The sequence below is a fragment of the Pseudochaenichthys georgianus genome, chromosome 13 (genome assembly GCF_902827115.2).
Source record: "Pseudochaenichthys georgianus chromosome 13, fPseGeo1.2, whole genome shotgun sequence".
Taxonomy (NCBI): domain Eukaryota; kingdom Metazoa; phylum Chordata; class Actinopteri; order Perciformes; family Channichthyidae; genus Pseudochaenichthys; species Pseudochaenichthys georgianus.
Window position 1 is genome coordinate 15074744 of NC_047515.1, and position 143462 is coordinate 15218205.

General features: G+C 41.5%; 10 protein-coding genes across 13 annotated transcripts in view; 1 reads left to right on the top strand and 9 right to left on the bottom strand.

Moving 5' to 3' along the window:
- Window positions 1-14433: 14433 nt before the first annotated feature.
- LOC117457688 (protein FAM181B) lies at window positions 14434-16414 on the bottom strand. The gene has a single exon (XM_034097889.2). It carries the CDS (start codon window positions 16176-16178, stop codon window positions 15222-15224), a length of 957 nt encoding a protein of 318 aa, XP_033953780.1. The 5' UTR covers window positions 16179-16414; the 3' UTR covers window positions 14434-15221.
- Window positions 16415-19894: 3480 nt separating this feature from the next.
- Window positions 19895-34480, bottom strand: prcp (prolylcarboxypeptidase (angiotensinase C)). Its single transcript, XM_034097875.2, has 9 exons — window positions 33928-34480; window positions 30615-30755; window positions 30429-30530; window positions 29726-29907; window positions 29012-29169; window positions 25239-25411; window positions 22493-22660; window positions 22187-22374; window positions 19895-20986 (listed from the first exon to the last, which is right to left on the bottom strand). The coding sequence occupies exons 1-9, from the start codon at window positions 34099-34101 to the stop codon at window positions 20770-20772; spliced, it is 1503 nt and encodes a 500-aa protein (XP_033953766.1). The 5' UTR covers window positions 34102-34480; the 3' UTR covers window positions 19895-20769.
- A 4040-nt stretch (window positions 34481-38520) lies between these two features.
- Window positions 38521-43117, bottom strand: rab30 (RAB30, member RAS oncogene family). Its single transcript, XM_034097857.2, has 5 exons — window positions 42966-43117; window positions 41658-41757; window positions 41494-41577; window positions 41208-41391; window positions 38521-40232 (listed from the first exon to the last, which is right to left on the bottom strand). The coding sequence occupies exons 2-5, from the start codon at window positions 41748-41750 to the stop codon at window positions 39982-39984; spliced, it is 612 nt and encodes a 203-aa protein (XP_033953748.1). The 5' UTR covers window positions 41751-41757; window positions 42966-43117; the 3' UTR covers window positions 38521-39981.
- Window positions 43118-44290: 1173 nt separating this feature from the next.
- ndufc2 (NADH:ubiquinone oxidoreductase subunit C2) lies at window positions 44291-46064 on the top strand. Its single transcript, XM_034097402.2, has 3 exons — window positions 44291-44537; window positions 45313-45456; window positions 45862-46064. Exons 1-3 carry the CDS (start codon window positions 44399-44401, stop codon window positions 45909-45911), a joined length of 333 nt encoding a protein of 110 aa, XP_033953293.1. The 5' UTR covers window positions 44291-44398; the 3' UTR covers window positions 45912-46064.
- A 68-nt stretch (window positions 46065-46132) lies between these two features.
- thrsp (thyroid hormone responsive) lies at window positions 46133-46902 on the bottom strand. The gene has a single exon (XM_034097401.2). It carries the CDS (start codon window positions 46817-46819, stop codon window positions 46403-46405), a length of 417 nt encoding a protein of 138 aa, XP_033953292.1. The 5' UTR covers window positions 46820-46902; the 3' UTR covers window positions 46133-46402.
- Window positions 46903-48658: 1756 nt separating this feature from the next.
- On the bottom strand, window positions 48659-50079 carry guca1c (guanylate cyclase activator 1C). Its single transcript, XM_034098161.1, has 4 exons — window positions 49885-50079; window positions 49271-49420; window positions 48992-49079; window positions 48659-48795 (listed from the first exon to the last, which is right to left on the bottom strand). Exons 1-4 carry the CDS (start codon window positions 50077-50079, stop codon window positions 48659-48661), a joined length of 570 nt encoding a protein of 189 aa, XP_033954052.1.
- Window positions 50080-54215: 4136 nt separating this feature from the next.
- LOC117457698 (TPA-induced transmembrane protein homolog) lies at window positions 54216-58285 on the bottom strand. Its single transcript, XM_034097905.2, has 8 exons — window positions 58239-58285; window positions 57690-58006; window positions 57239-57316; window positions 56973-57059; window positions 56562-56694; window positions 56306-56466; window positions 55518-55588; window positions 54216-55387 (listed from the first exon to the last, which is right to left on the bottom strand). The coding sequence occupies exons 2-8, from the start codon at window positions 57753-57755 to the stop codon at window positions 55192-55194; spliced, it is 792 nt and encodes a 263-aa protein (XP_033953796.1). The 5' UTR covers window positions 57756-58006; window positions 58239-58285; the 3' UTR covers window positions 54216-55191.
- An 854-nt stretch (window positions 58286-59139) lies between these two features.
- On the bottom strand, window positions 59140-79217 carry LOC117456858 (capZ-interacting protein). The gene is made up of 6 exons (XM_034096698.1): window positions 79074-79217; window positions 62676-62759; window positions 62504-62575; window positions 61785-61853; window positions 60783-60971; window positions 59140-60199 (listed from the first exon to the last, which is right to left on the bottom strand). The coding sequence occupies exons 1-6, from the start codon at window positions 79077-79079 to the stop codon at window positions 59816-59818; spliced, it is 804 nt and encodes a 267-aa protein (XP_033952589.1). The 5' UTR covers window positions 79080-79217; the 3' UTR covers window positions 59140-59815.
- Window positions 79218-89865: 10648 nt separating this feature from the next.
- Window positions 89866-93636, bottom strand: mlnr (motilin receptor). Its single transcript, XM_034098027.2, has 3 exons — window positions 93591-93636; window positions 92023-92850; window positions 89866-90173 (listed from the first exon to the last, which is right to left on the bottom strand). Exons 2-3 carry the CDS (start codon window positions 92804-92806, stop codon window positions 89866-89868), a joined length of 1092 nt encoding a protein of 363 aa, XP_033953918.1. The 5' UTR covers window positions 92807-92850; window positions 93591-93636.
- Window positions 93637-96643: 3007 nt separating this feature from the next.
- fndc3a (fibronectin type III domain containing 3A) overlaps window positions 96644-143462 on the bottom strand; it is a 58486-nt gene continuing 11667 nt past the window's right edge. For 2 of the 4 annotated variants that reach the window (XM_034096716.2, XM_071205106.1), the window contains exons 3-26: window positions 139396-139471; window positions 128895-128971; window positions 128547-128793; window positions 127428-127721; window positions 125673-125731; window positions 124335-124501; window positions 124178-124237; window positions 123955-124093; window positions 114790-114843; window positions 114579-114703; window positions 114219-114393; window positions 113404-113490; window positions 111504-111642; window positions 110340-110408; window positions 110108-110226; window positions 108938-109043; window positions 108591-108766; window positions 108350-108463; window positions 107617-107766; window positions 105915-106294; window positions 104989-105201; window positions 104527-104693; window positions 103416-103540; window positions 96644-99143 (exon numbers count right to left, since the gene is read on the bottom strand). In XM_034096716.2, the coding sequence (XP_033952607.1) occupies window positions 98820-99143; window positions 103416-103540; window positions 104527-104693; window positions 104989-105201; window positions 105915-106294; window positions 107617-107766; window positions 108350-108463; window positions 108591-108766; window positions 108938-109043; window positions 110108-110226; window positions 110340-110408; window positions 111504-111642; window positions 113404-113490; window positions 114219-114393; window positions 114579-114703; window positions 114790-114843; window positions 123955-124093; window positions 124178-124237; window positions 124335-124501; window positions 125673-125731; window positions 127428-127721; window positions 128547-128793; window positions 128895-128971; window positions 139396-139471 (3642 nt within the window). In that variant the 3' untranslated portion in view covers window positions 96644-98819. Of the gene's footprint in view, window positions 99144-103415; window positions 103541-104526; window positions 104694-104988; window positions 105202-105914; window positions 106295-107616; window positions 107767-108349; window positions 108464-108590; window positions 108767-108937; window positions 109044-110107; window positions 110227-110339; window positions 110409-111503; window positions 111643-113403; window positions 113491-114218; window positions 114394-114578; window positions 114704-114789; window positions 114844-123954; window positions 124094-124177; window positions 124238-124334; window positions 124502-125672; window positions 125732-127427; window positions 127722-128546; window positions 128794-128894; window positions 128972-130554; window positions 130741-139395; window positions 139472-141897; window positions 142698-143462 lie in introns of those variants that run through there. The other 2 variants (XM_034096717.2, XM_034096720.2) reach the window with 2 other exon arrangements.

The following is a 143462-nucleotide window of genomic DNA, read 5'->3' on the forward strand; positions in this document are numbered from 1 at the left end:
TAGTAATTGCAGTGGAATCTGTCTCCCATGACACCGTTGACTGTGTCTGCCAGGAAGCAGTCATCACGGCAGAGTTAATCCTTTACTTCAGTGATGTCAGCTTCTTAGTGTTCTTTTTTTAAGTGCACTAATCACTGCATGAATGGAACATTTTGCATCTCAGAGTTATGTCTGAATATTCCCAAATGGCATGTTTTATACGCATACCCAGTGAATGGTGACAGAAAAAAGCTAAGCTGTTATGAAAGGCACGTGCAGGTGTTACACATGCAGTATGCCCCTAAAGTCCTGAAAAAGTGGCACAGGAAATGATAACGAACCATTGTCCAATATATGGTCTCCCACACTGCAGATATATATTAATGGAAGTGACGAATGGTTGCATTTGACGGTAATGTTTGCTCTGTTATTACTTTTCTTGGAGTAGGAAGGGCCATAGATGATTTAAGAAAGCAAGAGGTTGTTTTTCTACCACATACTGAGAAATGAAGCTTAGCGCAAGTTCAGACAGGAAGACCTAACACTCCGTATTGCTCGTCATGGCAATACTTGCTCCCTGCATCTAAATGACAGGGAGCGCCACTCCTCAGCTAACCTATCACGCCCCTCCATTTACAAGCCTAATTATCGCACCTGTTAATCCCTCTATGCTCTCCCCTTTCCTATCAGCTGTCTTCCAGGTGTCAACGCGCAACCCTCCTCCACCCCTTCGCCTCCTGCTTTCAACTCAGGGCCAAGCTTAACCTTCTCCCTTCCAACCGGACCTAACCACTTATCACCACCACCAGTGTCTAGACCCAGGGGGGTTCATCGGAAACGGTTCTTCCCTTCCCGATTGATATCCTACAAAAACCTGGGCCTAATCGCCAAAACACCATTTCATTCACTTGTTATAAACTGTCATCATTATGTTTCATTTATATAATGTGACCGATAATAAATATGTATTCCATACATCACGTCTCTCCTGATTGAAATATCAGAAACTCTCAGCAGTAGTTATGAACTCCACAAAATAAAGTGGATGCTGAAGAATAAAAAACTGTCTCTAAATATGCGCGAATGAGGCCTGCTTAGAATTTCACATGACTAATTGCAGCAAGTGTTGTCTGCTTTTTCAGAGCCTTGGTCAGAGCCATTGATTCTTACTTGCACAAACATCCCTGAGATAAAAGATCAATGAGTTGGGCTGACTAGACTAACATAATATGTCTAGCAGAAGGGCTGTTGAATATTATTCAACTATACAACCCTTCTGCCCCTCAGCACTCTCCCTGCTGCTACAGGATGGAGGGGGGGGGGTTAACAAGGACCATGTATTCTGGTCATTTTTCCAACAATAGAAAAGGCCGCAATCTCAAGTAACCTACTGAATCTAACCATAGTTTATGCCTTTCTGTCCATTATGGATGTTCCTCATGTGTCTAAATGGTTAGAATCTATGACTGCTGTTGAACTGTAAACTCAAAGATCTATTAGGTGAATGTCCTTATGTCATATCATCGAATCAGCCTTATGACCAAGTCTTCTTTTGTATCTTTGTGTCATTTTAAGATTGAACTCTACAGTATATAAAAAAGCTGTATGTTTTTTCTTGCAATTTGAAATCCATTTCACCAGCCCAAGGCTCTTCTTTCCATATTTGGATTATGATATACAAACATACAGCAGCAGCCTATTTTGCCACTGTTTTCCAATCAATAGAAAGTCCCAGAGAAATTAATTAATAATGTCAAAGCTGGGGTTGTTTCGAGTTCAGCCTTACCTGAGCAGAATTAAATAGCTAGTCAGAGTTCTCAGTTTGTCTATAGCTGGAGGTGCTGCGGGCAAACATAACGGTGTTTGTAGGGCAGAGGAGCTGAAAGTGTGTGTTTGTACGCTAGTTGGAATTTTACGAGTTGTAATATCTCCCCTTTTTTCACTAATGTAATCTTGAGAGCGATTTCTAGAAAAATCTTGATTCCTTAAAAAGGTAATATAATCCGTCTTTGACATCATTTATAAAGTCTACATGTACGAATTATGACTTATTGAGATGAGCACGTAATGCAGTCTGTCAGAAGATCAAACAAAAAAGTAGCCTACATGTAAAGTCTGCTTCAACATTAATAATTCATGGCCATTTGTAGCCGTATGATTTTAACTGGTATGTGATGGTTCAAAAGTGCAGTCATAGATAATGAACGTTCTGTCGTGTCAGCTGTATGTTCTTTGTTTATGGGCCTTTCCTAATCAGCATGTTCCGCGTTCCCTCCTGTAATATCGAGATTGAAGCAGCTTACATTGTGCCTTCCCCCCCCTTGGTAGAGAGAGGACGCTCGATGACCTTCTCACTGTGTTCACTATAATAATGTGATCTGAAAAGGTCACAGAGGACTACACTCATACTAATGATATGTGTCGTGATTGATAGCATTTGAGATGTAGTTACACACGAAGCAAGTGTGTTTTCAAGTAATATTCAACAAGGAAAGACAATCTTTTCCCCTAAAAAACGCTACTTGTATTTACATAAAATAATATAGACTGTCATTTCATTGATTAATAATGAGGTCCATTTTTATGTCAGAAATATGTTTTACATTTTTTTTGGGAGTGTATCACTTTGCCTAATGTCCCCTAAAACTTCCAACAGCCTAATGTGAACCAGCTAATTCAGCATAATGTGTATGCAGATTTGCATGTCTGTGTTAATGTCAATAGAACACATTAATGCGCCCTCACGTTGAGGATCAGACGCTGTTGGTTTGAGATTTTGTTTGATTAAGCATTTGACAGATTTACTGGTTAGAGGTGAAGGTTTATTGATGACTCAATAATGTTGTTGCTGTGCATGTAAATAAATCTCATTCCTCATAGTCTTCTCTCTTTAGTATTCATCACACCTTGAACCCCTCTGGCTGGGCTGGGCTGCAAAGCCGTCCATCTCTTTATGTGACTCGCCCTTCATCCACAGAGTTTTCTTGGATGTTTTAATAACAGTTTAGAAAGGTGAAAATGGTTTTCATTTTTTATTTAACTACTGAAGCATCTGTTCGATTTACAATATTACATAGAGCGTTAAAACATATCACAATAACCTGTGAGGATATCAGACGTTCTTTCCCCTATAAAGTGAGCATCTGCTGTCTTGTTACTATGCAAATAAGACACACTTCCAAACTGAGAGTGACTTTCTATAGCCGTGATAAAAAAGTTTTGTTCGGATATACATAGTATCCATGTGTATATTCGACACACAATTGACAACTTTAGTGTAGCTCTTGTAGACATAACTATAAGTGTTAAGTAAATAAGTACAATATTTCAATAAGTGCTCAACGGAAAACATTAAGTAAATGGTTCTATTATTTTAATGATATCATTTTATATTGTAAAACACTGACACCCCGGGCTTTTTTCCCAGTTGATTTCCCGCACTCATTCTGACTCAAAGCCTAAAGCTATGCTGAGTCAGCACAAAACACCCCTATCAATAACAGAGACAGAGGGGAACATAAAATGGTGTGCCCTACTGTCTTGATAGATAAATACAAATGTTATCTGCCATGTTAATCTCCAAGCCCCCGACAAATCCGGTAATGATTTTGGATATGGTTTTGAAAATATTAAATGATACACATTTTGGGAAGCTCAATATTCGGCGCACAATGCAAAGGAGGTGCTACATAAATATATCCCTGCTTTTGAGACGGTCCAGTCAGATCAGATTACAAGTATTTTAAAAAATAGTAGTAAATTAAGGAATTTTAAGTGTGGTCTAAGTTCCATGATAACTAGGTGCAATGCAATTTGTTGGTTTGTGTCGAGTGTGCTGGTTGTGTGAGTGTTAGATAGAAGAATGCCTAGAGGACGGGGACAGTAAGAAAAGGAAATGTACCTAGTGAAAATGTCACTGCTGCTAGTAACACAGCTGTTAGTCATTTATCTTTGTACAGTCAATAAATCAGTATTAAATTCAGCTGCTCCAGACAAGTTCACCTACACTCATGCTTTGTAGTTTATCTTGCACTTTGAAAGGTAGCACAGTTTCTGAGAAAGAGTTTGAGATGTTTGCCAACTTTTGAGAGGATGATATTTCTGCTTGAGGAAATTCTACTTGTAAAACGACTGCTGAAAAGAGGAATACAATAAATAAAGTTCCTTTTAATTACGCGCACCTCATAGAGGAAATGCATTCTCTTGCGAACTGTACTCAACGGCACTGCACACTTTTGAATCATATCTTTCCAACATGTAATTGTGTTGTCGGAAACTAGTAACAATTATTGATTTAGCTCGAGAATAAGCTGTCTGGTTATTTCAAAAGCCTGGAATAATTGTTTGGATGAAGGCTAACGGAACAATTAGCCAGAGGAGAGGGAAAAAACTTGGCCAGCCTATATCATTTTTTTGGCTCCAGAAATACAATCAGTACATGCAAGATATCTCCTGGGACTGAGATGCTAATGGCCGCTTAATCTGCATACATTAGCATATCACAAAAACGAACAAGGACATAGAGACATCGTGTCTTTATAACTTACTTTACTATGCATTGAGAAAGTCTTTGAGTAAATGTGACTGAAACAACATTAAGATGGTTTTTGGTGTAGAATTAATTAACTCAACAATCTTTTCTAATCAAGAAACCTGAAGTTAGAGCACACTATTTGCTCAAAAGGTCTTTCTGCAGGCTTTAGACAACGCATACTTGAGGGAGAAACATTCAAACTCATTATTCAAGGAATAGTAGGTAAAAAAGAACAAATCATATTCTTTATTCTTGGACTGTAAGTACGCCATGTTTTCCACAGTATGAGAAACCTATATTTTATCTTCCTCTAATCATGGAGGAACTGTACAGTTTAACATAACTAACAGGGGACATCACAAAAGGACCTTAATCAAAACTGAATACCCTCAGAGTTGATGTCTCTTCGTTGCTCTTTTAAACGTGTACCGAAATCTGTGCATATCAACAAAGACAAAACAAAATGTCACAAGCAGGTTTTCTATCCCCCGTCTCTCTCTGTTCTCGCTCTTTCTTTCCATGAGCAAACATCAAACGTTGCCAGAAACCAGACACAAGATAAACAGTTCATTAAAAATGGGGGCATGCCATCATTCAGAGAATCGCTCCACTCAACCTGCACCACAATATAGAAGAAATAACAAGGCAAACAAACAAAGCAGTCTCATCCAAGGCATTGTACCTGGACCAAATTATTTCTTGGACCAGACAAATCATAGACGAGAGGATTAAGTGATGAAATACAACAGAAATGTGCTCCATCAGAGGACAACAAAAAGAGCCTAAAAAAGAGATAGGGTTTTTGCATGGGAGACGCATAAGATACTCAAATGAGATTTATGCTAGAACCTTTTTCAGATATTTAGCAGCTACAGTGTAGATAGAGAGTATATTTAATCTTTTTCTATTCTTATGAAGAGACTGAGGCTTATATAATGTCTAGCATGTGCGGCTCAGGTTTCTTACGTAACTTGAAGATGACATTCCGTTTTCACAGGGGTACTATTTCTTCAAATTCTGTTGAATTACAACTATATCTTGTTTATTGTCTTGACAGGGTGGAACAGAAAAACTCAGAGCCATTTAGTGGACAAGAAGACCCCCCATGTGTTAAAATATGCTGTAATTGGGTTGACTGGTAGATGTAAATCTACAAATGGAGCTCTGGGAGAAGAGCAAACAACTGTATGGACCGAGTGATCTTGTATTTCCACCTTTGGCGGTTTTGTAGCTGTCGAAGGCGTCCCTGCATTAGAGGCAATACAAGGTGTTGTGTCTTACATTGCACTAAAAGAGTGAGATTGTAGATTCATATAGCCAACGTGCTTCATAGGATATATTGGCTTAGACAAAGGGTTAGGAGCGTGGGTATCATGATGATCTTACAATAGAATCCCTGCTCCGACACAATGAGCTAATTGGTGTGGTTGAGGTATTTTATAAAGGTGATTTCTTGAGGCCTTCCTGTGTAGGCAGCCCATTATCGTGGGTAATAACTAGAATGTTATGGATGATTACAATATAAGGAAAGGTTTCTAACCTTGGAATGCTCTGTTGAATCAAGTTTACTCTTCCATCATCTGGACCTAGAGGATGGGTACATGTGGATTGATAAGTAATGAATGCATACAGGGTCAATGCTAAATTCCCATACTAGATTCATAGTTGTACCTTTAACTAAAACATATTGATCTATTGACAATAGAGATTACATACCAAGAAATAGATCTTTCTTTTTTTTATCAAACAAAGCATTATAACGATCATAGGAAACAAAGAAAAACGAGATACTGGTCATATTATAATACAATTTGGCTTAAAGGCTATTTAAATCACCAGTTATTCACCACAACAAGTGATGTAGTTGTCAGCACACTAGGTCTTTAGCATCAAATGATGGTGGTGCAGTCGTGTTATTGCGGTAATGTTTTATTTGAAAACTCTATTTCAAGGGTTGAGAAAGGCCAAACCTCGCTACAGGAATGACAAGATGAAAATAGATGTCCCCTAGATTTCTCCTGAAGATGGTCTGATATCAGCGTGTCTGTCGTCCTTCACCCCCATCCCTCCCAAAGGGGAGGCTCCAGCAATTATGAGGGAAGAAATCTGTGACAGGTAATGGGATTTTCTCTGCCATTACAGATTATAATGCTTCTCAAGGGATGTGCAGGTGGTATAATACAACTGTCTCTCCTTCAGATGATAGGCACGTCATTTATATCTCTGGATCAGATCCTGCCCTCGATATGACACAAAGACAAAGACGCTTCACAACGCACTTCTATCCTAACATCCTTGAACATCTGACAGTAGCCAGGGAGCAAATGTATTTTACAGGATGTAATGAGTCATAATTCAAGACATTCAATAGAGAGATAATTACAACAAGTAATTGTTGAACAGCTCTGTGGGTCTTGTTGGCGCAGGATTTGGATGATTTTCACAGAGTAAGTTCTATTTTCAGGTGAGAATGTTTAATGCTCACGTTTCCACTTTGCACAAAGACAAGCAGAGTTCCCAAAAAGACGTGTTATCATGCCATGTGCAGTGGCAGACTTGGCTGCATTAAATTACCAAAGACAGGCTAGACACATCGAGCCCTCAGCAGAGGCATTCAACAATCTTGTTTTCTAAATTCTGTTTCTATCTAAAGCCAGAAAGCGATAATAATAGAAATGAAATGCCTTATTTTGTTGTTGTGCTGTCTAAGGTATTGGACACAACTGAAAAGCCTGCAAGGCAAGTGTCAGAGTAAATGCTTACGCTATTTTCTTTTTGGCAATGACAATTAAAATGAATGCAATTTTCATTGTTCAGTTGATTTATAAAAAGGGCAGTGAGGAAAAGTAGAATGGGTATTACTTACTATTCCTGAATAGTAGTTTGTAGTTGTAGTTTTAAGCATGATTCAGTCATCAGATAGCTGTGAGGTTGGTGAGAGGGAAAAAACCCAAATGCAGACAATTGTGCAAATGCAAGCAGGCAGGCCAGGTCAGATGACTGGAAACACATGGCAGAAGCTTACTTAACAAACTGGGGGAAATGGGCTGTGATGGGCTGATGAGGGGAAGTGGAAACAGGTGAGCAGGTGGAAGTCTGAGGGTTCCTTGTGGACAGGTATAGAAGGCCATGGAGGTTGTGTAATGAGATAAATAATGATGATACTGCCTGGTTTATACACATTGTTTTGTCAATATGTATAAAACTGTTCAGTTTTTCTTTGAAATTATTACTGTATATAATGTCATTATCTTTCTTCACAGCGGGCTGATTGTTGTGTAACATGACAGGCAGAAGATTTCAAATTAACAATGTTGGGATAGTTAATTCCCCTACTTACGTTGTTGTTTGGGCCATTTTCGTTCCTACCCTCACCTATGGTCATGAAGGATGGGTCATGACCGAAAGAACGAGATCGCGGATACAAGCGGCCGAGATGGGTTTCCTCCGCCGGGTGGCTGGTGTCTCCCTTAGAGATAAGGTGAGAAGTTCGGTCATCAGGGAGGGACTCGGAGTTGAGCCGCTCCTCCTTCGCGTCGAAAGGAGCCAGTTGAGGTGGTTCGGGCACCTAGTTAGGATGCCACCTGGGCGCCTCCCTAGGGAGGTGTTCCAGGCACGTCCAGCTGGGAAGAGACCAAGGGGTAGACCTAGAACCAGGTGGAGGGATTATATCTCTTCGCTGGCCTGGGAGCGCCTTGGGATCCCCCAGTCAGAGCTGGTTGATGTCGCCAGGGAAAAGAAAGTTTGGGGCTCTCTGCTGGAACTGCTACCCCCGCGACCCGACCACGGATAAGCGGGAGAAGATGGATGGATGGATGGACGTTGTTGTTTGGTGGTCATACCGCCAAAAGTATTTGTCATGCAGTTAACAGCACCCACTGCTATAGAGTACTGTAATACAGCAGAGAAACCAAACGAACAGACAAGTAAGTAAATAAGCAGTCCTGATTTGTTTTATCTTTCGGCATTTGGGCGAGGCATCAGGCAGTGCACGGCTGCTTGGACTGCCAAGCATTAAAAGAGACATTTCTAATTGTTAGTGTGTTTGAAGTTCTCTTTGTGCTAGCTGCTGTCACCTGCTTAGCTTAGAATTCTGCTCTGCTGGTTTATCCACTGAAGGAAAGCGTCAAAGTGTTGGGGAAAACAGACAAAACTTCATAAATCTGCCTTGCTGATGCAACATGGACACTCTTTTTAACTGCATGGAGATAATCAGGGTCTCATGTGAATATGCAAATCCTGTCTACATGTGTTGGATGGTGGATTTGGACAAGGCTAATGACCATGTTCCCTGAGGTGCTGCAGCAGTATGGCGGCATGAGATCACCAACAGTTATGCACTGTCCCCTCTACTGATTGTAATATTCAAAGACGGGAAGTCAATAAAGTGAACGCACAAAACTGCATGCGCTTGGTTTTTGAAAAAATGATCACGTGCTGTTATTTGACATGTCATACATCTAATTAGAAATCAACATTATCAAACGTTTTGTATCAGAAAGTTGAAATGCTGACAACTAACTCCAAATATTATGCTGTGCTTATATCCCAAACAAAGGCAACTCATCCAAGCCAGAGAACATGGGAATGATAAGGCTAAGATGAACATCAGCAATATGTGCACTGCAAACCTGTTGACTTACCAGTTGATCTTCTTTCTGACCTTCACCTCTGGTCCCATGCTTTCAATAGTGACCAAACGGCAGTGACAAATGGCAGAAATTGACAGCATCTATAAGAGTTGACTTTGGTTGGAAGCCAGATTCCTCTCTCCTTCTTGGTGACACTATTTGATGTGGCGAACCTTGAATAATTCAAGGGGCCCAGAGCTGGACAGGATGTGTTTAGGGACATTAGATATTCAGTGTGTTAAAGCTTCTGTTTAGCTGTTGTCAGGGAGCCCAATATTTCTAGCTGTGTTGCAGGTGGAGCATGACCAACTATGAGGAGAGGAACCTGAGGAGGGTGCTTGGGTAAACAGACTTTTGATACTCAGATCTGATCGGCATGACCCTGACTTCGATAAGCCGAATAAATATGGATGGCTGGCTTCCTAACAGCGAAAGAGACTTAACAGATAACACACAGATACAAAAATAATACATATTTTCCGATGTTCCCATGTTTTCCCTTTTAATGACCAATCCAACTTCAGTAAAGTGTTCAATTACATCCCTTAAACCTCAACTAATGGTTCTGTTTCATATGTATAGTATAAATCCATATAGATGACAATGTGTAGTCTATACTCATCCCTTCTCTACAATTTAACACATCAGATGACATTGACTATAGTGACATTTTGCTTTCTTAGACCCCTTTGATAGTCATAGTCATAACAGGAGCGATTCCACCTATTAAAGTATGTCATCCGAGAAGGGAATGGCTTTTAAATTGATATTTATTAATGTTATTTTCACGAGAGAGTTGTGTCTGTCAATACGGGTAGCATCTTCCGGAGATTAAAGATCTCCAGCAGTATTGCCTTTAATCTCGCCAAGACTTTTGTCATCTGCACAGCTTGCAACTGTTATCACACTGACAAAAACACACAGATGTAAGCCAGCATACTCACAACACCCTGAGGAGGCAAAACAGTGCACCATAGCTGCTGAAAATGAATGCAGACTTAAATGGAAAGCAGTGAGACATGAAATACATATGGAAAGAAATATACTGTGCTCTACGCAAATTGTATTTGTTGGGATAATCTTACTATCACAGACAAGAAAAAGGATCAGGCAAGGATACATTATTCATTTAAAATTAATGTTCACAGAAACGTACTGCTATCACTGGTTGAGGCAGTGCAATACAAGGTGTGAAAATGGCAATGTGAAGTCATATCTCTCTGCACTTTATGTACTGCCTTGAATGGCTTGCTGTGTAGTCCTTGAAAGGTGGAAGGCAGCATTATCTGTGGTGAAATGAAATGTCTAAAAGTCAAGGATTTAAAGTTTAATTTGGTGTTTACAAAGGACGTATCTGAAGACTTCGATTTGACATCTTTGGAAGGATATAAGAAGCACCCAAGGAATACGTAAATGGCCGTGGGGACTGATAACAGAAAAGCACTTTTCAGACACAAAGGTGCAATTATAAGGTAATATTAAGTTATGAAATATTGTTTTATAATGAATATGTAAGCTGGAGAATATGACAAATGAAACGTCAAGTTACGAATAATAGAAATGTGATCTTTACAAGCTGATAATCAGTGGATACAATGAGCCACTTGCAGCTTATTATAGCAAGCCAAGCATGAATCTGTTGTAATGTGTCCTTTTTCTGCAAAGCAGTTAATTAAAGATAGTGCTTCAAATCAAAAATATTTGTATTTAGTTTCGACAATCAATAAGCCGTGTGTGTCATATAGTAATGGTAAACATAATATATGCCAACGCAAATGAGCGATTGGTCTGTGCTGATTGTATGTACAAAAGGAAAAATTAAAAAAACAAAAAAAAACACAGACAAACAATAACAACGACTAAAGTAATCCCCTATCACTGCCAGTGATCCACGAATATATGCCAGACATATTGTTGGATTAGTATTATGCATGTAAAACAAATGCATATACACACACGCAACGTACACATACACATTTGCTGTATACATACACATGTATACATACATACATACATATGCTGCACTTAAGCTAAACCAATAACAGAATGATTTACAGAGTTTCGAATGCATTTATAAAAGGTCCCCAGGCTTCCTGAAATGTGCTGTTTGAGTATAGAAGCGAGTATCTGATCTTTTCAAGTTTCATACAGGACATAACATCTGTCAACCACTGTAGATGACTGGGCGGGAAGCTGTCTATCCATCTAAGCAGGATGGCTCGACGAGCTAAGAGGAGAGCAAAAGACAGAGATCGCCGCCGTTCTGCAGTTAAACGCATCTCCTTTCCTATTACGCCAAATAGGGCAGCCAGAGGATTTGGATCCAGTTCAATACTGAACACTTGGGATAGAGTTTGGAAAATCTCCGTCCAGTGCATGCTCAGGCGGGGACCAGTACGAATGAGAGAGGCTTCATTCATTTGGCATTTATCACAGTAGGGACAAACATCAGTGATGCTATGCTTCAATAGCATGCATGTGAATTATTTCTATAAATTGCTCTCTATAAAACAAACATGTGCAAAAGTAAGTTACATGTTACTGAGAGAGTATATACGAAAGGCTAACGTATATCATCTGGCAACTGTGCTTTCACCCCGGTGGCGCTAACAAGCCATGAGGACTGTCTGTGAAAGGTCAGAGAGAGAGGGCAGGCGACGTGGATACTCTAATTCCAATGTAACACCACGAAGCTAGCAACTCTGAAATGTATAACTTTTTCATTTGAGCACTGGTTTATTTTTCCATTCCGTATACATGTGCAAATGATATCATCTGTGTTTACACTACTTTTATTATAGGACATGATATACCATGCCAGAGAAAATCTTCTGTATATTATCTAGTTTATCTAGATATCAGGCTCTTGTTATTCAGCCCCGCGCCAACACAGTTCTTGTTAATCTCTTTGACAAACAGTGCATCGCCAGTGTGCCATAAATCAAAGCAGAATACAGTTGTGGCTCCATCAGTAGGGTTTAATCTGAATGTATCAGCCGGTGACAACTCAGGGACAGAAAATCCATATGCCTTCTGTGTGTGGAGCTTTCTATTGCAAATTGCCAGATATCTTTTTTGTCTTGAGAATGACATAGGGTGTTGTTGACCAATCTGCAACAAAGCCAGCTGGTCGGAGTGTAAAAAAAAGCCTGGCAGACTTGGCTTAAAAATAGAGCATTACAATGAACATGTACATCATGATACTCTTACAGCATCTTAACATTAGTGTGTGGAAATCCATTTAAACCAACTCTGAAAAAGACAGAAATGTAAACTACTCACAGTTTATATGCACCCATTCCCCTCCAACTAACTAAATCCAGGACTCATTTATGTCATGGAATTTGAAAGAGCACTACACAATACTGCAGTTTCACAAATCATCTCATACATCAGAGTGCATCTGTGTCTAAATGGGAGTGGTGGACATTTGAGTTTTCAGTGGAACATTACTGCCATCTAGTGTGTGCTATTAGTAGCTGCTGGGCCTGAAGACAACACTGACGGACATGTTTGTGGTGCTCTGCCATTTTATATTGTTTCTTGATTGAAAATTGAAAACGGGAGCTATGGGTCAATAAATCGTAGGAAAAACAACTGGAAATTGCTCCTGCCTTCTTCAACAACAAGCTGAAGCACTTAACTCCCCAGTGAACTCGTCGTAAACAACTGAAGACTGCCGGTCTTTGTGGATTTGTGTGCACTGTGTTATGAAGGAGTGTGGCGATTAGCCAGATCATGCATGTTTAGTCAACCAGAGAAAAAAAACATCCATGGTTGTGTGCGATTTCCTTTCCTTTTCTTCCTTTTTCTTATTTTTAGGGGAGGCGGGGTATTTTCACTTGGTAGGATATTGCTGTATTACTGTTTTTGGTCAAATACCATTGCTGTAAATAGGCTAATATCACAAGAAAAAAGTGTCTATTATCCCCACACACATAAGACTGCATGGAAGGAGAAAAAAAATTAGAATATATAATATATAATTGTTTTTATATTAAATTTGTTTTCAGTACAACAAGAAGCAGATACACATAATGTATGTATTTATATAAAAGTATACAAAAGCATTTAGACATTATATATGTGGCAATTCCCTTTTTCTGATAACTTTTACTTAAGCATTACATATCTGTACACCTTTATTTCTGAAGGGAGTACCCGCCATATTTTAGAACGTAAAAAAAGAAAGATAATCAACCTGTTTAATATTATATACAATGTTGAACAATGTGACTATCATTATTCTACAACAGTTCACCATGCAGACTTTACTGTGAGCCAGGATTTCTGCACTATGAATTGGACTTTCATCAGCCAGCAGAGGGTGGTACTAATGTATAGCCTACGGTTAGCGGGGTCATGGTACTCAAAAGATGGTCTGGAGGTTTCAACAGACAACTTGCAGGAAATGAATAACTGCCATGCCAGCAAATGGACTGATGGAGTGGTGCAGTAGTGAAAACTGGGAATTAAATATAAATGTTTGTCATACTTCCTCAATTTTTGCTTATTTTGAGAATGTTTGTGTGAGAAGGTAATTAAGGGGAATGATGTTGAGTTAGAAAATGTACATGAACTTACTTTTTCTAATCTCACACCACTTTGAGGCGTTTCTGTCCCACAGAGTGTTTACCAGCCGGCTCTCAGTCCCAGCAGAAATGTAAAATCAATCAAGCAGCACTGAATTATTTCTCCAGTGTGTACCAGTTGTTGTTTCTCCCTCAGAATTGTTATGTTGTTTTCCCCTTTTGTCTAACATCTCAACAAATGAGACCGGAATTCCAATGTATTGGACCAGAAAGAAACAATGCTGGTTAACACTGCAATCAGCAATGTATTTCTGTGTCTTTTCAAGCTATTTAAGCGAGTATAAATACTTGAGTAAATGTACATGTGTTATACTGTCTGTGCGTAGAACAATTACAAACACCTATATGATGCAATGTAATGAAATACTGAAGCAAATACTACCTGATAACCGTTTTGTACTGTTTGTGTAATGACTCAATAGTTTCAACTGATTGCATAAAGCACTTCAAACCCAGGGTTACAGAGTAGTTCACAATTGCAGATAGATGATAAAAGCATTTGAATAACAAGCAATACTATTTAACAAAACAGGAAAACTCAAGGTAGAGAAGCTTCAGGATGTTGAGATAAGAATGGAAACACTTTGCATTATATGCAGCCCTCAAAGGATATATAAGAGTGCAATGTGTATTGATTTATTTACTTGCGATTGATTGCAACAAACTCAACTCTCAACAAAACCATGATCAACAATTAACATAAAAACAGACACTGTTATACAATAATAAAGACCAGCTTTATTTTGTCCTCTTACAATAGCTAGATACATTTAAGGCTTTTCCAATACATTGGATACAAGTGGTAAATCTGTTGTAAAACAAACATTGCAAACACATTGTTCTAATAATCATTTCAGCAACAATGATTCCCCCTCTACACAGAACAGTTACTAAGGAGTGCCTGGCTGAGTGGCAGCATGTTTTGTCAAATGTGACGAACACTTCTATAATATCTAGCAATAAGTGAGGTTCAGCGGACTACGCCAACAACTATATCTTCAGCTTGTATGTTTTCTTTTTGTCCAACATGAAATTGCAAGAATGAAAAGTCTTCATATTAATGACCGGATTCACTCCACTGACAAAACTGAAACTCACCCAAAAGGAGATGAATTTTCATTCTGACTATCATTAGAAATTGCCTGAGATAAAGAAAATAATATCAACATGTGAAACATCTTAACATTAAACAGAATAGTTCATTAGACTGGGATGTCGAAAAAGGTAAATGGAATGCATTGACTTGACAAAGCTTTAGACAGTTTCTCATGAAATACTATATTTGAAGTTGCTTGTTTTTCCCCAGGAAAGTGACACATGACGCAATGAGGAGATTATGCAAAATGATTCAATCCAGTTGCAATATTGCTCCCACAACACATAAACAATATTGATAAAGTAATATCCAATTCTCTTAGCCTAGTGTTAAACTAATCAGAGCAATTGTATCTGCTTTTCACCAGCAGCACTTCTAAGAACAGTTTCTCATAGAGATGAATAGGTAGCTCTGTTATAACCACCACTTAAATCATAAGTGACCTGAGGTATGGAGCAGTCTGCGAAGAAGTTTGGGAAGGCCAAAGTGCACAGTGCGTTGTCCTCTATGGACCCAGTCTCAGAGGGACAGTAGAGAGGAGGCTGGGCTGGGCCCGTACGAAGGCTCTCCTCTAGTTTCTTAGAGGGTCCCGAGCAGCTAGTCCAGGGCTCGGAGTACAGCAGTCCACCAACTAAATGATGAGCATCGTATGAAGCAGGATCCAGGCCTCCCATCTCTGGCAGCACACGGACCGGCATACTTTGATAAAGGTCCTGGTCGCTCACCATGTTGCTATAATCAGGCCCCAAGAGCTCGAAGAACTCCGCAGCCTCAGGATTTCCTCGCTCCAAGTCCTTCAGCGTCATCCCAGATGTGGAGCTGACTTTTGAGTAGTTGGCAGGCTCGGTGAAGAAAGAGGGGGGCAGATTGCGATGCCTTAGGGGTGGTTTCTTGGCTTTTTCACCTCTTATATCCTTCACAGGGCTGAACAGGGCTGCCAGGCTCTTGCTCTGTAAGTTTGCCTGGACTCCATCGCGTTTAGGCAGAGTTTTGCTCTGCAAAGGGCTGGGTTGCGCCAGGGGGGAACCCTGTCTTTTCACAGCAGCATCTGCTACATTTCCTGGGGTTATAATGCCAGTGCACCTTTTGATCTGCTTCTGTAGATACTTCCGGTGGTTGACTTTCCTCTTGGATTTCACCGGCTTGTCCAGAGCCAGCTTGATATTGCTGGAGGCTGAGTCTATGAAGCTCAGCAGGTCCCTAGTGGTCTCCTTGTAGTCCTCGTCATTTTCTGCCTCACCGAGGAGACTCCCATCCAGGCCTTTCTCCACCTCGTACTCCATCACAGAACCAGGGAAGCAGAAACTCATGAACTGAGGGTTCATGATTGCAGTCTGAACAGCCATTACTCTGTTGAGCCCAGCGGCTAGACCTGTGGCATCCGCTGTGGTCCCTGAACTAAAAGTTTCTTCACAGCATGTCTCTCTCCAAACACCTGGGCCTAATGCAGCTCATGAAGTTGCTGCACACATTCCAGAGTAGAAGTGACGGGCTCTGAGAAAAGCAAGGAGATCTTTCGGGGGGCTGGACTAATGATGTCAGAACATCAAAGAGGAGGGGCAAAGAGAGCGCAGGACTTAACTCTTTGCTTGTGCCTGACCACCTGCATCTAAGAGGGATTTGTCTGAAATTCCCTGCTGTGTTGAAGACAATAAACTCTGTCAGAACTCTCCCCCTCTAGTTTAACTGTTTGTGTGTGCTCTGAACCAAAAGCGCTTTCATGAAACTGAAGGAAATTACTGTAACAGTGAGCAGAAAACCTTTGAAATACACATGAATAGTAGAGTATTTTTCTGGGTAGAATTACAAAACCAAAATCTGTCTTTTAAACTATTTGTTACATGATTATTAAACAAACAACAAAAAACTAAACCAATTTCTTCAGCTGTAACATTTACTCAACTGATATCATTATTCGTGTGTTTCCTGGTTGCTTTTCAAAACATTTTAACCACCATTCAAACACCATTATGTGTTTCCTTTCTGGATTGACAAATGGAAGTTAAGTTGTAATCTAATTACTGCTCATTTAGGCACTGGAACAAACCACAAACCAAGGCTCTACAGTAGTGAGAAAGGCTTCTATTCTGTGGGAAAATCTGTGTGCACAAACAGATGCCACTATTAGGGGGAATCTTCCCAACTGCTCGCTTGTGTCTTAATCTGCTCATGGCAAAAGTTGATTTCTTGTGCAATCCCAGGCCAGTGGGAATTTCTGCCCTGGCCTGACAACTATTATGGGCTGCCTTTGACATAAAGCCCTACAGGGTCTAAATAGCCTCTATTCTTCGCCCGGCAGTGAAAGGGAGCTTTGTGCCAGAGATTCATTAAATTGCACCTCACAGCCCCTTCGTAAAATGGGTCTCAATAATGAACAGTCGATTTAACTAGAAAAGCTGCCGGAGCTGTTAAATTAAAGGGGAATAAAGTGCAGTTCAGGCTCAGTGTGCCAGAAGAAATGTTGACCTTAAGAAATCCTGGGTATGAAACTTCTGTTGTAAACAATAACGTATTTACAGGAAGTTTGTTGGCCGGCAGTGAATACAACGAAGGATGTGTCCAAGAGCCAGATTGTTACGCTGCCAGCACTTATCCCAATTTAAGTGGATTTTTTTTGGAAGAGTTTCAAGTGTATAGAATTCTCACTACATAAGTGAGTACAACTTATTAAAAAGATCAGTGCAATGCAACTAATGTCGTCTTAGTGTTATTGCATGATGTTAAAATTGGTTTGCCATGAATTTAGTGATGGATTGTAAACATTTGAAATGTAGCATTTAAGTTTTTCTCAGTTACAATGTTGTTGTTTTAATAAATCAGAGGGTGCAGCGCTGTACTGTACCTCTTTAAATAGGCATGTTTTCCTTAACAAATTGTTTTTGCGCTGATCAGGGGGTACTTGGCTGCATTTTTTTTTTCATGATTGAAAAAAGTTTGAGAACCCCTGGTATAGACTATAGGACATAGTTTAACCACACACTCAAAATGTACAGCATTTACACATATTTGTATTTGTTAGGCAGAGAATGCAGAAAACTCATTTTATGATTATTGTTACAATACGTTATGCTGCAGCTGAATAAAAAGATCCCCCCTCTTACTGAAGTGCATGTTGAGGTGAGGCAGTGACTCATTTAAGAGTTGAAAAGAAAAGTCTGAAGCAGAAGGGGAGTGAGGCCGTAAACAAAATTCTTTCTTATGTTAATTCCTGGGGAGAAACAGCGAAAGTGATAGCACTGATCTCATTATCTGCGGCTTAACACAAGTCTGTGACTGAAAACACAGAAAAACTCAAATCTAAAAGCAACAACTTGCTGCAAAATAAAGAATATATTTTCCATTTATACAGAAGGCCTTTTGATTTGACTAGAAACACAAGAATGCATGTGTGGGAAGTGGGAACTGCAGAGACTTTGCATATTCAACTCTACTGGAGTAATTGCCAAAATAAATGTAGTTCTTCACTGAAAAGTGTCAGAGGAAAACGGAGCTGAGGCCTCATCACAACAACTCATGAATTCAGGAGTACGTTTTCAACGCCTGCTCAAAGTGATTCTGCCTCCCTCTCTTAGCTAGCAGCACCATTTTGGCAAAGTAACATCATCACAGGCAGCTATATCCCCCCCCCCCTTTTTTCCCAGTCAAGGGACTTTGCTTTTGTGCTGGTGGGTCATTCACATCAGCGAGCCTGACGCACAGACCCCGGAAACAAGTTTCTATTGTTGCTCAAAGGCTGAGAGGGAGGGAGGGAGGGAGGGAGGGGATGGGTGGGAGCAGAGCAGCTCGGAAACAACATATAAACTGAGAGCATTTGACTTGTTTCTACTCCTGAGACCCTTAGTATGAGGTCAATTGTTAATTTATTCCTTTAATATATTTTATTTGGCCAGAATCAATGAGGTCAAACGATTGCATTTTCTAAATTTGGTTTGGTGCTTTGGGGGAATTTTAATTTGGAGAAAAGCATTAGTAGTCTGCAGTGCCTTTTCCAATAATCAAATTGCTACACAAGACCCATATTTGTTTTGATAAAGTGAAACACTACAACCACACCCTCTGTCCCTGGGAATGTCCTTATTCCGCAGCACCCAACTTAGAGGGAGAAGGGTGCAACGTGATGTGACACACACAGGCTTAATCTCTTCCTACTACTGTGTGGTCCCTTGTCCGAGCAGGGACATACTCAGAGTTTGGGGTCGTAATAACACCTTTGATTGATGGCCAGTGTCAGAGACTAAGAAAAGGCTGGCAAAATTAATGACCTCTCAAAGTCCTGAGAAAAGTTTTAAGGATGGCATTTAGTCTGTCCTCCCCCATGTTTAGCTAGGTTTCTTTCTACTGGGATGTCTGAAATCCAGTCAAGCCTGTGACAAAATGCGGAGAAGTCAGGCTTTGTGCCTCCTGGTAGAAAATCATCCCACATACCAGTGCAGGACATGTTCCCCATCTGCTTCACAAAGTCATGTTATGTCAGAGCTTTAAAAGAAAGGGGGGGGGCAAGAATAGTTCAAAGGAAATAAAAAAAAAGCAAGAGTGTTCATCGTCCCGTCTTAGTCTTATCGTGACATTTGAATATTTTAGCTTGACATTTAAAAAAGAGGGAATAAAAAGGAGAACTACAAAAGGATTCTTGGTTTCTGCCTTCCCTCATCCACTCACCGCTTCACTCTTAACCTTCCATCCGCCCCTCTCCACCTCCCTGGCACCCCAGGAGTTGTATTAATAATATTACTAGCAGGGGGGAACAAACCAGGGTCTATGGGCTGCCTCTGTGCTGCAATTTAGGGCTTTAATGGCAGGCAGTGAATGAATGCGTGCCAGGGGGAATCCCACAGGTTGGTCGGCAGGGGTGAGGTCAGCAGGCGTTGCTGCAATAATCTCCCACCACTGACTTTATTGGCCTCCTCCGATTGGGCTTTTATTAAATCTCAGCCGCATGCAATTGTTCCTGCTAGGTGGAAGTAACTCTTAAGTCTCAGTGTCTCTAAAACAAGACAAAGAGTGGTCTCAACGTAGCAACAGTACATCTAAACATGATTAAAAGACACTAAGAAAGTCAATATGGCCGTATCATAAGCAGGTTTTTAATCGGTTAGTATGGAAGACTTCTTTGGAACGACAGCATTTTACATGAAGCTAGTATAAGACATAAATAGACATCTTAAAAAGGCCAGGAGGACACTCTTCTGTGAACAATAACATATCAAATTTAATAGCAGACTTTGTGCAGAGTATGTTTAAAAAAAACAGAATGATTTTCTTTCTATTTGGTGCCAAACTATTCTCCTGAGAAGTCTTAGAAATGTCAAGAACTGACTGTACATTCATTTGAAAGAACAAATAGATCCGAGTGTCAACAACAAGAACAACAAATCCCTTAGTTGCTGATAAAAATTGAATCAAATATTTGAATAACTGAGTGTATCTGTGATTATTACACTGACAACAGAACAACACTAGCTTGGAGGCAGAGAGGCCATAATGGGTTTTTGGCAAATTGTACAGGGTAGAAAACAAAACGAGGATGATCCAGTCTTTTCATGATAATGTGATTACATGATTTAACAAAGGAAGACATTTAGACAGCACTGTTATCACAAGCATATCTCGTTTATCTCTCATACCCCTGTCGCCCTTTGACATTTAAAAGTTTGGCATAAAGAAATGGAGTGTGCTTGTATCGGACAAAGAAAATGATTAAGATTCTAAAACACCACCATTTGATTAATGACATGGTTATTACAATTACAAGGGTTGTTGATTTTTTTTTTTTTATATATATATAAAAAAGTCATCTTTCAAAGTTAAAAAAATCTTCCCCCACATTAATTAAAAAAGGCACACACTTTGGCATAATGATGCAGAGGTCACCCTGTCGAATACCATGTCAGATCAATTAAAGCTAGGTAATCCTGGTAGGGGGACATTGTGCTGCTTTCAGGGTCTGGGGGGTGGACGCAGTTTGGCCTGGCTTATCCACTCTCGGAAATACTTCACCTCCAAAGCCCGGGCATGGCGGACTGGAGCTGTGTCCTGGGCGTTGCTGTAGCGGAGGTCCAAGTGATGGGCGCCGTCAGGAATCATTATGGACACCAGAGAATCTGTGATGTTGTGGGTCACTCCGCCAGAAGACCACGGGTCCAGTCCTCCGTTACTGAAATACAACAGCATAGGATCAGACAATGTTTACCACGAGGTCGATTCAGGGTATTTGGAGCTACACAATAATTGGGGACTTTTGGTAGAATTGTTTTGCAAAGTATACATTTTATGCACATAAAAGGTTTTTTTTTTCTTTATCTTCTAAGCTACACAAACTTAACTTAAGGTGGTTCATTTATGTAATTAAGTTAGTTTAGTTAAAGTGGCCAAAGACCACTTTTTAACTACTTTCAAGTCCAACTGGTATTTCCAAGTACGATTGTTGTTAAAAAAGTCAATCGGATCCCTTTCATTTTCCAAAAGAGCCTTATAACTTCCAAGAACACAGTGATGTGATAAAATTGCTTATTAAAATAGTAGAAGGAATGCCAACTTAAGGTTTCGAACACTCTTAAGTCCCATAACTCATTAACAAAATAGTTATTTCTCCAGTTGTTCTATTTCTGCTACCAGATAATACATACTGATAGCTAACAGGGAAAACATAAGCGCTCTCCTCTTCCTGTTTTGGTTGCAAAATGGTTGACGAGCCTTAGCATTCATTTTCCAGAAGATCATAAACCAGAGGCTGCCAGTTGTATAGTGTAAGATAGGCTAATAGAAACCCAATGAAATTGCAGATGGTGTTATTATTCCGTAGCCATTATATCAACATGTACCTAATAAGGACAAGCTAAAAGAAAAACATGTCACTTTAAACCACCAGAAATTCCCACCAAAAAAACATAAAATACAGAATTTGAAAAATACAAAATGTGCTACACAATATAATAAAACACTCAACTGTGTATGTCAGTATCTGTCAACCTCCCATGTGGGCGGTAAGATACTGCTGTTCCTATTTTTGAGCGCCTTTCTTTAATGACTGGCATTTGTTATGACATGTATTTCAGTTGCTTTGAAAGCTCACACATTACATTTCTGAGTGCCACCCTGTTTATTGCTTGACAAAAGCTGCTAATTGGTAGTTAACCTAAAGACCCACCTCAGTGTTTGTGATTGAGCCACATCAGAGTCAGTGCTTTTTCATTTAAGTTTTACATACTTCAGTCTACCTCCTGTGGCTACCCAGGTGGATACTTATTGTGAGTATGCAATAAAAGCCAATCAGAATCTGCAGTTGAAAGACTCTCACTGCACCTGCCAAATCCAGGAAACACAGGGAACCTTCCGTCTGCCATTTTATTTGTACCTGAAGATGATGTTGCTGTGGGAGGCGATGTCCTTCGCCCCATAGACTGTGCCTGCCCAGTCAGCTCGCGGCCTGACACCAAACATGGCGTAGCACTCATCAGAAAAGGCCTGGAAGTTCCACTCCTCGGGTTCAAACATATCCTGGACGCCATCTGTGCACATGGGCATCACCATCTCTGTGCAGGCCTGGGAGAGAAGGAGTGAACACATATTCATTGTGACAGGTAAAGCTGCCCTGTGCCACATCTGGGCTGTGATTTATTCAAAATGACACGCCTGATCCCTGCGCTGTGTGTCAGCTCACCTGGTAAAACCAGCCGAGGAGGCCCAGGCTGCCGGTCGCTGTCTGAGACGTGTTGAGACAGGAGGAGCTTCCGGTGTAGTTGTAGTAGACCTTTGCTGCCTCCGAGACACCGTGCAGCAGCTGGAAGGCGGACACAGAGGGATCCAAAGCAAGATGCTTGCAGACCACCTTGGAAATGATAACACAGGAACAAGAATTAACAAGACGTTTGTGATTGCGTTAGAGTTTAGACAAGCTGTATACCTTCCTGTGGTCCTCAGATCAAATTTGACCCTTTTCCAAATGTTTTTATGTTGGGATTTGATCGAACTGCAACAAAAACCTTACTTTTATTATAAATGTATAATATCCACGTCTTCCCGTGTCGAATTTGTAAATGTATAAAACGTTTTAGCTATTTATGATCTAAGAAATGAGGTTACATTTTGTTTAAAGGATTTCTATTGACCATACATTCCAAAAAGAAGACTCAAACTTGTGATAAAGAGAATAAAACCCAAGTGTAACACAAAGTTTATATTTAATTTGAATTTTGGAGGACAATAATTGTTGACCGGTTGACGGGAAAGCAACAAAAATGTACAGATAAATACAGCGGCATGCCTTTTTTTTTTAAACTTAGAAATATAAATATCTTGTTCCCGTATGGTTCTCCATATTGTTTACAAGACTGGATCTTGTTTTCTTGTGGCCCATAAAGTGTTTTCCACATAAAAGTGGTGGCGCCTGATTAGCATATGAAATTCCTTGGAATCAACTTGAATTTATGGCTCTAATCTTGGCACGGGAGGAAAAAAGCGTCCATTAACTTTAAGGCAATGATCTACATTTTGCTAAGTTTTGCTGTCCGTACGGCTATTTTGTTTAACCATGGTTGATCTCTCGGAATAAGTAGCATGGATGATAAATATTTGCGTTTCAGCTTTTGTTTAATTTCACTGCGAGTTGTTATGGTTGCAGCGGCAGAGTTGGCTGTTGTTCTGCACTCTTTGTGAGGCGGAGAAACTGGGCTTTCTTGTATGGAGGTTGGAGGGGAGCTGAGCTAGTGTGGAGTCTGTTACTAAGGCTTTTGTCTGAGGACTGGGGAGGAGTTGGTGGTCGATGGATGAGGAGGGCCACAGACATGTCCAACCAAAGATTTATACTGTGAAAAAAAAACCACTGCAATTGCTCCAAAGCATCTTCTCCCTACTTTTCAGATAGGATTAGGCTTATACATTCATCTCTGCCAACAGATTTCCCACCTCTAAGCCCTCAATACCCCGTTCTCACACTCACTCAGATAATCACATTAGCTTTGTCATTAAAAAAGCTCCTCTTTGCACCCACTGCCTAAACCGCTTAAACCACCCATAGGGGTCGCATACATTAAAGGCACGGAGCCAAACAACTCAAAATGACCATTTAGGGTTTATTTCGCCTGACATGGTTCTCCTGGGTCTATTCAGCGGCTCAACGATAACCAAATAAGCAGACAAAAAATGTATCACACGACTAAAAGTTTTAGAAAGTCTGCTGGAGGAGGGGTGTCGAAGCACCAAACAGAGTTGGGGGGTCAGCAGCAGAGCTTGGTTTATTCACGTGACATGCAAAGGTGACATCTAGAATACACTGAACTGAAGTCAATCAGCCTCCGCAAGACAACCGCTATACTGTCTCTTTTACATAAAAACTGTTGGAGCTATATATTGCTTTATATTATTTAATAGTTAAACATTCACTTTTCTTGCTGTTTGTGTTTATAGTAAATGTATTCTTGGTTAGTGTCGTTATTGAAGTGAGTTAAAGTAGTACCCGTACTGTAGTTCTCTTATTTTGAAGGCATGTTTGGGCACGGGGTGATTAGAGCATCTGGTGTAATGCTATATATTGGAGACAAGTGGCGGTGGGAGTAGAGCACTAAAAGGCAAACTGTTTTTTTACCAGTGTGATTCAAGCAGGATAAAGAAGAAAAGTCATAGGAAAGGCTTAAGGAAAGGAATATAGGAAACCTGTGCATTGTTCTTTTGTAAATGATATTGGATCATGGAATAAAATGCACAAATGGAGATTCTTGTCTGGACTTGGATCATTGCCCTGCGTAAGATTTGCTAACTAGTGCCTCAGCGGCAGTGATATTTTAAGTTTATGATCCGTTTTATTCCTATATGATTTTGGCCGCTACAAAAACAAATGACTTTTTGTAATGTTGTGAGTTAAAAAAAGTAATGAAAGTTGCTTTGTTTTTGCAATTTTGGCAAGTTATGTGATTATCTTTCCCCCAAAAAGTGTCCATTGAAGTATGTGTAACAGTCTCTTTTTAAATGAGAGCGGTGAGCCTTTTGTTTTGATGGCCTCATGAGCTGCTCTGGGCAAGTGTCTTCTTTCTGTGCCGCCATGTGAGCGTCCTCAGAGGAACACCTCAGAGATCTGAGGGAGTGTGCAGATGAAAGGGGCATTGGTATGACACACCAAAAGAATAGTGGCTTACTTGTAGCTGCTCATCTAAAGAATACTTCAAATCTAAAAAGGAAACCAGACCCCTTATGAATATTAATGAAGTTAATTGACAGCTTTTGTAAACAAAGGCTTCAACGACCACAACAAACACTTTGGCGTCTGAATCACACATTCACTGCAATGTAGGGCAGGCCAAGTCAGCCGCTTCACCAAGGACACACTTTATTTCAAAAGTAAACAGTGACAGTAAATGAATTTAAAGTTAAGCTGGAACTTTAAATTGTTTTACTAAAGTAGATGTTTGTACCTCGATCGGCCAGGGAGGAAGAGGCTGCAGAAAGTTTGCCTCGTAGGGATAGTCCACCATAGCCAGATTCACCCAGGTATCCTGAAGCCAGTTCTTGAAGCCCACCGCATCGTTCCTGTTCTTAAGAGGCGCGCATAAACTGAATTCCTCTGACAGCCACTGAAGACCAGATGCTTTTAAAAAGGAGCAAAAAAGGTTTAAATGTCATCACTTTAGCAAATCCATTTTCATGTAGTGCATTTATGTCTACTGCTGGGAACTACAATGTGACATTCTCGTTTTAATAAAGATAAACAAAGGTTATTTTGTTAGCACTTAAGGACTACAGCTCTCTTGTGTCGTTATAGGATATGATCAAATCCTCAGGATAGCTTTAACTGCAGCATGCTAATGAAATAACAATTATATCATAGTGGTTCGAGTGAGGGTGCTCAAATTTAAGGAGCAAATATCCAAATGAATTTGTGAGTAAGCACTTTATATTTTAACCATCAAAGTTAAATCAAGCAGCACATTTAAAAACATTTCTAAGCTAGGAATCTCAAGTCTTTAGGACAGATCAACCAAAATACAGCAACAAACAACAACATTCACACAAGGGGACAACTAGAAGCTTCTTTTTCACATTTTTTGGGCTAAAATCTTTGTGGGGGAAACTTCTGCAGCAATGGAGAGTCAGGACTCAGAGAGACACGAGGAGAGCTGGAGCTTTGATGGCAAACACTGGTGGTTTATTTGGAGTTACGGCCGGAGAACTGACAAACCAGGTGGTGTGTCACGAGTTGACACGGCAGCTGCCAAACTAATTCTGAAGAACTATTCTGCAGCTCGAGGTTTTAACTAGTTCGGAGTGTAGTAATCAACATTCTTCATCAGCGAGACTAAACAATGATGGACCCTGAATCTAACTAGAGCTCTCGTCCAGAGAAAAGAATGTGCGCCAGGGAACCTTCGTCCCTGAACAGTAAACCACCTCATGGCGGCTTGTGCTCTGTCATAGACTGGCAACAACAATGCGCCAGAGCTGCCCCTCCTTAAGAGAGATAGCAGCAATACCCAAGGCCGTAGACCTATGCCATGGGAAAGGAGACAGTGAGAGGAGAAAATGATGAACTGTGTCAAAGGTTGAATACTTAAGCAAATTATTCCCTAACAATCATCTTAATGTTTACCCTGTTTAATTGTATTTTGGCTGATAATGACAAACACCAGGGGCCTCATTTATAAAGCCGTGCGTAGGATTGCCGTGGGAAGGTTGCTTACGTAGGACAAAGCAAATAAATACGCACAGACATTTTCCGATTCATAAAAGACTGCGTACCGGCGTAGGACTTGCTTACGGCACGTCCTACGCCGGTTTCCCTTTATAAATCACAATCAACTCGAAATGCGGTGCAGCTTTTGCGGGCTTCACGTAATGCCCAGATTTGCCTATAAAAGAAACGCCCATTCATTCTGACTGACTGCATGAAGGAGATCGCAGGAAATGACGACAGAACAGCTAAAAAAGACATCTCACACCGTGTCAGATTTGGGTTATTTTGGGGAGGTGGAGATAAATCATATTGTTTGGTGGATGCAGTTTGAACCAGAGTAGCAGCATGGAGGCCGGATCGTCACCAAAGTAAATAAATAAGTGGTCCGAAAAAGGTTCATGACAAAAAAAATACACATAGCCTTCCTCAGGCAGTGTGTTTGTGCCGGGGACAGGAGACACCCCCTTGATGAGAAACTGTGTTTTACGAGCGACTTATCAAGTAGGCTATTGGCGAACGGCATAAAACATGATTAAACATGATAGTATATAAAACCATGCTCGTATCTACAACCTATAGAAATGCAAAACGGCGTCAGTTTAAAGTAATTCTGTCCTCCTGTTTACCGCATCATTTATGAGAATACATTTCTTAATAAGAGAACACCATCGAGGGGTGATCAATAACATTTCCGTATTTATTTATTTCTCCAAGTTATGTTTTTGTGTGCACTGAGGAGTCTCAAACAGGCGTTTTTTAAATCATTTTAAGATTGGCTTTAATCAATTTGTGAACATTAATTCTTCCTATATGATAAATGAGAGGTTATTATTTCCACATATTTCTCTCCATTCTTCCTTCTGCCAACGGTGTCGCAGTTTCGCGTCTCTCCCGTTTTTGTGCTTAGTGCGTACGCATGGGTCAGAGTTTGCGTGGAGGACCGCACGTTTTCCCGTCAAGTTTGTTTTTTATAAAAACGCAAACAGTGCGTAGAAACTGGCGTACGCCATCTTTTGAGCGTACGCACCGTTTATAAATAAGGCCCCTGGACATTACACAACCTCCTTATGTTTCATGAAATGTGATGCTATCTATCAAAATTGCTGTGCCATGGCTCAAATTAATTATTGATCTTGTATTGGTATGACATTTTCTCTACACAAATAATCAATATTTAAAGGAATTGAAAAACGATTATCTTCATCTAATTCTGTTAGAGATATTATCAAACTGCAATCGGAATTTATTTGATAAAGTTACGGCAATTCCGCCGGCAGGAACAGAGCCAATAGTGGGTTTTCCCTTCACTACAGGAAGCCAGAGTAAAACAGCTATTGTAATAAGAAATCCGTTACATAGTATCAGTAAGTAACTCATGACTTTACAATTTCTTTCTAAATTGCTAAAAAATAAAATAAAGTAACAGATAGAAGCAGATCCTTTGGGTTGCCAGGTTGTGGACCATTATCCTACAGCAGGACACTTCCTTCCACGTCTTTATAGTTAAATGTCAGATTTAACAGAAAGGAAATGGATTGATTGATATTGATTGATCAACGTATCACATTTTAATGAAGCTAAGAATTAATGAAGCTAAGAGCTAACTTATACAGAATAAAACTAAAATCAAGCCAGTCAATACAAATATCAAACCATTGCTAAAGTGCACCTTATTAGAAACTGTTTTCATTGCTGATAACAACTGATTACAGAGCACTTCTATACTAATAAAGGACTGGCTTATCTATAGCCAGTTGAGTAGCACTTGAAATGTTTGGCTCTATGAAACCTGATGTACTTATATGATTCTGTTTTCTTCAAGGTTGTGTCTTCCTGGTCGAATGTACTTATTGTAAGTCGCTTTGGATAAAAGCGTCAGCTAAATGCAATTTAATGTAATGTAATGTAATGATGGTGTGATGTAAAAAAGTAGCACTCAATTCAATAAAGCGTTTTCCTACAGTTTAGGGTTGTGAAAATGGAAAAGGTACAGGGAGCCTGAGGGGACACTTTCTTATTCAGATCTGAGCAGAATACTAAAGAGTCTAAATATTCTGAGTTATGCAGGTTGTACATTTTATGGATTCATACAATATAATCCGTCATCTGTGGAGAGACTCTAGACTTTATACCTAACAGATCGAGTTTGAGTAAACGCTGTCTGGTTTCAGGCATTAGCACACAGTCAATCAAAATCACAAATTTAGACCATCTGTGCAGACGTGTAGAAACTCTTAAAACCAGGATACCTTATATGAGAATTGTTTTTTCTTTTTTTGGTATGTTGTAATTATTCAAGTCATATTGTGCAGTCATATATTGTGTTGACAGATGTTATGATGCGTGGATCTTTTCTTTATCATGTCGTCTTTTTTCCTTCTCACCTTTTATTCTACTCATTTCATTTGTATGCTTTTGCACAGTTATTGCTACAGTTCATCCCTTCACATCCATAAACTGATAGTATTATTGTTATTTGCAAATGTTCTACAGATGCATTTTCACTGTATGACTTACCAGTGGAGGAGACATTGTTAATAGCCTCCCAGGACTTTCTGATGTTTGCATCACAGTTATACCCACTCCTGGCAAAGTCCTGTGTGACTACTTTGTAAAAGTCTCCACATGGCACCATACCAGGGAACTGCCATATTGGTGCGGAGGCTGCCAGAGCTCTGAAACAATAAGAAGCAAAAACGATTTACATTTGTATCTCAAAGTTACACAAGCTGCACATCCCTTATGCTGGTAGTGATAAGAGCATTTTTTTAAACATGTTTTCTGGGGCTGCATAGTGCTTTTAAAGTGAATAGATTCGTATACCTGATGTCACACACATGAAGTGCCTCTGTAGTGTCCATAGCTAGCCCGTTTGTTAAAAACCTTTTACTAACGTTTGGAGCTGCAAACATTCAACATTTCCTGCTACATTAAGGGTCCTTCCCCCTTGAAATCAGGACCGCTGACTCAAAAAAGCACTCAAAACACATCTGTTTGTCACAGCTTTCAGACTCAGTTCAATCTTTCTCCTCTACGTTTTTGTTTATTTTTGTTTATTTATCTTATTTTCTTATCCCTGCTGTGTGTTTTCCTTTTTGTCCCCCCCACGGCCCATTTTTATATTGTAAACCGTCCTTGGGTTTCTTTAAGAGGCGCTATATAATTCCAAGTTATTATTATTATCATTATAAATCAAACCTAAAGTCCCCAAGACTTGCTTTTATATCTTACCCAACCACAATATTGGGGTATTTCATCCTGAACCAGGCGGCGAGCATCCCTCCATAGGACCCTCCGACAGCGATGACGGGGCTGTGCTGCGCTGCAGGTAAACTTCCCTTCATGTTCTGAATCAGCACTGCGAAATCTGCCAGGGCCTGCTCTGAGGTCAGGTAGTTCAGGTGTTTGCTGTCCTGCAAGCAGATTCAAGATTCAAAGATTCAAAGGTTTTATTGTCATAAGCTACAGTGTAGATATAGCAATGATAATCTTACGACCCGAGCTCCTCCAACGATGCAAAATATATAATAACTATATGATAACTATTCAGATAAATAAGTAGATGACAAACAGATTAATGTTTATCGAGGCACTTAACAGAGCTCAGGTGCTTAGCAGTCTTATGGCCAATGGGATAAAACTGCCAAGTATATATATAATGATATATATAATGACAAGTATAACATTCGAAAAAACTGCCGAAAAAACTAAAATGACTGATAGTGAAATCAACATGTATCTTGTAAATACTAGGATTTAAGAAACACACACATGCTATTTGGGAATACATATCTTTAAATATATGCCTCAGTGTTGTTGCTTTTAATTTATTTATGATTGGGAGACCAAACATTTATATTAAAACATGTAAGCAAACCTATGTAATCAGATGTTATCATACAAAGATTCACTAATAGACTGCGTCTCCCCTTACACTGTAAGAGTCTTGTCCAAATGGCAGGGACTCTCCATAGTAACGATGTTCTGCAAAAACCAGCATGGCGCCCAACTCCTCCGCAATTTCCCACATGAATCCCTTCAGAGAAAAACAATGACAGGTGTTGAATTAGAGTGGTGATTACGTGCGGTGTAAATGCAAGCTAACAGATGGGGTATTTACAGTATTGTTGCAGAACCAGGTGATGTCTCCTTCATTGCCGGTGTAAAACAATATGGGTCCTCCAGGCTGCTGCCAGTGTTTGTCTGCCACAAGGTATCTCTGCTTAAAAGTGCCATCCTCTAGGAATCCTAAATGATCAATCTGGAAGAAATAAAAACATTAAATAAGTGCATAATCCTAAATTTAAATGAAGGCACAAACTCATCATAAATACTCTCAGTTGAGCAGAACTTACCAAAAGGTGCAATGGGTCAAATGTAAATGTGTCCATGAAATACAATGTTGCAAAAATATACTGATGTTAATCTACAGATAGCATTGTAGAGGAAACTGCTAAAAGCTAGATATGATCAGTGGACACCTGGACCCTTTCCAACTATGGTGTTTTGAAATAATAGTCCCTATGATTGGATTCTAGGGTAATTAGCCCCAATTTGTATGAAAATATGTTGGAGCCGGTTTAAAGGACGCTCGATTAGTTCCACTTTAGATGAGCTCCTTTCATCCAACCTCAGGGATTCTGGGATATTTCCTGTATTCTTTATTAAACAAAAGCAGAAAACACCAACCACCTCTCGGAGAAGACAGCCCCATGAGGCTGCGCAGAGTTGTCTGACCCTTGAAACCGCACCAACACTTCATACAAAATGTTTTTGTGTTGTTTTTTCACCCCCTCCTCACTCACGTCCCTCCTCAGTGGATACAAAGGACGCAGCAATTTTATGAGCCAGTGACACCAAAAAGATTCTGGGGCCTCAATGTGTCCATTCAAGCCTCGACTCCTCAGTGCTTGGCAATGCTATTAAGTGTGAGGGGACCATGGGACCGTTTAAAGGAACATTTCGGCAGTTTGGAAGCAAATTAGGTTTCAGCGGTACTGGTCATAAAAAAGTTTAAGTTAGAATTCTGCGCACAAAGCATTTAAAGTTGCTGTAAAAAGTTATAAGTAATGTATTTTGTGTGGTTAGTTACTTTTTATTCAAACCAGGTTTCTAAATTGTTAGAATTCACATTTTGGGAGCTAAACTCTTCAATTATTGAAGTTCAAACTCTCTTGAAATGCAAACAGATATAAAACCATGACCTAAATGCAAACTAAAGTGGTTGAATATCCAAACCAAAAAAGCGCCCCTGGTGATACTGTATCACTTGCACCCACTCAGTATGCATATCACAAAACCTTTTAAAGTGGTTTCATAACAAATCCACACCGTGATGAGTAGTGCCACCCTGTGGTTACTGCAGGCAGCACATGAAGAACAGTTTAATTCCAATTAACATTCAATTCACACACTTAGCATCTACTGGACCAGAACTTTAGCTATTGGACGGGAAAAGAGACGCATCTGTGGTGTTACAAACAAGCAATTGAAGGCAGGAGGGAAACCACCAAAGCATGTGCTCAAGTAAACTACAGCAGTTAAAGTGGAGGATGCTAAAGGGCACTTCCATTTATTGTCTGGGGGCAAGATGCAGTGAAGAGGATTTCCTCTCCTAGTCCACTTGGTGCCGTCCTCGCAGCAGCATGTCCCACAGAGAGTGCAGACTATGGCAGCATGATTGATGATTATGTTGCACAAATAGCTGCTTCTGATACTGGTGAGTGGATTGAAGGGATTTTATTTGTTCTTCTTGTCAAGAAGAAGCACACAATGTGTTTAGTGATTGGGTGAAGAAAGCACATCAGACAAGACAATGGGCGTCAGGGGGGAAGAAACGCTCTTTATCTTCTTGTCAGCGTGTCTGATTAGGCAGGATGTCGTGGGTTGGACCAGGTGTGGAGCATTGTCTCCTAATCCAAATAATGTTCCACACATACACACCATCAGCTGTTTGATCATATGATATTAGACTAGTGCAACTGTTGTTTTCATTGTCAATGTATAGTTGTCTTGATTAAACTTTGGGTCTGATAAAAACAGTCCAAAACACATTATTTGATCTAATATATTGCAATACAACCAAAGAAGGCAAATCCTTTAATTTTTCTGTGTGTCTAAAGAAACAAATATTGTGTGGTGATACACTATAAAAATATGTGTATTGTTCTGAAGGGTTCATTAACCCTCTCACTTTAACTCATGCAAACTTTGATGAATCAGCAATAGCAATAGCGATTTCCACTGTTTTTACTTTCTTATGAACTCGATTGTATTCTCCCAAAGTTTTTGCAAATCAGGGCTGCAACTAGAAATCACTTTCATTATAGATTAATCTGTTGAATATTTTCTTGATTAATCGTTTGATCTAGAAAAGGTCAAAAATCGTAATAAATGTCTATCGAAGTTTTATGTCTTTAAATGTCTGCTTTGTAAGTCAAAGGTCAAATGATATGTTCCTTCATTTGATAGAAAAGAATAGAAAAGCAGGAAATCTGCATATTTGAATATTACAATCACATAAATGATTACTCGATTACCAAACTAGTTGGGGATTATTTGTCTTTTGTTGAAGCTGTATCGCAAAGATGTCCAATGTCCAAGCTGTGAGACAGGCTTAAGCATGTGAATACGGCCTTTCGCAACATCCCTGTATGAGTCAGGTAAGCATGATTGCAGCATGAAGACACAAGCAGGCATGTCACTAAGAGTCAGACTGTATGAGTCAGGGTCGCATGTCACAAAACATGATGCTGCCCCCTCAGCGTGCCACCTGATTCTCCATGAAGTAACAGTAAATGTAAATGTAAAGGCTGAATGAAGATCTCTCAAAGCCCCCTCAGGTAAAGTGTTTCACATTCAGTGGGCCCCGGAGACCTTTTCAGGCAGGGAGCCAAGGGGGGGGGTGCAATTCCGCCGGCAGGAACAGAGCCAATATGGGCTTTCCCTTCACTACAGGAAGCCAGAGTAAAACAGCTATTGTCTACCGAAACAACACATGAACAACTTCTACTGGATTAAGATTTTAGAAAAAGAAAGTGTTACATAAAGGAGTAAACAGTAAACAATGAGCCCAAGTAGTGGTAAATAAAGTAGTAAGCAAACTTTAATAAACCAGTAATTATAAAATATTATTTTTTAAATTGTTTTGTTAAGATATTGACAATAAAACACTAGCATGATTACTATTTGTTTTTTCATTCAGACAAAATATAGGGATTATTTGTAATAATTATAATTGCACCTTATCTACACTACTAAATGCAACCTAGTTTATACTATAGAAAACACACCAAACCTTTAAAGATGAAGTAAAACAGAAACTAGTGAAAGAGGAAGAAACTGCTTTGTGTTTGCTTTGTGAAGCATACCTGCACATAGTTTTCAAAGAACAGATTGTGAGTTTAAAAAATATATATATAGTTTGAACTCACCTTTTGATCAAAGTAAAGTGTTTCATAGCTGATGGGGCTCTCAGTTGAGGGAGATGAGCCCCCACGCCTGGAGAAAAGTTGTTGTTTGAGGGCGATCACATGCAGACAGCCGAGACACAGCGTTAAGATGCAGGTAACTGCAGCTCTGTCCACAACCCTCTCTCCAGCCTTCATCTCTGCTTCTGTCACGCACAGCTCACAACACACTGATCTGACTTCAGCACATGATAGTCAAATCGCATGATCTCCCTTGCTGGCACTGTGAAGATGAGACCTGTCCCGTAAAAGAGAGGAAGTGAGATTCGCCTGTCAGCAAATCCAGAGAGGTGTAGTCAGACAGCATGTGACCTATATTTAGCAGCAGAGCAGAGACAGCCCGCTCGAGCACAGCAAGCATCAGGTTCAATGTCTGCTCAACACTTTAATAACTTTAATTTAACTGTAGCCGGCTAGCAGTCCGAAGAAAGCAGATGGTTACCAATGTAAATAATGCTCGCAGTGGTTGATGGGAGTCTGAGTTTAACGTGGGCATGTTGCTGCTACGCTGGAAACACACCCGGGCCCTTTCTCATTTCTCTAACTCCCCTCCTCGACTCCTATCCTCGAGACTTAGTCCCGCCCACAGGAGATGCGAGCCGAGGAGCCGAGGAGGGGAACCGAGGAGAGAGGAGAGGAAGCAGCAGGCGGTTAGAGAAATGAGAACTCCTCTCCTCTGAGTGGTCATTTTAAAGAGACGTCCATTAATGATGACAGGAGGCACAGCAGCCCTCTGTCTGATGGACAGATGTGTCCATGACCACTTATATATTTACTTTTAATTCATTCACAGTGTGGTATAATGAGACAATAACAGGCTCCAGATGCGGGGACACACACACATATGTATATATGTATATACATATACAATTTCAGAATCAAACAGAGCACTCTCATAATAACGTAACACTATCAGAGACTGGATATATCCCCCCCTCTCTGGTCGCTACAATGAGGAAAATAATTTACGGCCAAAAGTTTTATTTACAAGTATTAAAAGTAAGCAGAGGACACCAAACCAACTGAGACCTGTCTGTCCGCTGCATCTACACACTGTACCACACACACACGCACCTACAGCTAACAGCCTAACAGCCGTTGTGTATTTTATTATGTGAAGCACGAAATGGTTTTAGAAAAATATGGACTCTTTGTTTGTAGATATCTACTAAACTACAGCAAATAAAGAGATTAGGCCTGTTATACTGAGTGATATAATATGACACTGCTCTGCTTTCTGCACGGACCTCGGCCCCTACACACGGCGGCGTGCTTGGCGGTGGGCGTGTCTTGAGCTTGGGGAGTCAACGCGAGCAGCCCGACCAACAACCAACCACATGAATGTCCCGCCCCGGACATACAAAGCAAAGCATTCATGCTACATCCATACAAACAAGCGAAAACCTACCAGTTTCCCCCACTGTCTTTGCCACCTCCCCCCATGCCTGGCTCCTCCGGTTTGTATCCCTGTATGTTCCCTACCGCCACGATCATTTTCTCCTCCTTTTGTTGACATATGGGAAATAACTGCGGTCTGGCTCTCCCAACATACACCCGGTTTGATTGGCTACTGCTTGTACTGTCAGATTTACATACGAGGGATTTGATTGGCTGACGCCTCCGTCGAAGCGGCAAAAGTAGAACATTGCTCTACTTTTGCAGCGAGCACCTCGAGAGAAGCTACGCTTTGCTCCCACAATGCAGTTCGGCGAATCGTGACGTCACCCCATTCAAAGTGAATGGGCAGAAGCGTTGAAGCGGCAACGCACGCCGCCGTGTGTAGGGGCCGTCACTGTTCTCTCTGGAAACATCGCGTTGCGATGAAAGCAGTTAATAAAATAATATCCAGGGCTGTCATTGGCTGAGATAAGTCCGGCCGTGCGTCACGACTCTTTGAAACATCTCTGTTCCCGGAAATGCATCCACGAAGGAGCCGTGGAGGACCCATCAGTGTATCCTCCTCGGTTATAGCTCCTCCAGAGAGCCTCCTCGACGCTCGATCCTCAAAATGCTTTTAGAGACATGAGATCAAGCCCCCAGGAAGTGCGCCGGAGTCTGATGAGAATATTCGTTGTGGCCAAACGGTGGTACTACATTTCCTTTAGGTTGCTGGGCCCGGAAACACTTTTTCCCATTGACTTACATTGGGAAAGAGTGGTCTGTAACTCGTTGGATAATTTTTTTTAAACTAAATAAACAACCCAGTATGAACACTTGTATAGCCCTTATTAAAAACATTCGTTCCTCAAGTTGTAAAAATGTGCTAATAACGTTATTCTGAGAGTTATTTCCCTCGGCATTATGAACGCGCATCTAACCCACGGGACCGCGCCGCCCGGCACGTTCATGTTACGTGTTCAGCACTACATGTGTTTATCTTTACCTGATCTTCCCATGGATGCACAATAACAACGGACCCATATCGCCATCCCACGGAGCTGTAATAATGGATATATTGCACATGTTTGCTGTAATTCATCATTTGTAAAATATTATACTACATGGGCTGTATGATTAAATCTTGTACCGTAAATATTGTATTAAATAAAGTTAATATTGCCGACGTTAGATTAACGTCCCTGTAGCTTATTATTGCACTAAGAAGCTTATTATATATATATATATATATATACAGTGCAATAATTCTTTCATGCTAAAAGCTCTGTTGGATATCACGTAGATCCTGTTACAGCGTAATATAAGTACATAACGATTGATGTTACATTAGCATAATTACTAACTAGCCGCTAGCTGCTAACTGCTGCCTCGTTAATATCAAATCCATCATAATAACAACTATTACCATGCTGTCATGAACGCACGGTGCTGTTACGTGTACGCAAATTGACGTGCTTGATGTGAACGAGCATTTTGGATAAAGTTGCGCATGCGCTATGAGTGCACATACGGGTACTTCTCAGGCATGCCGGGTAATCTGTGACGTTTCGCTCTCTCAAAAGTTGGGCCATTTTGTCATCATGCGCCAATGAGCAACTCTCATAGGAATGAATGAGGCCCCGCCTCCCACGCTGTATCCAGTTCTTATTATACATCCATGCATGAGATGTCCTTCAACATGGCACGCTAAAATTCATTTCCGGGTCACTACCGGAGGACCGAGGAGTCGAGGAGTCGAGGAGGGGGATTTGATGAAATGAGAACGGGCCCCATTCAAAGTAATATACCAAACAAGTTCAAAGCACGCATCTATCACTAACGAGGCCATGTTACGTTTGTCACACGCATTAATCATACAGTCTATGATTAATCCCCGTTGTGTTGCCACGGTGTAGGCTATATTTATTAAACCTCTGATAATGTAAGACTTTTATAGTGAAAGTCTATGACGGAATGGAAAATCAAGTAGCCTATGCAACTATTCTGTTTCTTTACACATTTCTTTACCATAATAGTTTAAATCTTACACAATTGTTTTTAACAAATATGTGTTTCATTAACATTCAATAGTTTTGTGAATATGATAATGTGGAGATTACCTATATTTAAAATCACCAGTGCGCACTAGTGACAAGGGGAGCACGTCTGTAACCCGACACCGTTGCAATGAATCGACATCAGACCAATCATGGCTTTGACCAATCACGGCTTTGATACGGCCACTAGTGCAGGTCAGAGCCATAGAGGTCAGAGCCCTAGGGCTCTGGTGCAGGTGAAGAGAATGTTGCTCGCTTCAAAAGTTGAGCAATGTTCAACTTTTGAAGCTTCGGTGGAAGCGTTAGCCAATCAAATCATATGCCAGTACAAGCTCTAGCCAATCAAACCGCGTGCTTGTGTGTCTGGGGCGGGAGATTAATGTGATTGGTTGTTGGTCGAGTTTCAGACAAGCTCACCTGCAAGCTTCAACGCACACCGCAGTGTGGACGCTGCGTTATATTTCTAAATTGCATAGCCTGAATAAATTATCTACAGGCTTGGGGCCTAACAGGTTAAAAAAAGCATTAGCAGTTCCTCTGGAGTCATCTTTGATGCTAGAAAATGTTTATTCAATAGTAGGCTACATTAAAAAACGACGGTTTAAGCCCTCTAGTGGGCACAACAAGGAACTGCAATCAAGTCAAGTTAGCATAAATGCATCCATGATAACATACTTGAACATAAATTGATTATTGACTCCTCTAAAGAATATATATTCTGTGATGCTGTTTATACCTGTGACAACTGGGGAAAACCCTATAGGCTAAGTCTGTGTTGATTTTAATCACGATCTACTTAGATTTACTTTACTAAATCCACTGTTTTAATTGTTCCCTATATTGCCCCTATGCCCTGTAAGGTGTCCTTGGGTGTTATGAAAGGCGCCCCCCAAAATAAATGTATTATTATTATTACGATGGTTTGCTTACCCTCTAGTGGTCACTGCAAGGAACTGCAACATACAATTAGCCACACCTGCATCGACATTATGGCATACTACCACTTCCGGTAATGTCTTTCAAAATAAAACTTTCAATATAGGTGTAGTAACTCGTTGTCGCCGCACGAAGGCAGTACATGACAATGATTGGCCATAAGCAATAACATGACAAATACACACTATTTAGTGTAATTATTTAATGTTATACAGATTAATTTTTTTAGGAGTTATTTTGTACACATAAAGGAAAATAAGCACAACATCCCAATAGCGTTTTCCTCCAATTTCCCATATTGTGTTGACAAGGAGATGGGATTAACAATAAATCACTGCTGTTAAATCTAGGTAAAAAGGCAAAACAAAATGCTCGCCGGTTGTACGAAGGGATTACAGAAAATAATAAGTATAAAAGCAAAGTGCCAAGGTGTACAACAAGTCCGTACAACAAAAGACATAATGTTACAATAAAATAATAACTGTGCAGTATATGGCAGTGTGCAATACAGTACATTACAGTTATGGCAAATATATAAAAAGATAAAGTTAGACACTACAAATGATGGCAATACATGCTGGACAATCAAGAAATGTCACATTAAAAGAATATGAAGTACAACAATTTATACGAAACTACATGAACATATCCCTTCAAACAAATAAGAAGTGATACAATTGCATGGCTAGGCAGCAACCACAAAGGCAGAGAAATATTTACGTCTATGGGTAAAAGAAACAGCTGACAGACAAATAAAAAAGTCAATTAATTAAAATGTTTATATTTTCTACTGATGATTGCCAATATCTGAGGCCTTTCCAAATGCTTTATATCATATCAACAGACTAATCGAAGCAATGCATGTATGCTAAAAAAAAGAAAATGTCACATAATAATGTGTCAATGTAGCAATTATATGTGTTTCAATTAATGTTATCCGACACAAAAGAAATATTTTAGCAGCAAGTAGAAATCCTATATTGGAAACAAATATTTCAGTTTGTTATGACGGGTGCAAATAACTACACATAAATTAGATACAAATTGTATGCAGTTCTCAGAGCAGAAAAGAACCTAGCGGGGAATAAATGATTGTTCAGAAGATTTTAGGGCAAGTTTGAAAAACCTTTTTGCAACTTGATCAGACTTGGTCATCTGAAAAGCGTACTGTATGTAAACATATTGTTATCATTTACTGATAACCTCCAATGATCATGACACTTGTTGTCAGCTATTTGGAATCTGTAACAAAATACCTGGTATAACCTTTTAGTCACATAATACTGCTGGTGAAAATAAATGTTTATTGAAAATGGATACTAAAGCCCAAACAGCAAAAATAAATCTGCCATTTGACCATTAAGAAGGACAAATGGAGCCCTACTTATATTCCTGGATGCAACAGGCAGAAAACTATACATCCTGTTGCATGGCTGACAATATCTCCAGAACGACAGCATCTAAAATGCTGGTTCCTGCAAGGCCAAACTAAAGTTGACTTACTTCCGTGTAGAGCTTAAAAAAAGGCATGGGGCTAGAAATGACTAAGAAGTGGCTTTCTGCCATCTTAGAGGGACCTAGGCATTGGGGCTCTGCCATGTGTCCTCTACAGTCAATGACTACTAAGTTACCATGTGCTGAGCCCTCTCTAATTGATGTTGCAGCAGGTCAAGTAACTGATGGCTTTACCCTCGCCGGGCATTGGGGCATTGTCATTGTTATCCAACTTGTTCTGTTTGGCCTCTCGAATGAGTTCGCAGGCCAGGTCCAGGAAAAGTTTCTCAACATTGTCGGACTCTTTGGCTGAGGTCTCCAGATACAGCATGCTCTGAGACTCAGCGAAGTCTTCAGCCCTCTGTCTCAGGACCTCTCTCTTCTCTGACAGATCTATTTTGTTACCTGTAAGACATAGAGCATTTATCTGTCATCACATGTGACAAGTATCACAACACAGTTTGTGTGTTCATCAGGGGGTGGGGATGGAAGTATGGCAAATAGTTGAAGTGTTGATTTCATATTCTTGATAACAGCAGCAGTTATTTCACTAGATGTACTGGTGTGAGCCAAAATGCTCACTAGTCAACTAGAAGGCGTTTGTTTTGGCTTTACTAGTTGTACACACTTTTATCAACTGGTTACCTAGTTAAGGTAAAAGTGTTACTAGTTAACTGTTTGAAGCCCCGTTTTAGATTAATATTAAAGTGGTGAGGCTCACGGTTAGTTGGTTAGTTAGTTTAGTTACTAGTTGAACTAGTATAATTCAAAATCCTCAACAGTCACACTGTTTTGAGTGTCTTTTAACATTATTAGTTTACGAGTGAGGCTGAAGATGTTCACTTGTTTTCATGTCAGTAGTTAGAGTTAGAGTGGCACTAGTGCGGTGCCTTGCATCACTATTAGGGCTTATGTTGGAACTTGTTGGAGAAAAATGCCACTAGTTGCTGCAAAAGACTGACTAGCACGAGTTTTTGTTCAACTAGTAAGACAGAATGCCAATCTAGAGTGACCAAATGTCAGACTAGTGTTGACAAAGAGCCAACTAGTGGGCGAAACTGCCGTATAATATCAAGGATATTAAATTAAAACTAAAATGGCTTCCCATAATGAAAGTGGAGGTATTTGAATGCTTGTGTGTGATGATGCATTTAGGCAAAGACAGTGTCTAATATTTGTATTAAAATACAATTATTATGAAGTGAAAACCACACAACAAAATGTATGTTCAATTAAGTTTGAATGTAAGTGAAAATCAGTCAAATCAAGCACACACTATTTTGTACAGTGTTCTAATGAAAAACACTAAATAAATAAAGGACCCTTATTATGCAATGTAATGTAATGTAAATTATTCAAGTGAAAAGTAAAGCTTCTTACCGACTAATATAGTCACCACGGTGGTGTTGGCATACTGCTCGATCTCCCTCAACCACTCTGGAAGGCACCTGAAGGAGTCCTCACAGGTAATGTCGTACGTGAGAATGAGGGCGTTGGCACTACGGTAATAACTCTGAGTGATGGAGCGGAATCTCTCCTGCCCAGCTGTGTCCCATATCTGCAGCTGGAAAACAAAGTATAAGAAATCAGCAACTTTCCATCCAATTGTTTACAAAACACAAAGGAATCTGATTTTGTATAAAACAATGTTTCAAAGTCTGGGTACCTTGACCTTCTCCCCTTTGATTTCCACTGTTTTAATCATGAAATCCACTCCAATAGTAGCCCCTTGTCCAGGTGGGAAAAGGCCCTACAATGAAAACAGAAATAGAGAGTATGTTACTCTGTAAATGAATTACTTCAAACTCATAAACTCAGAATCATACAAACCTGAGTAAAGCGCCGGACAAGACATGTCTTCCCAACTCCAGCATTTCCAATCAGAACTATTTTGAACAGGTAGTCATAATCTTCCATGCTCATGATAAACCTTAAAAAAATAAAAGGAAACAATGGGGTATAAGTAACTTTGAACATGAAATCACTGCATTGCATGTGTCCAAGTGGATCCCCTTATAGTGGATGCTGATGCTACTGGCACAATTCTGAAAAGTCCTGAAGTTAGACAGTTAAAATGCTGAGGAAACAATTAACCATTGCATCCTCAGGAGGGCAACAGCTTACATTTGAGCTGAATAACCTTCACTTTTTAGTTAAATATGCCCTTGTTCAGAGTTTCAGAATGTACATTTTAATTCTGATCTAGCTCTGTAACATACGGTAATACACTAACAGCACTGGAAAATGGCTGATATATTTTTATTTTAAATACTCAAAACTACTGATTACGTTCAACAAGTATCAGTATTCTAATAAGGTAATTCATGTTCTAGTTGCCCCTCCTTGATTCTGGTTTCATATGTCATAAAATACACATTCTTAACTTGTTTTTTATAGTCTATCATTAAAGCCACTGACCACAAAGAGGACATTTTTGGTCCCCTCATTTCCTAATAGTTTTGCTTAGCAGTTGTCAGGGGGTAGTCGTGCACCCTTTTTGGGTTATAACGGAGCCACGGAGGCTGGAGACACTGTCGGAAAGATTAATCTGCAATATTAAACGCATATCGGTAGCTGACGGGTCTGTTGCTTCAGTCAGTGTCCACACATTACACAGTGAGATGCATGTAATGGATAGTAAAATACAACTTTAGTTTTCTCTGCAATAGATACCGTTACATTTGCTCCGACAGCAGCATTGAGAGGGGCCTATTCGTGCGTGAAAACGAAATACCTCATTGTAAAAGATAACAGAATAAATCAAACTGTTGCTTGCCAGACGATGCAAAACCCTGAATGGCACCCTGAATACAATGGTCCATATTCTATAGTTACAATTACTGAAATAATTTGCATACAATTTGTTGCCTGTGTCGCATTTCCTCTTCCGCCCTTTTTTTAAACTTGTTTTGTAATGCAAATCAACATTATTGCACATTTTGCACAGACAGAATCTGAGTTACCGTTACATTTCTTCCCCATAATGATTCGCTTTCAGCCTCAGTCGATGGCCATTAGGGCGAAGCTAGCGAAGGTAGCATCTAGCAGCTACCGTGCAACTAGCCATTTTGGCTAAAATCTGTAGATGCAGGAGAGATATAAATCAACTCTACGAATCGAGAAATAGCTTTTACTTACCAAAAACAAGGGGATAACCCGGATTTAAAAACACTTGGTATGCATAGGTCACCTCATCAAACAGGCAAAGCCACTGCTGGGCAGAGCATATTTCCTCTGGCTGTGTATCCTCAGCAGCTCAGCAGCATCAGCCTGTCTATGGAGGAGGAGGAGGAGGAGGAGGAGGACTGCACTCAGATGATGTCATCAGTTCACATGCAAAGATAACAACATCACTCAATGCATCTAGAGAATAAAATCACCCTAATGCAAATGTTCGGGCCTTCTCTTCACTATGTATCAAGATATCTTAATTAGAAATCTATTCACGGTGAAAAATAGAAAAAATAAATAAAAACAAAAACAATTGAAACGTATAACATGACAACTGTGATTCATTAATGAGCTCCTGCCATGTGTATAACCCAATTTGTATTGTGTTCTAATACTGCACTATTCCTTTACTTTATGTATTTGCTACATAGTCTAGGCCTACATTTGTTTAGTATTTCACTTTGGTGAATCAAAGAAGTTGAAAAATAGCCTACATATATGATCAATTTAAGTAGGGCTACTGCACCTCGGTGTTATTCTTATAAGTTTTAACTTACTAACTAACTAACTAATTAGAGAATTAACGAACTAACTAACGTTACAACTAGCCTACTTGCTTAGCTACTGAACATAGTAGTGTACTCGCAGTGGTACGACTACATTGTTAGCCTACCGTTGCTAATATGGCGATAAATGCTAACAAAGTTAGCATTTGCAAATTAAATGGAAACTGAACAATCTGGTGCCACTAAATGTTTTTAAAGCTCGGTTGGATGCTACTCAATCGGAAGCTATTGGTACCTGTTTATGTGGATAATTTTGTAAATGATGCTGTGTATGATGTCCTTTTGTTGTTCTATTTATGTTTTTATGTTTCATGTGGAACTACTTGAGCAGGTCTCCCTTGGAAAAGAGATCAATGATCTCAATGGGATTGTATCTGTATAAATAAAGGTTTGAAATGAAATGAAATGAAAGTTCAACTCGTATGGTCCTAATGTATTTATTTATATTTATTTTTCAAAAGCTATCTGTTTTATACAAGGCAACCAAGGACAGTAGTTTAAATAGAGTTGCTTACAGCGAGCCCACATACTGTAACGTTATAAGAGGTTTAATGTAAATAAACCCTTTATGTATGTATGTGAATATGTTATTTCATATAACATCTAATTAATGTAAAATCGTTGAAGTTAAATCACATTTATTGCTCAATGTAAAGTTGTACCTTCTGGCATTGGTTGCTAGGAAACAAGATATTCGGAACTGAAGCGGTTCTCATGTGTTGTACCCGGAGGTTTCATGCGGTTGCACAGCACGTCCTTGACTTCCTACGAGAGGTAAAGGAAGCTAGTCGGTAGGTCACTCATATTTCTGAGTAAAAGGGGAGAATTGTCATCATGTGGTTCTTACCGGAGGAGGCGAAGGATCTCCCTCCCCCGTCCCTCTTCAACATAAACTCGGCGTGGCTGGCGTTTTCAGCCGGACTTGCTTCGATGTTCCACAATGCCATCAACCACAAGCCACCTCTGAAATCAGGTTAGCATGTTTGTTAGCAGGCTTTCAGACTTTAGCTTCTCTACAGAGCTGCTCTTTCCTCTCAAGCATTATGCAACATTTAATCATCATTTATTTTGTATTAATTCTTATTCTATCTATGTTTTTAAATTATTATTTCCTATGTGTTTTACTATGTTTTCTTATGTTTAGATGTTGTTGTTTAATCCGCTTGCTCTCTGTGTATTTTTAAGTGAAAGCACTTTGTAACTATGTTTGGAAAGGTGCCATATAAATAAAGTTTATTATTATTATTATAATGTATAAAAAACCCTGCCCTGACATGGTGCACTTATGAGAGTCAACATTGTGTGTCATTGCAGAGCAGTCGCAGCCGAACGTTTTAAAAGGTTACACATCTCCTATGCTAGGCAGACATACTGTAAACATTCATCATATCAGCCTTACTTAAGTCAATATTAACAATAAACTCACTCAACAACATTTCCAGTGTCTGTTCTTTGGTGCTCTTTTTCTTTTAGATAATGATAATAATACATGGCATTTATATAGCACTTTTCCTGGTGCTCAAAGCGCTTAAGATCCAAACTATATACTCAATCTGGTGGGTTATCCTTATGCTTGATTTATTTCTTTATGTCTTTGAATTTGACTTAATTTAAGAACAAGGTAGCACTTCTTAATTTGAAAGGCACAATGAACGCTTGTATTTATTCTTTCAATGCTAACCTTTACATGTATGCATTGTGTTGTGTGCTTAAATGACACTCATCCATGTCCATTTTCTTGTTTTAAGGTGTTCACCGACTTGTCCTAATGACAACAATTGGTTGGTACGTCGGCTACCATGTGACAAAAAGAGAACATTACCATTATGCCAAAGTTGAACGAGATATGAAAGAGTATATCAAACTGCACCCAGATGATTTTGTTGCAAAGGGTAAGTGAAATATCAGTGTTTTTGCTCTTCCAAAAGACCCCCGACAGTGCTCCATGTTTTTTCTATGCATGTTCATTAATATTTAACAATTACACTGATTAGTCCCATTCTATCCACTGCAGTGCCCTTTTCTGAATATATTTTGGCATTCAAATGCATATTTTATTACTTCCTTTTATCATATATTTCATCATCACTTAGGACGATTATATGCTAGTTACAGACCACAATTATAAAACAGGATAATACGAGGATATGAAGCCCCATGCTGTGTATTTGTGCCGTTCTTTCTGTCGTGCTTGATGTTCACTTTGAGATTTTTAAGTCTTCACATTAAGTATAAACATTGTGACCCATGTTTATGTGGATTCAAATGTTTTCTTTCTGTTTTTGTCATCCCACCAGACAAAAGGACCTTTGCCGAGATTGTCGAGCCTTTCATTCCCATTCGCTAATTGGCGTCTGCCGTCTGATGAGATGGAAGAGGAAGGGAGGGAGAAAACACTTTTAGACTACCATCTGTCTTCAGTGGTCTTTTTGTGAAATCTTTCTGTCAACTATTGTACAAAAATATTGTTATGTAATAAAATAAATACCCAAGTTTAAAATGTTCTCATTATTCAGAAGCATAGACATAATGAGTGTTTGTACATAAATCAATCCTAGAACACAGCTCTGTTGTTTCATGTTCTTTTAATCAGTCAACCTTTTATATCTTCAACCATAATTTCCAATGGGCTATTACAGTTCGCAAATGAATAGATAGATGTGGTTAACATTGACAAAGCACAGTTGTTCCATATCATTTAGTTACAGGAATTGGGTCACTGAATGTAAACAGTTTGTGACAATCATGTGACTGTTACTTCTTGGCTGTTACATGTACAGCACATTTTAAAATCACCAGATATTTAGCTTAATGTCCAACTAAGTCTTACATGTTTTTCTAATTTGCCACTCCAATAATGTCCATATATTTGTCAGTGAGACTCTGAGTCTTCTTGGTGAGGTCACTCATCACAGAAAATAGTCCTCTGAGGTGGAAGCCAAAGAGAGCCTCTGGATCAGTGTCCAACAGAGTCTCCAGGGTCTTGTTGAGCGCTGTGTTCTTGGCCTTGTGGTCATCCAGGCGAACCAGGTTGCTCTCTGCGGTGTTTCTTATGGCCTTGAGCATCAGGTAGTTGCTATACAGGTCTGTGCAGGACTCCTCTGCTGCCTCACAGTCCCAGAGGTCATCGGAGGGGACGTCTCGCAGCAGGCTGGGCAGGAGAATGGTCTGCTCCATGTCACAGACGGCTGAGCTGTACCGTCTCAGAGCCAAGAGGAGGCTGTTTTTGTTGAATGTGGCTTCGGCAGACTGCATGGTTCCAGTTGGATGTGGTTGGCTGTTTCTGTGCTGTGGTGGTCGACAGTAGAACGCCGTGTGCAGTGCAAAGACATGAGAGCACAACTGGGGAATTTATACAAAGAGCACAGGTGGGTTGATCCATGCAGTTACATCATTGCATCAGCCGAGGCATTTCGGAGCGGGTCGGGTGCTATGTGGAGTCAAACTCTTATCTTTATTTGATTTACACAACCCAAAGTCATACTAATGTCTGACCACTATGTACCTAAATGAACCTCTCTCAACACTTTAACAATGTAGATCACTGTGTTTGCCTGACAACAACATTATTTTATTTTTGTATTCAATCATTTAAATTACATTTAGCTGAGGCATGTTGTTTTTTTGCCTCAGGTTAGTTCTGTTTCCATTTGCAGGTCATCTTCGAGAACTGCTGAACTTCTGCTGTTGTTTATCCATTTGAATAGGCAAAGAGAACTTGAATGATTATTCTTAAAAAATAAAATGTATCTTAAATATGATCCTACTAAACTAACAGCAATTGAGAAATGGTTGAGACAGTTTGTCCATTGGCAGGTAGTTCTGAAGAATAGCCAAGCACCACCAGAAACACAAAAGACCAATTATTGTCACATAAAAACACAGATTTATTGTTTAGAATGATAGCCGTTTCTGAGATATTACAATGTCAACCATCGAGTAAACATAGCAACATACAGTAGAAGACACCGATTATAAGACAGAATTATTACCTAATTTGAAAACACAATATTAATATCATATATATAATACACAATATATACATTATAATATGTAAACCAAGTGTAATCCAGTGCTTCTAGATCCTTTCTGTTTCTTTCTAACTTTAATTGTTCTCCCTTTCCCAAGTGCACACATTTAACCAAAGTTAAAGAGGAATTTGAAAGATATCATTATTCATTTTAATGATTTTATTTTTTCAAAATGTATCGTAACATGTAATATAAATCTGATATTGTGGCAGCCCTACATGTACATCTGTATCTTACTCTGTGAAAAAAGGAAGACTAATACAATATTAAAAAAACTGCTCTTTTTTAAGGGGGGAAAAAAAGAATTTCAACATTTTTTTGTAATTTTAAGGCAACATTGTAACCTAATTAATTGTCAAATATAATAAAGCAAAACATTTCATGTTAAATATTTGTACATGCAGTAACTACATGGATAGTCAGATACCATCCAATTTATATACAAGCAACAGTGTAGTTTTATGCACATTTCACATGAACAACAACACAAAATCAACTAGATTGAACAGTCTCGGGATAGTTTTGAATAGTGTTAACATGCTATTACCCAAATGCGTAATTATGTCTGACATAGGGAGTGTTTTCTCTAATGAAGTTTGTAACAAAATTAACAAAGATTTTGGCAGTTGTCTTCTTGTGCCGGACAGTTCTGTAAACCAAGAGTCAAAGGGATTCATTCATCACGTTTTGCATCATCTACTCAAGCCATACTGTAGGAACCTGAACGCAGATGTGTCCTCCTTCACTGAGAGACTCACGAAACACGCAGCTTGTTAAAATGTTGTAAAATGTAACAAAGCTGGAGGGCCACTGCTCAAGAAATGTGAGAGCACAAGCAGAGGGGACAGTTTCGCTGCTTCCCTCAAGCGACATACAGTGACATCATATTTGTGTGGGGCTGCTCACTCAGTTAATTCAGTTCAGTGCAGTTTGAGGTGGGACTTTGCTCTTTAACCATCAAGGACATACAGTACATTCTTTCCTAAACACGGCTGCATTCTGAAAATCCTTTCGAAAAGCGCAATCACAATTTTCCACACAATCCAGCTTGTTGATTTCACGTTCAGTTTATAGCTCTCTTCGTTTGACCGTTCAGGATAATTTCCAAGACGTTTGTAAGATCCATCATCTTGCCAAGCATGTCCATAATGTCGGGATGTTCGTGGGCTCCACTGATGAACTCCTCCAGGGTCAGCTCACCTGAGGAGACACGTAGATAAGATGGAAATGGCATGAACACATTGTAAACATGTGTGTACAAATGGGTATAAGAAATCATATATTAGGATATTTCACGACTACTAGAGTTATGGAGACATTATTTCTAAATAACACTATTGTCTTTTTCTTGGCTATGAAATCATTACATTAGTCATGGATTGACTATAGTTCTGACCTTCTCCGTTGACATCAATCTTCTCATATATAAGAGTTACAATTTCTTCTGGAGGGACGTCATAACTTCTGGTGATATCTTGAATAGCCTGTTGAAGGAGTTACAGTTAATGGTTAGTTAAATCGACACTGGCAAAGGTTAATCATTAATTTGATTAAACACTGCGCCTTTCCTCATTAAGCTCCTGAATGCTAACCCTAAATAGGAGTCTTTATATTGAGTGATATTTAAGAATACAGTCTCTAAAATGACTACTATGACTAAAGAAAGAAAACACACCTTGAATATGGTCTCTAATTCCTCCTTGTCAATTTTCCCATTTCCATCCTGATCAAAGAGTTTGAAGTACCACTTGAGTTTCTGGTTAATTTCTCCTTTCAGCAATAAACTAATTGCTGCGATGTATTCCACAAAGTCTATATAGCCATCCTGCAAAAGGACACATCAAAAGTACAATTATGAATAGGATTATGAATCAATTTGATTAATCAGCAACAACAAAAGGTATTTTTTCAATGAAGGTTTTCTAAATAAAACGGTTTAATCTATCAGTTTATCATTCTATGCATTCTTTGGTTTTAAGCTTTATGAAAGACGTCAGGAATCAAAGACTAGAGAGTTTAACCTCAATTGATCTAGAGACTTCAACTGGTAGCATTTATAACAATTCTACACTATTCACGTAAAATAATTTTAAATAATGCAGGAAAACTCTTGTTTTCCAACAGAACGTTTCGGGTCTACATTACCAAAGAACTGATTTGATTTATTCAACAAAGTACATGCATTAGGAATTCGCAAGCAACTGTCTTGTCAGTTGGAAAATTGTTAGCAGACAATCACAATATCCACTGTCACCTGGGCAGTGAATACAAACTCAGGTGATTTCTTACCCTATCCATGTCAAAGGTAAGGAAGACCTGTTCCACGTAGCTGCTGGCCTCCTCTGTCATTCCGTTCATGTCGAGCATAGTCCTGAGCTCAAAGAGCGTTATGAGTCCTGAAGGGGACTCCTTCATGAATTTGGTGTACCAATGATGCATGTCCTCCTCCAGGATATCATCCAAGGTGGGGTATGCGGCACCCATTATTCCCTTCAGAGATGTAATTTAGTCCAGAATCCAGCAAAGAGCCAGTGGTGAGGCTGAGACGAGAGAGAATAGACTTCCTACAGAGCTCTGCAGCACTGAGGTCCGGCTGAAATAGCATGCAACAAACACCGTAATCTGTAAATCCTGGCACAGCCAAAAGAGGACATAACTCCTTAATTGGATAACTACAGGAGTCTTCCAAGAAGTGCAAGACATTGCATGCTATATGACTGAAGTGGGCTTGGTTATTGTTTCCACGGATCGGTAACTCTTATGCGTGACAAAGGAAGCCCCTTTGATCTCTTGACTCTTAGAGTTTGCAGGTTTTAATAAAGAGTTCTGCCATGGAGCTGGAAGTCAAAGTGTATTCTTTTTTTTCCATACTAACTTTATTTTATCATATTTTTTTCTAGTTTGCTCTTTAGTCAGGTATTTACATAACTATTTATATATATATATACATTTTATATTTGCACCTGCATCGTCACATGTTTGATGCATACAAACAAATCTAAATGTGCACACATAAGCCATGCCATGCCACATATACTATGTGACATACAGTAGTATGCCAACTATTTAAGTTTATCACGTATTTCTTGGATTCCTCAGGGAATTAACAAAGGGAATTATTCTTGGAACCACCTAATCCTATTTAAAACACAGACATGCTAGGAAATATGTCTGAGCTACAAACACATACATTTCTTTTTTGGGGGGAGGTGGGGATTTTAAGTTGTATATCAACATTTAAAGGAGAACAATATTTTGAAAGTTCTAGATATTATTTCCTTCTGAAATTCTAATAATGATGTTGCTGAAGTAATGAATGGTGTTACTGTTGGGGTTGGTCAATAAGGGATGCTGAAGTCGATTTGAATAACAATCTATTCTATTAAACAGTTCACGTCTATGGCAAACATATGCTATGACACTTTGTTGAGTTACAAATACTGATGAAACTTGGGATGAATGACTTTACACTTCAGATAAAATATAATAAAATGAGAAATTATCATACTTAGTATTATTAATAAAAGACCTATATGCATTCTCAATATTCATTTATTTTTATTTTGTCCTCATGTTTATTATATCTCCTTTATGGGGTCTTTTGCTACCCTTTTTTGAAAAATCAACTTTGAAGCAAAAACCATGCAGTTTTGGCATGCAGTATAAATGTGTTATTGTTGCCTATAAAAAGTTGTGCATACTAAACGGCCATGGAAAGTCTCACTCTGATGGATTCAATGAGCCCAATTGTAATCATGTGTTATATTGATAGTCCCTAAAGTAGCCCTTTCATTTGATTGAGACCACTTGTTGAAACTTGATCTCACTGAGGTTTTTTTAGTTCCAAAATAATCATAACTTCATTAAAACTTGACAAGCACAAACTACACCCATGACATTCAGAGGATGTATGGCTTTACTAGTTATATTGACAGTAAACGGGATTACTGAGTGCTCGCATTATATTATGGCAAAAAGAAAACTACAATCTTTGCAGGGACGTTTTTGATACTTAATCAGTGCAGGATTTAATTTCTATGGTGTTCTTCAAGGTCTTGGCGTGTTAGTGTGGCATTTTGAAAGTACTTTTAAGTACTTTTATCAATTCTCAGGTATTCAAAAATGAAACAGTTTAGCAATTAATCCGGTTAAGGAACAAATTGCATCAACTCAACATTTGCTGAAAAGATTTAAGAGACTAAATGGATCATCCCCTACTCTGTATACAGTAGGCTACCTATACAAAAAGGGTTTGATTGGTAAGAGATTACAGTGGTTTTCCTGGTATATTAAGTAACAGGTATTAGCAAAAGCTAGTTCAGATGTAGCCTAAACTACCCTGAATATATTTTATTGCTCACAAAGAAATGTGGAGGACCGAAATATGATGTTGTCTGCAGAAGTACATTTCCTGCCAACTCATTGACCTCAGAATTAGGCAGACAGATCGTGTGTGTGTGTGTGTGTGTGTGTGTGTGTGTGTGTGTGTGTGTGTGTGTGTGTGTGTGTGTGTGTGTGTGTGTGTGTGTGTGTGTGTGTGTGTGTGTGTGTGTGTGTGTGTGTGTGTGTGCACGTGTGCGTGTGCATGTGTATGTGCGGGCATGTGTGTGTGTGTGTGTGTTTTTCAGCATTTTAGTTATTTTATCAAAATACTTAATATGCATTTGATAAAAATGACATGGAGTTTAGCTGTAAAGAGATGATCTGTTTAAATAAATTGACTTTCCTCGCCAAACATATCATAAGAATAAAACCATTTCCAACTCATTCCAGCCTGTGATCAAACGGCTTGGTTTAAAATAACTCAAATGTCTTCTGTGTGATCAACATGCAGTAAGGCGAGCAGGCAGACATGTTTGTTTTTACTTTCAATGCCAGAACAGGTGTTATGCTTTAAGAGGATTAAGGTTATAAAATAATTTCCTAGAACAGAACATAATCATCAATCTGATTACATAAACTCAAGCCGTAAGATAAAAAGAAGCAGTTATTTTACATCTCTGGCATCTAAGTGTGATTGGACTATATAAAAGTCCCGCCGATCCTTAATGGATAAATACACATTTAACCAGCCGTTGTGACCCCTGAACTGCCAATAGAGGATTTCGGGTACTATAAAGTAAAGACCGTAGTGGTTTTTAAACCAACCACGCTATCGAAGATCAGCAAGCTTATTATAGTAAATCTGGTTTTAGAGGATTACCAACGCTCAAAATAGGGTTGAGAAGATGTCTGTGCACAGTAAGCACAGACAGCACGGGCAGCTAGTATCTATTAAGTGAACTGAGACGACCAATATTAATGCTGATGCCATGTGCGATGGCACAGGGTCACTCACTGCTGGGGTCACTCACTGCTGCCAACAGATTAAGAACAGAGAACAGAGATAAACCTTCAGACACACTGCCAGCCCCTAAATACAGTAAAGAGAAGCTTACAGTTGTCAAGTCAAAATCAATAGAATCCCCAAATGTGAAGGTTTATTCGTGTTTGTTCAACATTTGCAATATTAGAGGGTTTCAAAGAGCAGGTGGAGTGATATGGTTGTATGCACAATAATGAACTGTTGAAACTCTTGGATCGCACTGATGATCTGCTGTATAAACTTGATCGTTTGACCAGCATGTGACTGTCATGCAGCAAGGATGTTTGAGGACTGCAGGTGCGTGTGTACACAGTGCATGTTCTGCTCTTCATGTTTAGTAGCCCACGTGCATAAAAGGCTCAGTATTTATGTCTGTTTTTAAAACAGTATTTACACAATGTGTTCACATGATTCTGTGTCTTTTCAGAATAGCCAATAATGGTACCTCAAAAATGTATTTGTGCAATCATTCAGAGACAATTTATTGCTATTTAACACGGCAAAACAAATTAAAAAAAATGACATGCCAACTTGCAGAGGTTGGTATATCTTGTACTTAAATAAAAGTAGACCACAGAGTAGGAATACTCTGTTACAAGTTAAAGTCCTGTATTCAAAATGTTACTGAAGTAAAAGTAAAAAGTATTAGCATAAAAATATACTTAAAGTTCCAAAAGTACTTATTATTGCAGATTGGTCCATTTCAGAATAATATAAATGTTACATGATATTATCAAACCCTTCCTGCAAAAGATAATCAAAGTTTTTATCACAAAAAGGCAAAGAGTGAAAATAGTGTATTAGGTTAAGCTTCAACTTCTTATAATACATCTTGTCCCGAGTGCTACCGGTTGAAGTGAGGTCTCATTAATAACCATCCGGTGGAAGTGGAGAATGGCATGTGTGTGACCGGATAACTTGACACAAACATTAATCACAGCTGTAATCTTATTAGAGGACAGACATGTTGACATGAACACTTCCAGGATATATATTTTTTTTCACACAGCTCCCTAGTTAATATATATGTGATATGTCACCAACGCTATTACATTTAAAAAACAGCTACCAATACAAATTAAATCCTGAATGTCCTTGAATGTCACTCCAAACGGAGACAGGCAAATCCAGGAAGACAAGATAAAAAAAGTAACCAGTAATAGCTCACCTGCATGTTTAACATGCACTCACTCTACTGTTGAACCATAAAGAACATAAAGAAATACAGCATGTCACTTCTTTGTGAATAGGCCATGAACAGCTTTATTTATACAATTACCACACAAGCAGCATAGTGTACCTGTACAGTTCTCTTAAGCTGATTTTCCTAAAAATATTTCACAGTTCTGATATGCAAATCATGTCATGAAAATAAAGCTATGCAAATATAAAAACTTGTATTTATATAAAAAAACATGTATACAACCACAGTTTTTGAAGAAACGGTTGTATGATTTCACAGGGAATGAACATCAATAATTACAGCACTGACATTTTTACCAATATTCTTTCAATTAAAGGTGGGGTAGGTACGTTTCAGAAACCGGCTCGAGATACACTTTTTGTTATATTCCATGGAATGCTCTTAACATCCCGATAGCAATGAATATCTTAAGTGCTTTGACAAAAAATCCATACAAAAATGTCATCTGTAGAAGCCGTTTAGCCGGCCCGACTAAACGGATTGGATGGCCTACCTGCCTGTCAGCATTCCATCGGGGCACAAATGTATCTCGTGCCTTCATTGGTCATGTGCGCGTCCGTGTGTGTTGGAGGAGGGGCTCTATAAGGAAGTGGCAGATTTTCTCCGGTTGTGTATTTTCAAATTCTAGCGATCTCGAGCCGGTTTCTGAAACGTACCTACCCCACCTTTAAACGTGCAGTTAAACAAGGCACAATATAAACATCAATATCAGAGTGACAGTAGATTTCCAGGCACTGTTGATTGATTTCGAAAAAAGGAACAGTCTCAAAGCACCGTAACACACCATGAGATCACACACACAGCATGACATACAGGGGATTGTGTGACTGTGGCCATGGACTGTAGGTTTATGTGGTCAAGCTGCTGCATTTGCAACATTTCTACAGACATGTGGGAAAATCACACGCACGTATGAGAATCAAATGCTACAAGCAACCATCTCCCTGTAGAGGGTTAAGTGTTTGCTCAGTGTTTCACTTAAGACAAAAAAGAACAGAATTCCCTGTACGGATTAAAACATGTGTTCCTAGTGTTTTAAAAACATATTTAGGGAAACTGGATCTATGTACATCTGCCCTGAGTTATCTGGCTCCTGGTCATATAGGAACTGTCTGAACACGTTGTACACCATCTCCCTGCTCAGAGTTATATTCCTCAGCTGATCCTGGTGTTCTGCAGGCATGAGAAATGTCAGCTGGTAGTCAGCCAGGAGCGACTGGTTCCTGTGAGCAGAGGAAAACAGAAGTTCACACCACTTTTCAGTCAAATGCACAATGACAAAAAGCCCACTCTATTTATGCAGCTGAAGTGTACATTTTAGTGCATAAGCATTCGAGTGTGATGTGTGTTTACCGGAAAGCATATATGTCTGCTTTCGAGAAGTATCGTCCGAGAGCAGGGGAGGATCTGTAGAGGTCAGCCAGCTGGGTGGGGCAGGTTGACACAAGCAGAAGCAAACAATGAAGTAAAAGGTTTTGGCAGATAAAGACCTACACTTTCAATAGACTGTGCGCTCTACTCTGCCACTTAGGGCTCTTATATTCGCTGTAAGAGAGCAACAGCAGCTATGAACAGGTTGTTGTCTTTCAGTTAAGAATGAACTCATCCAAATAATGATCAATTGTGAGTTCTGGATGAAGTTGGCTATGCAGCTCTCTCACTTAATACAACTAAATATAGAATATAAAGTGTGAACTGCAGTTTTAAAAACAGTTACAAATAAAATGAAGGTATCTGAGACTCTGTAAAAGTTTTCACATTGGAAGCAAATAAACCTAAATAGATCTGTACAACCTTTTAAAATATAGTTGTATTTAAACTCGTATTCATTCGTATTTTGTCCATAACTTGTTAATATATGTTTTTAAATGAAAAAAATGATGTTGCTTGTTATGAAATGTGCAAAACACTGTAAATAGTGCCTCTACAATATCATAACTATTCAGTTAGTTGTTACATGGTTATACATATTAAGCCATTATATGGGAGGCATCACATCAGTTCCCTATTTGTCATAAAGATAGATACTGATGCAATAGAATGTTTCTAGTCATATGTTATATTGTTTCTTACTTAATATACTGAATTATAACCACAAACTGATTTTATTAAGTACATCATTTGAAATAAATGGTAAAAACCTTTTCTCGAAGTTCACCGGCGAGTGTTTGGCTCTCGTTGGAGGACATGGTGAAAAGTTCCTCAGTAAAGACCAGATTGGGCAGCTGAAAGCTCCCATTGAAACACTGAGGAACTTGAAACGTCGAGGGATCAAAGATCTCATCCTTGTCCTCATGAATCACTGTTCAAAGAGAGAAAACGAGAATCTGTCAAAGCCTTGGCACAGATCAGATAATAATAAACACAATAAACAACACACCCATCATGCAACCTTACCTGAGCACAGAAGCATTGAAATGATAATCACAGCAAAGATGAAGAAAAATAAGATGATGATGGCCATCCACAGTTTGACTCTCCAGAAGATAAGCTCATTCAGCTCTCCCTTTATCCTGCACACGACACTTGTCTAAAAGCATAATGAAATTACTTTGTCACAATAGGGCTTCACTTTTTCACTTAGCATTTCATGTTGAACATGGTTTAAGTAAGAGATAACACTAAAAGCATAGACAAACTAGTTTATGTCGCTGAACCGTCCTCTTTTGTGTCCGGGGGATGCATGGGGAAATAATTTGTTATCACATTATAACAGAAACGTTACACTTCCTTTATTCCAAGTATAAGAAGAAATGCCCCAGAAACGACATGTTTACATTATAATTTCTTAACTAAGAGTCTCCATACCTCTTGAGGAGTGTGGATTTTTTCCAGATTAATTTGAGTTTCCACTGCATGGTCAGAGGCCACTGTCCCCCAATTACAACCAGAAGTCTGAGAAAAAGACACAGCATGCAACTGTCACTCTCATCTAAGGACAGTGTGATTTTTTTTCTCTGGCAGGAATGATGAAAATAAGTGAGTAAAACAAGTTGTTGCCACAGAACACACTACATATTTATTACATACATACACATACTGAAAACTTGAACACAACTTTGATTCAAGCTCACCTGTGCAGAAAGCAACCCGTCTTCCTCTCCTACATCAGTGATCCTGTAGGCCGCACCATCTCCGTTACCTGCTGTCACCTAGGAGCAGGCAAATATTGGGGAATAAATTAAATTCTTTATATATATAAATAATGATTATATTATCCCAATTTGGGATTAATAAAGTATATAACTATATCTCAATTGTACATAGATCAGCTATTAAATATAAGTTTCATTAGTTAGTTACCTTGAAAAAACAAAGAAAGATTAGTTATAATAGTTAATTATCTTGAAAAAATAAAAGTAAAATAAAAGTGCAGACACAGGGTAGCCTATAGATATAGTATAGTCTGCCTATAATTAACATCATAAACTTGCATTATATTGTAATTATTATTAGCCTAGTAAAATATTATTAGTCCTCTTCTGATTAGAATTGCCTCTACACTTTTAAACCCTTTGAACTTACCTGTTCTTTAGACAAATATGTTGCTCCATGGTTCCCATTAGTCTTGGTCTGCAGCTCGATGTCCATGCTTGCTTCTTACTGCCAGTTCCAAATGGAAGCAGTCCTAACCCGGAAGTGTCAATGAGCTACAACTTTTAATAATGAAACCGAACTGTCAGCATAAACGTCCCAGATGTGGTTCAAAAAGGCAACAATTCCTCTTAAACAAACAGGTCACGAGTTCACATTGTAAGGTGTGACAGCTCGTGGGAACGTTTTTGTTTGGTTTTGAGGCGAGGAAATGTGTTTCTTCTCTCGCGGCTCGTCCTCTTCCCAGCCTGTCAGGTGAGTGAAGGAAGGAAGGAAGGTGTTGTAGGCGTTGTCAAGAAACAGTGGAATGTTAACAAACATGACAACGTGACACAACCGACATTACATGGAACTACAGTGAGTGTACTGCGAGTCACAGCCAGCCTTACTGTAAATACAACTTGCGTTATGAAGTTAAATAAAATGGAATCTACCGAGCAAACACTTCTTACTGTTGCTTTGTATTTGAAGTGTGCATACCACGTGATCTATTTTCCCCAGGTGAAGGTGTCGAAGATTATACGATTTGAATATTTGCTTGAAAGTTTCCTAATTATTAGATTAGAAACGTGTACTTTTTACAGTGAATAATGTGTTATGGTGCGCGTATCACCTCTTGCTACGCTATACAAATGTTACAAAAATGTAGCCTACTTACAGAAACAATTTTTTTTTTAAAGAACAAGGGCTTCTGGATAAATGAACGATATTTTTTTTACATGAGATCTTGGCATTCAAGTTAAATGTCAAAAATACAATGCTGAGGTAAAACATTTGCTATGTTTGCAATTCTCAATGGTCACCAGTAGAGACAACGGTTAAAAAACTTATTTTGTCCATGTTTTTATAACGTACAAATAATGCCCTCAGAAAAAGGCATATATGATCATAATAAGATTAGCTAATATGTTGATTAAAGAAAATTCAATATATGATATAGGCCTACTGAGATTTCTTCAAAAATATGTCACATGAGTAATTGCCTATAGATTAGTCTAATCTTCTTATTAGACCTCGGCTCAGATTGAAAATGGTAGATAATGATGTGACTTCGATACAAATAAATATATCAGGGTGTTATATTTCCAACCATAACGGGTGCAATAAGGCTGTTAATCTAGAGCTGTGTAAAACTGCCAGTCCTAACACCCAGACACAGTCCTGCGATGTTCGCCCAGGGAAAGTGTTGATTCACATTTGGGTGTTCCATATAGGGGTGCAGCAGCTTAAACAATGCTATCCACTATCAGCATCAGCAACCTGTATTAACTATAAAATCTTAACTTTTTTAAATAATCATCTCACAGGAGATGAAAATGACAGATGTTCATTTCAATGAGAATTTGACTTATTTCAACCCCAATAATTCTCCAAACACATGCAATGTCATCCTTCCAGAGAAAGGAAGTTTTATTGTCTTAACATTGCTGCGCACAATTGCAGAGGACCCAAGCCTCTCCGCAGAAGCATTGTCATTTTTTGTAGAATACAAAATGAAAGACAAGCACATTACATCAAAGGAAAACTAGATTAGCATTTACATCATTTCAACCTTAAGTGATTTGGTATGAGAGAATATTTTATATATCTGCTAATATATATATATATATATATTTGTATGTAGTCTAATAATATTTAGCTTTTTGGGTATCAGCATTCCCAAAGTCCTTTGTACATGACAGATACTTCTGACATGTAAGTGTACTCTTAACAATGTCTTTGATTTGCAAAGAAGAAAAAGCAATTTCTCGAAAAAATAGGAATCTTCTCATGAAGACTTGATTCGATATGACAACATCCCTCTCGCGTGATAGTGGATGCTACATCAACCTTGATGCTGATTTCCAAATGCAGGGAATAGCTGCTTCTGATAACTCTCCAGTGTTTGTAGACCTGTTCTGAGAGACGGTCAGGAGAGGGCGACAGAGGGATTTATGAAGAGCATGTACCACGTCATTTAAACAAATGATCTTGGAGTATTTTAAGAGATTTCTTAATCAAAGCAAAACATAATTTCTTAATTTTCTTTTTCATAGTTGACACCAAGTGTTGCCTCCTTAGTGCTCTTCCTGAGGCATCTCCTCCATCTCAACCTCGCCCTCTATCTGCATGGAAGTGCTAGGCTCTGAAGGCTGCTCTTCCTCCTCCATGACCTCCACGTTCTGGGTTTGTTCTGCTTCCTGCTCTTCCTCTGGATGTCCCATGCAATCTGGGTCACTCTGTGCTACCTCATCCTCTGTTTGTTCACAGTCCTTGTCCTTCTCTTCAGCTTCATTCAGACTAGCTGGCTGTCCATGTTCAACAACGTGGTCCCCATTTACTTTTGGGCCATAGAGTTCACATGGGGACTGAGCACCCCCGATGACTCCTATTTCCTCTCCAGTTGACCTTCTGTGCCGTCTTGTGGGTGGGCGTCTTTTGAATGATAATCTTGCACGGGTCTGTGTGGAAACAACAGTTTAGCATAACAAAAACATTTGATAACTTTGACACAGCTAAGAATCCATATTCAACATCAATTTATTCATATCAAATTATTTCTGTCAGTGGCAGCATATGCGTGAGAGCGCCGCACAAAATGGTATCTAGGGACTCTAACTAGGCTAAGGGGATTACATCTTCAATCCCCCATCGCAGCAGCACTCATGCACTACAGGGGCATCTTGGTCCGGCTTATCCAAGGACTGCTTGAAGACAAGATGCAGAGCACACGCTGAGAAATACGTCAACGAGGAATGGGATCATGTGTCCGGTTGTGACGACACAACTCTGTCGGTGGATAGCGTGAGAAGCACATACAGGGCCTAAATATGGCAGCAGCTTGTGTTTTTCATTTAATGGCCCAGGAGTTTAAATTTGCACACACAAAAAAATGCAAATATGACATTAGACTACCAACAACGCAAAACAAAGCTTAGAAATTATGATATATGGTGCTCTTCAACATGACACATATCACAACAATTCAAGTGCATTATTAGGAAACGTTGTAACAGATAGCTCAGGTCTATTTATCCTGGTTACCTTGTTGAAGTTGGGCAGCGGGATGCCTTCAGGAGGGCTGTCAAAGCTGATGGGATCCTCCTCTTCACTGGACAGATGTGAGGTCAGCGGGCTGTAGGGGACAATGGGGGACAACGGGGTGGGCTGGAGCCTCACCTCAGGACTCTTGGGTGAAGGCAGCAGAGCAGTGGGCGACAGGGCAAGATTTGCCTACGAGAAAAAGAAGATCCTGAAGCATGGGCACTATACTCTCTTTAGAACATTGTTTTTAATAAGACTAAATTGCAAAACAGTGTAAAATGTATTTAAGCATCACTTTTCAAAGTCACATGTTTTTAGAGAACGAGCCATACATTCTACAATATAGTAATTCTATTTTGAAATATAACAAATAAGTAAAGGGAATATTAATCCATGCCATGTTAATTCAAACATGGATATATTAAAATAGAGATGAATTACACCTTAAAATATCTAGCTTTTGTTAAAAAAAACTAGTAAACGGATGTGCAAATAGGACTTTACTCAGCTTGCACCCGTCACCATCCTATTTTGTAAACTCACCTGCTCTACATACAGCTTGTAATTCTCTTTTAGGTGTTACAAACAACACCGGTCATATTCACACTAAGAACTAAAGTACATAAGAGCTCAAATTAGTCTCCAAAACATTGGTTACGGTTAGATTAGAGTATCCTACCTCCACTGGGGAGAAGAGGAAGAGGGAGAAGCGGCAGCCCTTTTGTCCCATGGCTGCCCACCGTGTGAATTGCTAACTAATGGAACGATGGTGGTGGAAAAGGAAAGAGAAGTTGGAGCCTCACTAGAGGCTAGGTGGCCTGTGATCCCATTAGCTCATTTATCTGAGCCGATTGTGGCATCCAGGACAAACCCTTCCCCTTTCTCTCAGCATGCGATGAGCTCAGGCACCAGTGGCAACTGAACAGTGGGGGGCAGTAATGCTTTACATGGTAAATGGTTCCTATTTCTCTCGCAAAATATTTAAATGTAAGATGCACCTACCTGAAGTTTCTCAATAATGGAGGAGTTCTTGGTCTTGACATTAAAGGGATTTGGTGAGATGACAGCTTTCTGCAAGAAACCAGTCAGACAAATAATGAAAAGACAAAAATCACAAAAACATCAGAACCCCCCTTTTAAGCACGGAAAGCTCATCCTGACTTGCAAGCGCATTTACCACATTACGTCTGAATATTAGAGATTAAATTGAATATTATAGATTTAATTAATTAATCAACTATTACAGTACATGCTTGTTATGTATATATTGTTGCACTACTACTGTGTCTTGAGCTCTGGTTTGTGTGAAAGAAAGATAGGTTGTTGTAGTTTGAACAAGAGCAGCACTAACCCACTGAGGCTCTGACTCAGATCAGGGGAGCACTGGTTCAATTCCACCTCGACAGCCACTGCATGTCACCGTGTCCTTGGGCAAGACACTTCAACCCAAATTGATCCAATGGGGATTGCCCACAGGATTGAGTGAATCGTTTTGGGTAAAAGCGTCTAACACAAGTAACAATGTAATGTGAACAAACACATTCCCAGTGAAGAACAAATGGATAAATTGTCCATTTGGCCACAATACACTGTCTACTGTTGAAATATAATCACAATGAAAAACAATAAGAAGATCCCAGCCTGTTTCCTGGACCCTGCCTTTGTGTATACAGAAGACCAATTTGTAGCTTATGTGTCAGAAAAGGAGGAAAATTACTTACATCTGATTCTTCATTGTCATCTTTTTGTTTTTGCAGCTTGAGCAAGCAAGGTGGCGTTCTTCGAAATCGCAACTGCAAACAGGAAGCAGAAGGGATGTAAATACAATATAATATCAATATCAGTCCATTATGTCTTCACTAATTAATCTATAAGTATGTATAGAAAAGTTACCTCGCCCTTTGAGCCGGGCATTGGTAAAATGTGACCTTTGAACCTTCCAGCCAGCTCAGCCACAGAGGGCTTGGATGGAGAATCCTTTTGGAAAATAAAATCATTTTTATCAAACATATGTTACTTTGCACATTTAAAACTGGAGAATCTTATTGGAAAAAAAACTGATTATGGTACTTAGGGCAAGTGCATTTTATGACAATACATTCACATTAATTAAAGGTGGGGTAGGTAAGTTTGAGAAACTGGCTCGAGATACACTTTTTGTTATATTCCATGGAATGCTCTTAACATCCCGATAGCAATGAATATCTTAAGTGCTTTGACAAAAAATCCATAAAAAATGTCATCTGTGGAAGCCATAGTACTGTAAAAAGCACGACCAATCATCTGAGCCGGCCCGGCTAAAGTAACTGGATGGCCTACCTGCCTGTCAGCCTTCCATCTGTGCACAAACTTATCTCGTGCCCTCATTGGTCATGTGCACGTTCGTGTGTATTGGAGGAGGGGCTCTGTAAGGAAGTGGCAGATTTCTTCCGGCTGTGTATTTTTAAATTCTAGCGCACTCGAGCTGGTTTCTCCAAAATGACCTACTACCCCACCTTTAAACGTGCAGATTTTGAAGCCATATAAGATGTTTTAAGATAAAGAACACGTTTTCACTTCCCTCTTTTTAAAAGGAAAAAGCAGACGGGTTGAGAAACATAGCAGAGAGGAAGGGGAAAATGGAACCAACAAAAAACAACTTCGGTTCAATACTGTCCTTGTAGGAACTCATGTCTTCTACTTAAGAGTGTTTGTTTTGGGTTTGGAAACAGGAAGTGAGCCCCTCTCTGCACAGCTGTTCAACATCACCCTGCAGCCTGTGACAGGAGGGTCCTGTACTCGAAGCCTCACACTGTTATCACTTCTTGGCCCCTTTACTTTGGTCTCTCCCACTATTCCCAAGCTGATTGCCAAACTCCCCCCCCCCCCCCCCTCCGTGCTGCCCTTTAATGACTATTCACCCACTTCACATATCTGTGGCCTTAGTGATAAGTAAGCTGAAGGCTGTAATACACACAGATGTGAGCTCTGAAAACAACACTCAGTTTTATTCTGTTTTTTCGCCACATGTTTGGACTGTGCAAATTCTCTTGCATCATGTCGCTGTTATTTAATGAGTAGTATAGTACAGTCACTGCGTATGGTGCTCCACCCTTTCCCTTTCTGGGTTCAATGCTGCATTTCATTTCCATTCTACTTTTATTGACCACTAAAAAGCTTGTGCGTCTCCTCACAGCTGGTAATTCTGTCACATTTCCTGGGTGTGCACTCCTCCCTCTCTGCACTCCATGGAATCATGAATCTCCCAAGATTCCCAGATACAGGCATTCCATATTTTAATCACAAGGCTTTATTTTCATTTTCTCCCCTTGTTCTCAACATGACCTCACCACCATGCTACCTCCACCCAAATGTATTACAGCATCAGCTAGCCCTGCAGTGCCTCTCAGTCCTAATCCACATCCCAACCGTTTTCCTGAGTTCTCCTTTCTCATCCGTGATTAATAGTAATCACCAGGGACCACCCACCCTCCACACCATTATGTTGTAACCTCTAATTGTTTAACTCTTTCCTGTCGTCTAAAAACAAATGCCTCCTAAAGTGCAAAATACCTACAGTAGTCACAACGGTGCAGGCAAATGAAGGTTTCACATTTTCTGAAACGTTATTGAAAAGACAGACAAGAGCAATCTCTAACACCTCCCTCATATATCATTGCTTTCTTTCTTCATAAGTTAACTTGTATATAGACTCGTATTGCACTATTCCATTTTTTCTCACTTTTTTAAAAACAATTTTTCTTTTTGTATTACTTTTAATATTGTCTGCTTACAGTATCTGTATTATTGTGTTGCATTGTTGGAGAAGCCTGTGCCCTAAGATTTTCAACTACATAATTACTCTGTAGCTATGTTAGTTTGACAATAAAGAACCTTGAACCTTGAACTTCTATTCCTGACATAGGTTAAACAGTATTTAGAAGTATGTTGAGTGACCTCTAGCTCTGACCTCTAGCCAAGATTAGGGCTGCTCGATTATGGCAAAAATCATAATCTCGATTATTTGGGTCAATAATTGATATCACGAATATTAAAAACGATTATCCATTTACTTTGAAAACATCAATTTATAATAAAAAAAAAAAATGTGAATAGCATGTTTTTAACAGTTGATTACCCTGAACTTTAAGTATAATACGATGTTGTATTTGAGTGTTGCCTCTGTGTTTAGTGTCCTGTCTGTAACTTTGTGTGGTAATAAAAAAAGTAAAATAATCGTTTTATTTTGATTATGTTGTTTTCATAATCGTTGCAAGCCAAAATCGTATTTGCGATTAATTGAGCAGCCCTAGCCAAGATGACATTTTAGATATTTTTATGATTTTAGAACTTATCATACTTAGCTATATGAAGATGTGAAAGTCTTTGTTAGCATTACAAATTCAACAACTTTGTAGTTTAAGAAGAAGTCCTTTCAGATCCATTAATATCCTTCCATGCGTCCGTTTCAAAGCCAGCTCTTATCTTTAATTAGCTTCTTCATAGAGAATTAAAATAACGTCAGACTCAATGCAAATACATCACTGCTTCTCAAATTCACTGACCATGCATACAGAATACAAGGTGAGAAATGCAAGTGTATTTAAATGGTGTAGGAATGTATAACATCAACACATCCACTGTTTCTTCAGAACTACATTCTAGCGTAGCATTTTTTTAGTTTGTTACTGCTTTATCTGCTATATTAAAAATATCAATGTCTTTGTTAAACCAAATTATTTCACTAAGATGTTAAAAGGGACATTACTTAGAGAAAACATAGGGCCCTAGAACTAAACATGGTAAAGCAGCGTTCAGTTATTATGCTCCAAATATCTGGAACAAACTCCCAGAAAACTGCAGGTCCGCTGCAACTCTTACTACCTTTAAATCCAGGCTGAAGACTTTTCTTTTTGTCGCTGCTTTTAATTGAACTATTCACATCTTAAACTGCACTGTAACTTTTATCCATGTATTTTTTCTTTTACTGATTTTAAATGCCATTTTCTTAATGTCTTTCATTTTTTGTAAAGCACTTTGAATTGCCTTGTGTTGAAAAGTGCTATATAAATAAACTTGCCTTGCCTCTGTTGGTTATCAGTGTTGTGCATGTTTAACTCAGCTGGGACCCTAGTGCTGTGGAAGAGTGGGAAACTTTGGTTCACTGCAGGAGAGCAGGGCAGACTATTTCTGGGGCTCGAGGCCTGGGAAAAAGCCCCAGAGCTGTGCAGGCAGCCTGGATCACATCTCTGTAACCCCTCAGCTCCTCAGAGAGGGTCCCTGGATATGCTACACCACATCTGAAACATGCTGTAATCTAGCATACAGAGCAGTTGAGCATGTCTAAACAAGGAACATTTTCTTTTTTTAAGTCTTCTTAGAGCAGTGCCTTTTCCATGTGTTTCAAGTAAAAAAAAAAAAGTCTCTGTCGACACTAAAAAAAAAGAAGCTATTTCTGAACTCTGACTTTCATGGAATTAAATTGTCAGATGTAGCAAGTTTTAAAGTAACACATACAGTAAAGAGTTAATTATTGAGAGAGCTGTTATTTAAGACAGTTTTACTTTATATAATGCATAAAGCATGACAGAAAAAGTGCATGCTTGTGGAAACACTGGTATTCAAATGAACAGTGAACAAGTGAACAAGTGAACTTGGTCGATAGTAAAGAACTAGTTTGAATCGCCAGGCCATTTTGGAAAAAAATAATGTGGTTCACTCACGGATGATACTTCATTTATAGTGCAGTACATTGGCCCCACTGTGAACACTAAAGTGTGCATTGATACTGTTGACTGGCTGTCTTTGATGTCCCTAAAGTGGTGGTATCAAAAAAGACATTGTGGCATACAGCAATGAATTATTCGCTCTTTAAATCACATGAGAAAGTCTATCCCCAAACGTGACAAATCAAGGTTGTTTGGCACTAGATGCTTTACTTTCGAAAACCAAAATACTACCATAAATAACTTAAAGCCAAGCCAAGTTGTAGCCAATTAAAATAGGCTACAACCTTATAGTGACACATGTTAAAGGATTAATTCACCCACAGAATGACCATTTATGCATCAATTACTCAACCCATGTTACATAGGTTTCTTGAAGGAAACATTGTTTTTCTTGCATACTTTCACAGTAAACCAAGATTTTAAAAACTTATAAAAGCATTTATGAATTCAAGTAAATTGGGGCAGCATTCAACAACACCAAAAATATAATTAAAATCCATTTAGCTCTCACACAATTCACGCAGTCCAATTTAAGTCAGATGTATTTGGTTTCATACTTTCAACAAATGCATTTACACTAAATGGGTAGATCAGGGTCTGGAAAGCACATGTCTATCATGTTATGGTATAAACAGAATGTCCATACCACCCACTCTTAATAAATGACAATGTTTTTATTATTAATAACCTGTTTTGTTGATTTAAAAAAAAAAAGTGACCTCCAATATGGCTCACACATGAGCCTTAAAGCCTCTAAAGAAGACGGTGGTAAAAGTTCAGCGTAAATGTGAAGCAGAGAGTTGCAGGGAAAAGTGTGTGCATCCTCAGTGAGCTGTGTTTGGATAAGTAAAGGTTAATCCCAATGTAACCAGCGTCTTCATTTCCAGGCTGTGGACGGAGACACGAGGTTTACTGTATGACCGGCAGATGTGGAAAGAGAACAGAGACTAACAGATCCCACAAAGCCTGCTATTGTCCATTCCTGTTTCCAGGGGCAAGGAGAAGAAGCACATGATGTTAGTCTCGGTAAGTCCTAACATATCTGCTTGATACAACAACGGCGATCAGAGAGCAAGAGACCATGTCATCTGCTATGGAATTGATAAAGATGAAGTCAGGATCTCTACCCCTTCACTAGGAAGTCTCAATCCCCATAAACTCTTGCTGTTGAGCCCCACACAGTAGGAATCTGTCAAAGTGCAGATAAATAAAGCACACCAAAGCACAGCTGTTGAGCCAGTGCTTGTTCAATAAGATAACCAAGCGTAATGGCTTCAGTTCGAGTCTGCAGACTTTGTTTTCACAAGTCGGCGTGTTCTGCCAGGGGGAAAACCATCGGAGAGCAGCTCCCTTCTGCCTACACTTGTTATGAGGTAAGAGAGCAGAGAGGCACCTTCTCGCTCGCTTCCTTTCCAGGAAAACATGATGTGTTTTTGGACTGGACCTCATCTGAATATCTCACTTTTCCACTGTATTTAAATATTTATATAAATGTGATGTGTGGAAGTAGAAAGACCTTCAATCAGAGGAATGAGGTAAATGTACTCTCTAATCTACGAGGCATTACAGCCCCTGCCTCAAGGTAAATGGGAGGTGCAGCAGACTATTAATGTAGGGTGAAATATGGTATAAAATAATAAGCATCTAGAGAGAAGAAACATAAATCCAGATGACCTGAGCATAGAAAGCTGCCTAATAACGCGATGAACAATGTGTCACAACAACACAAGAGGTGTTGTAGATATGCTTTTTGCAATTTGACTGGCAAATTATGAAGAGAAGAGAACAGATGAGGAGCCAGGCAGCCTGATATTTCAATGTGATGTATACCGTGGCTGAACTATTGTGCAATACAAAGGGTAATGGAGAATGAATGATGGGTGAGAAAAGATATCAGAAAATGTAAACAGCCCACAGCAGACACTACGTCCTCCAAATCTTCGAACGTAAGCAAGAAAACATTGATACAAGCATCTGTTGGGGATTCTACTCGGGTATTCTCATCCACTCTGATCCAGCAACCACAAAGACACAAACCATCTGGACAGTGGATCAGATTGTTGACGTAGAGGCAGAGTATCAAAGACATGGGATGACTTAATTCAGTAAAGCCTCGCACCTTCCCTACAAGATCCATCGCCACAGGCTTTGGCATCCATTCATTCATGGCAGGCTTCGGACATTGCATACTTTACAAATATAAAAACACTCTAAAAAGGGACCACACCATAATCATTTGTTTTATTTTTGATAAAAATGCATTTTGCTGATAACATTGATGATTTTGTCTGCACAAAAAGGGTTTGAAAGAATGTCACCTATAAAGTACAAGCAGCATGCATCACTTAATGTGTTTACTTTCTGCCAAAAAAGGAAATAAAGAGCATGGCTCAATGCCAAATTTAGAAGAGGGTGGTTTGAGGGGGGGTGCAGGCGGTAGTTGTGCAGTTCTGCAGGGACATTTGGAAGCGGGTTATAAAGATGATTATGTTTCTTCAGAGTTTCTACCTTGTCTGCACATATTGGCCCTCGGTAGACTTAAACTACAGAGACTAAATTCAACTTGTTTGACAATCTGCAGATGTCTGAGGCAGCTTAAAGTCTGACGCAGGCTGCTTCATTTTACATGAGTCCATCTATGACATAACTTCCTTGAAGCCAACAGCATGTGTGTTTTTCTCGCTATCTGTTCTCCCACCCAGGCTATCTCTTTGCCCCACACTGCTGCAGACTGAAGCTCAGAGGGGCCGGCCCCTTGTTCTTGATAGCAGGACTCAAGAGAAAAAACACACTTCACATATAGTGGGAATGCCTATAATGGCGACAAATCATAAAAAAAAAAATGTAAGAAAATAACATAAATGGCTTCGCAATAAAAGGCAAAACCGGAATTATGTATTAGGTTTTATGAACCATTTTATTCGTCGTACAGATGATGCACTAATCCTCCAACCAGCCAAGCTTCCACGCAGGGAGATAAATACAGGCAACATGCCAATGAGTAAAATAAATTCAAAAAACTACAACAAAGTTTGATATTTTAGAATAACCTCAGGGAATCACACATTTGCTATAAACTAGTTGAATGCTTCGTCTGCATCTGTGTACACTGCAATCTCCAAAAATACTGTGCTTTCGAAGTTTAAAAATGTATATATATATATTGTTTGTGAGAGTGTTGGAAAGTTCCAATGTCTCACATGTCATTCAGAGTACGCAGTAATACAGAGACAAATGTTTGTTACCAGTATGAATGTTAATTGTGAACTATAAGCAGTTTTGTTTTACTTAATTTAATTAGTATGTATCCCTGAGGCTCATTGAAATATGTTTAATTAATCTCCAAAATGATAAAACATTTGCAAAGCCGCGTTTTGAAATGTGCAGTGTTTACATTGAACGTAGGTTCTTTCTTTATCTTTTATTAATGCAATTCAACATATTACCATTGCTAACTGGAGATATATTTTAATGTCTAATGAGTTCCAAATAAATTAATATTCTTAAAGAAACTAAGTTGTGTTTTCCGATGAAAGCAACATTTGATAATTCCCCAAACTAGTTTTAGTTTTGAACCTGGTACCGTAACCTGGGAAACTAAATATCTTGTGAAACAGTGCAGACAAACAGAAGTAACTACGGGGGAAATATATTTTTTTGTTTGCCTTTCTTGTTCAATTGATTTAGAAATAACAAGCATTGTAAAGTGCTGATTTCAAAAGGGACATATTTTTTCAGCAGATATGTGAAAAGAAGACAGGAAACAAGATAAAAAGACAAATATCAGATAAGAGTGAAGTTGTTCACAGGATATTCTGATTAAACAAGCCACAACAGGAAGCATCAGGGGAATCTGAGTTTTCTAAGTCACATGAGATGCTGGTGGTTTGTTATCACATCACTATGTCTATCCAGCCGATCTTATCATGGCTCAGAACTGCATTATCTGTCAAATCAGATAACATTAAATACATTCTATGCAGCCTCTTCTGAGCACAGATCCAACCATAACTGTACCGTGACTTAGAGAACGGGCTTGAGTTTCGTGGGCTTTCCTTGATGCTGATGCTTTACATTCCACTGAGCTTCACGGTCACTTAGGTGTCTGTTTTATGTTAGGGACAGAGTGAACCATTCATACTGCCCTCAAACACATACAGCTTATTATAAAACAGACGAGTCAAATCAAGCAATCTGATTGGTTCTTAGCCGTGAGCGTATACCACGGGTAGAATTGTAAGTTACTTTTCACAACAAGTCAGTATCCCTCCGCGTCTGAGAAAAACAATAGGATACCGTTGGGTTTGCTTTTCATACTGGAACAAGAAAGCAGCGGAGAAATAACGTTGCAGAAACCCTCCTTTTTACACAGCGGTCCAGACATAGACATCAAACGGCAAAACATATTCTTTGTGCAGTTCCTTTGGCATTAGGGCAGGGATATCTAGATACTTTCCAAGGTTTGACATAATGAATTGTGCTACTTTTAAAGCAAGCAACGATGTTTTCAAATATGTAATCAAAGAGGTCCACAAAAACACTATCGGCCAATTAGATTGCTTGATTTGACTTGTCAGTTTTATAAATATATTTACATTTCTTCCGTTACGGAACAAACTTACAAAGCATAAAATGGAAACATTTAAGATTAACTTCGACCTCCGGGGAGGTCTTACTATGGAAGAGTGGATTGAGGAGTGCCTATCTCCAGAAAAAAAAGCTGTGATATAATGAGCATATACCACGGCCTGTCGTGAGCTATTGCTTAAATATAGAGCTTCAGCAGATACCTCAGACTGCATCCGTCCCTCACTGGTGATGTCTATAAGGATGGGAATACACAAACAAACACTAAATCTGCGACATGATTTGAATTAAATTCAGGAGACAACATTTAGTCCGTCTCACAAAAAGCAACTAAAATATGATTTTTCACTTTTATAACTTTGCTAAAAAAACAATCTATTTTTTTAATATTTAAAACTGACCTTTTCTTCACTTCAGAGTGCTAAATATCTCATGTTTAAGCATGGAATATTTAGGAAGAAGGTGCGACTGGTGACAGTGGTGCCATGGGAATTTCAAAATAAAGGCGCATCATCATGTTCTCTTGTTTTTGGATCGTAGACCATTGAATCGTCACATATCCATACCGTGTTTTGTTATAACCCTTATTTTAGCAACACAAAGCTTTAAAAGTAAACTTTTTATTTACTTTGACACTTTCCTACAAACTGATTTTAGTGGTATTGACTGTAACGCAAGTAAGAGATGTATTATAAGTAGAAGGGATAGAAGCATTAACAATAATATTAATAGTGGGACTCTAGGTAAATTACATATTTTAAAAGGAAATTTGGAAAAAACTGCCTCATTCGCAAACGTCTGGCTGGTAGAGACTGAGTCCCTCTGTTATTGGTCTCTTAACTTTACTATGGATTACATAATAAATGTGCACACCATATGGTTGGCAAGGAGATCCCAAATACTCACTCCTCTAGCTGCGGTGTTGTTTTTCCATCAAAGGAAAACCACACACACACACACACACACACACACACACACCACACACACACACACACACACACACACACACACACACACACACACACAACACACACACACACACACACACACACACACCACACACACACACACACACACACACACACACACACACACACACACCACACACACACACACACACACACACACACACACCACACACACACACACACACACACACACACACACACACACACACACACACACACACACACACACACACACACACACACACACACCACACACACACACACACACACACACACAACACACAACACACACACACACACACACACACACACACACACACACACACACACACACACACACACACACTACAGTATGTAAACTTTCCAGTTCGTCATCTAAATAGCTTTTTGTTGCAACACAGGAAACACAACATTTTAGAATTTCCATGCGTCAATCTGCTTTAAGGCACGCCTAAGGCAGCTGTAAATTCATTTGAACACGAACAGCTAATTTCAGAAATTAGAAACTCAGCAGAATTTAAACATTTAATATGTGATGTCACCAGAGGTCTAAGCTGAGGCAGTTTTGAAGACGGGGAATGTGAGACTGACTTTACAGACTAGTTTAGTGCTTGTTGGCATGTGCTTTAGGCAGAATGCAGCAGGCAAAAATACCTATCCATCTCAAACTGCAGTAGACAAAAGTGTCTCACTCCAAACAGCTTACATCTGCAGAGCTCATCCATTTTACATCCATTGCAGGTGTCAAGATTGTTACTGGTATGGACATTCTCAGACTGAAAGCAAAATATTAGCGCAAAACTCAACCAGGTGACAGATTTCACCTAACTTGTGAATGTGACAAGACTCAATAAGTATTGCTTGGGTGTCACCAATGAATGCAAGCTAACATTTATAAGAAAATAGTTCCTGTTCACAACAATGTCAGTGGACTATATTGAGTAACTGTTTTGTAATTTCTGAAAATAAATTTATGTTTTTCTGATATTGTTAAGACAACTTATCGTTTAGTTTAAATGTACATTGCAGCAGTGCTACCGACTGATATATCTTTTAGTAAAAACTGGTGAGATTTGGGCTGGGAAAGAAAAAGTTTGAGTCACCAATCATTGTTGACCCTGATGCCTCCCTCTCATTGTTACACTTAATGGAGCAAACAACTTGAACTCATACAGACTAACTATATCAGAAACAAAAGATTTTGTAGGAAATTCACCCCTCCTTCTTCTTATCATAGTTTTAATCTTTCCTGATTTGGGTGCAGTCCAAATTCTTTTATGGTTTTAAATTGAAGCTGAACAGACCAAAGCCACATCTGAGTCCTAAAGTTGAGTGGTGTAAGTATGCGAGTGTATTTCTGTGACAGATTACGAATCTGCTCCCTCACGTGCTGTGGGGAAAACATGGGTGTTTCTCTTCCTATTTGCCACATGACATTAAATAATGAAAGAACGATGGTAAAGTCAGAGGGAACAGTTTATTTTGCAAGGAGGAGAGGAGACCACAAACCTGAACCTAAACTCTGAAGATCAAACTTTGTTCAGCTTCAGGCCAAGTAAAGGACAGTTCAGCCTTTGAGAGGAGAAAGCATGGCTTGTCAGCTGAGGGTGGGAAATTGTTGTACAGAATAAACAAATTCCAGGTTTACAATAAAGACAAAATCAACTAATTGCCTTTACTTCACACATTCATCATGTAGCCCAGTTATTCCCAGTTTAATCAGGGAAGGGCCCTGAGTTTGTTAACTCAATAAATCTAATTTACAATGAAGAATACATAAGCCTAATGTTGTCTTATTTCTCTTAAGTTATCCTGTTTATATTTTAGCAATGTACCCTTTGTGTTATCTTGAGTCCATTTAAGCACCTTTAAATACTGTAACTTTACATTACATTGCATTTAGCTGACGCTTTTATCCAAAGCGACTTACAATAAGTGCGTTCGACCAACAAGATACAAACTTGAAGAAAACAGAATCATATAAGTACATCAGGTTTCATAGAGCTAACACATTTCAAGTGCTACTCAACTGGCTTTAGATAAGCCAGTCCTTTATTAGTTTAGTATTAGATTATGTCTACTCTACTAAAACATATACACACTGAACAATTTAGCTGAGTGACATATAATAGAAATGTATATTTAAATGTGTTGAGCACAATGTCACTTACCTTAAACACATTAGTTTAAATACTTCTATTAAAGGAAATCACCAAATATCACACTGGAATCAGTTAGAGTTAGGGAAATAGAGATCTCAATTATTTACTGTATACTTGTGAACAAACAAGATGAAATATACAGTCAGAATGTACCTTCAATAATGTCAGATTAATAATCCCTTTAACTGGAAATTATTATAATAACATATTTCAGGTCACCTTTGAATCAATTTCACACTTAACTCAGTGGGCCCACACTCACTGAGCACACACACAAGCCGGCAAATAAAATGAAATAAAACCCCTCACGTTGCAGGCCTGATGTGATGCTTGAGAGCGTTGAAAGTCAAAACTATTTGTCCTCTAGTCTTCACTCAAATGAGCAATAAAACCAGCGCGATACCTAAACATCTTCAACTCCAAACTGCAGCTGTAGTCTACCGATCCCTCAGTCTCAGATACCGGACCGCCACATGGTGAAGTTTATCATGGAGACACTTTCCAACCGTAGCTTCATCCTCCAGACCAGCAGTGGCCAGTGCAGTAGACTCAGAAGACTGAAGAACGGGGTACCGCAGGGGTCTGTTCTCTCGCCGACGCTGTTCAATGTTTACATCCACGACCTACCTGATACAGCATCCAGAAAGTATGGCTACGCAGACGATCTTGCCATCATGCTGAGCCGACCAACGTGGAAGGCGATGGAAGAGGGTCTTAACGAAGACATGGGCATTGGGCACACTAGTAGCATACCTCCGAAGGTGGCGTCTATAGCTCAGCGTCGTAAAAACAGTCGCAGCGGCATACCACCTTAGCACCAGAGAAGCCAGGAGAGAACTTGAGGTGCGCGTCGACAACAAATGTCTGGAGGTCCAGCAAGCCCCGAAGTATCTTGGAGTGCGTCTGGATTGGACATTATCCTTTAAAAAACACCTGGAAGAAGTCAAGGCCAAGGTGACATCCAGGGTCGCGCTGATCCGCCGCCTCGCTGGAACAACCTGGGGAGCCTCCGCTAAGACGCTGCGAATATCCACTCAAGCCCTGGTCTTCTCTGTAGCGGAATACTGCGCCCCAGTCTGGAGCAGAAGCCCTCATGCGAGAAAGGTCAACGTGGCTATCAATACCTCCCTCCGAATAATAACTGGATGCTTAAAGCCTACCCCTGTGTCCCTCTTGCCAGTCCTCGCGGGAATAGCACCGGCCGGCCTCCGACGGGAGGCTGCCACCCTCGCCCTGGCCAGGAAGGCACAAAAGTATGACTGGCACATCCTGCACAACACCACAATAACACCAGCAGACTCAAGTCCCGCCACCCCTACAACATAGCAGCTCAAGAGATGCTCAACTCCACCTCTGAGGACATCTCCAGAGATGCATGGTTGGCAGCAGCTTGGAAGCAGGAGTGGGAGTCAGCCGGGCCCTCCCGAATCCACTGTTACATCTGGGACCCAGGAGATGGCGCCATTGGAGGAGACGACCTACCGCGCCGGCAGTGGACCACTCTGAACCGTCTACGAACTGGGGTCGGTCGCTTTAAAACATCGATGAAGACGTGGGGCTTTGAGTAGAAATGTATTCAGTTCCTTGCAGACAGCGTGTAGAAAAATAATCCATACGAAGACTGTCGAGTTGATAATCTTGAGACACTAATACTTATTTGCTATAGAGAGGCGAAGTCCCTCCCTTTCCGGGAGAGCTCCATGGGACCTTATTTCGGAAAAATTATGTATTGAAGTCAATGGGAGAGAAAGATTATCTTTCGATTCCGTTTGAAGTGTGCCACCAATTTAAATCATCAATTTAAAAGATAATTTTGCATGTAAAAAATAAAAATGTGTCGTAAAACTGTGAAGTAACACTTTTTTTTGTGTGAAACCGCTCAATGGACTACATCTCTGGTCTCGCAAAACAACACACGTCACCAGAATGGCAGTCACTACTGTCTTGCCAAAAAAGGGATTGACTACCCTCACTATCACCACATGTCATGCAAAAGCTGCCTGCCTTCCTTTGATTCTCCCTGAACTGCCTGATATTTTTAATGTTCAATGTTAACCATTTGTGCAGATAACACAAAAGTAGAAAAGAGCGCCGATGCTAATGTAGCGTTAGCATTAGCATGTCTCCCCGTGGGCATCCGGGCTTAAACGGTGTATTATAGAATGATCACACCGGTGTGACAGTACTCTTCAAAGGGTTCACGAAATATGACTACTAATCTTACTGTTTAACATTTTGGGTTACTTAATGTTACTTCATGTTAAGGCTAATACAAATGACAAGGCTAAGGTTGTAATGCTAACTAACGTGCTTGCTACTAGCTAGTTAGCTAACTTGATCCAGCCACTCCTGGTCCTTTCATCAGACGGGAAGCGAAAGAACGAGCAAGACCCATTGCTGGTATGATAACAACCTGGTACTAAGCACACAGGCATCTTGTTAAAAAAATTATGACATCAGTTATGACATCACTTACGCGACTCTGGGATTTGTAGTCTTTCTTTGCGTATTTTTCATAGTCTTATATTTCAACAGTGTTATAACAAACTGTGACTTTTTTAACATGGAAATCATTTTTAAGATTGACAAACATCATATGTGTAATTCATGGCACAATTCAAACGAGATCGAAAGATAAGTTCTCTCGCCGACTTCAATACATAATTTTTCCGAAATAAGGTCCCATGAGGTCCACCGGAAAGGGAGGGACTTCGCCTCTCAATAGAGTGGCGAAGTCACGCCCATCTACTTCCGGTCCATGGGACCTTATTTCGGAAAAATAATGTATTGAAGTCAATGGAGAGAGAAAACGTATCTTTCTATCCCGTTTGAATTATAAGAATATGAAAAATACGCAACTAGAAAGACTACAAATCCCAGAGTCGCGTAAGTGATGTCACAATTGTTTTCCTCCGCTAAGAGATAGATTATATCTATATGGCGCTGATCTTAGCTATCTATATGGCGCTGGCTAAGATAAGATAACTTTAACAAGATGCCTGTGTGCTTAGTACCAGGTTGTTATCATACCAGCAATGGGTCTTGCTCGTTCTTTCGCTTCCCGTCTGATGAAAGGACCAGGAGTGGCTGGATCAAGTTAGCTACCTAGCTAGTAGCTAGCACGTTAGTTAGCATTACAGCCTTGTCATTTTTATTAGCCTTAATATGAAGTAACATTAAGTAACCCAAAATGTTAAACAGTAAGAGTAGTAGGAGAGTACTGTCACCGGTGTGATCATTCTATAATACACAATTTAAGCCTGGGGGAGAAATGCTAACGCTATCGGCGATCGCCGATCTTTTCTACTTCATGCTATCTGCACAAATGGTTGACATTAAACATTAAAAAGACCAGGCAGTTCAGAGAGAATCAAAGGAAGGCAGGCAGGCAGCTTTGCATGATATTCTTCTGGACGTGTTTCATTGTGGTGATAGTGAGCGTAGTCAATCGTTTTGTTGACAAGACAGTAGTGACAGCCATCTTGGTGACGTGTGTTGTTCTGCGAGACCAGAGATGTAGTTCATTGAGCGTTTCACACAAACAAATGTGTTACTTCACAGTTTTACGACACATTTTTTTTTTTTTACTTGCAGAATTATCTTTTAAATTCACAAACATCATATGTGTAATTCGTGGCACAATTCAAACGGGATCGAAAGATAATCTTTCTCTCTCCATTGACTTCAATACATACTTTTTTCGAAATAAGGTCCCATGGAGGTCCACTGGAAGGGGAGGGACTTCGCCACTCTATTCACTTCCTGCGAACCTCAACCCGCCCCCCTGAACCAATCAGTGACCAGCATTTTCCTTATTCATAAACACTACTTCCTTTTTCAACCATGAACTTTCAAAAATAAAACACAATATTTATAATTATACATTTTAGTCTTTTAAACATATGTATATTTTAACCACACTTATTATCTTGTTTTAAATTTCACTGTAAGGATTATTTTCAACCTGGTTACAATCACAACGCCCAAACACTGGCTCTTGACAGACGTTGCGTCAGCTCCATTTCCCTTCACTCACACTGTGGTGACTTGTTATGAAGAAGCTACCGCAGAACTGCTACTTTTAAGCCTAAAAACACAAACTGAGCCCAAGTGTGTGTTTGTTATTAACAGAACTACACCCTCAGGAAAAATAAGTACAGCCATCCTTTCATAGAGCTGAAAATGTATCATATCACATGCCGTTATCCATTAATTTAAATAATTTAATATAGCATATAATTATTGCTCGATGTCATAAGTTAAACTATTGTATCAAAAATCAAAGCTATGATGTAAACACTGTCAAGATAATTAAGAGTGTTTATAATAAACTAAACTAAACTAAACTACAGTTGCATTGTTATTCATAGATGCAATGACATATAGGTATGCAACTATTATAATTAATTATTATTTTGAATATGTATTCATGTTCAGATGATTTCCTAGATATTGACATATCGTTTGGTCCATTAAATGTCAGAAAAGAACAACAAGTTTCCATCCTAGGTTATTTTTGCCAACCCAAAGATATTCAGTTGAAACAGAGAAAGAGGGAGAAAAGCAGAACAAGTCCACGTTGGAAAGGTTGAAAAAGCACTTTGAAATGTTTGCATAACATATAACATATCTTTGCAGCTCTAAAAATTCTATAATATTATTTCCTAAAGGGTTGCACTTCAGAGATATTGCCGAAATAACACGCACCATAAAAAGCATTATGTTGTTACTGACTGAGCTGTTATGATGCAATGTTTAATTTCAAGTGCACATGGCTGCACACAACAACAGTTCATGTTAAATACATTTGCTCAAGTGGCCTTAAAGTACACGCTACAACTACGCCCAGTGTCATAGAGTAGTTACCTCCATCCTGGGGAATGTGCCAGAGATCGTCCTGCTTTTTTCCCTCTGTATTTCGGCCTCTTGGAGTAAACTGCCTGCTAGTTGAGAGGAGACTGAGGAGAGCAGCGGGGACAGAGAGCAGCTCTGTTTTTATATCAGGAGCCAAACGAGCCTCAAGCACGAGGAGGAGGAGGAGGAGTGGGCAACTTTTACGCGTATTTGGCCCCGTCAGCGCTGTCAAGTCACTCATTATAAAACATAACAGTACTTCTGCTAAAGACTTTCAAAATAAAAACGGAAATGAGTGCAGTATTTTACTTTTACGAAGTGACGTCAGCGGCTCATTTGCGTAATCTTCCCTCAGGGAAAAGTACTCTAATGCGATTGGTAGGCCCTGGGGTAATAAGTGCCGGGGCACTAAGTACTGCAAAGTACGCGGTGTGAACGCGGCTAATGGTGTTCTAAGGGGGGATTCAGTTGTTAAATTGGGCGGGTGTTACCTTGGTTGGTTATTGTCTAATGGTTGCACAAAGTGGCCAAAATCTGATCAGCTCATTTCCAAACAGGTTTTTATGTAAATGTCAGGAAAAAAAGAGAGAATATTTTTTCCTGAAACTTTCATAATCTCTTTACACAGAGGTGACACATATTTATGTATAAGGTCTTGAAAAAGTGGATGTTGCATAGGTCACCTTTAATTTTGAGTTTTCATGTAAGGATGAAAGATTGTAGAGTAACTCTGCCGTCCTACTCAAGGCCAGGAGGAAGTAGAGTCAGTCACTTCAGTGGTTCTTTGGGGGGAGTTGTAGAGAAGCCATCTAATGGATTGGTTTTTTTTTAACTTGCCAACAACACACCACACTACTGCCCATATACAGTATATACAGTACCACTCAATATTCTTTACATAGTGTCAGTCCATGGATAGCATCAACTACTAAATCTGTACACATACAAAAGGACTTCGATCCTCATCAAAGCATCAAATATTTATTTGACATCATGACTTTCATATTTTAGTTTATATCAAATAGCCGAAAGCAAGTTCTGACCTGGTTTCACAGGTGTTTAAATGGACAGACTAACAGGTTCTGATGTTTAGAGGGTTTCAATTCTTCCCTCAGGAGGCCAAATGTTCAACACTGTTTGAGAACAAACACTTCACACACACAAGTAAATATAAATAAGCCTCCGGAAGGCAGGGTACTCTGCCAGTAATTTGGAAACAGAAACAGGGCATTTGCTCTTCTTTGTGAAACATGGTTCATTAGACAATGGAAACGGTTTACTAAAAGCTTTAGAAGACAATGTGATTAGTGCCTTTATAAATCAAGCCTATAATCATTATTACTGCCATTATGGCGTTTGAAAGCACTGTGGGAGGGTCTGATGGTTTGTGAAAGCTAAAGACACCTTTGTGTTTGTTGTCTCACTGTCACCCAGCTGTGACAACAAGTGGGCAGAGTGACACGCCTGGCGCTTTGTGGCAGGGGGGACATGATTTATAATGGGTGAACTCGAATACATGGGTTTTCAAGCATTACTTCACACTAAATAGATGACCACCTAATTCCCCTGGCTCTTCAGTAAAGCAGCTTTCACAGAAAATGGTTGTTGCACAGTCAGCTCAAGGTGGGAAAAGCTTTGAGTGTGGGGAAAGAGGAGAGAGGAAGAGATGGCAGCAGAGGCCATGAGAAACTAGCAGGAAAGATATTGAAGTACAATTGACCATTCTCCAAAATAACCTCCATTTGAGTTCAGCTTCCTTTGGCCACATGCAGGCACAGGGAGCCAAACAGGAAGTGAATATGTGTTGCTGATGATTTTTGGAAATGTGCTGAAAGGGGAAACTATAGGTTACTTACGTAACCCCGGGTCTCAGAGTAACATGAAGTGAGATGTCTCACTATGGGATGCGCCTCATCGCGGAGCAAACAGAAGCATCAATCTCATTACGCCAATCCTGATTGGCTGGTGATCTTGACGTCAGCGTCAGGGAATTCACCCCCTATAAGTAGCTTGCGCCACGACGCATGCGTCATTCAAAATAAGCACCTCTTCTCGCTTCACCATAGCAAGGAGGGCCGTCTGGTGAGACATCTCACTTCATGTTACTCGGAGAACTGGGGTAAGTAAGTAACCTATAGTTCTCATTAATAACACTCCGTTCGATGTCTCACTATGGGAAATTGTAGCTCCCGTATTGCCAGACGAGCTTATCTCGAAAATCACCAAACCGACCAGAACTTCAACAGGTAGGGCTCCGACTCAACCAGGTGCCCAGCACTGCTTGAGTCAAAACTGGGAGTAGAACGTCCAGACTGTTAAAAGGCGGACAAAAGTGAGCGGCGAGGACCAGCTCGCCGCTTGCACCAATGTCTTGTATGGGAGACATCCTGGACAGAGCCCAGGATGCAGCCAAACCCTGAGTCAAGAGAGCTCGCGAACCCGAAGGTGCCTGCGAGCTCTGACTCGTACGGGCCCCACAGCAATTGCTTCCACAAATAGTGGGAGAGCCGTTGCTTAGTAACAGGCTTGCCCTTGTAAGGGATAGCCCAGGACACAGGGGGCTTGGTCATTATGACAAAGCACCCCCGATTATGGTACCACTCACGGGCCAGGCCCATAGAGCCAATCGCTCTGGGTGTGGGTGAAAGATCGCCCCCCCCGCTTGGGACAGTATGTCCCTGCGTAGTGTGAGCTGCCATGGCTGCCCGCACAGCAGCTGATATATCTCCGCGAGCCAGTACATAGCTGGCCAGTGTGGAGCTATCAGAATAAGTGTGTGGTGTTGCTCTCTCACTCTGGCCAGAGTTGGAGGTATCAGAGCCAGGGGTGGAAACGCGTACAGAAGGCCCGGGGGCCAATCGTGCACGAGTGCATCCACGCCTAACGGTGCATTCAGATCCCGCATCGAAAAGAACAGCTGACACTGAGCGTTGTCTTTCGAAGCGAACAGATCCACCGCGGCTCTGCCGTAACGCACCCACAGCTGGCTCACAATCCTTGGATGTAGAGTCCAGTCTGCATAAAGTGGTGTACCTCTGGACAGTAGATCTGCCCCGAGGTTCATCACTCCCGGTACGTGCGTCGCTCTCAGAGAGAGGAGACGCCTACCGCTCCATAGGATAAGTTTGCGCGCCAGTGTGTGTAACTGGAGAGAACGCAAACCCCCTTGGCGGTTAATATACGATATTGTGGTCGTATTGTCTGTCCTCACGAGGACGTGATGTCCCCTGAGGAAAGGCAGAAAGCGTCTTAGGGTGAGAAACACCGCTAAAAGCTCCAGGTAATTTATGTGTGCCCGCTGGAGGTCTCTGCTCCAGAGACCCCTCACCGGGCGACCTTCATAAATACCTCCCCAACCTGTCGGACATGCGTCCGTGGTGACCACTTTCCGTGAAAGGACAGCACCCATGGGCACGCCCCGTACTAGAAAAGTCGGGTGCAGCCAGTGGCGCAGTGCCATTACGCATTTACGGGTTTAGTTTTAGGGTGGCCACCCAGCGCTGAAACTCCCTCATGCGTCAGCGTCCCAGTCGTACGACCAGGATGGCTGACGCCATGAGCCCCAGCAATCGCAAGCATGATCTAAAAAGAACATGTTTGCGCAGCTGAAAAAGAGCAAGACAAGCTCTGAAAGCTTTCACTCTTTCCGCTGACAGGCGAGCTGAAAAGGGCGACGAGTTCAGGTGTAAACCCAGGAAGAGTATAGTCTGCGCGGGGCACAACATGCTCTTCTCTGTATTTATTATGAAACCCAGGTTGAGCAGGTGCTTTACGAGGACATTTGTCTGCGTAACAGCCTCCTGCTCCGACTGTGCGAGAAGCAGCCAGTCGTCCAGGTAGGTCGCCAGGCGAATGCCCTGTTGTCTCAACGGGGCTATCGCGGCTTCCGTACACTGTACAAACACCCTTGGACTGAGAGACAGACCAAAGGGAAGTACTCTGTATTCATAACAGATCCCCTGAAATGCGAATCTCAGATATTTCCTGTGTGGATAATATACTGGGATGTGGAAATACGCATCTTTCAGGTCGACTGATGTAAACCAGTCATCTTGTCGCACGATCCGCAGCAGAGATGTGTGAGTGAGCATTCTGAACTTATATCTTTTTAGATATCTGTTCAGAGCCCTTAAATCAAGTATTGGCCGAATTCCGTTCCCTCCCCGTTTGGGAACGAGGAAGTACTTGGAATAGAAGCCGCCCTGACTCTGCTCGGCGAGTATAGCCCTTTTTTCTAGGAGTGAGAGAATCTCTTTCTCCAGAATATGGGCTGACTCTCCTCGGGCCTGCGAGTGCAGAATGCCCGAGATGCGAGGAGGGGTGACAGTGAATTGGAGTCTGTAGCCCCGTGTTACTGTCTTGAAAACCCAAGCAGATGATGTGAGCATTTTCCACTGCATGCTCCTTAGAGCCAGTGAAGATATCACATCTCCTCCTCTCTGAGACTCTATTTGTTGTGTTATGGGGCCCTCTAGTGTCTGAACACAGTGGTGCCCCTTTTCGACAATATCCAGCCGGCACTGCGCATGCGCGTGACGGTGGAGCCCTTAAAGCCCCAGCCGGCACTGCGCATGCGCGTGGCGGTGGTGCCTTTACAGACCCCTCAGAAATCCGCCTTTTGAGAGATGCCGTAGCTGCTCTCAGAAGGGGAACAATTGACGGGCTGTTCATTGTCTTCATTGATTTTCTTTTCATTTTTTTGAGCTGCGCCCTCGGCCTGACGCCTGGATGCGTCAGCGGCAAATGTTTTATGACAGAAGAATCACTGCGGACTTGAGGATGGTGTTTAGGCATCTCTCGAGGCGGCGGGAACACATTCAGAGCTGGGGAATGAACTTCCAGCTCTGACACGGAGGGGAGAAGGAGAGGCTGTCATGCAGCTCGCTTCTTCTTCCTCGACTGCTGGCCGAAATTCTGGGTTGGCTGAGCCTGAGCTGCAGCCGGAACCGGAGAATTTCTAGGCCAGCTCGCCCTTGTCTCCAGCCTGGGCTGGGGACTCGGGGTGGGCTGCGACCTCTGCGTCTTCGGTGCTTTAAACCGAGCAGAGTTCGAGGCAGCTTGGGTAAAGGACTGCTGCTGTGAAAGCAGCGGCTGGACCCTTCGAGGGAGGCAGAGGTGGAGTGCCTCGTCCTCCCTCTTCTTCGTCTCACACCTCCTTTGCATGGAGGCGAGAGCGGAACCGAAAATCCAGCACATCCTCCTTTTCCCGGTCTGGGAGGGTGGTGAGGTTGAGCCATCTCGCTCTTTCCTGCACCACCATGATCCCCATTACCTTGCCCGTGGCCTGGACGGCGCAGCGTTGGACACGGAGACAAATGTCCGTGACCGCTGCCATCTCGTCCAGAGTGGCTGCCCCCGGGTTACCCGACAGGTCCTCGGTGAGCTCCGCTTGGTAGGCGGTTAGCAGCGAGGACACATTCAGGGCCCTGGCGGACAATGCTGCAGCTTTATAGGATTTTTCAGTCATTGCTGACTGAAAACGGTCCGACTTTGCTGGCAGCGTGGGGTTCCTGCTTGGTGATGGGCCCACCCGTGGTAGAAGGTGGGCCGCTACCAGCGGTTCCATGGGCGGCATGCGGAGCAGGCCAAGCTTCTCCATTCCGTCGCAGTCTAGGGAGGAGGCACCCTGGATTGGGACCTTGTTGCTGAAGGGCCGGTCTCTCCACGAGACCGACACTTCATCCAACATCTCCGGGAAGACCGGAAGGAGTTGCCTCTTTTTCCCCGCTGCTTGGGGAAGATGTTTTCCCTCGTAGTGGGACCCGGAGATCTCCTTGGCCATTTCGGGCCACGGGACGTTGAGTCTGGCCGCAGCGCGTTTACACACGGCCTGCAGGTCCATGCTCAGACCGGGCGAAGCTGGTGTGCTATCGCCCGGGAGAGCCGCTCTCGCCTCAGGCTTTGCAGCCTGAGCCGGTGACATGAAGGTGTCCTCTTCCTGTTCATCTGACTCGGACAGGAGGAACGCCAAGGCGTCCTCCTCTTCGTCCTCCTTGTAGTCCAGCTCGAGGGCATTCTCCGCGGGTGAGACCATGGTGAAGTCTAACCGGGAGCCCCCAGCTTGGTGGAGTCACCGGTTCTATAGTCATCGCAGATAATGAGCCCCAGACCGACACGGAGAGGGGTTCACTCTCTGTGGCGGACGCCCCCGTGTCTTGACTGCCGGCCGGCGGGTCCGTGGACATGGGGGGGTCCTGTTCCGACAGGCTAGCTTGTCATGCTAACCGCCGGCGGAGGCTCTTGACGGTGAAGCGGACACAATGTCCGCATGAGCCGGGGTTGTCGATAGCACCTCGGGCGTGTTCCAGCCCGAGGCAGGACGAACAGACCTGGTGTGTGTCTGTGCCCGAGATCTTCAACCCGCAGAGTCGAGCCACCGAGGACCTGATTCCTCTGGTGTGAGGGAGAGGGGCGTCCATCTTGTTCGCCTCGTGGCGTGGAGAGAGCCCGCTCTCGACAGGTGGGATGGGAGAAAAGATATTACCATCTTGTCCTTAATCCGGAGAAAAGGACGGTGTGGGTCTTTTATTCCCGGAGAATACTGACTGGTGTGGTAGTATGCTCCTCTTTTAATCCTTTCTTCCTCCGTGGAGAAGAGAAAAGAAAAAAACTTCCTCGCTACCGTAGAGAGGGAGCGAGCTAGCAACAGGTGTGCTGCTAGCTTAAAAAAATCGGACCTACCTTACTTTCTCGGGTAAGAGAAGGGCGAGGTCGATTTTAAATACTAACAGCGTTAGTACTACCGTCTTCCTGCGAAGCAGAAGGAGTAGCCGGCGAGGGCCCGTCGACCGAAATGGGTATTTGGGTTCAGTCTGTGGACAGTGAAGCTTGCCCGGCTACTGTAGAGATGTGCTCTGAAGCGAGAAGAGGTGTTTGAATGATGCATGCGTCGTGGCGCAAGCTACTTATAGGGGGTGATTTCCCTGACGCTGACGTCAAGATCACCAGCCAATCAGGATTGGCGTAATGAGATTGATGCTTCTGTTTGCTCCGCGATGAGGCGCATCCCATAGTGAGACATCGAACAGAGTGTTATGAATGAGAACTGATAAAGCTTTCTTACAGGGAGGACTGAAAACAAGAAGCTTTAAAGGTCCCATGTCACACTTTTCCGGTTATTACCTGTCCCCTTGTGTGTTATGTAGCCTTTTATGTAAACGGTCTGCAGAGTCAAAAACCTTCAAAGTACACCCTGTAGCGAGTAAAACTCTAACACAGAAAATACCTGTCTATGCTGCCCCTGAATGCCCCTTTTCTTTTTCCATTTGTTTCTTCAGGGAACCAAGTGACGTAACGACGACCCAATGGACCAATTGTGTGTGTGTGCGTGTGTGTGTGTGTGTGTGTGTGTGTGTGTGTGTGTGTGTGTGTGTGTGTGTGTGTGTGTGTGTGTGTGTGTGTGTGTGTGTGTGTGTGTGTGTGTGTGTGTGTGTGTGTGTGTGTGTGTGTGTGTGTGTGTGTGTGTGTGTGTGTGTGTGTGTGTGTGTGTGTGTGTGTGTGTGTGTGCGTGTGTGTGTGCGTGTGCTCGGGCTGGTTTCGGGCTGGGTTTCGCTGTGTCTCGATGTCTCGCCGACCCCACGCAGCAACCAGGAAACCACACCAGTAAGCCAGCTCACACTGTCCGCTCCTCGCAGCAGCGAGCCTCGCAACGTCGCGCCAACACGGCACCCAGACCCCACGCAGCATTCTCATCTGTTTGTCCTTACTGGTGTCATTTTCTGGTTGCTAACGCCATTGTAACACATAATCACTGATGTTCCGCTATAACGGTGGTGGACTCATCAGAACAGAGTGGGCGAGCTGACCAATCAGAGCACACTGGGCTCACAGGGAGGGGGGGGGGGGGGGGGGGCAGGAGCTCCAACAAGCCGTTTAGGACAGAGAGTGAATACACATACTATACAGAGATGCTGTTTGAGAAACCAATGTGAGTTTGGAAAATTACACAATATAAATCTATTTAGATCTCAACAATGGAATTATGATCAGTAGAAATGGCCATGACATGGGACCTTTAAACTAAAAGTACAGTGTTTATGTAGTTTAAAAGCTATGCTTGACCTATCTTAATTACATGAAATGTTTGATATTGCTGTAATTTATTTTTCTTTAAATTATGAATACATACAGTTTGTTTGTCAGACGGCAGTAATCTTTGGCTCCCTCCTCTGGTGGAAAGACACTGACTGAAATGACGTTGACCTGAGAAGCAGTATCAGAAAATACTCATAACAAAGGAAATGTATCTCAAATTGCTGCATGTTTCATATGGAGATGAATGCAAATGAAAAACAACATACTGCAAGGCAGCATGACAGTACAAGGGTACTGTACATCAATTCAGTCAATAACTAAACTATGCTAATGATAGTAACTGAGAAACAATCACAACAAAATTCTACACAAAACGTAAGTCTGGAACACTTACTCCGAAACACTACTTTGTTTGTAGCTTTTGTTAAATGTTTTCTAAATGTTAGACACTTATTCAAATGACACAGCCGAGAATTGTTTGATTATGGTCAGTTTTTGTCATTTCTTTTTCCAAGAATTTTGAAACCCAAGAACTTAACAATCATCTCTTAAGAAATCTGTATTCACATCTTATCGTCATTAAGAATTATTGCTATTATTCAAATAAATCACTGTCTAATATTGTATATGACAGATCGAAAAGACGAGAAGAAGGGGTGTGTGCACAGTGATGTCAGATGTCTGCTGATGGAAAAGAAGTCCTAACCTAGAACCTTGAGTCTAAACAAACTACATTTCTAAGACTGAATGATTTCAGGTGATGTGACGGAGGCCTGAGGGGAGTGTTTACAGCTACTCACACACACTCTCGTCATTATCTGTAAAGAAAATAACCGACAGAGGCTGCTCGCTGATCTCTCCCCAGGTGAAGGCAGGATGGTCTGTGGCATTATAAGCTTTTAACCGCTGCTTCAGCTCCTCTGGCAGAGATGAATGGCTCGGTGAAAAAAATGTGTCATGAGGATGAGTCAGCCCACAGCGACTGTCTCTTAGTATTTGTGCAAACCAAGGCCCTGATGATTCATGGGCAAAATCACGACAGTTCCATTTAAGAGACAGAACCTTGAAAACTCTGCGTTTATTTTGGGATTAGACAGTGTTCAGGTTAAAAATAGGCTAAATACTTTGACGTTACCCTTCTTGCCAGAGTGCATGAGGTACAAAAAGAGTACAATTTCTAATAAAAAATGCAACATCAATGAGGAAATGGACAACGTTGTCGAGATTATGCAGGCGGAAGCAATAAAAGAAATAACCTATGCCGCTGCTGACAGCCTAATATTTTGTTCCTCTTTGAAATGCACTTAGAGCAGCCATTACTTTGAATATGGTGATGCAGGGACACTAGCCGCCAGCTTAAATCAAACTCAGAGCCCAGGTAATATAATAGCTGTGTCAGATTACATGATGGCCGGCACGTACGCAGCCCCAAATCCTCAGGGCTCAGGTGGCCTCACACAGACATCAACTGTCCCATTTTCATATTAATCTGCTTTTATGAAGTTTATGTTGCATCTATTCACTGGAGAAATGGTACACAACAAACACAAACACTCAAACATCACACCGGAATATCCAATTTCAGATCTGCACAACTAATGGAGCACAACTAATAGGCTTACTTGTTTTCAGTTTTTCTTGATTTATGAGAACGACAAACGGACCGTATGATAACAATTGTTCACCATAAATTAAACAAATTCAATCTTACAACAGAATGCAGTTGAGACTACAATTAAACATAATAAATGAGGACTCATTTCAAATGTGGCACAAACATCATCTGTCATTAACAAAGAGGGAGCGCTTATTATTATCAGCTGATGTTCAATAAGCACACAATAGGCGACTGCATATATGAAAACAAAACATTAGCCCAAAATAATTGCAATAAAAGGTTTCTTAAACGTGGGGTAGGTAATTATGGAGAAACCAGCTCGAGTGCGCTAGAATTTGAAAATACACAACCGGAAAAAATCTGCCACTTCCTTACAGAGCCCCTCCTCCAACACACACGAACGCGCACATGACCAATGAGGGCAGGAGATAAGTTTGTGCACGAGATGGAAGGCTGACAGGCAGGTAGGCCATCCAGTTACTTTAGCCGGGCCAGCTAAAATAATTGGTCGTGCTTTTTACAGTACTACGGCTTCCACAGATGAACATTTTTTATGGATTTTTTGTCAAAGCACTTCAGATATTCATTGCTATCGGGATGTTAGGAGCATTCCATGGAATATAACAAAAAGTGTATCTCGAGGCGGTTTCTCAAACTTACCTACCCCACCTTTACCTGTTTTGTGTAGTATAAGATGTCCCTAATAAATTATGAAGGAGTCAGGGTATTTTAAGTAATTTTCGGCCATCTTGGCCATCTTGAAAATTACACATTAACTAGTCGTCAGATTTCTTTGGACTTTTAGTATGTTATTAAGTACATCTGATACTACAATAATCCATTGAAAACCTTTTGTTGCAATTTTGTTGGGGTCAAGCCATATTTGCAGCTGACTACAAAGCAAGATAAACATGTAGCAGCACACACTGTCGAGGTAAATACTTCTACATTAGGTGAAAACACTGTCTATATGTGATCAGAATGCCCCTGTGTGAAGCAGACTTTGCATTGAAGTGCAGTGGAGCTCTCAGCCCTGTTTTCCCGCTCAAAGATACAATGGAACGAACATCTCCAACAAGGTTTCGCTCAACTCCTGAAGCGTGCAATCTCTGAAGTCAATCAAACCTGTTAAAATCACTGCTCATGACCCCCTCAGACCCCAGTCAGGCTCTCATTCAGGGTGGAGATGTGGTCGATCACGCAAAGCTGCCTCTGGCCGTGGCGGGCTTGTATTTGCCGCTGGTGCAGCAGGAACAGGCGTTTGGCCGCGGCCCGGTATTTCCGGGACATGAGGTTGTAGAGGACGGGGTTGATGGAGGCGCTAAGGTAGCACAGCACCATGGAGGCCATGTTGAAGTTCTGGCTCAACATGGCCGTCTCGTAGTCGTCCACCTGGGCAAACAGGTTCCTGCCAATGTGATAGGGCAGCCAACAGATGATGAAGGCCAGCACCACCACTGCTGAGGGGGAATACAGTTAGGAGAGGGAAATTAGTTTAAAGGAATAGTTTGACTTTTTGTGAAAAACGCTAAGATGAACAGCTATTCTTGCTTTGTCAGAAGTTTAAATAAAAATAAGAAACGTTTGAATTGACAATACACAAATGAAATGCAAGCAAATACAATACCACATGTTTTCTTATTGCCCATAAAGCCAAATGTAGAGCTTTAAATGTGATAGGATCAATACACACTAATCTTACATGAGGAATAAACAATATTATAGCATCTCTCACAGATTATAATGTATTCTGGTTTTGTTAATAATAATACGTTAATAAAAAAACGTGTCTCGATCTTTGAGCACAGTATGATTTATGTTCTATGGTCACCCTTGACTTTCATTAATGACCAGCGGCAATAAACATCAAAGGAACCTATCTTTAAACCCACACACACACACACACACACACACACACACACACACACACACACACACACACACACACACACACACACACACACACACACACACACACACACACACACACACACACATCCTCCCTCGCTCCCTTAAGTGATGCTCTCCTGCAATTGGCCCTGGCAACAATGAAGTCATATCTTCACAACACAGGCAACTGACCAAGCTAATTAGATCATAAACGCAGCTGAAATCTTTTCCAAAAAATAACTTAAATGTATTTAGAATTTAAAAGATAGAAATGTCAGCACAGAGTGAGGTAATCCCTGACTCACTGCTATTGGTTTAGAAGTCCCTGCAAATAAAATGGCCATCAATTTGTCTAATGGAGCCAGTCATATCTGGAAAGATGATAAAAGTTCGTTAAATAATTAAAAGAGAGGTTTGTCTGGCCTAAACAAGACTAATTATTTGTGAATAAACTGATCCATTAGTCGAAGACCTACATAATGGACAGAGTGAACAGATGATCATTGAGTGACTCCTGGGATGTGTGACGCCAGCGTAATACAAAAGGAGCCCAGGAGTATGGGAGCATTTACATTTCCATTATGGTGATTGATGAAGACCTCTGATGACAATCCAATTTGGGATTCAACAAATGTGGATACAAATGGCAGCAAGTAGGACAACATGGGCTCTGTGCAGCGTGTGCTCAGCTAATGAACTGCCTTTATATCCTAATGGATACATCATGATTCAATATTTGGTTAATTCAGATTGGACTGGCCATGGCACTTTACTATCAAACAGGGTGCAATAAGCCAGAGCTGCGTATTACGCCAATCAGCATGTGCAGAGCATGTATAGCCTCAGACAAAACAGAATTATTATCAAGCTTGCAATTCTTAAACCTGCCGGATAAAAGCAACACAATTCCCTGTGAAAACAATTAAAAAAAAGCTGGAATTAGGTTTAATTTTGTACAAATCAATATATATTATAACTAGCTTAATTCGCTAAAGCAAACACAATAGAGGCGGTGCAGTAAACAAGATATTATTGATTCTCCGTCAGCTTATTATATTGCAACAGCAACAATGAAAGTTAGATTGATTGTATAAAAGAGATGGATTTATGCTTTAGGCTTTTGCTACAAATAACGTTCCTGGGAATGAAATTCAGAGAAAGGTTTTTGAAAGTATAGGAAATAAGTATAAACCCACTGCTCCTCCTACTAGGATGGGTTAAATGCAGAGGTAAAATGTCACTGTGTGTGCTGTGTGCATGTATGTGTGACCATTAAAGAGGATTTCATCCTCCAATTCTATCTATCTATATATCTATCTATCTATCTATCTATCTATCTATCTATCTATCTATCTATCTATCTATCTATCTATCTATCTATCTATCTGTCTGTCTGTCTATCTGTCTGTCTGCACTCACCCAGGATCTTGACTGTTTGCCTGTGAGACCGCTCTCGGGACAAAGCGCAGGGGCCTTGCAGGTCCATTTTGCTTTTCCACAACTTGCATCCAATGGAGCCATAGAGGAAGATGAGGCAGAGCATGGGGCAGAAAAAGTAGGTGGTGGACACCCAGAGCATGATGTGCAGCTTCCCGGAACTGATGGCGTAGTTGCTGTGCTTGCACTGCCCCGTGTTGTAGTCCGGGTGTGTATCGTTGTCATACTCCACCCCAACGAGGAAGAGCGTTGGAGCGGCGGACACCAGGGCAAAGACCCACAGGGCGAATATGATGTACTGGACCCTGCGTCGGGTCACCAACGCCTTGCTCCTGAGGGGGAAGCTGATGGCCAGGTAGCGCTCGATGCTCAGGGCCGTGATGTGCAGGATGGTGGCCGAGGTGCAGCCTTCGAAGATGTAGTGATAGAAGCGACACACCACCTCCCCGAAAAGCCAGGGCACGTACTTCCACAGGCGGTAAAGGTCAAAGGGCAGGCAGAGGAATATGATGAGGTCGGACACCGCCATGCTGGACAGGTAGAGGTTGGTGGTGGTCTTCATGTCCTTGAAGTGCTGGATGATGAGGATGGTCATGGTGTTGCCGGTCACCCCGATGATGAAGATGAGGATGCAGATGACAGTGACAGGGATGAGGGTGGAGGTGGGGAAGAGGGAGCCCTCGTAGTGATGGTCGTCTATGTTCAACTGGTCCATGGCCTCTGCTCCCCCCGCATTAAGGTCCACCTGGGGTCTGGTCCAGGGCATGCCCACTGTCACTGAGTGTTGGCACAGCAAAGGGGGAATCAAGACTTAAACAAGGAGAGAGAAATGAAACCATTAAAGGACTAAACTGGGGTTTCTTTTAAACTTCACTATATTTAGACATTTCTCCTGTCAGGGTTTATCATTTTTTGTAGTTTTGTATTAATTTCACCTGGATTCATCTTCTTATTTATAGAACATTTCAAGCAGTTGGACTACCTACGTTGTAAATGTATTATCTTTTCGATTTACACACTACATCTATTGCGTGTCTGGCCGTCCTGGGAGAGGGATCTGTTGCTCTCCCTGAGGTTTCTTAAATGTTTCCCCCATTAACTGTGGGGTTTCTTTGCAAGTGTTTCCTTGTCTGATGTTGGGGTCCAAGAACAGAAGGTGTTGTCTCCATATTCTGTACAAACTCTAAAGTCCACTGAGACACATGTAAAATGTGTGATTTTGGGCTATATAAATACACTTTGATTGATTGAGACCAATGATCATAAGGTATACCTTCTTTCATTTTGATCATTTAAACGTGAATTTAAATAATCGCACCCCATTTCATTCTAGCAAAAGTGTTGACTACAGAACTCAAATGCTAGAACTTTTGAATGGAAACTGGTAGATGGCTTTTTTCTTTAAAAGAATGTTAAATACAACAACAATATAAAGTAAAAGCAGGTTGTAGTAGAATGAATTAAACATGAATTTGATGCTCGTTTAACTTTTATACCTAAAAGTAGAAACAACATCCGTGTGTGGAATAAATAATGGCTGTTCACTTTACCTGTGAAACTCAGCTGGATCTCCTAAAAACGTTTTCTTGGTCTCTGTTGCGTTGCTGTGTGTCGATGGCGAGCGGCAGCAGGGTCTCATGAAGTGGCAGAGCCGGTTCCTGGTGCTCAGTGACCAGGAGAGCTCTGCTGAGAGATGAATAAGGGAGCACCTCCTCCACACCACCACCCTGAGGAGTGTGTGTGTGTGTGTGTGTGTGTGTGTGTGTGTGTGTGTGTGTGTGTGTGTGTGTGTGTGTGTGTGTGTGTGTGTGTGTGTGTGTGTGTGTGTGTGTGTGTGTGTGTGTGTGTGTGTGTGTGTGTGTGTGTGTGTGTGTGTGTCTAACTAATCAAATGATGATGAGACGGATGATGGTAAAAGGCATATGATGGAGGGAATCCATCACTGCTGCTCCTCTGGGAGAATACATATAGATTAAGTACCATACTCATTTGAATTGAGTGTAAATACATGAGAAAAACACATATGAGGGATGTAGGTTTATTAATTGATGCATCAATCACTGAAAGCCCAGCGTGTTTGCTGAGCTGTCTGGGAGAAGTCACTGAAAAATGAGCCCTGTGTTTGCCTAATTGTCCACTTGCCCCATCCGTCACTCTACTTAGCTTCATCACTCCACACTCCCAACGGCACTTCTCGTCTTCGTCACTCTCACCTTGGCTTGTTATAATAAACTCAGTTTCATCTATGCTGGTTTAACAGGAATGTCATCTTTAAAGAATGTCCATAAAGTTTAGTTGGCGGTGAGAGCGAGTCTGAAAAGGTCAAAAGTTGTGTGAGTTCTTCCACCTGGTTTTCTGTTAAAGAATAGAAGATTTAATTCAGTATGACCTGCGGTAACACTGTTCTTCACTTCATATCCAACTAATCCACAAATTCTGAGGTTTTCAGTCTGATTTGGATGGAGAGAAAGTGTCGCAAGCCCTGCAGATGAATATGAGAAGAATCATTTATGACTGTTTGTACATTTTCTTCAAATAATTGCATTCCCTAGTGCTCCAGGCTGTGAACATACCACTTTCAGACTTTCTCTCCCTGATTTACAGGTTTTCCGGCTGTGTCCAAAGAAGCATTAGTCACCAAACCCTGGAGGGCCGTGCTCTGTTGGTTCAGAGCCACCATATCCATTAGGTCTAAATGAACCTTTGTAAGCAGAGTCACACTGACACCGGCTGTATCTGTGTGTTTACACTGAGCTGATCCCCAGCCGGATGCACCGCTCGGACCTGAGGGGCAGCAGGAATGTCCCCCCGTCTTGTTTACTCCTGTCAAAGAAACACAACAGGGAAAGCTTGTTTGTCCCCTTTTTAAGAAATGGGTGACCAGTGTGTCTCTCAACAAGAACCAATGATGTAGACAGAAGAGTGAACGGAGTAAGCTTACTTAACATAAATCATGGCTCTCCTGCTCACAGTTAACAGGAACTCTTGCTTCTCCAAAGGCTTTCATTCAACAGTTTCTCAAATACTGTCAGTCCATTATGTGGTGCTCATCACCTCATCACCTGTTGCTAAAGGTTGATTTATTAAACTAAATCAAGGTCAATAGAGATAAACTTGTATTTCCCACAGCTCTATTTCTTGGTAGGAATTTAAGTTTTGAACTACTGGTCAAACGTGACCAGAAATGACAGATTAGGATTACTGGGAAGGTATAGTTTACTTGCATCATGGCCTATTGTTCTCTCAAGCATTTTCAGATGATTTGACCCATTTAAAAACACTTGAAAGAAAAGGAAATGATGAAGTACCATTTTTGCTGATGATCAGTCTTTCCAGGCTTTAGTAGGGTAATGCTCTCAGCCAGATGTAATTTGAACATACATGTATGATGATTTTAAACAACAAGGCTGAAACTCAGCATAAACCAGTGGTGCTCAAACTTTTTCTGTCAGGCCCCCCCTTTGGAGAAAAAAAAAAGTCGGGCCCCCCCAACACAAATAGTCAGGCTCAGTGGCGGCGCCAGAGATTTCTTTTGGGGGTGCTGTGGGGTAGCTTGAGGGTGCTCAAACATTTAGGGTTTCCCATTAATGTACCGGGCGCTACAGTTGAATTTTCTACTGCAACACTCCCCACACGCATACACAGTGTTCCCGCAACGGTTACAATGAAGGCTCGATAATCAGCTCACGGCATATAGGTGTAAGCAGGGGTCAAGTGCTATTTTTACAGGTGGTGTGTGGACCTCACATAGGGGGGTCCGGGGGCAAGCTCCCCCAGGAAGATTTATTTTTAAATATTGAAGTTAAAAGCATCAATCTGGTGCACTTTGAGAGCAAAATGAAGAGATCTATGGATACCTCTCTCAACACCCATTTGAAACAGAACAGTAAACAGATTTACTTTTTCTTTATGGATATTTTACAAATCACCCTTTTAAACTTTATTCTTGTTTTACTGTCATATAGTATTTCATAGCTGTTTTTCATTTATTCTCTTATTTTTTTATAACTATAATGATCATATAAATGTGTGCCTCAGAAATAATTGTTTACATTAATGGTGACCAAAATGTTTGACACCCACTGAGATAACACTGACAGAGTCTCAGTCTCCTCCACTTTGTTGTTGAAAAAACTCCTTATATCCGCTAGCGTAGCTCGCTAGCACCAGAAGCTAACAACAACAACGATCTCCAGTACCGGTTCTCGCACGCACGTACGCTCGCTCGCACGCACGCACACACACCCACACACACACGAGCTTTAATGAAACACAGAGACCCAGACGTAATAGTACTGTACTGTATCATATTATTTATTTTCGAATACATTTGTCAAATGTTATTTTTTTTTATAACCACTTTTCCTCCTGGTCTCTCGCAAAACCAAAGAAATATTCTACGGAAAAAAAGGAAATAATCCTCACGTTGGAACCAGTGAATGTGTAGGGTTCATTTCTTGATTTATCACAATATGTAATGAATGGATAACTAGCATAGCTGACTTTTTTTTCATATTCATATAGAAAGATTAGATTGTTGAACCTTGCAATATTTGATGAGTAATCCAAAGACAACAACAAAGGCCAAAAATCAAACACGATAAAGAATTATAAATCTTTTATTGTGCATGGATCCTTTGTAGATATCATGGCTATACAGATACACTTTAGATCTATGATTATACATTTTCCCATAACGAACATTTTAAAGTGATATGTCTGGTAGTATGTATAGTATAACAAATTTTCATTTTGGAATGTACGGTGTATGAGGTAACTGCAAACATTAAAATTACATAAAAATGGTCTCTATTTTTGTGCATATTTTATTCATTTTTGTAGCATTTTGTTAATCTCCCCAACCAAAGGTAGTAAGCCCAGGGTGAAGCGGTGTTAAAATGGCACACGTTGCAATCGCTATCAAAAATAGGATTTTGAATTCTTTAAATGACAGAGCAGACATTTGCAGAATGTCTGAAAGACCAAATCATGTAATTATCCAAGACGTTTCGCAAGGTACCTGCATTTCATTTTTACGGTTGCAACAGCAGTTATCTTCCCAAAACCAAACGACACTAGACCCTACAGCCAGATCACCACTGAAAACTCAGGGTTAGAAATCTGTTACAGATACTTAACACACAGAGAAAAGGCAAATTTAGATTCACAGGAAGTACATGATATAACACATTTTGTATCTGCCATTTGCGTTCCATGATTCATGAGTACTCAGGATGTATTATTTTCTCTGGAGAGTATTAACTTATATTACTTCAATATTATAAAAAAATATACTTCACACATGTATGACCTGACAAAATAAATCAAAATAAATCATAATACATATAACTACTTTCCATTTCTCTCCTGATTACATATGTTTACTATCATCAAATAAATGTTGCAAAATAAAAGTAAATAAAACCCATTTTAGAGTCGTTAAACACTAAAAAAAGAAATCAAAACTTAAGAGAAATTAAGAAAAATCTCCCGAGATTTTTTCCCTCTCCAATTAAGGCCTCTGAAACAACTGGTACATACTTTTTTTTCTCTCTTTTTTTTTTTTGCTGAGAAAGATCAGCTGTTTCAGCGACATATTATGTGGTACTACAACTTTTAAAACACCCAAAACACAAGTAGGGTTGCACAATCTCAAAGTGTGTTCTATAAAATTCATCACAAGACCAAGACAGTCAGTCGAGGTTTCTTCTTCCACTAAGGTGCAAAATCAATTACTGGGGAAAAACAAAAAACAGAAGAAAAGAAAACATACAGGTAAGCATACATTTTCTGTGCTGAACAACAATATTTCGGAGTAAAGCAGCAGTATAACTATATGATAGTAAAAATAATTATAATTCACTGTTAGTTTGGTTTTTGTTTGTTTTCTAACTTTATACTGAGCATTTTTTTTTCTCAAACGTACAGGTCCTCGTGTCTTCACTGTACAAAAATATACTAACATTTCTCCAGTCATTTTTGCATCCTTAAACATTCTGAACATCAAAAAGGTTGGAAAGTGCTAAATGAACGCTGTCTATCGCGTGAACAAGATTTTCATTTCCGTTCCTCCTCTCAATAAACCCACCTAAAACTCCAGCAGGGGGTTAAGTCCCCCTTCATCTGGCCCTGACGCCCCCCAGCAGTGTACCTCTGTGGCACTAAACTACATACAGTATACACATCTGGACACACCCCCCACAGTGCAAACACTGGCCCACCAGGTCCCAGGATCAAAAAGCACATAGGCTAAAGACACACCTACATACATTTTGAACACATCTATCAAAAAACAGGTGGATACTGGACACATTAATGGAAGTATAAATAATGACTATTTCTATACATATATATATTCTGTGTATCTATATATACTGTAATCAACAAGTACGTGAGTCGAAGCGGCCCTTCTCCCCTCTACCCATGACCCTCTTCCAAAATGAAACCCTGCTCTTTACTGACTTCTTTTTCACGCATGATCATGATGAAACAGAAATGTGAACTGAACAACAGATACCACAAAGTGGGGAGGGGGTGACGAAGGCAGGAGAGGCAGGGAGTTATCACAGGTGCCAAATAAGTTGTTACATCTTCAATTTTTAACTGCTATTCAGCTGTCACTCACCAGCCCACCTTCCCGCTGCACCCCAATGTGGAAAATACAATTATTCTGTTGACAGCAGGGCGAGAAAACAATAAGTACAAAACAACAGAGAGAGACAGAGGGGGGGCGGGGGAAGAATAAAGCTATAACCCTGCAGCTGGGCGGCGCAAACTGCTTATTTAATAACAAAGTACTGTATGACGAAAGCGATGAGGATGGCGATAACAGCGAACACCATGAGGAGGAGGAACGCGCACTGCTCGTCCGTCAGGCTCCGTCTGGCTCGGTTGGATTCCACGCCGGCCCGGGACCCCGAGCCGGCCGCCCCCCCGCTCACCGCCACGTCGCTCCGCTGGGGGGAGAGGGTCACTGTGGGGCTGTAGGGGCCACTCAGCTCAGGGGCCTCCTGGCACTGTCTGATCGCACACACCCGGAAACGGTAGTCGCTGTTGGGCTGCAGGCTCTGGACATGGAAGGATGTCGCAGAGCCTTTGTATGACTGTAAAGAAAGGAACAAAAGTGTGATGAAATACTGTAAATAGGACAACCAGATAGCTTAAAGCTCCCATTATACTATTTTCAGGCATATATTATAGGTCTCAGATATATAAAATACATTTCTATGAAGTGTTTTGCTCAAAATGCCAAACAGATCACCCATTGTAGCCTCATACCCCTCTATTTCAGCCCTGTTAGAGAAGTGCTGATTCTGGGTCCATAGCTTTATAAATAAAGAAAAAAAGAGAGGAGAGCTCATGCAGGAGAATTGTACCCAGTTAGTCAGCTAAATGCTGCCATGATTAAATGCCGTATCATGTTCCAAACCACATTAAGGATTATTTCTGAAACAGTATGGAGCTCAAATGCTTTTTCTCGGACAGGTTTACCACAAGGTGAGTTCCTTTTTATATCCTGCTTTTTTTTTTTTTTTTTACAACATGTTAGTTCTGATAGCGATGCTTGCTAATGTGAAACAGACCATATTATGTCCAAAACACGTAGCACATTGTTTCTGATCCAGCAACGTTTCTGATTAGGCCATGCGCGTAAAGCCAGCCCACATTTTACTAATGTTGCCATGACCGCAGCAAATCTGGATCAGCTCCGTTGTACCCCCGTTTTTAGAGCTTTAGGTACGGAGGAAAAGAGAGAGGGTTTTGTTTTCTGACACTTTGTGAGTTCCCCAACACCGGAGACACACAGGGCTAGGCATTATAAATGGCCCAATGGCCCGGAAAGCACTATTTAGACACCCCGGGCCAGCATAACGTACTTTCCACTTGCCCGCTCGGGCCATTAAAAAACAGTAAGATGTAAAATCACATTGTCCTGTGGTATTGGTATTTTGACAAGCAATTTTGTTAAATTGTTTTGTTTATTAACGCTACAACATAGCGTTTCGTGAGGCAGTTGTCGTTGTTGGACGAAAAGCAAACGGCTGTTTGCTGCGGTGCGCAGCGCAGCAGGCTCCCGTGTGCGAGAGCGCGCTCCTTTCAAATCAAATTAAGTTTTATTTATATAGCACATTTTTAAAACGATTTTTGGTCGAGCCAAAGTGCTGTACATGCAATAAAAACACTTTACTGCGATAGCAAAACAGAACACAATAAATTACAACAGCAAATATAAAAATCAAACAGTCGTGCTCCGCTCTCACTAGAAGGCCAGGGAGAAGAAGTGAGTCTTTAGTGTTGATTTAAAAACCCCTAGGGTCTGGGCCGACCTCACATGGAGGGGCAGAGTGTTCCAGAGCCTAGGGCCAGCTGCTGCGAAGGCTCGGTCCCCTCTGGTTTTGAGCCTGGTCTTGGGCACTATCAGCAGCAGCTGGTCGGCCGACATTAAAGCTCTGGCTGGGGTGTAGCGATGGAGGAGTTCTGCTATATAAGCCGGAGCCAGCCCATTTAGTGCTTTGAACACAAATAAAGAGTTTAAAATCAATGCTGAACCGAACTGGAAGCCAGTGTATTGAGGCCAGAATTGGGGTGATGTGGTGACGCTTTTTATGGCCAGTGAGAAGACGCCTTCAGCTGCGTTCTGGACTAGCGGCAGGCGTCTAATCTACGCCTGGTCCATACCCACGTATAGAGCTTGCAATAATCCAGCCTCGTAGTTACAAAGGCGTTAATAACCCTTTCTAGTAGGGCTGCACGATATTGCGATATATTTTTTCCCCCTGCGATATATATAGCGTTTTTTTTAACTATATTTAACCGGATGAAGGATTTTAGTCACGGACGTCTGGATCTCAACTGGTTGACTCATCGTACCTTAAATCATGATCTAACATGTCATGATAATGCATGTTGCTTACCCTCAAATAAGGGGGTTCATCTGTGAATGAAAAAGAGAAGAACCTTTTTGTATCCAAAATAGTTCCAGATGGCAGATGTTGCTTTCCTTTTTGGAAGTAAATCTTCATTCTCGCCGGTATTGTCCTCCTGTTCCTCACTAATTTTTTACCGGTGTTTTGATGGTCTGCAAACTGGCGGGGCGGGGCCTGCTGTGATCTGATCAAGAATGATTGTGATTGGTAGTTTGCTGTGCATGCAGCGCCGCGCAAGGTTTCCTTTTGTAGCAAGCAGCAAAATAATTGTAACATGACGTGTTTGAGTTAATGTACCTACTTAATATCGCACATCCTAAAAAAAAATGAAGAAAAAAAAATGAATTAATAAAATGTTTTTATAAAAACGCACGTCCCTGCGATGTGAATATCGCGGTTATCGCCATGACACGATATATCGTTCAGCCCTACTTTCATAAGCATTATTGAAGGTCACTCCAAGGTTCATGACAGAGGGGAGGATGTTTTTATTGAGGGAGCCCAGAATATTAACCGGCGAGGCTAGAGACTTAGGCTTTACAGCAGACTTTCACGCCACCTAATCATTCGCCAACATGTTTTTAAAAACACCGGTAACCTGCCAAGCACCTGGCAAAAAACAATCTTCAAATAAAAGAAAGTCACCGGAGGAGTTAAAGGAGAGTGAGAGGGAGTATGAGAAGAAGAGGGAGAGAAAGTTTCAGCCACACTGGCTTGATCGATGGTGTTGGCTTCAATATGATGCAAACATAAACAAGGTCTTTTGTCGGCTCTGTACATCAATGCCGACCTATGCTGACAAGTAAGTGAAGAGTAGAACATATATAAAGGTATATTCACTATAGGGAAATGTCCCAGCAGTTTAGGATAATGAAGGCTCTAATCTATTACATAGCCATTACATTTCTAACTCCTGATAATGACAGGAAGGCAGAAAGTGTATTATACACATAATAATACTCTTAGCAGAAATGTCAACCTCCTTTTTTTCTTTAACATTGACCACAATATAATTATTTTAACAAACCAAATATGATCAATTGAGGAAAGCGAGGAAAGCGAGGAAGAACTGATGATTCAAATGTTGTAGTACAACTAGTAATGTAGTTTGTGCATAAATTACTACTGCAACAAATGTGTTCATTTTCTTTATTATTGGACGAATGCTCCGGGTCAGTGGTTACAATCGTGGGGCCAGTGACAAATAACATCTACTGGCCCTACACATATTTATGTATAAAAGACATCAAAAAGTGCATATTGCATAATAGGGGACTTTTAAATGATTTGGTTTCTGTCTTTTTATTAAGAGACAAATGATGTGTCTTTTGCATCTTTCATCATGATGTTTCTGATATGTCACTGAGGGATTCTGTAATTCAGCTGCTTTAAGGATACTAGCCTGAACCTGGTGACCAATATTGACTTAAGTCAATATTGGTCACCAGGTTCAGGCTAGTATCCTTGGTTCAATTGGATTGAACTACTGGGAAATAAAAGCAGGCAAAATCATTGGAATCTAACTGCTCATTCCTGACGTTGCCTTTCTGTTCTTTCAATTGTCAGGTATAATGGGAAGATACAGTTATGCATCCTTTTTGAGCTTTGGCTATTTTTCAATTTACAGACTATTTCCTGATTTCTTTGTAGGAGTTATGTAATGTGTCACGTTGGATGAAGGGGGATGCCATCTGCCTTGGCTGTTTGCCCAGCCAACACACCCACATGTTTTTAGAGATGCTTGTAAACCTGCACTGTTTGTTTGTACACACACTGTTCTGATTCTATTTACTGAGTGACCTTTTGAAGGTAAGCCTGAAATTGTATTTATCAAATCCCCAGTTTTGATTGGTTATGAATTGGGTATGTAATAAAAAAATATAGGCGACTAGGCCTTTTCAAATTAAAACATTTCAAAGGGTCCTTTTTTACACACTACACTAGCCCTGCAGGTGCAAATAAATGAAACTAAACCACCTCAAATAAACTCCTTTCCGCAGATTCCCCTTTCTTCAACATGAGCTTTCGAGTTGAGGCCACTGAGACTGACAATAAGCGTGGAAACTAATTCATGCAGCATAGCAACCACATATTTCAACTCCCTCATTCAATAGCCATGTATGATGAGGTTGGATTAGCATAAGCCTGATGTGGCCATTACTCCCCGTTAACATGGCTGGAGGCCACTGAGAGGGATGGATGTGCTGGCAGCGACCAGACACCTGGGATACCTCATGGATCAATGACCTTTGCATAATGGGTCATTTAAAGCCAGCGGTGACTAATACAGACGTCTCTAACCCGCGGAGAAAATATTAAGGCCCCGGATCCATCTGTACCCTGATCTGCATAACATGGCCCCCGTGATGAATGGCAGGTCAGCTGTAGGTAAGGACAGGACATATAGGGAGAGGGGAGTACCAAGCCTTCACACAGCAACATTAGTACCTGTTTAAAATCAGAGTTTCCCATCATGCACTGCAAGGTGTAGATGATAGGGTCCCCCTTCATGGGCGGCAGGGATTCCCATGTGACTTCGCAGGAGTTGTCATCCAGACGCTCCACTTTAGGTACTAAGAGAGGGGAAGAGAGAGCAGATTTGATGAAAAGCACTTCAAAAATAAAAGATCAATCCATCTGAACAAGAAATGTTTTTAATGAGGAGGAAAAACAAATGTTTGCTGCAAGGGTCTAAGGACAGAGGGGGTTGAATGCTTTACAAACTGTAAAGTTCACAGAGACACATGTGTAATTTGTGATGGTATATAGATCACCACATGGTTTGAACTTCTTAGAATCAAGAAAAACACAGCTGATTGTATAATTGAATTATTTATTGCAAGACAAAAAAATTGAAGCCAAAATATTTTGATATGTTCTTTGAACTTTCTGATCGAATCAGAGCGTTGCAAAAATAATTGCTTTAACACAATACAACTTGCTTTGTTATGTGCAGTGGCTCATGATGTATTAAGGGTGATTTCTAGACAACTATATATAAATGTTCACGTTGCCATAACGATGACTCATGCTCTTTTTTAGGTAGGTGGCATTCTGAACAAAAACAACAAAAACAAGTGGTTGTTTTGAACTAGTGAAGTGCCGAAAACACAAGTGGCACAGAGGACTTGAATGACTTTTGGGATTATGATAATAGGCTTGGGTTCGGCTGGATTCACACCGTTGATGGCTAAGAGTCAACTTCACTGTGTGGGGATGAAAGCGTTAGTGGGCAACACTGACAAACTGCTTGAATCAAAAGAGGTGGCGCATTGAGAATATAAACCCACGTCACTTTAACTGACTTCAATGTGTAGGATCAAAAGAGTCTGTGCAGAGCGCCGAGCTGAACAACCAGGCTCACGATGACAGCCGACATGTGCTGTGTCTTCATCAAAAGCAAGACTAATATGGATGGACTGAGGAGAAAAGCTGAGCACACTCACTGTCTGTACGTCAGTGAGTGTTTGTAAAGATAATAAGAGCTGATCTACATTGGGTAGGGATAGGAATAGATAGTTAGAGAGAGAGATATGAAGAAAAAGAGCTGCCATTGTACCTTTCACTGGGACTGGAGGAGAGCGCGGGGTGGCGAATGTGTAAACATTGGAGAAGGGCCCTTCGCCCGCCTCATTAAAGGCCTGGATGCGGAACGTATAAGAGGTAGACTCATTAAGCCTCTGGACTTTGTGTGTGTGGCATGGTCCTTTATACAAGGATATAAATCTGCAATGACAGGAACATTGAGAAGTGTGGGAGAGAAAGAGAAAGGATTTAATAATGAGCAAAATATGACAAAAAGCAAACGATACGAGTGTCTTCTCTGTCTCTTCTCTCAGGGTATATACAGAGGCACATCATCAGCCGCTGTCTCCTAACACTGAACACACTATCTGCTGAATTACTTTCTATGAACCCCGCCCTCCTGGACGCAGTTATCTGAAGCCCTCGCTCCCCCCTTTTCTCTGTTTATCTGTCGTCAGGTCACTCCCCCCCCTCGGCTGACTAATGGGCCACTGACCTGCCGCTCTTGTCCCCCATCTGCAGCTGGAACTGGAGGGCGTCTGAGGTGGCGGCTTTGGCAGGGCCATCGCCCCACTTGAGCCTGAGGGTCTGGTGGCTGAAGGCAGTGCACTCCAGGCGGGGGGGCTGCGGGGGCAGGGGCTTGGTCTTAAGCTTAAAGGTGTGGCTAAAGGGGCCGGCTCCCAGGCTGTTCAGGGCTTGGATTCGGATCCTGAGGAAGAAGAAGAGACATGTCAACATTAGTAGGGAGCTTCAAGCACTGACCTGACCTGGAGTGGCTGTCAAATTGCATTAAAAGGTCCCTATTATTCTCTTTTTCATCAATATATTCAAAACATGTCTCTGAACCCAACAGATCATCCCATAATCCCCTCTGTTTCAGCCCTGTTTCAAAAGTGCTGATTCTGTGTCTGATACTTTAGATGAAAAGAAGGTGCCTCTCTCTTCTAAGAGATGATTGTTTATGTATAAAAGACACGACAAAGTGGATTTAGCATAATAGGTGACCTTTAAGAGTGTTTTATCTCACTGGCAGATGAGGACGTGCAGCCGTTGTTAGAAGTCAAACCTTTGATGTTGTTATACACCGGCTTTATCTTTAAGCAAACACGAATTGAGAAGAACAACCAGCCTGGTGCTGGAGGAACAATGGTAGATTGTGAAAAGACAAGTTTCCTGGACAACTGCCAGCGCTTGTAAGAATAACCTGGGTTTACTAATGTAACCAATTATATTTGGCGTCAGATTTACTCTTGGGTTTCCTTGAGTACAATAAATGAACAAACCAGTGTGGAGTGTAAATGAGTTGCATCACATTTCGGCACACAACGGCTTCCAACTGTTACTGCTCGTTTGCATCTCACAGTTGTGTAGTATAAGAAACACATAAGGGAAGGTTTCTTTGTGTTCTGTTGGAGCACCGACCTGAAGCTGGTGTCGGGCTGCAGATGCTGGATGACGTGTTTGGTGACGGGGTCGATAACAATGGGCTGGCGCTCTCCAAGGTCAATCAGGTAGGATGTGATCTCAGAGCCGTGATCACATGGGGGGTCCCACCTGATGCCCAGGCAGGTGGACGGAGAGTAGAGCGGTGGTGGCCGGGAAGCGCCGTCCTCCTCATCCTCCTCCTCCTCCTCCTCCTCCTCGTCGTCTTCTTCTTCTTCTTCTTCTTCCACTTGTGTCTCGTACCTTTGCAAATCGGACTCCTTCAGCGCGTAGATGTTGCTGACGGCTGCGGGAACAGAGCAGGGGGTATGGCACAACACCGCCTCGCTGAAGGGCCCCACGCCGGCCACATTCACTGCCTGCACAACAGCAGAACAAAGGAGTCAGCTGATTCAGTCAACGTTAACGTGAAAGGACACATGTAAGGTCCATGTGTCACCACAAGGGGGCATTCCAATGTAAACAAGACTCAAGATTCAAAGATAAGCTACAGTGTAGAAAAGGGAATACATTCTGATGACCAGAACTCCTCCAACAATGCAACATATATCATAAAATACAAAAATACAAATAAAAAATAGTGCAAGAACTCTACAGTATATACATGTAAATAGAATATGATATATACAAGAACAGAATGTGGAATTAAATATTGTACATTAAGACAACATTAAATACGGTTTATTGCGGTGATAGATAAATAAGTAGATTGCAAGATTACAAACGGATGAATGTTTATCGAGGCACTCGGGTGTTTAGCATGACTGCGGAGGGTTTTAAGTCCTGACAATTATGTTGTTTTAAATTTGAAAGTTTATGTGAAAAATATATATATATAATGACATCTTTGAAAAACTAGGACAATCATGTTTAGGTTTGTAAACAATTATATGATGAAGTCTGGTTTGAAAGCCTGACACAAGTGTAATATTTAGGGATGTCTGGGTACGAGTACTGCCTGTACTTTAGACAAATAGTGGGTAGTCGGGAAAATCATAATCACACAGCAAGTTATCTAGCACGAAATCAACCCGTGTCCCCACAGTAGAGGCAGCATGAGTACAGCACATCCTGAAATATCAGCCTGAACCAGATCTCTCAATTTGCAACGATCTCTCTTTTCTTTCAACAAAAAGAAATAGTTTTTTTTGTCACACATGCAATCAGTGAAACAACGCATTATACACATGGCCTCACTTTATTCATATCACTCGTTAATCATGATGAAGTAACTAGTGAACCAACCAACTGCAATTAAGATTAGAAACAGAGGTAATGCAGCTTTTACCAAGCAGGCACTCTATCAAACCTCTGCCCACCATTCCGGCAAATTCTCAAAAGTAATCATCTTCCGCTATGAAATTGCTGAATGGATTAAAATGAACCCATCACTTACACTGATAGCAGAAGAACATCATATCATGTTCTCTAAATAATCCCAGACCAAACTTATCTAGAGAATCTTTAATTTCCCCCATATTTCATCTAAAATATAGCTCTAACCTGCTGCTAGCGGACAAAGATAAGATTATAAGAAAAAGATCAGTGAATAAATATATCTCCATCTTGCATATTTTAATACTGACATAGCTATAAATAATAACCACAAACCTGTGACGCCAACAAACCCCCTAATTTCTTCAGATTGATATATTTGTCCTGCTGTTTATAAAGGGCTCACCTGTACCCGGCAGAAGTAATTGGTCGCAGGCAGCAGCCCCTTCATCTCATGGCTGAGCGCTGGTCCGCTGTAACACACCTGCATGCTGCCATCAGCTGCCCCCCACTCCAGACGACACTCGGTCACCGGAGCTCCGTTGCAGGGAGGGGCCTGTAATGCAAACACAGATCAAAATATGACCCGTCACTTAACCTGAAAAGAGTTTCAGATATCAGATATATCTTTCGAATGAATCATGGGATATTATTTTGTATGCGTCGATGAGAGGTTGTGCTTGACTTTTTCGCTGACGGACAGGATCGTAAAACTTCCGTCAAAATCCAGAATTACCCGTCGGCCTTTACACAACTCTGGCAAGGGGGGGGGGTGGAGAGCATGCCGTTCACGATGACAGTTCACATGCTCCGTGTTATGCGTGGCTGCTGCACCTCGCGGGAGCGTGCACAGCGTAAAGCCAAAACTCAGACATTTCAATGCTTTGTACGGCACAGTTAGGTTTGGAAATGGTATCATTTCCTTTTTGGAGGGCATGCATAACACGGCATAACACCGGAGCGGCGCCTCGCTGCGGGGAAACTTTGGCGCTGTTCCGAGTTTGTTCTAATCTGTCAAAATGACGGACTGCTTTCAGATTTGTCCGTCATTGTTAAAAAAAAAAACATCATAGACGGAAAATATTCGGTTAACGCGACCTCTGGCGTCAATAGGGAAATAGAAGTGGTACTAGTCTTACCTCCCAGCTCACAACAACACAGCTGGGGGATTTGCATGTGGTGGAAGGAGCCTTGCACTGCTCAGGGGCCCCGGGGCCGGTTGTGACCTCACAGCGCTCCGTAAGAGGTCCAAACTATCCGCAACAAAAAGAACATGTACTGTTTGAGATTCAGTGGGAGAGGCTTCAAAGCATGCAACAGATAACAAACACCAATCTCTAGTGTTGTTATTGATAGATCCGTTTGGGCAGTCTCTCTCACCCCGGCCTTGTTCGCTGCCTTGAGCCGGAAGCTGTAGGTTTTGCCAGGCATTAAGCCTCCCACAGAGCAGTCCAACTCTGGCCCCTGGTAGACCTCCCTGCTCTCCTCAGACTGCGGCCCACTCACTTCCACACTGTAGCAAGACACCAGGCTGCCTCCGTCTACCTGTGGAGGGCCTGGGAAACATGTGAGAAAACAATTTACCTTAGGAAGGAAGACAATACAAAGGAAACTGTTCAAATACAAACTGCATCATCACAACTCAGGTAGTTAGTTAGACAAATAAATGCATCAACTGAAGCTAGAATACATCCCACACAGATCTGACTTGCAGAAGAATGACTCACCCCAGCGCAGTTGCACCTCCCTGGCTTTGGGTTTGCCCACCAGCCGAGGGGGCTGGCAGGGCCCTGGGGGCACTGCGGGAGTCTGGACCTGCAGGGTCTCCGACAGCTTGCAAGGGAAGACACCACACCAATTAAGACACAGAGAAAATAACAAATTGACAATCCCCACCCCCCTCCTCTCTTACTCCCAAACACAACACAAACACAGTGGATACAGATTGTTATTTTCACTATCTTATCTGCTATAGCAGACCAAAACGGAGACAACTGTGAATGCATCATTCAAGGGAAAACAGCATTCAAAGAAATACAATGTATTATTTTCAAAGCCAGATTGTTTGGTAAGCGTAAACAAATAATAAGATAAGTCTTTTCAGACTTCAACTTGTGTGACAAAAGGCAAACATGTGAGTGTTATGTCACATTGTACTGCACCAAAAAGCAGGATCTCGCCCCCATGAGTCACGTTTCTTTACAAGGCCCATCGTGAATAAATGCATGCACTAATGGCTGATGAAGGAATTAATGAAGAGTGTCTGTGAACTGAACTAATTAGGAAAAACATCCTCTGACACATGTAGGGAGGGTTAATCGATTAGCGGGCTTTGTCTTGTTCTTACACACCAGAAAGCATAGTTTAATCTCCAAACACAGGACACTGGCTGAATGACAATTTCCTATTAAAAGTCACCATAAATAGAGTGCATTACCTAGAATTATTCATGTTAAATGTATCAGATCAACCATGGGATGGCTTCCTGCCCTGACAATTACAGTGTATGCAACAGCTGAGAAATGTATCAATAATTAAATAGCCAATACAAAAAAAAAACAGTGCACACACATCGGGTTTCAAACAATGCATAAATACATCGTCGTTAACAGCAGTAGCCATAACTCTTGTTTGTTTGTTTACATAATGTACATGGAGTGATCATGCTTTGTAATTTTAAATTAGAGGTAATTAAATCTGCATCACAGATTCTTGTTTTAATGAATTGTTGTCACTTGTATACGAGTATCGTTTGAAAAAAGCCAGAGCAACTTGTGACTCTTTTCTACCTGCGGTCAAAGAAAGTCGTAACTGACTCTGAGAATTCCTGTGGCAAAACACAAGGTCGCGACTGTGTGTGCACGTGTGTGCACGTGTGCTGATGCTGAATGACTCACCGGGCTCTGCCCCCCCTCGCTCATGCAGTAAACTCGGGTCTGGTAGGAGCAGCCCGGCTTCAAGCCTTCACACACATGCTCCACAGCTGGCCCCGAGTACATCAGCTCCCACGAAAGGCCTAAATATAAACACATTGCAAATACATTCAATTATTTAAATAAACTCGTGTTTTAAAAACATCATTTCAACTTAAATGCTTAAACACTTTTATTATCACCCTTTGCAACTTACCGCTTAAGCCCTCAGATAGCTCCACGACATACTTGGTGATTTCTGCTCCGCCGCTTTCTTTCGGGGGTTCTACATTGCAAAGACAGATTGTTATAGAGCTGCCGTGAACTAAGGACATAAAAGAGGAACTTGCTGCATCATATAAGAAAGAGACATAATTACATCGTCGCTTTTTCAAACCTTAATATTCTTTAAAACCACATTTTCTTGGAAACACAGAGAAATGGCTGCGAAATATCAACGCTAACATGCTATTTAGTATGCTAATATAGTAGGACATTTGTATTTGTTTAAACCTCTAGTAACCAATAGTACTCAAATTGCATACTATTCCCAGTGAAATATTACAGTATGCAAATACTGGACACTACACTGGCATTTATATCCCACAATGCAATAGTGACGAAAACGTTCATATCAGTCAATGGCAGACAGTGAACAAAGGCATCATGACTTTATTTTACATACGGTTTTTATTTTATTTGTTATTATGTACATTAAGAGTTTTGAAATAAAGATGAAGTATTTTTAAAAAAAGACAGCCACAGGGGAGCTCTTGTCGAGATACAAGTGTGCGTGTTTGCATATTCTAACAGATGATGTATTCCTATGGATGTGAAGAAAAACAAAAACTGAAGTGGTTTATTATGCCTGCTTTTGGCTACTGCAGGTAAAGGTATGGCTGAGATTAACTTGGGTTTCCATGGATACATATCTCCAACCCTATAAGGATGCTCTCAGGAAGTCACTTCATAATCACACTTCATTGTGTCCAAAATGATGAAAACCTCCGTTTATTTACACAGAAGTAGGCTAGACGATTGAGTATGTGGTGCCTGGTATGCTATTTCAGATGCAGCAAATCTTTTCAGAGCTGCAGACGGCGTGTTTTATTTATTTTTCATTCTAAAAACTGGAAGCAGTAGAGCAGTGAGTGATGCATTTGTCCAGTGAGGTGTACAGGAAGGATTCATGCTGATGTCTAAATGAAGGAGAGGACTGTCAGTCATGTACTGTACAGACTACTAGGAATGTCTTCCGTCTCTAGAAGATGCATATATTTGGAGGCAGAGCTGAATGAGAAAAATGAAATAGTAGACTGGCCTTGTCAGGCTGTTAAACACATGAAAGACTGAGGAGTAAGGCAAGGAGAAAAATAGTTACCCCAGGTCATCTTGAAGCTGTTGGGCATGACTCTGCCTCTGATGACAGGCCTGCAGGGGCTGCCAGGTCTGTCTGGGTTAGTGATGAACTCCACCACTGGGCTGGGGTTACTTTTCCCCTCCGAGTTGTATGCTGCCACCTAGAGAAAGTGCAAGAGACAGTGAAGAGTCATAACATTAAAGGGGCCCTATTATGCTCATTTTCAGGTTGCATAATTATATTTAATGCCGCTACTTTTACATGTTTACATGCTTTAATGTTCAAAAAGCTCTTTATTTTTCTCATACTGCCTGTACTGCAGCACCTCTTTTCACCCTCTGTCTGAAACCAGAGCCCAGTCTGCTCTGTTGTGATTGTTTAACTGCTAAGAGATGTCCCACCCCTTAGCCACAGCGCTAGCCAATAGAAGCGCAAATGTTACATAGTGATGTCACTATGTTGCTTAATTTAACCAAGGACAACAGAGGCATTTCAGACGGGGTGGGGGGTGGGGTGACTGTGTGTGGGAGGGAACATTTTTGGATTTAAGCCTTTGTAAAAAAAAAGCATAGTTAGTGGGAACTTAATTTGGTACATTTCCTGATATATACCAAGCGTCTCTACCTGCAACTAAAATGGACCTAGTGTCACGGCTGGAGGGCAAGGTACACAGGACCCAAATGCAGAATATTGTTTGAAATCCAAAATACTTTTATTGCGGAACTAGGCCAGGCAACAAAGTCAAATAAGGCAAGGCAAGGCAAAACGTAGAAATCCCTCAGAACAAAATCCTTCCATCAACATCAAGAAGCTCACAAAGACTAACCGAAAAAGCAGAACGTAAATGCACACGGGACTAACCAAACAAACAAAACACAGGTGAGGAGGGAGGAGAAAACACAGGGGCACCAGGTGAACTCAATCGGGTAATCAGGCAGGAGGGAACAGAGACAGGAAGCAACAGGCAAGACGGGGGGGGGGGGGTGAACACTTTTCAAACTAAAACAGGAAAACAAAGACAGATCTAGACAGGAGGACAACATAAAACAGACAGATCGTGACACCTAGACAAAAACCATCTCATTAAAAAGATGCACCTACTTAAATCAACTTATCAAGACTCCACAAGCTTTGCACTTAGAATAAAAAAACATGAGGCAAAAAGCTTTGTGCCATTTGCATTTCAGTGCCGCACATCTGCAATAATACAGAAATCTCTGAGAGCCTGCTGAGTACAGCTCATCCAAAAAGTGCACCAAGACAAACCTGCACAGCAGCAGCCCCCACTCACACTGCGCAGCTGGGTAATTGGAAATGAGGGAGGAAGAGGAGTCTTGAGAGTGACTAATGAACATTTCTATCACTTGGGCATATGGTGGTTGTGTTTGGGAACAACAACACCCTTCTGCCAATGTAATGATGAGGAATTCTGTGGGGCTGCTTTCTGCTTTTCCCCAACAAGGACATCTGTGGTGCCCAGACGCTGCACACAGCAACATATGACTTTTCCCTTTTGGGATCCCTCTTCTATCATTGAGTGAACTGAGGGACCCTGAGTAAGCGACTTATTTTATGGATATACTCAATAGAGAAATACAGTGACATGGAGAGAAAGTCACTTTAAGTCCATTGGTCACTTTACTGCCAGCCAAAAAGCCTTTTTCTGAAACACTTTGTTTGACCATTTTCTCACTGGGGTCCCGCATGTGATGAGCAGCAGATTCCTCCTGTTTATGCTGTCTGATGCCCACCGCCCTGCTGGCAGAATACTGCAAATTGATGAGTCATAGGGCCACTGTGGGCCTCAGCACCCCCCACTGCCTGAAGCCTGTCCCCTCCACAGTAACACACTCCACACGACAGCATACATTAAACCTGCAGATCACCAGCTTTGACTGAAAACATCACAGAACCCTCTTACCCTGAACTTGTACTTGGTACTTCTGTGGAGATTCTTGACGGTGCAGGAGAGCTCGTCTCCGTCGTAGCTTGGCTGGAAGCCATATCCCTGAGACACAGACAGACGGCAGAGAGAGGAGGAAAACAACCAAGTGAGCTATGACTTACAAGACAACCATTGTAGCACAGGAAATAAAGTGGTGTGCAGCAGACAAACAGCTACAGGGGAAGGTTTTGTGTGTTTCCCCTGGCAGGCAGCGTGTCTGCAGGTAGCTTCTTGAGGCGGACACAGGGGACAGTAGCAGTGAGATCTTCCACTTAAATCAGGCAGAAGAGTGTCTTCAAAGTATTTTTCAAAATCAAAAACCTGTCTTTTTATTATAACATTGTTAATTTGTTGTTTTATTGTGACAAGATTATTCAGATTTCTACAGTTTTTTTTCTGATCTTGTCTTGTTAAGCACTTTCGGGGGCAGGACATGTGCATACAAAACAGTTATTATTAATTTCACACACATTGCAGAAAAAAGTTAATTTGATTTCCCTTGGCTGGGTTGAAATGAAAAGCACCAACAACAACAACAAGCTGCTCAACAGAGATGCACAACAACCAGGAAAATGGATGTACAAATCCAAGTAAACATTGTCTAAATTGATTGTAAAAAAATGGCATACATATTTCATGCTGTCTGAGTGCAATGCTGCAATCTAAGAAGTCTGCAGCATCTCAAAATTTGTCTTAAATCTTACATAAAAAACTCTATCAATCTCATATAAGCAGACGTTTCTATTTATAAAATTAAAAAAAAGAAGGAAAAAAAAGAGTGAGAGACATACCGAGCCTTCCTCCTCCATCTCCAAAACATAGTAGATGTCATCCTCCTTGGGAGAGCTAGTGGGCCTCTGCCACTTCATACACAGCCAGGTCACCCCTGCCATCTCCAGCTCTGGAGGGAAGGGTGGCAATGGCACACTGCATGAGGTGAACAGGTCCACCACTTCACTGAACTCACTGGGGAGGACAGAGAGAGACAGAGGGCGGGAGAGAATGGGAGAGAGAGAGACAGGAGAAACAGAGTGAGAGACACACATGCACACACAGATGGCGACAGTGAATGGAAGAAACAGTAACATAACAACGGACAACAAGGGGGGGCGCCATACAGGCAATAATTGAGCATCATCTGGTGTGCCTACCTTGCACCCATGTCATTCTTAGCTGCAAGGCGGAAGGAGTATCTTGAAGCCGGGGAGAGCTTGGTCACTCTGTACTGCTTCTGAGGGCCATCGTAGCACTGCTCGTAGATGCCAGTGCCCTTCCCCTGCAGAGAACAGCATGATTAGCTTTAAGGACAAGTGACTTCTTCTACATCTCCGAAGCACATAAAACAGGAGTCAAACGTTTTACCTCATCCCATTGAAGAATGTAGTTTTGGATTTTGGAACCATTGTCACATGGAGGCTGGAGATAGACAATGCATAGTTTGGTTAAATATAGAGATTATATTGAACACGTACACGTAGAAAATACACACCAATGCCACGTTTGTCCCCCTTTGATGAATGCATTTCTTTAATTTACACTATGACCCAATATCCTCGTCATTATGCTTTTTTTCAACAAGTCAGTCGATGACGAGACAGCAACAAAGACATTAAAGAGGACATATTCTGCTCATTTTCAGGTTTGTATTTTGTCTTTATTTCTCTTATACTGCTGCAGCACCTCTTTTCACCCTGAAACCAGAGCCCAGTCTGCTCTGATTGGTTAGCTAGCCAGCTCTGTTGTGATTGGTCAACCGCTTAAAGATGTCACAGCCCTTAGCCTATCATGTAATGTGTTGGAGCGCTAGCCAATAGAAGCGCAGGTGTTACATAGTGATGTCCCTTTGTTACAGACCTAAACAAAGGAGTCTAATGGAGGCAGAGGGTGTGGCAAAGAGACTTTGGGATTTTAGTCTTTGCAGACCATTTACATGCACACAAACCTATATAACACACTACAGGCAAAGACCATAATAGGGCCTCTTTAAACATTAACACTAAGAAAATCAACAAAAGGCGAGAAAGAAATGTCGCCATACTCCCTCTCTGTCTCTCCCTCTGGCTTTCTCTCTCGATTTCTCATCAGAATTTGATAAGATTCAAATCTTATGTGATATAAGTTTTAGTAAAATGGTTTTGCCTAGACAAGATAAACATAAATGTTCACTATAATCAGATAAATAAAACAAGATGACTCAAGATAAGTTTGACTCAATAAGATACAAACTAACTAGGGCATTTGACATAGTACATTAACAAAAATGCTGACAGAATTACCTCGTACACACAAGGAAAAAAAATAAATGCACTTCATTGCCGTACTAAAGTGTTTAGAGAGCTAAGCCTCACCACCCTTCATTCAAAATGGTGTTAAACATTTCCTATTACTACCACTAATTACAAGCAGGCAATTCAGCCTTACTAATAACAAATAAGGTGCATCCAGGTGTGCACACTCTTCCATGGTTTAATTAATTCGGTGAAGTTGGCTGAGCATGCATGGTTGTCCTTGCAGTGCCTCGCTGAAGTCTCACATATTTACACTCACACCTGGGAGGTGATCTGTGGAAGCACTACCTTTTACTGCGAGCAAACAGAGCAACTTTAATGAAGCTACAGAAGGTAAAGTACCTCGCTGAAGGGGATGTCAGTAATGCGGCTTTCACACCAGCGCTTTTCCCTTTCTAGCTCCGAGCTAGAGCTTTTCTGGTTCAGCTCCGGTTTCCCTGTTCTGCTCCCGCTCTGTTCACACCGCCCAGAGCCCGACTGGTGCTGCCCCTGCTGCGTCATGACATCACCGTTTACATCGCTGATTTGCTCCCCAACGGCGTTACGGCGCTCACAACAACAACGGGGAACTGCGTCGGGTCGATGATCGTGTTGCTTTTAATCACACAAAGCCAGATTAAATTAAATAACGACTTCTCCAACCTTATACTTTTCTCCCGAGTGCCGTGGTTCATTGTTTATTAATGTGTTTCTGCAGCATTTACCTACCGCTGCAGTGCTGGCTGCTCTTCCACGGGAGTTTATTCTCCCGTTAGCTCCCGGTTAGCTCACACTGCAGCGGCCGCTCTAAAGTATTCACTGTCCGACTCACACAAGCAGCTGATGCATATCCCCAGTTCCCCTTAAGTGAATGTGTGTCAGTCTGAATTGACGCCGTTTGGCATCACAACGCTGTTATGAAAGTTTCTCTGGTATAAAATGGGTGATGTTAGTGTGACGTGAATGCGCCTGCATGGGCACTGATTAACTGACCTGAAACAGGTGTGTTAATCAGCGGAGGAACTCACAGCTGGGAAACTGACAGCGGAGAGAGAAAAGGCAGTGGAGAACTGTGAATGGAGGTTGGAGGACGCTACATGTGACTCGGCACTCTTTTGGGTGGGAGGGTGTCGTTGGCAGCGGATAGAGCTGCCGGCGACGAAGACAGCCAGACAGGAAAGACGTTAGAGTGTCAGGATCGGGAGGCCTGTTACCTCCTATAGATAGTCAGGGCCGGGGGTTTAGTGAGTGCGAGCCGCGATCCCTCATTACGCACGGCGGTGCCCAAGCAACATGGACACCAGCTGTAGTGACTCAGTTCACGTCGTCCAGCGAAGCCGATCCCCGGGGAGTTGGACGGCGTCCCAAGCGTAGACCCCGGGGGAGGGTCTCGCCAACTGGCGAGTTACGTATACCCATTTATATTGTATGTCTGATTTTAGAAGTATTTTACAGTGTATGGAAGGAGAGCAGCAGGGGAGAGGCTACCACGAATTGGAGCTCTCGCCCTAAACTGTTGGTTGGGTCATTGCAGTGTGTGTGTGCTGTGTGTGTTCATTGTGCCTAGTTGTGTGCCTCCGGCAGAGGGTGTTTGCATGCCGTGTTCTTGGTGTGGTGTGCCGCGTTAAACGCTAGTAAAACTAGCCCTGCTGAAGTGTATTTAAAAGTGGACTTCACAGTCTAGTGGGGGTTTCTGGTGCCCCGTGGACTCGCTTCCTCTTGTTCTCTCCTCTCCTCTTACCAATTAACTGTGTTGTTAAAATAAAGATTGCCCTATATTTTGTACAAAGCTGCCTCTGTATTTATTGGAAGGTTCTGACAAAGTGGTAGTGTTTCCTGCCACACCTGAAGCGAATCCAACATATATTACATTAGCATAGCAACCAAAGCTAAACTGACTACTTGCTATTGCTATCCTATTGTGGCATAAACCGTTTTCTACAGGCACATTTTACCGGCGTATTTTTATTATGATTCTGGGAGGTGGAGATTTGCGCGTTAGCCTTCGCAGCGCCAAGCCTGCTACACTGGATGATGCTATTAATCTTGCAGCCGAACTTGACCTTATCAGAGGCTTAGAGAGTGGTTACACAGCCCCGGATGCTAGAGTGCGCCTGGTTGCGGAGAAATCTGCCAGTGATGAGCGGGTTGATGCACTTTTGGTGGTTGTAGAGGGTTTGCGACAGGAAGTTAAATCACTAAAAGTTTCAGTACAGGCTCTAGTGGACCCAATGCAAGCTGTCCCTGTAACACCAGGGGTAGGCCCCTCCCCTCACCTAGGCCAAACACGTGTTCCTGCACCCAAGCAGGATGTTGAGCGAATGAGGATGTTGGGAGTGTGGATGTAATCGTCACATACGGCGGGACTGTCCTTATCTACAGGGAAACTAGAGGGGGCGTGCACAGAGGGCCAAATGTCCGCCCCCCCTGCTTTATCCACTGAGGTCCCTGATAGTCCAAAGGGTGGTTCTGGCTATCTTAAAGCTAAAATAGGTGGGTTTGACTGTCATGTACTTGTAGATACTGGAGCCTCGTGCTCTATAATTCCTAAGCAGCTGTGGCTTTCTGTTACTAAAGGAGGGTGTGATTTGGGGAGTTATACAGGCAGGGCTACGGCAGCAAATGGTGGGGGCATGCATATTGTGGGGTGCTGGCAGACTATATGTCAATTTGATTCCCTTGCGCTTGTTGCAGAGTTTTTAGTCTCCGATATTCCCTCAGAAGAGATCCTGCTTGGGTTTGATTTCTTATCGCAATATGGAGCTGTGGTTGATCTAGGGAAAAAGACTTGCCCGATTATGATCAATCAATTTCCCCTGGTTGATCTTAACCCATCATTAAAGCCTCAAGTAGTTACTGTGCAGTCTGATACCATTGTTCCCCCACGTAGCGAGGCCATCATTTGGGGTCAGGTCCAGAGCGGGTGGGGGGATTATGCGGAAGGGATGCTGGAGCCCTCCACCTCTCTCCCTCGACACTGTGACATATATACTGCTGCCAGTACGCGTTATCAATGTAAACAATGAAGTGCGAACATTAAAGAAGGGCATGACAGTGGGCACGCTATTCACCGACATTGAGGTGGGGGATGAAGTGAAGCAGTGCGAAGACGGTGATAGCGGAGACGTACATCAGTCTTGGACAGTAGACATGCTTATGAAACAGTTTGGGGTGGAAGAGAAGGGCTTTTCCCCTGGGGAGCTTAGTGCAATCAGACAGTTACTGCACCACAACACTTCTGTGTTTAGTCGTGGGGAGACTGATTTAGGCAAGACTCCCTTGATCTTGCATGAGATTGACACAGGGGATGCCAAGCCTGTTAAGATGCACCCACGAAGAATTCCCATCCACTTACAGCAAGAAGTAACTGAACATTTAAAGCAAATGCTGGACAATGGTATTGTTCGTCCTTCCTGTAGTCCATGGGCAGCACCTGTGGTGCTAGTGAAAAAGAAGCAAGGGGGGCTTCGGTTCTGTGTTGATTATCGGAAACTCAATGATGTTACTAGAAAGGATGCCTACCCCCTTCCCAGAATTGACGATGCCTTGGATAATCTTAGTCATGCTTGTTGGTTTTCCACACGGGATTTGGTGAGTGGCTTTTGGCAGGTGGAAGTAGATCCTAAAGATCGCCACAAGACTGCTTTCATCACACGCCAGGGGCTGTTTGAGTTCAATGTCCTGAGGTTTGGTCTTTGTAATGCACCCAGTACTTTCCAGAGGTTGATGGACTTGATCCTCGCAGACTTGCAGTGGACTACTTGTTTGGTTTACTTGGATGACATTATTGTGTTTGGCCGGACTTTTCAGGAGCATCTGACCCGCCTGGATGGCGTGCTCCAGAAGCCCCGGCAGGCCAATCTTAAAGTGAAACCACCCAAGTGTAACTTGTTCTCCACGCAGGTCCATTACCTCGGCCATGTCATATCTGCAGGGGGGGGTGATGCCAGACCCTGCTAAGATAGAAGCAGTTAGGGGGTGGCCTGTTCCAAAAAACCAGACTGAAGTTCAACGTTTTTTGGGGCTAGCCTCGTACTATAGGCGTTTCGTAAAAGGTTTTGCGGACATCGCTCGCCCCTGGCATCAGCTCACAGAGAAAGGGAAGCATTTCCGATGGAGTGAGGACTGTCAGAGTGCTTTTGACCGACTTAAGGATAGTCTGATCACGACCCCTGTGTTGGCGTATCCTGACCCCAGTAAACCGTTTACCTTGGATACAGATGCAAGTGATGTTGGAATTGGGGCAGTGTTGTCTCAGGAGGAGGGAGGGCTAGAGCGAGTTATTGCATATGCTAGCAGGGCCCTTACAACGCAAGAACGTAAATATGCAACTACCAAAAAGGAGCTGTTGAGTATGGTGACCTTTACAAAGCACTTGAAACACTATTTGTTAGGTAAAGAGTTTGTTTTGCGAACCGACCATAATTCTTTGCGTTGGTTGCATAATTTTCAGGGCTTGGAGGGACAGTTGGCTCGCTGGATTGAACAGCTAGCAAATTTTCAATACAAGATCATCCATCGTCCAGGCAAGCTCCACAGTAATGCTGATGCTCTTTCCAGGCTACCAGCTTTTCTAGAAAAAATGCCACATTGTGATCAGAATCCCTCACAGGGAAGCATAAGCATGGTAACCCAAAATGTGGGTGCAGTACAAGAGACCCCCTCGGCTTCAGTGCCATGTCAGGCAAAAGAGATGGATGAATTGGCTCAGGCCCAGATGGATGACACCGATTTGCGGCGGATAATTGACTGTAAAAAGCAGGCTGACAGTCGTATGCCAGAAGACCCTGAACTTCAGAGATATTCTCCTGTGTGGAATCAGCTTCAAATGCAGGGGTCTAGACTAGTGAGAATTCCACCTTTATACTCTGATGCTGCGTCACAAGTGCAAGTCATCCTGCCTCGGTCCATGGTGCCGAAAGTTTTGGAACAGCTGCACAATGTTTCTACTGGAGGTCATCTGGGGGTTCAGAAACTCCAGGGAAAGGTTAAGGACCGCTTTTATTGGCCAGGATGGTTTCGAGATGTTACAGTATGGGTCAAGGAATGTGTGGATTGTGCTTCGCGTAAGACTTCAGGAAGGCTGCCATGTGCTCCGTTACAGCCATCAGTTATGGCTAGACCATTTGAACGGGTGGCACTTGATATCCTTGGTCCTCTCCCAGAGACGGCTAGTAAAAATAAGTACATTCTGGTTGTTGGTGATTATTTTTCAAAGTGGACAGAGGCTTTCCCACTCCCCAATCAGGAAGCACGCACCATTGCCAAGGTTTTGGCAGAAGCATGGGTTTGTCGCTTTGGTGCCCCACGCAGTATCCACTCAGACCAAGGACGCAACTTTGAGTCCACACTCTTTAAGGAATTATGTGAACTGTTGCATATCCATAAGTCCCGCACATCCCCATACCATCCCCAGACGGATGGGTTGATTGAGCGTTTTAAATCGTACTCTTTTGTCTATGCTGGCCCTGTTTGTGGAAGATAATCAGTTAAACTGGGACACTCTTTTGCCTTATGTGATGTTGGCTTACCGCAGCAGTGTACATGCTAGCACCTCCTTCACTCCATATCAGGTCTTATTTGGACGGGAAATTGTCTTGCCTGTTGACATCATGCTAAATGTGGACAACCAAAGGTCATTTGCCTCAGTGAATGAGTATGTGTCTAAACTGAGGGAGACGTTGTCTCCTGTAATAGAGGCAGTAAAGAAGCACCAGGCTAAGGCATCAGAACGACAGAAAACATCCTATGACTTCAGGGCTAATTTCCAATATTATTCTGAGGGGGAATTGTTCTGGGTGCGGAATAAGGCTAAGAAGCGTGGGTTGTCTCCGAAATTTCAGAGGAGGTACAAGGGTCCATTTAGAGTGGTGATAGGGTGACTGAAGTGCTGGATAGGCTTGTTCCAGTAGAGGGTGGTCCAGAGGGTGTCCATTTCAATCGACTTAAGCCCTTTACCTCTTCTTTAACAGCACCATCACCTCCAGCTTCTGGGTCCAGAGTCGAGGGACAGATTGGTCCCCAAGCGGGGACCAGTCGGCGTCCTCGGGTCCAGTTTGGTGCCAGTTGGGTCTACTTTCGCCAGCCCACCCTGGAGGCCCCGGCAGGAGGGAGGACACCACTAACAAGTCTGGAGGACCGGGTCCCTGTGGGGGATGACCGGGACCCTGTGGGGGATGACCGGGACCCTGTGGGGGATGACCGGGGGACCCTGTGGGGGATGACCGGGACCCTGTGGGGGAGGACCGGGACCCTGTGGGGGAGGACCGGGACCCTGTGGGGGAGGACCGGGACCCTGTGGGGGAGGACACGAACCCTGTGGTGGGGGACAATGGACGAATTGTAGGAGCCTCGCAAGGAAACCTATCCGCCGAGGGACCAGCCACTCTTTCCGGGGGCCTGCCTGGTCCCCCAGCGATGTCAGACGCGGTGGCTGTGCCTGAGTCTCCAAGGGAAGAGTCGGTAGCTCCGTCGACAGGGGGTGGACGTTCGAGCCGACAGCGGAAGCTACCGGTGTGGTCTCGAGATTACGAGATGGCACCGTAGTGACTCGAGGACGAGTCTTTTTGGACAAAAGGGGGGAAAGTGTGACGTGAATGCGCCTGCATGGGCACTGATTAACTGACCTGAAACAGGTGTGTTAATCAGCGGAGGAACTCACAGCTGGGAAACTGACAGCGGAGAGAGAAAAGGCAGTGGAGAACTGTGAATGGAGGTTGGAGGACGCTACATGTGACTCGGCACTCTTTTGGGTGGGAGGGTGTCGTTGGCAGCGGATAGAGCTGCCGGCGACGAAGACAGCCAGACAGGAAAGACGTTAGAGTGTCAGGATCGGGAGGCCTGTTACCTCCTATAGATAGTCAGGGCCGGGGGTTTAGTGAGTGCGAGCCGCGATCCCTCATTACGCACGGCGGTGCCCAAGCAACACGGACACCAGCTGTAGTGACTCAGTTCACGTCGTCCAGCGAAGCCGGGTCTCGCCAACTGGCGAGTTACGTATACCCATTTATATTGTATGTCTGATTTTAGAAGTATTTTACAGTGTATGGAAGGAGAGCAGCAGGGGAGAGGCTACCACGAATTGGAGCTCTCGCCCTAAACTGTTGGTTGGGTCATTGCAGTGTGTGTGTGCTGTGTGTGTTCATTTTGCCTAGTTGTGTGCCTCCGGCAGAGGGTGCCGTGTTCTTGGTGTGGTGTGCCGCGTTAAACGCTAGTAAAACTAGCCCTGCTGAAGTGTATTTAAAAGTGGACTTCACAGTCTAGTGGGGGTTTCTGGTGCCCGTGGACTCGCTTCCTCTTGTTCTCTCCTCTCCTCTTACCAATGAACTGTTGTTAAAATAAAGATTGTCCTATATTTTGTACAAAGCTGCCTCTGTATTTATTGGAAGGTTCTGACAAAGTGGTAGTGTTTCCTGCCACACCTGAAGCGAATCCAACATATATTACATTAGCATAGCAACCGAAGCTAAACTGACTACTTGTATTTTTATTATGATTCTACTTGTGATAGTCGGACACGAAAACCTGTGCAGCCCATGTATTGATTCCATCCGATAGCTGCTATAATACAAAACGTCTGCCTCTCTCCACAATGATCAATAACAGTGAACGGATGGTCCAAATAAGGTACAAATAAACAGAATCAGACGAAGCCTGTTGCCTGACTTTATAAAGTGTGTTTATAAGCACTACTGCTTGTAGGCAGGCATGACAGTCGACCCATGTTCAGGGGAGGTGGGTTTAGTTTCCTGCACGCCTCGACGTAAGCAACGTCACCTCTTAGCTCCGAAGCTCTTGCCTCTAGGCCGACAATTTTTTGGAGCTGGAAGTGAACCGGATTCCGGAGCTAAGAGGTGCGCTGCGGTGTGAACAGGAAAAACCGGCACTTTTCAGGCTCCAGCTCCGAGCCGGAGCTGAAAACGCGTTGGTGTGAAAGGGGCATGATAGCTGTTGAGGAAGAGGGGATTATTTCTGAATCACTTTATTTCACTTACTTTCCCCCTACAAGTGTGTGGATGTTGACTTAGTGATGGTTTTGTAAAACACTCAAAATCTCTAATCATATGGCTACTTAGGATGACATGTATATGTGTGTGGCAGGAATCACACATCTAAAAAGGAGCTTTATTGCCACACCAAGATATTATTATTGTTCTCTAAAAATCCCATGGTCTAAATGTTTGGCCCATCTGTTTCTTGCTTCCCCTGAAACTGTGGTTCTAAATCCCCGCTCCATCAATCATTTCCGACTTGTTATCACCTTCCACTGGAGTACGAGTGTGTTCTTGGTCCCACTGGCCTTCCTGGGAGCATTGGGAAGATCCGGCTCTGAGCTCAGAGTGGTGAAGTTCACAGCCTCCGACGGGCTTCCCTGTAAACAGTTACACATGGCCTGGACCCTGAGGAGAGACGGACAAAGTGTTTACAAACGGTTCCCCCGTGCACTGTAGTTCAAACAAAAGCGGGCAGAGGGTTAGGCCAACCTGACATGATAGTCTGTTGCTGGTCGAAGGTCTTCTAAAGTAGCACTTATTTCTTCCCCGCTGCAACAAAAGCAGAAACAGAAATATGTTTTATTCAGCGTTGTAAAACCTTGTGTGAGAATTGGGAATGTTGTAGCATCCTGCTGCTAGTGCTCACCAGTACATGCTGTTGTATTTTCCATCTTTGCCGCTAAATGAGATGGAGACCTCATAGCTGAGGGGCTCCGGGGGGCTGCAGTCGTCCTCCACACTGCCGTTGTCACTCTCTGGCCTGGCAGGCGCACTCCAGCTCACAACCACTCCTCTGCCCTGGATGTCTGACACCTATCATATCATGAAAGACAGATGTGAGTCTTGATAACACCATCAAACCTACACAACAAATGCTTTTAGTACTCAAACCACGACACCTGCCACATCCTCAAATACACTCTTTTACAAAACTGTTACTTCCTCTACCAAAGTGAAAAGAGGGTCATGTCAGACCTGTGTAAACTATTCAAGAGAATGTATTCACATAACTTGTTAGAGAAAAACTCATTAAAACATTACATTATATTTTGGGAAAAGGTTTCAGGCGCTTGGCAGGGAACCCTAAGATTTGTCATTCTGTTTTGAGGAGATTTATAAATAGCCTGAGCTAAACAGCAGGGAGGATTCATATGAAGAAGAACTCAATCAGGTCAAGTCTGTATCTAGCTTACTCCTAGACTTGTTTTGCTACTTTTACAAGCAGACCTTAGCGACAGTGTTTTACATCTTATATGAGGTCAAGGAAGCTCTATTTCTCCCAACCAGCTGCTCTTAAAACAGCTACTCTTTATGTATCCACATGTCTGCTGAAAGCCCAGAACTCTAAACCAGGGTTTGCAAGGAGAATTTCACTGAAGAGAAAAGGACTTTAGCATCCACGTATATTTCTATCTGATTATTTCCTTTAGTTCAATGTAATCTTGTATTTAACCTATATTTTTCCAGGGATTCTGCTATTGAGATTTATAATCACTTTAACAAGGGAGTCCGGGCCAAGAAAAGCAGCATAAGGTTTCACATAAATTAAGAAACAAACTTTAAAACCAGCAAAGCAGTAAAAAAAACAACAACCATAATGTCATTCTATATGTGTGGTGTAATTTAAAGCGTGTCTACAATCCACCAAGCATGGTGCCATGAGGATGGGATGGCTTGGTAATTGTTTAGTTAAAAATCCTGCGAAGAAAATCTCAAAACTTTGATTAACTACTAGCGGAATTGTTTGCTGGCACATTTGGGAATATACATCCCCACATGGATGCTAGTCAGCAGGTCTAACTCCATTAGGAAGATGTCAGCAAGAATTCATCTTGGATGTTAATAGAATGTTTAATGATGCAACACATGTGCATCATTAAAGGGTTTCTTATAAACACAGCTCTAATAGAGTCACAGAAAATCATGCAAATTGCATTAAGATGAAGAAAAACAATAAACTAAGAAAGCAGAACTGAATACTAACCACTGGTGTACTGATGGTACTCAGGAGCGCTTGCAGGGCTCGAGCTTCTTCATCCAGCTCTGAGGAGAGAAAAACATGTAAATATGGTTAGAAAACACCTCCATCTTAATAAAATCAACATGAAATTAGGATTCACCAAGGATTGTGGCAAATGAAGTGCATGTTTTGAACAAGAAATTGATATACCGACTTATTCTTGTTAATGGAAATGTAAAATCTATCTTGCTATTGTAAAATGTCATGCCAAAACGTCATGTCTGTGTGCTTCTAAGACAGTGTAGTCACAGGTTTAACTGCACACCATCTATCCATAATGTTAACTGGTGGTATAACTTTTGTTTGATAATCACTTTTGAAGAGGAAATGTAACGTTTAAGTGTCAGTCGTTAAACTTCAAAGCTCTCAAAATGGGTTCATAAATTCAAAATTACACATCAGTATGCTCATGGTGTTTCTCTCAGAAGCCTCATCAGAATCAAATGCAATGCAGTTAAAATAAATGATGCAATCATGAGTGGGTTGCTGCCAGTCATAGTCATTTCCATGTTCACAGAGTAGTTCATCGCTAATTATGTACATTTGTTTGGCCATCTCTGATAGGATGCAATCGCTGTACTTTAAAGTGGACCTATCATGCTATTTTTAGGCAATAGCATAGGTCAGATATATAAAAAAGATATAAAAAACATGTCTATGAAGTGTTTTGCTCCAAAAAACAGATCACCCATTCTAGCCATGCCTCATATCTCTCTATTTCACTTCCTGTTTCAAAAGTGCTGATTTTGGGTATAAAGCTTTAAAAAATATATATATATAAAAAGAAAAAAAGGAGGGGGCTGAGCTTATGCGGGACATGCTACCGGCAGATACTGCGGTAATGAAACGCCATATCATGGATTATCAAGGATTATGTCTGAAACAGTATGGAGCTCAAAGGCTCACCACAAGGTGAGTTCCTTTTTATTTCCTGCTTCTTCACACACATGCTCTGTGCAGTACATGTTAGCTCTGAGTGTTAGCGATGCTAATGTAAACATGACCATATTACGTCCAAAACAGTCGGGCATTGTTTCTGATAGCAACGTTTCTGACACATATTTATGTATAAAAGACATCAAAAAGTGCATTTTGCATGATAGGTCCCCTTTAACTTTTAAAAGTAAAATAAAATGACAGAATTATTTGAAAACATCCTACATTGTAGAGGCTGTTTGGGCAGGCTGTTTTAGGCATTTTTTATTTCCCACTAAATCTCAGCAAGTATGTAAGCCCTATTGAGCGAGTTATCGAGATTAACCATTTTGCCAGCCTGAACCAATTTAATGGGAGTCTTTTTTTTTCTTTCCTCAAGGCATACTGACTCCAAGGAACATACACTATCCCGGCAATTTTCGCCATAAATTTGCAAAATTAATAATTCCTGTGCTTAAATTTGCTTAAAGTGTATTCTATTAAAAAAGATAACTTACCATTTAGAGATACTTGTATAACTTTGGTTTTGGCCGACATTAACCCCGTACAAATATTTGTTCACCTTCCATGCAGGGATTCCATAACATTCATGAGGCCATAAGATGAAATAATGTTTCATGAAATGTTGTGTTGCTGTTCCTTCACTGCCACCAACTGCAGCAGCTAAGGAGGCACAATGTCAGCGCCAACACAACACACTACTAATATCCGGGAAATGCTTTGAACATTGTGCGTCAGCCTAGTTTTAACACTAAAAAAACATCTTCCCTTTCACTTCCTTACCTCCTGACTCTCCATGTCTCCCCCTGCCTCTCTGTTTGTCGGGCCCGGCCACTGCATGGCTGAGCGGTCCCTGCTCCGCCTCCAGCGCTTTCCCTCCGACGCCGTTGTGAATGTCCACTGTCGGGGGGCTGCTGCGAGTTTTCTGCGGCGAGGAGGGAGGGCTGTCCTTGACCTGCCCTCCACATCCCTGACGGTCCTTCAGTTTCTTCTGCAGACGCTCGTACGTTTTGCTAGTTCTGTCGTCTCTGTGAGAAAACAGCGGGCGTCCATGTTGGGGGTGAGAATCTGAAGAGACTGAAGGACAAAAAGGCAACAGTTGTGAGTTTGTACAAACACACAGGAGTAGAAAAAAGACTGATAGCCAGAGGATAAGGTCAAACCTCGCAGGTTACCAAATCCCCTTTTCCCATTTGACAAAATAACACCCTTATAACAGTAGCTTCAGTGGGAAAGGTTACAAACAGAATTCATTTCCGGAAGGAATGACACTGCAGCGGTCAGAGTCAAATATAGCAGTTCGAGCTCCGACTGACACAAGGGTGGACATGCTACATTTCTAAGTGATGTGAGTTGAAGATAATATTTAATGAATAAGAACAATAGGCATTTGGACAATTCATTTACATACAAAACTAATTAATATGGAGACACCAGACTCCAGTGGCAATGTTACCTCGCTGATCACCGTAAAAAAACAGAACTCATGAGAAACACAATTTTAAAAAATCACAACCGTCTTGGTTTAGTCTTTTCCACAAACAATCATAAACTCTGGTTTGACAGTTTAAAGTGAAATGGATAAGTCTCCTTCCATACACTGTAAAAAAAATTGTTACCAACCAAATAGTTTCTACAGTTAACTAAACATAAATGCATACTCCTCGCCAGGTTTTAGCAGATTTTCCTGTGTTTCAAAATATTGTATCAACGCACTTATTGCGTTGGGAAAGGGGTTTATAATAAGGCATACTGAGGTAAACACTTAGATTAAGAAACTGAGATAGTAAATAAAGCCTTGATTGCATAACTCCACTGTGCAAATGAAGTGATGGGACAAGTACATATAATTAAACCAAAACATTCATCAACAATAAAATAATACAGCGGGCTCCAACTCACCCTGCTCTGAGTAGATATGAGCTGGATGGTACTGGGAGATGTACTGAGAGCTCATGTCACCCACCCCCCCTCCCATGCCCGTGTACAGGTGGGGTGGCGGGGGCATCATGGCAGGGTGTGGGATGAAGGCAGGCAGGTGGGCATGGGGTGGAGGTGGAGGGTGGTGGAGGGGGGAGTGGCCCCCTGGGTGGAACTCTGGTTGCTGGGGTAAGACCAGAACCCGCCGCACTCCGTTTTCTTCTATGATCTGAGAGGAAACACACAGAGAGAAGATATCATGAAGCTGCTCAGAGTTCCACAAGATGCCAATCGGCACACATTGCGCTGGAAATAGTTTAGAATGAAAACCTGTGAAACATATCCAGGAGGCACATAGATTGGAGGCACTGAACCATTTGGAGACATCATGGGAACCTGAGCAGGACCTGCGAAGAAATAAATAAGGGTGAGATCAGCTTCCCTCAGGGCAAACAGCAGTTTCATTTATGCTGCAAATATTAGAGCAGGGAACAAGGTATACATTTGTAGTCTGACCCGAGTCATAAAAGCTTTAGCCTGGGACCCACAGCAAAAACTGTTTTCATATCAAACCAAATTGTTTATGGCAACAAATGATCTCACACACACACAAACGCATAGTGATGGGTATGTTTGAAATGTATCGATTCCGGTTCTGCTTGTCGATTCCGGTTCTTATCGATTCCCCGTTTCGATTCCAAAATTGTAAAAGAAAGAGGTCAAACGTTTAGATAACAAAAATATCTTTATTCTTTTAAGCTTTAACTGACATTTTTACAAATAAAAAATATACATGCAATACAAATGTATTGCACAATAGCTGCTTTATTTTAACTGAGCAATGCCTGTGGCAAGCTATTAGCCGGCATTACACTGTGCCTTGTCTTTTTTTTTTTTTAATGTAGTGGAGCCTCACTTCAGAGCGTTTACCACGACCCATCTTTGGTGTTATGAAATGACTGAGCTCGTGAAATGTCTACGGGAGGGCGGGGGGAGCCTCGCTGCGGGGCAACTGTGGACCTCTGTCGCCTGTAAGCGCAACATACATGATGCCGTTATTAAGGGCGGTGCCGGCCTTCAGCGTACCGAGCCGGCCTTCAGCGTACCGAGCCGGCCTTCAGCGTACCGAGCCGGCCTTCAGCGTACCGAGCCGGCCGTCAACGGCCCGCTGACGACCGGCCGTTCTGTGATTCTCCAGGTCCGCCCTGTATTCCACCGGGTCACCGCGGCGCAGACGGACCCACTGGAATACAGGGTCTACCGCGTTTAGGAACCGTTAAGCAGAACCGAAATGGTGTATTTAGTATGGGTACCCGGTACTTTCTTATCGGTTCTCATCTGGAACAGAGTTTCGGTTCCCAACCCTACAAACGCATGAACGTACAATAACATAATATTAAAATCTTCATTAAATCTTAAAAAAAGGTATTCATAAAGTCCCACTGAATAAAAGGATAAATTAAATTATTAAATTGTTTCCTTTCCTAACCATGCCAGCGAGCTATAGAACCTTTTTAATTCACTCATAGATAATACGTTTTATTTACCTGCAACCCAGGACAGGCGTTATAACTCCCATCTTGCAAGCTATTGCATATTACACATGGCTGATTTTTACTAGAGCCATCCATTTAGTTCAAAACCAGCCTACATTTCCTATTGTATTAATTTCTAAACCTATGAGTTGGAAAAGGCACAGAAATGCATTTTTTTTTAAAAACTGGCAAGGCATGAAGAGCACTTTATAAAAGTGCTGAGGAACAACAAAGATTCCTGCGTGGCTGTGTTGTAGGGAAAGGAACGGCGGCTTAGCTCAGCTCAGAGAAGTGACAGCTCAGCAGAAAGCCAAAGAGAGAATAAGGGAGAGGGACCACGGCGCCAAGTTTGCACAATCGCACATTTCTCCCCTTACAAACCTAAGACATAAACACTGTGGCCCCAACGCCAGATGTCATGCGGGGGAGCAAAAGAAGATCCACAACACACTGACCTCCCGGCAGCCTGCTCGAGGAAGAGTTTTCCTTCATTTTGTCAAAGCTGGTGTAGGCAGCGAGACGGCGCTTTTAAATGAGCAGCCATATTGGACCCACGACTACAGAGGCTGGCTTTGTAATGACACACTGACACCTCCCATTTCTAACCTCTGGCCTCTCCTCCCCAGGTGCTGAAGTCCAGACTCCACCTCTCCGAGAAACAACAAGAGACTGATGATAGATGGACCGTTGGCAGTTTGTTAAGCAAACCTAGTGAAAGCTAATATTGTCCAACACAACAGACCTGCAATAAATCCTACTGAGCCTTTATGAAGGTAATAAAGTTCAGATATGGTTCAAACTGGTTTTTGTACTGGTCTTTTTATGAGGTTGAAGTTTAAGGTGTTTCTGGTTTGATTGTACTTATATTAAGTCCAACCTTAGACTAAATATTAGAAACACCTCAAGTTGTTAGAGCGATTGTATGGCATTAGTTTAGCTACAGTAGGTGAACCTAATAAACTGTACAATCACTGTGCCACTCAACAACCACATGCAGAAACAGGGTGGGTTTGCAATTAAGAGAATAGGTTTTGTTGGTACAGTTGTGATGCACTGGCTTTCCTTACATGCTTTAATGCTGCCTGCCATGCACTGAGCATATAATAGCATTTGTTCATGAAAAGAGCAGCAGGTGAAAGGTGCTTTTTGTTGTGCGAACCAGAAAACCTTCAATACATTTCAAGGTAAGTAGCATATTTTACTACACTGCTGCCCTTTCGCAGTTGCTCACTAGATTTGTAGTACGGTAGTTTTTCGAATTGTGTTAACAGTGCTGATCAGAAATGCTGTCATTATAATGGAACGCAGCCCATTATTAGTATTTGTAAGGAGCAGTTCATTTATGGTTACTTTTGTATGAAGTGTGTCTGTATAAATATATGTTTGTGTATATACTGAATATACAACTAAGCCGGCAAGTCATACTCCCGTTCCTATAAAAGGTTAACACAAATGTATGACAGTTTAACTTTTCAGTCTGTGCACATATTTTATATTTGTAATGTTAAAGGCCCCTTGGGGACAGGCATTGAAGAAAGCAGTATACCTGCTTTTAGACATTCCTCTAGATATTTTTGGGCATTTCTTTATATTGCATGTATCCCTTTTCATGAATATAACAAACAAATGGAATCACAAAAAACAGGTTTAATGTGTATAATGCATGTAAGATCCCAATAGGGTTTCATGAAGGAACTGAACCATTTGTCCAGAAAACATACTGACCAACAAACACCCAAACCGAACAGAAGCACTTCTTTCCACTGTTGTCTTCACTCTACTGCCAGACAGGCAGCCTCACCATGTATTACTTTATGTTGGTTTAAAAGATCTTAAAATAAAATAGATATGGTGCCTCGGTCTACCCGTCATAAACTTCATTGGAAAAGACAGATAGCAGATAGAGCTATTATTCTGGTATCAAAAGGGCAGAACGCTTTGAAGCCCCTCTACTGAGCCACACACTGATAGGTGGAGAAGTGACTCACTGCCTCAGTCAGAACAAAAGGTGGGCAAGGACAAAACCTCAATTCAGGGAGCATGGGAGCGCTCAGCCTGATGAAGGCAGTCACACTGGCTCAGCCCTCATTGATTTCAGATTACAATATCATTTGAGTGGGAGTTCAAAGTGTCGTACGGTTAACTCTACTCCCTTTTAAGACTAATAAATGATGTTGTGCATATGCCAAGTGCCGGCGTGCACCTGCGTGATGACTTATTGAAGCAATTTAAGTTAGTGCCGCCAATGCAGACTGACTGGAAATCTGATTAAATACATTAGCATTCAATATGCCATTGTTTATCCACCCTATGTGTGCACTGACTTCAAGAGTGAAGGGAGGAGACGACCAGCAGAAAGCCTAGGGTGAGGGAGCCACACACAAGGAGAGGAGAGGTAGGTAGGTTGGGGGGGGTGTGTGTGTGTGTGTGTGTGTGTGTGTGTGTGTGTGTGTGTGTGTGTGTGTGTGTGTGTGTGTGTGTGTGTGTGTTGAGTGGGGGGGGGGAACACCCACTCTTTTACATCAGACTGACGCACGAGGGCTGACAGAGATCCGATAGAAAAGGCCACATCCCCCTTCCCCCCCCCCCCGAGTCAACCAGAGCATTGGTTATGCTGACGTGGCCGTGGAGTGCCAGCCTTCCAAAGGAAGCAGCCACGGGAAAAAACATCAGTCCTACCTCAACAAAACGGCAGGCTGCCATTGGGCCAAGAATAGCCACAAACAAGCTACCCGTTCTGGCAGTGTAAACAGAGGCTCTGCACTTTGAGAAAACCCATCACCTCCTGTCCAACATCCAATAACCCGGCTTCACCGCCACGCCTCTCGGGTAAAGCCAGGATCAACTGGTGCTGGGAAGCTGCCAGAGATGGATAATTGATCCATTTGGGTAAAAGAGCCCAAGCGGAGACCTATTTAAGGCCAGGTGCATGTGCGCACACACACACACACACACACACACACACACACACACACAGGCGCAGGGTGGTAAGACCAATTGGAGCACCCGCCTGCTCACTTTTGTCTAAAAATGGATAGATATAACAACAAACAAAGTGGGATTTGCGCAGGTCTAATAAGGCATACTGAAAACCGACTTGGGAGGCGTAACAATCCAAGCGATCCTTCAAGTTTAATCGGATGTGCAAATGAACCATCAATTAGATGTAGAGTTAAATAAAGCACACAAACTAGATGGAAGCAAACACAAGGGTGTTCAAATCAAGAATGGCACACAGACGCAAGGAAACAAGACTGAGACGGGCAGAACAACCGATCAGTGAGAAAGAGTGGTTTCATATGGGAGCGCTCAATGAGCTCTCAATGGCAACATGATGAACTGTGAGCCTATAAAGATGGAGCCGGCCAGATTATTAATTAGAGCTAATAAATTGTCTCCATCCACAAATAAGAAGGAGAGGGAGAGAGGATAGGGAAGGGAGGCAGACTAACTGACAGAGGTTACCAATTACAGCCAAGCATTGGAAAGAGGCTAAACACTGAACTGTCAATGAAACAAAAGTATTCATTGCAAGACGAAACCCTAACGTTGAATCTTAGAGGAAACACTGGCAGATGGTTCTCTGTGCATGCAATGGTACATCCTTTTTTGCAGGCAGGAAAGATCTTCCATCAATTATGAGGGTAGTTATTTTGTAATAAGGTTACATTTTATCAGAAGATTAGGAAGCCTTGGCTGCGTAGGCTCATTCTTGGCAAGGCTGTTTCTTCACAACATGCTATTTATCTCTACAACCGTCCCAGATCCAGGCACATAGAGAAGGGAAGCAGGTGGGGGGGGAAAGAGGACAAGGGCATTCTGTGTTGATCTGTTTGCAAACAGGAGCCGGAGGGAGGAATCTGCACAGTAAACAACGGAACAATTTAATAAAAATAGCCTCTTTTTTTGGAGTTCGTAAACTTATATTTCTGGCATTTTCATGGCAAATTGCCTGAATGAAGTTTACAGGAGGGGAAGGGCTCCGTAACCTTCATGCTTGTGTCTGATATATAACATCACCCTGTTGCTGATGCTTTTACCTAGAACCAGAGAAGGGCCTGAACCACATCCCGGATATATATATTTTTTTATTTGGCTGTGTTAAGGATATGAGGATCCCACTCCAAAACCACTGTCTCCTGTAACAAGGACGCTAAACTCACAAACGGAATGTGGACAACTCAATATAAACTAAAAGGGCCGTGGACACGGAATCGCCACGTTCGTCCGGATATCCAACCCCTGACTAAACTCAGAAGATAATGGGAGGTAGGGGTCTTTAAAAATAAAAATAAAAAACATGTTTTTCTTCTTGCATCCTCTTTACCTTTCCTCCCTCCCCCTTTGCATCAACGCAGCAATGGGAGAATGAGTCACTAGCTCAATCGTTCTCCAGGCCCCTCGCTGCAGAAGCTGTGAATGAACCTCGTCTGTGTGCGTGTCGGTACGCACATGTTTGTGTGCATGTACTTGGAGTTGGGTGGGGGAGGTGGCGAGTATAAAAATAAAGTGTTACCGTGGCTAATGTGTCTAATGTCGCGGTCGGATTGTGTGAACCATATGTGATGAGTTTTGTCTGTTAGAGGGCGCTGGCTGTGAGGAAACATGCAACCACCCCAACGTGGGCTTATGAGTTCACATCTGAATGGATATGACCATGCAAGCCACTTCAATTTACTACACTGTAGGAAAAAAATAATGGAGTGAACAACACAATACCTGCGCCATAGCACATGCCCAGTTTCATGATGGTTACATATCCTTGTTGCCCACTCAATAGTCACAATGTAAACTCCATGGAAGGCATTGAATACATTCAGGGCTAGTAAGTTGAGGAATATGTAGGAGGAGACCACGTGTCAACAGACTTAATGAAATTTAGCATGGAGAAAAGGAAGGACATGCCTGAAAAACTGACACATTTATGTCTGAATCTTTTGTCCCTTGTGGCAAAATAACTTCTATCATGATTTAATCTAAGAATGTGGCTTTTAATGGTTTCATTTGCTTCATTCGTGTATAGTCACCTCTACATCTGTTTTAAGTGTAAGGCTCTTGAAAGTAGATGCGAGGCATTTACAGATCCTATTATTCATCCCAGAGAAAATGTGACTAATACTTTGTGGTGCAGGGGATGATTTTGCATCATAGATGTATTTGTCTTCAAAAATAAGACTCTTCATTACGGAGGATTGCAGAACACTATCATGTACATTTTTCTGATGTGCTTGTTGAGAAATGGGACCAAGAGGTTCCCAATACTGATATGGCACTATCGAAATTACTTCCTTAGTCCTGAGTTCTGGATTAAGTCGTGGACTTCGGGTCGTGGCTGAACATGTCTCTGCGGTCCTGCCTTGGGACTCGTCATGCTGCTTCCCTGATGGCTCCCACAGGATTGTAGCTGACATCCTCGTGGATTCATCTTCTTATTACAAACACATGCATTTCCTAACATTCGGTCTATATGCTGTAAAATGTATTGTCTCTTCGATTTACACACGGCATCTATTGCACGTCTGTCCGTCCTGGGAGAGGGATCCCTCCTCTGTTGCTCTCCCATGTTCTCCTTAAACTGTGGATTTTCTCTGGAAGTTTTTCCTTGTACGATGTGAGGGTCTAAGCTCTAAGGACAGAGGGTGTCGTTTTTCTCATACTGATATTCTGAACAATCTGTGCTGTTGCATTTGCTGTAAAGTGTCTCTACTGTAGGCTATTTTTATTTTATGTACAGCACTTTGGCTCGACCAAAAATCGTTTATAAATGTGCTATATCAATAAAACTTTATTTGATTTGATTAAAACAGTTTTCAGAACCGCCACACCTTTTTGATGTCGTATTAAGCCAGGCTCTGCGAAAATATTTCTGTTACTTTCTGAAACAAACAACCATCATTCCCACTTACCTCGTGTTGTGATTGTAAGCTGAGTTTCAGCTTCACTCTAGATGCCTTTTTGTATCTATTCTTGTCACTTTTTATGTGTACAACCAAGTGTATTACTATGAATGTTCAGGAGGAACTTCCAAAAAACGTGTGATAAACCTATTTCCAAAACAAACTATACTAGTGTATTTGCACCTCTTCACCGCACAATGTCAGATGCTCAATGGTGCACATCCTGTCTGCCCAGTTTCAGGGGCAGGCGACATGACAGCCTCAAGTCCCACTGATAGACTAGCACCATCAGGAATGAGATGAGGTATTTCACAGCCATGGCATCAGCGATAAGAGACAAGTAGGCAGATGGGCTGACTGACCAACCAGTATCTCGCAGAGGACACTGGAAAAAGGGCTACAAGTGAGCCAGGTTTATGCATGCACATACCAGCGTTCAGACACACTCTCTTTAGCTCCCTGTCGTAGTGCCAGGAAGGCTTTCTTTGCATTTTCTGGATAAGGCACATCTCTATCAGACTCAATAAGCCGAGTGGAAGTAGACGGTGCTTTCAGCCTTCATCCACAGACTGAATCATCCAAAGTGATGTGAATCACCGGCAGGCTAAGTCAGATAAAGAAGTGGATCTAATCAACCCTATGGTCCTGATGCTGACTTGCCTCATCATTCACAGAGCTTATCAGGTGGAGTATCGCTTTGTGCCAGTGATACAGCCTTCAGATGTACAGTGGCAGACGCTGAGAAAAGACAACTCCGGGAGCGCAGGGGATCGTAAGGGCACGTCCACTCACGTAAAGATCTCCTCTCATGGCAATGAGGAGAGCTTCGCTAAAGGCCCGCCCTCCAAGGAAAATGCCATCCATAAACTGCATTTTACAAGATTATCTTTTCATATTGAGCCGGCAGTCATGCGCTTACACGTAGAAATTACACACATCCAGCTGCTAAAAATACATAATTGAATACACAAATTGGTGTGAAACGTAGCATATCCTGGAAAATATGTGTAAACCAGATCTGGCTTTGTTACTGTGACTCACGCCGTCCCCGTCAGTACATACTAGGGTAAAAGGTGAAAGCATGCATATACACAACAAGCACTTAAGTGAACAAGGATACTTTTTAGTTGTGGACACACAACAAACCAAACCAACCAATGTGCATACATGGCTGCATGCAAACACACACACACTCTTCTTTCTTCCTCCTTGCACCGCAAGCGGTGAGTCATCCCTCTATTCGCGTCACTGAGAGATGAGTGCACCCTGTGACAGGCCAGTTAGAAGCAGTCTCACTGATCTATGTGGCACCTCTCTCCCTTTGTTTCTCCTCTGATGGAGAGACTATGTATGCTCGCTCCCTATTAGGAAGGTTTACTCAGCTCGTAATGGGGGGGCTGGTGTGGGAGCTCAGTCAGACCGGAGCAGGGAGAAGAGCCCCTGCGTGAGGAAACAGTATGATGGCTTAAAGCCTGTGAAGGATCCTCATCTAAACCTAAATGCCTGAGGCCAATTGTCTTATTGTCATTCATATACGTCACAAGGCATAGTTTAAGGCTACAGACAAGACATACCAGTGTCTTTCCACAGTGAGACACTAAGCACTGGATAATACATTGGTCATTACATATATGCAAAAATGTCGAGAGCCTGCCTGCTGTAGTCACAAAGGGTAGCAATCATTGTTTCCTCACAAACCGTTATTAGGCATCCTTTATCTTTCTTTATTACATCAAATTGAAGGGAAAAAAATGTTCAGTGAGCTCACAGAAAATGTCAATATGCTGATGTCCGTGGAGCATAACAAACAAAGCCAATCATTTTCAGATCTGTGTTTTCCCGGGCAACTACATTTTATCATAATCGTTTACAATTACTGCTCCACAGCTCTACCTCTTACTACTCCAGCTGTCTTCAGTTCACAATGTCGGCGACGTGTTGAAGCCAGACTTCATTGTTGCTGTCACAAAGACAGTGCAATCACCAACAATTAAGGATAAGGAAATGACTGCCATGAGGACAAATAACAATGTGTAACACATCTCACTCAAACACCGCCTTACTGCCCTGACGCCTCTACCAACACACTGTAATCATACCATATGCTTGTTTTACATTATGGTAATATACAGGCACACTGATCGTTTTTTTAATCTGTCAAATCAAACAGGCAGAGCGGCTTGACAAACGACATACAGCAAAATAGCTAAGGGGGGGTATAAGAGTATGACAAATCAGGAAGATAATAATGCAGGGTGGGACATTTGGTGCTACAGGAAGCGTTGTAATAGAATCAAATTAAATTAAACATCACAGTTACTTTACTGATGTATAAAGACAATGGTATGTTTTGGGTAAGGAGGCATGTGTGTGTCTATTCAAATCAAGTTAGGATACTTTTTTTTAAAAATTCAAATCTTTTGTGTTATCTCTTTGTGTTGTGTTTCTATGCGTATAAGTCACGTGTCATTTTTTCAAGGTGCTCTTAAAAAAAAAATGTAATTTCATTAAAACATATCGATGCAGTTGCATGACACATTTGTTCCATCTGTACTGTTCACTACATTGGCTGGAACCATAAAATGCTAGTATGTCATTGAGCTGCCTGGGAGCTGTGAGACATGATGACTGTCTGTCTCCTGTTGTCAATCCCGTAAAATACGTCAATGGATCCCGGCCAATCCCCTCCCTTTTAACTGCACACACTGAACAAAGCTGAGAGAACTGGATAAAAGGTGTTTGCTAGAAATAAAAAGGGAGTCAAGCAAAGATCTAGCTCTGCTAACCAGATTATGCTTACACCTATTATAACCTAACACTTGGTAAAATGATCAGACTTAAGCACCAAATGAATTTTTGGGGTGTCAGCATTGAATTTAAAAAAGCCCCTCCATCGTAATCATCCATTCACACAGGCAGAGAGATTCTAAGCTTTATTATATATGTGTTTGCCATTCAAAAGTGAGTACATTTCAGAGGGGAAAATATAGATTTAATTCAAGCTGATTAACCGGACACATGTAAAGTTAAAACCTCTTCTCTTCTTTAGGTGTCTGCCTTAATGCTTTGGAAATGTTTTCTACAGAATATCTTTATATAACTGTGCATTTCTACAGATAACCAAATTGAAGACTTGGATTATTTATAGTTAATAACCTATTGTTGTGGTTTTACACATGCACTTACTGGTCTGAGGTAATGCACAATAGAACCATTTATTGATCTGAACATAATGTTTTTTTCTATGTGATTTGCACAATTTTTTCTTCATCCTTAAGTGAAAGCATTTTTTTTTTTTTTAAATGTTGCAAACCACTTATCCTTAATGTGTGGATTATTAGGTGAAACACATTTGAATCTAGGATTACATGGAACATCTATACACAACATCTTTCTTACCTGTGATACACTGAAACTGACCATCCTCTCGTCGAATAGTGAAGGCCTCTCCTGGGTTTACCTGCACCAGGATTACCTGTGGAGAAACAAGGCAACATTTAATTAACATTACATGTCGACATTGTGTAAACAAAATCACTCTGGCATTGTAGAAACTTAAGAGAGTTGTAATATGTCTGTGAAATGATTTCCTTGGTGTGAATCAAAGCAAAAACATTTGTGTGAAAAGCACACAACATTCTTAACAGCAACCGTGTTTGGTGTTACACCAACAATATGGACACCTGAAAATCATAGTGAGGAAACAATCAAAACCATTGAGAGCTTTTCTGTGCAAACATAATTTGTAAAAGTGGCAGGAGTATTACCGCAACAATAAGAACATAAAACGGTTTGCTATGAGACAAATGCTCCAACCTGATTTAAAAAAGAGACAAGAATTGAGGAAACCTCAAACCAATTTCTTTTTTAGGACAAAACACGTATTTACAGAGAGCAAGACTGTGAGGTTCAAAGAGGGGGAAAAGGCTAGGGCTGCTCAATTAAAATCGTATTTTAAATCGCAATTACGATTTTGGCTTGCAACGATTATGAAAACAACATAATCGAAATAAAACGATTATTTATTGTATTTTTTTTATTGTATTTTTTTTTTCTTCTTCAGTTGAATTATACTTAAAGTTCAGGGTAATCAACTGTTAAAAACATACAGTTCACTTTTTTTTTTTCAATAATTGGTTTGTTTTCAGTAAATGGATAATCGTTTTTAATAATCGTGATATCAATTATTGACCCAAATAATCGGGATTATGATTTTTGCCTTAATCGAGCAGCCCTAGAAAAGGCTTTCTGTGTTCTCCATTAAATTGCAAAAAAATAAAAAAATGTAATATGGGAGATTGGGAGAAGTGTGAACACCAATCAACCCTGCCATGCCTGGACTATGTTTGCTGTGGTGGTCAATTTGACTGGTGTTACACATTATCAATACATAAGCTCATGCTCTGCGCTACTTTCACTGTCAATTACAAGCTTTGTCAACCGTAGAGTGAAGGACTGTTTCTCAGAAGCCGTACAGGGAAATAAACACAGCTCAAATGCACATCAATGTGTATTTTCTGTTCATTTTGGCCGTAATGATCATATTAAGCACTTGATGAGTTGACCTGAAGACTTTAATGAACCAGTAAGTAATATTCAAACTACAGAACATTTTGTAAATCGACGACATTTGTTTAATTAACTGGATAACATTTTAAAAGGATGCATAGTTCTATTACTTTCATATTTTAAATGTGAAGACGAATCAGTGTTCTCTTCCCTATTATAACATGTCATAAAATAACAACCACCTGTACATTTCAAGAACATTCAACAGATGTTGCCAGCATGAACAAATAAGGAAGGAAGGGAAGCAATTCTTATCTTAATCCATTTAGGAAAAAAACAGCCAGTCTTCATGTCTTAAATATTTTTTGTGTCAATATTTCACATACAAATCCAAGGATATATGATTTTGTTAAACTGAGTTGTTTCTCCACATTCATAGTTTTAAAACATCTTGATTTATCAGGCATTACACATTTAAAGCTTCAACCATAAACCTCCAAATTCTAATCTATTAAAATCTCCCATTTATTGAGTTTATGAAGCCTGTTGGAAATATCAGGTAAATCGACACTGCTACCATATAGTGAGACACACTGCCTTTGTCATAACAAAAGACTAGAGAACAGAACAGGAAAAAGGTGATTTTTAGCAAGGACATTTTTTTTCAAACCATTCAACATTCTTGTCAATGAAATTAAATGTTTGACGACTGCCAAATAAAAGTAAAAATGATTAAATGCTGAAGACAAATATGTATCTACCATTCACCAAATCAACAGGTCAGAATAGGTTAATGAAAGCAAGATCAGTGAAACTCTCTCCGAATCATCTTTAATATCTTAACTAATTCTTCTTAACTCCTAAGGAGCCCACATGATTAGGTTTTAGTTGCCCGGCACCGTGTGTGGGCGCTAGTTACCTCACTCTTGTGGAAGTCGCTGTCATAGAATCTACACTCCCCTGGCAGAGGGCTTTGGCTACGGTTTTCTTCAGGCACAGAAATCATCAGCACCTCCATCTCTGACACTGCTCCCATTCATGTGCTCAGCAGGGAGAGGAAAGAGCCCTTTGACTGCCACACACACACACACACAGACAGAAGCTCATATGCTCATACACACCCATACAGGCAGCGTCAGCAGCAAGTGTAGATGGTGGTGGGAGGGGGGTGTGGGGCAACGGAGGTCTAATTGAATCAAAGTCTAGGCACTTCACACACAGTGGGGTGCATGTGTATGTTTGTAGTCCACCCCCCCTTCTGTGTGAAGCAAACACTCTTCTAGGAATATCAATCTTTACATTGGGCGTTACATTGAAATCAATACAGAGACATCCATTGCATGTTCATGTCACAAAACAGAATTGCTAATAAAATATCTGACTGCTACTTACTGTTGCCCGCATTGCTTTTTCTCATTCAGGCGTTGCTACTCACGCAGTCACAGAGAAAAAAAAGAAGAAAAAAAAAGATGCTCCAGGGTCTACCAGACCCTCCACCACTTTACCCAACCCTCATGAGAAATCACATGACCCGCAATGCTAACACATCTGGCTGGGCTGATCCTTTACACCCTCCACTTCCATCCACTCCTGCACAAAATCCAGGAAGAAACAGTCGAGAGAGACGAGGACGACGAGGAGCTTTGTAGGAGGAAGGGGCTTAGCCTCTTGCGCTGGATGTAGCGTTCACATAAAGTGTGGCGTAAATCTCATGTTTGCTTAGCCTGGTTCAGCCTCATGTGCTCCATAGCGGCGCACTCTGCAGCAGGCGGCTTGTTCACTCTTGCCTCTGGCTCCAGTGCAGCCTCCCTACCGTCAGTATCCACAGCAACCCCTTCAACAAATAAGCCACAGCGATGTCCGTGCCAAACCTTCAGAGAGGGGATTGAAACCTTATCAGCAGTGGCCACTCTCTGGAAAAGGAGGCGGATGAACCCAGGAAAACCGGACCAAATCTGAGAAGGATGATGCCTCAGTTTGCTATTCAGTTCCTCTCACTGACTGTGTGCCAGCTCAGTTTACGCCTGCTGTGCTCCTTAACGTGGTTAATTTCTATAGCATTCCATCAGGGCGTGTTCACAACACAGCTAAGCAGATATAAGGGTTCCACTGCGTGGGGAGTCCTTTGTTCTGCCTTTTTTCACAACAACAACAACAACGGTGTGAGGGAGAAGAGCGACCCACGCAGCTTCTGAGGCTGACATATACGACTACGCTACAGTGTCTCTCCCTCCCCCCGTGTCTCTCCCTCCCCCTCTTACTCTCTCTGGCTCCCTCTCCCATTCACAGAGCGACATGCCATACACCCTCTCTTAATACTCCGATCGATGCGAGAGGAGATGAGGTGGTGGGAGTTCCATTTCAGAGCTCCAGCGCTCGGCGACAATTGCACCCTTGAGTTCTCTTTACTGTCTTCAAAGATCACAAAGCAGCCCACTGACAGTCAAAACAGAGACACAATAAACAAGAGCTTGCAAGTATTCACTGCTTCTGTAACATCTGTCCTTATTCATTATAATGGATCATTCCTTAAAGCGACAGTGCTGATAACTTGATCAGCATGTGCCAAGTTAACAGATACGTCTGCGTCACTGATACTGCTGCGCAAGCGGTAAACCTACAAGGAAGCACAACCTCTTAAAACAACAACCTATGCTTGTTATTGCTTCTTGTAAAATGATAAGAAGGTGATTTGAAGGGATTACATAGATATAACCACTAGCAGTAATGATCAGGAGTAGAGTATAGGTGTATGCAGTAAGATGACTTGAGGGAAATATGAAGTTACATTTATTTTTGAAAGATGAAGAATGCTAAGAAACAAAAACACACACTATTTCTAAAGTGTTGCATTGTTCAAATCATCATTATATCTTTTGATCATGAGGCTGAGAATCTGTTCAAACAAGAATCTATTTTTCAACACAATCAAGAAGTTATTACCAAAATCCCAATGA

Coding starts and splice junctions, on each gene's coding strand:
- LOC117457688 (XM_034097889.2), bottom strand. CDS start 16,178: ATGGCTGTTCAGACTGCAATCATGAACCCTCAGTTCATGAGTTTCTGC.
- prcp (XM_034097875.2), bottom strand. CDS start 34,101: ATGAAGGCTGGAGAGAGGGTTGTGGACAGAGCTGCAGTTACCTGCATC. Junction 30,756..33,927: donor CACTTTACTTTGATCAAAAG/GTGAGTTCAAAC, acceptor TATTTCTTCCAG/ATTGATCATTTAGGATTCCT. Junction 25,412..29,011: donor TAACAATGTCTCCTCCACTG/GTAAGTCATACA, acceptor CCTTTTTAAAAG/CATCTGGTCTTCAGTGGCTG.
- rab30 (XM_034097857.2), bottom strand. CDS start 41,750: ATGAGCATGGAAGATTATGACTACCTGTTCAAAATAGTTCTGATTGGA. Junction 41,392..41,493: donor TCAAAGGGGAGAAGGTCAAG/GTACCCAGACTT, acceptor TTTGTTTTCCAG/CTGCAGATATGGGACACAGC. Junction 40,233..41,207: donor CGTGGTGACTATATTAGTCG/GTAAGAAGCTTT, acceptor TATGTCTTACAG/GTAACAAAATAGATCTGTCA.
- ndufc2 (XM_034097402.2), top strand. CDS start 44,399: ATGTGGTTCTTACCGGAGGAGGCGAAGGATCTCCCTCCCCCGTCCCTC. Junction 44,538..45,312: donor CAAGCCACCTCTGAAATCAG/GTTAGCATGTTT, acceptor TCTTGTTTTAAG/GTGTTCACCGACTTGTCCTA. Junction 45,457..45,861: donor AGATGATTTTGTTGCAAAGG/GTAAGTGAAATA, acceptor TCATCCCACCAG/ACAAAAGGACCTTTGCCGAG.
- thrsp (XM_034097401.2), bottom strand. CDS start 46,819: ATGCAGTCTGCCGAAGCCACATTCAACAAAAACAGCCTCCTCTTGGCT.
- guca1c (XM_034098161.1), bottom strand. CDS start 50,079: ATGGGTGCCGCATACCCCACCTTGGATGATATCCTGGAGGAGGACATG. Junction 49,421..49,884: donor TTACCTTTGACATGGATAGG/GTAAGAAATCAC, acceptor GTCCTTTTGCAG/GATGGCTATATAGACTTTGT. Junction 49,080..49,270: donor AATTAGAGACCATATTCAAG/GTGTGTTTTCTT, acceptor CTCCTTCAACAG/GCTATTCAAGATATCACCAG.
- LOC117457698 (XM_034097905.2), bottom strand. CDS start 57,755: ATGGACATCGAGCTGCAGACCAAGACTAATGGGAACCATGGAGCAACA. Junction 56,695..56,972: donor AAATCCACACTCCTCAAGAG/GTATGGAGACTC, acceptor TTATGCTTTTAG/ACAAGTGTCGTGTGCAGGAT. Junction 55,388..55,517: donor GCAGACATATATGCTTTCCG/GTAAACACACAT, acceptor CTCTGCTCACAG/GAACCAGTCGCTCCTGGCTG.
- LOC117456858 (XM_034096698.1), bottom strand. Junction 60,972..61,784: donor CCATTATTGAGAAACTTCAG/GTAGGTGCATCT, acceptor TTTTTCTCGTAG/GCAAATCTTGCCCTGTCGCC. Junction 60,200..60,782: donor CGCTGCCCAACTTCAACAAG/GTAACCAGGATA, acceptor GTTTCCACACAG/ACCCGTGCAAGATTATCATT.
- mlnr (XM_034098027.2), bottom strand. CDS start 92,806: ATGCCCTGGACCAGACCCCAGGTGGACCTTAATGCGGGGGGAGCAGAG. Junction 90,174..92,022: donor GCAAACAGTCAAGATCCTGG/GTGAGTGCAGAC, acceptor ATTCCCCCTCAG/CAGTGGTGGTGCTGGCCTTC.